The sequence below is a fragment of the Rhyacophila brunnea genome, unplaced genomic scaffold (genome assembly GCF_057557595.1).
Source record: "Rhyacophila brunnea isolate RB1 unplaced genomic scaffold, BYU_Rbru_1.0 scaffold_3, whole genome shotgun sequence".
NCBI classification, from domain to species: Eukaryota; Metazoa; Arthropoda; class Insecta; order Trichoptera; family Rhyacophilidae; genus Rhyacophila; species Rhyacophila brunnea.
In genome coordinates this window covers 42056689-42200867 of record NW_028232965.1, presented here as the reverse complement: position 1 = coordinate 42200867, position 144179 = coordinate 42056689, and the positions used below count along the sequence as shown (strand labels likewise).

Below are 144179 nucleotides of genomic sequence, written 5' to 3'. Positions count from 1 at the left end.
CCCAACTGGTTTTCATAGAACCCTGGGATAAAGTTAATCGTATTAAGTATATTTTTAGTGTTTGTTTGTGTTTTTTTTTAAATAAATTCACTTGAATTATCAAGTTTCCAGCACTCGTCATAGTGTGTAGTAGTCAAGTATCCTCTCCACACATTGGCATATTTTTTATATTAAAATATTGTATACCTAATCGATATTTGAACAAAAATGCCTTAATTGCGGACTTATTGATTGTTGCTCATAGTTAATCATAAAAAATCGATGTTTTGTGGTATTATATTAACCTGTCGCTGAGTTATATTAAAAAATGTGCACTTTTTTCTAAGTACCTAATGTCGAATGACGATATTATGTAACAACCATTTTTTAGAAAAATATTTTATTAAGTCGCTTTTTGTCTTATATTCATCTCACCCGCCACGCCACCCTTAAACCCGGACTTTCAACCCAAAACCCAGTCAGCACACCCCTTGTGGAGGTCTATAGTTAATATAGATCGGTACGTCATATCTTGGTACCTTCTAGTTACTAGACCATACTCAGTGCTCGAAATAGAAAATCTTACGAGCCGGAGCGCTGAATAATCAAAAAATATCAAATTGGGTTAGATATTTTTCGGATATCATAAGGGCGATATGCCTAGTAATCAGGGTTTCATTTACGCTTGAAGGGGCCCTGCGCTAATACACATTACCCCCCCCCCCCCCTCAATAACATATTAAATGTAGTTTTTTTTTTTAAATACCTACTCAATTTTTGCAAAATCACTTAATTGTCATCAATGTTCTTATAATTGGGCTCTTATCTTCAAAATTCTAGAAGCTCGTACATTTGCGTATTCCTTTGCTGCAAGGGTCTTTTGTGATTTCAAATTATTTTTCTGGTTCCAGAGACCTACTAAATTAGGGTCCCGGACCTGTAGCCCTTTGGTAAATTCAGCCCTGCTTGTAAGGGTAAACAATTGCAAATTTGGGGCACATCTGAAGTCCGAACAGCCTATACTATATTATAGGCCTTTGTAGGACAAATCAAATAATAAATAATATAAATATATCGCAGGCGATTTTTTTCCCACGAAATAGTTCTTCGAAAAATTATATTATCCTCTTTTTATTCATTGTCTGTTTGCCGCTCTTTAACGTATGGAACACCTAAACAGTGCATTACCTACCTACCCTTCAAGACGTGACTGCTCTATGGCATCACTAAAGAAAATATCGCCCCTAGCCAGAGTTCATGGCCATCCCAATTTTTTTGATAATATTTTAAGACCGTCAATCATATTATTCATATCGTCATTTAATTACCAACCCACACAATATAATTTAAATATAAATATCAATATATAATAATATATAATATAGATACCCACACATATAATTTTATCATAATACCTATGATGTAAAATATCTCTAAATTTTCAATCAGCAATAAAATTATAAACATTTATAAGGCTCTCGTGATGTAGTGCGTAAGGCGCTGGCCTTCCACCCGAGAGTTCTGGGTTTGACCCGGTGAGGACACAATATTAATTTGTTTTTCTCAAAGCCTGGGTGTTTGTGATTGTTCAAAATTACTAAGAACCAACTTGTACGAAAAAGCAAGGACGTTGTTATTAATAATTCTAAAAAAATATACATAAATAAATGTTTAATCTATATGGCACGCAGCCTCTTTTTTCCAATAGTGTCAATCGTTATTGTACCTACCTAACTATTTCAAATGAAATTGGGACAGTTGGAAGTCCAAGGTATGCTATATGTGAATGCGTCAGAACATCATTCCATCCCTCCAAATTTTTTTTTGATAATGCTTGAACAACTAATACATTTTTTTCTTTATTTGGAAGCAATTGAGCTCTTCTCTGAATGAAAGGCTATTCTGCTTTACAATGGTTTACAAAAGTATACATACATTTTTTTAACTATATGCATAAATAGTTACATTATTAATAATACAGAATTACATTTTTGTTACACTATACACTAGACATTTACGTTACATTTTTGGAGAAATTCATTTAGAATTTTCATAACTGAAATATTTACTAATACATTTTAATAGTGCGTTATTTTACACTCATTTTGCAGTAAAAACAATCAACAATAATTACATATTATTGATGATTGAATATTTTGAAAACTCGGTTTCATTGTATTGTTTTATAAAGATGTCGCACTTTTAATATTTTGTTTTAATATACCTACTAGTAATATGAGGAAAATTTAACGTCTCCATATGACATAATATTATGTATTTCCGCCTCACCATTAATTGGTTTGTGTTAATTTTTACTCTCCATTATTCTTCTATCCTCTATAATTCGTGTAATAAATTGTTTTCCTAGTGCATATTTTCATTTTGACTGATATGCACAGATCTAGTTATTATCTCTACTCGATTCGATTGGCATTGGTTTTCCTTGGCTCATTGGGATTCCTAATTAAGCACAAATCTTTTCATATATGGCTATAACGATACTTAATAATTGGACCAGGATCAATTAATACATAATCAAGAATACAAAATACGAATGGTGGTTTCAATAGCATTATCAACTCCAAAACTACCTAGTGAAATATTAAGAACCTGAAGGTAATTCGATAAGTTTTCATTTATAATATGTATGTAAATATGTCTACTTTTTATTTGGAGCGATAAAGAGAACCATTTTTATGAACTATTTACAAAATAAAATACGGAACTCACCACAGGCATAGTAATTTTGCGATTTTTACTGGGTAGGTAACACAAAACTAAACTGCTATAAAATAAAAATATTATAAAAAAAAATATTTTAGTTCCACTATTGAAGCACTTAATTTCTCTTGTGGTCGGTATATTATAGATACTTAGTAATTATATGTCACGACACTAATATTTCACTACACTAAGTACCGTACAATCTATAATAATTTACACTAAGATAACAGATATTTCTTAATAAACGGATTTGTAGGTAAGTTGATATATAAAATAATAATAAAAAAGTCAAGCAAAAAACACGAATATATATCAACGAGAAATAGGTATACGCTTTTAATTTTCAAACGTATCAATATTAATATTGATTTTATCATCAAAAACATTTGGATGATATTTTATTGTCACTTATGTTATAAATATATACGTTAAAAATATTTTGTATTGAGATTGATTATAGGAAATATTAAATTACACTGAATCAAGGAAATAATGCGACCAGTTCAGAGAGAAAGAAGATACGTACTAACTTTGGGACATATGTCATCCTTTAAAAATGACCAAATAAGTGCTTTTTTTTTCAAAATTTTGTAAGTTAAGTACAAAAACTTTATAAACAATGCAAGTAAAATAGATGCAAGCTGTCTGCAATAAATCACTATTGTTTGCCTGGATGACGGGCGGTCAGCGCGCGTTTGCTTTTGTTTTATTGACGCAATAATTCGGACAATATGAGAGACCCTAAAACCCATAAAAAGGGCATAGTTGCTGAACACCAACATCAACAGGTCGACTAATGAACGGCCTCGATTGTCTTGTGATGTATTGTCAAAACTATTAATGCGTCAAACCTACCTATGTAAAGTTAGCTATACTATATCCTATATTTTGCGCAATCGTCAATCGGACAGTTATGATTTTGTTTCTCCCATTCATTTCACTCCATAAAACATTTCACACTCTTACCAGTCTTATCCAAGTCAGTTAAGCTCCGCGTTTGATACCAAAGGGTCGAAAATTCAAGCCTTGGTAGATACCTACACTGAGGTAATTTAATTATTCATAAAACTTTAATTAACAAATTAACTATTTTTTACAATAATGTTATGTAGATATTTCATGTGTTTTAATTGAAAATCAAACCGTACCTACCAGTGTGTATTACAATTATTAGGTACGTAATAATTGTACGTTATTATCGTTATTAGTAGTAGGTACCCTAAATAAATTATGTATTCTGTGATTTTGTCTTCAAGCAAAAAACAACTTGTTAAATATCACTATAGAATAGAATAATACATATAAGTAGGTACTATTATCTCATATTGTCTTAAAGAAAACGGAAGAGAGCAATAAATGTAAGGGTTCTTTCTTCAATAAAAACTGAATTTTTTATTATCAGACACATGGGTTGTCTAGAAATGCATTGTTAGGAAAAAATATACCTAGATGCCTTTCTAAGAAGAAATTTGACTTACTTTGGCACCAATTTGTATCGACATCTACGAAGTATTAACAGGGGTAGTCAACAAGTAAAATCATTGTTTAATAGAAAGATTTTTGTTAAAATATATTATACTAATTCATATTCCTCAATTTCAACACATTCTGAACCGAAATGCTATATTAAATAGTCTGATGAGGCTCGAAAAAATTTTACGAGACATCTCGCTATCAGGATTCCACGAGAAGGAACGGTAGATTCGAGGATTCCACGAGACGGAACGGAATTGTCGAGGAATTCACGAACCGGAACGGCGCTCCTGGGCGTTCCGCTCCATTCCGAGCGCTGACCATACTACTTAGTAGGTATCTAGTATCTACTCACATAATACATAATATTATGTGATAAACATATTTTTATTCTATGTAGAATAAAAATGATCCTCGTTCGTGAGTTCAAATTAGATTAAAGATTATAAAATATATACTTAATATATTTTTAATATGCAATTATTATTTTTAACAATTTAAGCAACCACAATATATCTACTAAAAATAATTATGGTAATATTTGCGGTGCAGATCTATATACCTACAGTACCTACCTACGCTTGTGGTCGTAGATTGAAGAAGGTACCTTACCTTACACGATGTAGGTACAGAATATATCGGTAAATTGCATATTAAATTTATTGTGGTATTTCGAAATATCGCTATTTACTTTAATTTATATAATATTTATATTATGTACTTGAATCACTTAGTATTCGTCACATACAAAAATATTTATTGCTGTACGTGTTTCGTATACATAATAAGCTTTATCAAATACAAGTACCAAAATTTAGAATATCTATCGGTTAAAATCAATGTCAATGACGACAGATTAAATTATTGTATTTTAATCAATTAATATAATAAATACTCTTCACAGCATTTATCAATAGCCGTCAATCGTCACCATATTCATACAAAATTATAATCTAAATACCAATTTTGTGCAGCCAATTAAAATATATTTAATTAATACTATTATAAGATTTATATTTACATAATATCGAGTTGCTAAGCTAAAAGGACGTAGGAACCTAAATGACAATATGTTACGTAACATGGCAGCAATTTGAAAACGAATTTTATAGGTTTTGTTAAGTAGGTTTGTTAATTTTAGATTGAATATCCTACCAAAGAATAGATGAACCTAACTACGTCACGTCTGCACCAATTCTGATCATTTCAACCCCATAAATGGCTCATTTTCGCCAATATGTCCCTTGCGCCCAATTGATTTAATAACATTATTAATTATACCCACTTACTGTTGTAGAATAAAATTCCACCAAATAAATACCTACTATTAGTAGTATGTTAATAACCAATAACAGATTGACACACCAATAAAGCCCCGGAAAATATTCTTCGTGGAATTCAACACAGGCTACGCTTTTAGATCAAATTTATTCTCCTTTGATATATAACATGATGAGAGATCTCGGTGCCGGCTGGATTTGAATAGACTCTATTCTGGTATCTATAGTCTATGATTCTGGCTGAAATAAAAATAAAAACTCTTCCAAATTTGAATGTGATCGTCTGGCTCCCACGTTCCGCATTGGCGGCTCCACCTTCAATAACTCAGGAAGCGATTTGATTGGCCGACCATCAAAGCCAGCGCTTTTATATTAAAACATGCCCCCCCATTCTATTCCGTTCTGATCTCAGCACTTTATTTTTACTTTATATACCTACACCATGTCCAGAAGCTTTCAGGCTTATGTCGATAATAAAAAAATCACCAATCACGAAAATGCAACAAAGTTGTTTGTATAATCAGAAACCATCACCACTGTTATCCAAGTGTAGATACTTAATTTTGTATATTAATTTTATAATATTATACCTGCTAGGTACCTACATATCAAACCATAATGCAAAGATTTTTTAAATATGTGCCTTTCAATAAATCCAGGCAATTTTCATTTAATGCACTGATACACGATGCCGAATATTATAAATTCGTATTCCTCAGTGGCTGTTTTCTTCAAGTGAAAACAAAATTTCAGCGGCGGCAAACTGCTCTTCCCTTATCTAAAATACTAAACAATGAGTTGAAATTCACATCAGGAGGCAAAAACATGTAAATAATTATATTATAAGCACTTCTTTGCCATCTTCATTTCATAAATAGTGTTTTTATTGTAAAAAATAATAGTTTTTATCAAGAATGTTTCGCGTTCGTGTGGAGATATCCTGATAATTCCGGTTTCGCCGAAATCACGCGATACAAAGTTGTGCGACTATTTTCCGTCAATATGCTGCAAACTGTATAGAAGCTTTCACATTTACACTGACGCGATTTTTTTTCGACGCTGTTCGGTGATTTCGTCCGCCATGCGTCTGCGCGTTTTCACACACAGCGAATATTGTCACAGTTCTCGTAGAACTAATCCCGGACCGTTTGTGTTTGTTTCTGTTACACATATTTTTTTTACCTACCGTGATTGTTTGTTACCGTGCCAATGCTAGCAAAATCCGCTAAATGTGAAGGCGCCCGATGCACTTCCGTCGGTGAACAATGGTCGCGTGACGTTGTATCGTGCGATAATTCGTTGCGTATGAAACGGTGGTAAGAGTTTGTGTCACGGACATGATACGACTTCACTGTTGATTGGTTAATTGCTATATATTTTTTAATAAGTACCTATGTGGCAACTTCAGTTCATTTTTATATAAATATGTAGTTATTCCAGCGGGTCTATTCTATACAAAAGGCTGCTCCCAGTCCATGTTTTAACAGCACCTCTCGTAGCTGTGATAAATTTCCGAAATATACAGTTTTGACAGTTCAGACGACTAACTTATTGTAATTTTTACAATAAGTGTTAATAATTCGATACTTTCCTACTCTATTTAGCAGACGTAGCGGACCGAAAGTAGGCTTGTGTATAGAATAGACCCGCTGGTGGGTATAATAATTGAGATGCTGAGGATTTAAAAATAACGCAAGTGACCAAATCGACTTAAAAGATAAATAAATTCGCGATCGAAAATTATTCTTCATATTGTCGTTAATTAATGTCTTGGTCTCATCTGATCCATAATTACTATTCCAAGAAAAAATATTACTTATTTATTTTAGGTAGGTATTATTTTAAATGCACATAGGTTAAGTACTTTTGAAGACCCTATAATAGTATCTATTAGAAAAAAGTTGAACCGTGTGAGATTAGAACTCAAATCTTTCACTGCCCAAGTGAGTGCACTTATTAAGCCACCGTTCCGTCTATGCAGTGACGTCCCGTGGGGTAGGTAGATTGAGCGTCGCTTGGGGGCGGCAGTAACTCGAAGGGCGGCAAATCGAGGAGAGTCATATGGTACCTATATAGAAATGGCTACCTAAACTTTGTAACAACGACAATATCTTTCCATTAAAAAATTCAGCTCACTGGTTGGAAACAAAATGTATTAATTAACATAAAAGGTTTAACGGGACTGTAACTTTTTTTAACGGGTTCGCGATATCTAGTATAATTCCGTTTCTTTTCGGCGTCCTTGATGACCGTAACCGACACGTGTATATTTGCGAATAATTATAGTCTGACTTATTAGCCAGTGCGCACGGAAGTTGCATTATCGAAAAGTCGCTCCGTCATTATATCGATTATCGATTTAATATTGCCTAAACCCTTTAGATCACAGGCTAAAAATATCATCACAAACATTGCCGAGTATGAAGAAGGCAGCCACTGTATTACCAACAACGTCAAAAAAATCCCTACATTTGGGGAAAAAATATTTATAAAATTAATTTTGTATGTTTTAGTGGTATATATTTTGTTAGTAATGTATCCTTACAACACATTTCTTAGATATTGGAGTCATGAACGGATGATAAAAATACTGTATAAAAAATTGGGCGGCATATTGGCTCTGCCTAGGGGTGGCATTTTGTTTAGGCACGTCACTGCGTCTATGAGTCATGCAAATCAATCCTAACAACGACGTTATCTGAGGTATTTCGAATCCCCCCGATGAAAATGGCAAGCGGCCTTGCAATTTATTAATCAAGGTAATTAATTATATACATATTACTAACATGATTATATATGGCGTCAGTTATTAATTTTATTAACGGCGTATTTTCATTGATAATAATCTACTATTATTAATTATTGTGTACGTATTGAATAAAAGTAGTAACATATTAGATAAATAATATTGTGAAAATAATAAAAACATAATATGTAGTAGGTACTTATACCTACATGATAAGGAATATAATGTGTAGGTACCTAGGTATAATTTTTCATGCGAATCAGTTAGGTACATGTTGGAATCCTGTTTTACACACTATTGGGTATTCACATTATTATTATATAGGTAGTGACGTGAAAATTGTCACTTACCAACTCATTTAATACTCTATTTTGTTTTCCACGTTTTCAACCAAAAGCCATGTTATCATATGATATATGGTATCCTTTGCATAAAAAAACATTCCAAATCGCAGAATAGATCACAAAGTTTCGGACATAGTGTATACATATCAAAATCCTATAGACATGATATAAATTCCTATGCAAGAGCATGCACCAACAAGTTAAAGTGTGTATTTTTTATTATTTTATTTCGGTCTGCTCGATTGAGTCGTCGGTAGAGACGTCATATCAAAATAAAAATAAAACTATCGATAACTGTTATCGGTATCGTATCGAAAGAAAGTATCGATCTTTTTTAACGTCCCTAAAAATAACAGAAATATCGACATTGGGAAAAAATCCTGAACCTAAGGCATAAAGCCCACCAAAAAAGCGTTCGGTGCGCTCACTACTGAGTAGGCCCCCTCCCACCCGCGCATTACCCTTCACCTATGTAATAAGGGGCCCAAGAAGCACAAAATAATTATTATTATCAGCGTCTCTCATAACATAGCAATAAAAATATTATATTATTTCTCGGGGCTTGTAATTACGCAATAACTAAACAATGAGTTCTCTGTTATTAAATAATGGCTTCTCGCCGACGACGACGGCTTCTATCGACGACGCTTCCAGAGCGTGATTTTGCTCGCTGTGTTCAATGAATGGACTACGTTGTATTTTCGTTAATTCGTCCGGCTGAAAAGCCACCAACGGTGACTCATGGGGCAGGCGGGCACAAAGCGTCGTCAAATCCAGTGTGCGCTGGCGTATTTGATTACGTTGTATTTTCGATGATTTACACGCCACTTGTGAAATTTTGCGCGAGAACCCCACTCGCTCCGTTAAGTGGATTTTACGCCTAAGGGTTGTTGGTTGACCAAAGATTTGACAGATGTCTCAATTCCAAACCAAATGTAAATTCTGTAACTTAAGTTTTAGTCCAAAAATACAGGATATATTATATAGGATATAATATAATATAGGACATTCTAGATAAAAGACATCTAAAAATATTCATCTCTATAATTTGAAGAATATATTTGGATGCGGCTTTGGTTGAATTCGGTTCTTCTTTATACAAATCCACACGCGCAGTCCGATTTGGACAAAATTTGGACAGTAGATGGAGGCCGATGAGCCGGAGTGCGTGGTCAGAGTCTCGAATTTCAGATTTAACCCGTTTCAACCCGGGGATAGTTTTACGGTTTTTGCGGAAAAAGGCCGCAAATTGTGTTATTAGAATCTCTAATCGGTAGGGAGCCAACCGAGCCGGCGCGGCGCGGGCAACGCAGTGCTGCCAAATTTTCTAATGAATCCAATCCAAAAAGGCTCAGCAAGAGTCACCCTATGTGCAATTTTCAGCTCTGACAGATTGCATATAGATAATCTGATGATTTGGCGTAAACATTTCCATCGCGTTTCCCTGTTTTTTTTTAAATTCAACCCTTCGCACTCTACGAATTAAATTTAGAATTTTTAATTTTCAAATATTAAACCATTCCACTCCCGGGCAACGTCGGGTGATACTGCTAGTTTTAAATAATGTACATTGATAATACTATTAATATTACCAGTGGCGGTGCAGGGGGTTAATCCTATGGAGAATCTGTTTACAATAAAAATACTTGCCTGTATATACCTACCTTCTGACTTATGAGTTGTTGCGGCCTGTCGCCACTAGAGAATTAAGAATGGGGTTAGCCATTCGGTTTGATTAAACTATGGGTAGATAGTAACTAAAAAAATTAGACCATCCCAGTAGGTAGTATAATTATTTATTATATGCTTACTACCTATGTTAACAAAAACACTGACTTTTGATATAGAGAGTCAACTTTATGAGAGAGAAGCAGTGATGTCCCTAGACAAAATGCCGCCCCTAGGCAGTACCAAAATGCCGCCACATTTTTTTACGTCGTACTTTTTCATCATCCTTTCATGACTCCAATATCTAAGAAATGTGTTGTATGGATATATAACTAACAATATATATATATATATACACACCACTAAATCTAATTTAAATGCCATCTTTGCTTCAATAGACAATATTGCGAGCCAAAGGTTTCAAATGGGTGCATTTAAAAATACACCTGACAACTTCCAAAACTCACGAGTGACTGGGAAACATATTTGGATACATTTTAAAGTAGGTATGCACGTGTCATTGCTGTTCACCAAGAACGTGACGTTCAAGGACAATGGAAGTAAACTAGATATCGCGAACCCGACAATAAATAAAGTCCTGTTAAAACTATTATAGTAGGTGTAGGTATCTAATTAATATATTTTGTTTCCAACCAGTGAGCTGAATTTTTTAATGGAAATATATTTCCGTTATTACTAAGTTTAGGTAGCTTTCTATGTATACCTAATGATTCTCCTCGATTTGCCGCCCTTTGGGAAACTGCCGCCCCCAAGCGACACTCAATCTGCCTACCCCACGGGACGTCACTGGAGAGAAGAGCTTCCCCATAAAGGTGAATACAAATTTGACATTAAGAGGAGAATGGCAATGGAAACCAATTTGGAAAAACTAAAACATATCCAAACATTATTAATTCTTCCCAGTGTGTACATAATAAACCTGTACAGAAAAATAATTTATAAACGTATTTTCCATGTAGTAATGGAGGTAGGTGGGTGGTGTTGAGAGTATCGTGAATGACCAACAGAATTCGATTAAAACGATTCCATTATCAATGAATTCAGGGCAGGCCAGACTCCTCGGATTCCCTGTGCTGGAATATCTAATTATGTGATAATATTACTGCCTGCAGGAAGATTTGCAACCTGGAAAACGCCATATTTGATCAGGTTGTACTTTGTAGGTTACAGAGGATAAGGAATAGCTCTTTCTAAATAGATGCACCAAATCAAAAGCACCACAGTCTTCAATTTCAATTTATTCACATATACCTAATGAACTTTAATATTTTAACACTATTAACTATAATTTCTATGTATGTTTAACTAATTAGGTACTACACCTGACATTTTGGTATACCACGGTTGATGCACACAATTACCGATTAGGTATACCATAACAATGTTTATTAGTAGGTGATAATATTTTATTGACATTTCTCATAAGCCAATTTTATTAAAAACACAATAGGTATGTACGAGTAATGATAATTTAATGCGCTTACTTACTGAATGTATTGATAGTGAGTAGGTGGGTACTCAGGTATACAATGACTTTTACAAGTTTTTACAAAGACTTGTCGTCGACTTCAGTGTGCATTTATTGTGTCTGAACACCGCCATCTTTAGATTAATGAAGCCTGAGCATAACTTTTTGCACAAGAAACGAGTGGTCCACTTTTCAGCTGTCAAAATCAGATCCCAGATTGCTTGACATATTGATTCGCCCTTTCTTGTTTCAAATTGATTTATAAAAAAATTCTCAAATCAAATATATTAATAAATTATAAATAATATACATTCCTGTTGTTCATCGGCTGTCAAAGTCAGACTAGTCCTTCACACAAAAACTGGTGGTAATATCGATTTCCAAAAAATATGTAACATTGAACTATGCATTACATTTGTAGGAGGTGTGTTAATGCTAGTGTATTATTTATCATGTAACTTATCTATTCAAATCAAACCATTCTCTCTGTGAACACGACAGACGCGTCAGTATGAACACTCTATAGAACAATGACAGGTCATCCATAGACAATAACGGGAGGGGCGGAAAAAGTAGGACCAGTCGTTGTGAATGTATCGGCTTTCTACTCGAGTCGGCAATGGTCTGAAGCAGGGGCGAGGGGCAGCAAGTAAGCGGACTAAGCGGCCGCGTGGGGCCCCGAGATCTTGGAAAGCCTTTAAGAGCGTACATAAGTGAAACGGCAAATAATTTTCAACAGTGTGTGGATCGTAATTTTGTATGCGTTGCCAGTCGGAGAACGATAGTCGACCTGTTCGCACGTCAATTTGTTTTGTGATGGCGTCGGAGGAATATATTCTTAAATCGTCTAAAGATTACTAAAAAAACGACACCATGTACTTGAAAAAGAAAACATGTCAATGAATATACTTACTATTATTATTACGAATATAATAATATATTATAATATTATATATATAATAATAAACGTAACATTAAAAGGACGCATGTTGGATTTTTATGACAAACTATATTATTTCGTTCGGCTCGCGTCATTTGCACAATCCGCGCATCGCCTAGTCACGATTTTTTTAGACCATGCCTCAGCTGAAGTATAGCCTTAAAGAATTGTCTTGCTAACGGATTTTTGATAATTTCTGATAATATTTTGATAAATTCTGTGATTTGGTGCAGTTCATCGTTTACTTTATTATGGTCTCGCTACTAAACAGTGGAATGCGAACTATTGAAAGGATCTATCCTACTGAAGTCATTAGAAAATTTCACCAATAACTTCCGAGAACAATATGAAAAAGTTGAAAAGTGGCAACTGATTTATCAGGATTATCCTTTAATGATGAATATGGACAAACTCGAAAAACAAAAAAGAAAAATGTGAAATGATGAAAACAAAGAAGTCGGATATGAATTTACAACTAGAGAAGATTTCAAAGTAAATTCGTTTTATGTCATATGTGATAATACCAAGGCAGAACTATCGCAAAGAACACAAACACATGAAATAGTTATAGAGCCTTTTCGAATATATTTCATTGGAATCTATCAATGGGAGGAAATTACAAAGAGGACATTGATGTTTGTACTTCTGAAGATGAATTTGACCATTTTTTTTATATTTCTTAAAGAAAACAAGGACACTATTAGAACCACACCGTCCACACCAGACATCCATCGAGCCGCCAAATAAATGTCTTGCACATTCCCAAATGTAGAAATATTATTGATTTTTTTTTTATCAATCCCCTTATCTTATGCGTCAGGTGAAAGATCGTTGTCTGTTTTAAAGCGTGCAAAAAAATATTTGATAAGTACTATGGGAGAAAAATAATTAAATAGTATGGCCATTTTGTATATGGAGCAAGAAATTTGAAACCAAATTGACACTGCCAAAATAATTGACAAATTTGCAAGAAATAAAGCAAGACGAAAATTTATTTAAAAAAAATATATATCTATTACCTTTGTTATATTTTATGTTAATAAATTAATGAGAGTTTCTATGTAGGTATAAAACTTTTTTTTTTTAACTTGAATTTGGGGGCCCCGAAATTTTTACCGCTCAGGGCCTCCGCTTGACTTGATCCGCCCCTGGTCTGAAGACACCGAAAAGAAAAACCTAGGTCGCAAGAAACGACTCAAATGGAATATCACTAAACTTAAATCAATTAAAACTCATTTAATCGGCTGTATTGATCATCGGGCACAGGTAAACCTTGCAATACCTATTCAAAATCATACATACCTACCTACCTATAGAGTACAGAATATTCTTAACGATAATATCCATTTGTTATTATATAAAGGGAATTAAACAAGATACTCCTAATAATTCCTACATCTTTTAAATTTTTTTGTTCCATTATAACTAAAAAAGAACTACCTGCCTAGAAGATACCGATAAAAGTGATAAAACTTACGTAGATTATCGTTGTTTGTAAAAATTTAATAGATTTTCATCTTATCGTAATCGTTGAACACCAAACTTCAAATACTATGCAACCAGGGGATTAGGCGCGAAAGCGGTACCTAGTTTACATATTATTATAAACACTGTCACGTGGTAATGTGACAGCGCATGCGTGTGAAGATATGGTATATAATTACAGCGGCTCGCTGTAAGTCGCTTTGCCCGTGCTTAGTGTTTTTAACAAGTACCAAATCCGCAGATCAGGCTCGTGGATTTCAAACAATATGTTTGATATTTTATGCCGGCGCTCCATTGGCACGCAAGTCGCAAATCGAATTTGCATAGTGCTCGACGGACGAAGTCTGGCAACTCGGAGAGTAAAATATCAAATATGTTTGAAATCCAACGAGCCTGGTCTGCGGATTAAAAAGTCCGCAGACCTGCGGCGCTCCACGCGAAAAAAAAGTCCGAAGACTGTTACGCGATCATTCGGACCGAAAAGAAATCAGTTATTGTTTTAAACATTTTCATTGATTAATTTGTTAATTTACACAGGTAGTTCTTAACTGCGTGCCCGCGGGCGCACGTGCGCCCGCGGAACCATTTTCATGTACCCCTAGCAGAGTTGAGGAAAAGGAAAATCAATCAACTAAAATCAGGACTATTTTCACAGCAAACGTTTTTTACTAACCGTGTAAATAAAAATAAAAATGCCACCATTACTTCCCTAAAAAATCTCGTTTATTCATTTATATATTATATAATTTCGCATTTCAAAATGGCACAAAGTACCTAAACACTGGTGCCGATACGATGTTTGAAAGATTTTTAATAAGCGAGAAATTATTTCGGCAATTCAAGATGTGCAGTTATCTAATGACTCAACTACTATGAGAATCCAAAAGATGTCAACTGATTTACAAAGACAAATGAAAAATGATTTGGAAAAATGTGAACGGTTCCCACTGCAACTAGACGAGTCGACAGATATATTTGATATAGCACAATTGGCAGTATGCATTCAGTGATTTTGGTGTAAAAGAAGAACATTAAAGTTACTAATAATGTAAGAGTCAACAATATTTTTAATATCTTTAAAAATTACGCGACAGATATTAATATCCATTTACATAAGGTATCAGCAATAATAATTATTGATGGTGCTCCAACAATGGTGGGCTGCAATAATGGATTCATTTCCCATTGCAAGAGAGATGAACCGTTCATTTAAAGTTCGTATCATTGAACCTGCATTGAAGAATCAAATGGCGCCGTTTGATTTATTTGATTTGGAACCGTTTGATAGAATGTCCACGGAAACGCTTTTCTGACAACTAATTAGTGTTGCCAGTACTTAAAATTAATTCATAACATATCAGTCTCTAAAACAGAAACATATTTATTGAAACGTCAACTTCTTATGAAATTCTAACCTCCTATCGTGGTCTACAATTATACAAATTTAACAAACTGTTGTATTCATTCATTTTAAATGTACAAAATATAAAGAATGCCTCATGAATAGGTAGCCATTTAGTTAATTTAAAAGATTTATAGATATGACGAGTTTTTAAAAATTACTTTTGATTAAAGCTTTTCATAATAATTGACCACTTGTTCATGTCGACAGTATGATATTGTGACTTAGCCCTCTTTCAGACGGGATTCCGGTGTCGAGCCACCGGCGTGGCTCGATTCCGCATTTACACATAACTAAATGGGAGCGTTCAGACGGAAGACACCCGTATCGCACTTTTTTTAAGCCACCTGTGTGGCGGAGATTCCGCATTTACACATAACTAAATGGGAGCGTTCAGACGGAAGATACTCGTGTTTACGAGAATCGCACACTTTTCCTTTGCCCGCCACAATGTCAAGCCGCTCGAACTCATTATTATTTGCGAGCGCGGTTTTTATTACCTTTTTTTATGCATTGCCTCGGCCGAAACTCCGGCGATCGTAATAATATAAAATAATTAATACAAAGACCGCTTTGATGCGGCGACACGTGTGCTATTATTATTATTGAAATGGAATTTATCATTGACACATAATTAATATTAATAGGCATGTTTTTTAGCTAAATAGAAATTTCTTCAAAATAAAATGCATAAATGAAAACAGTGTTTCATACTGATCCAGATTCTGAAAAAAAAAATTAATATTATTCTGTTTTCAATAAAAAAGACAATTTACAGATGGTGGTGTTGGTGAGAAAATTTCTTACGATCGATTTGATGAAATTCATTATTGACAATAGTTTATAATCAAATAGATCAGTTTGGTCGAGCATCTTCAAAATACCTACTTAAGTAGGTATGTAAAGAAATAAATACTAACAAGTTTTTCTCTCAATGTATTTGCCATACTTTGTCGTGTAATTATTTTTATTGCTGAAGCCAGGTCTAATTACCTATTGTCTTTTCATTGAACTCCTCGGCGCTATTTATTTTGTAAATTTTAATTTATCATTGACGCATAATTAATATTAATAGGCATCTAAAATATCTAAAATTATGTGATTAAATTATAGGTAGGTACATAACTTTGGTTATTTTATTGATATGATAATATTTTTTATTATTTGATTAGGCAGAGCATAATGAGCAGAATAAATTTTAAATTATTGTTTATTGTTATTAAATCGTATTTAATATTATTCTGTTTTCATTAAAAAAAACTACAATTTGCAGATGGTGTACTAAGTTTTTTTAAATTCGATGAAACCTGCGAAAACCATAGCTAATAGTAAAAAATACTCTAAAATTATGCGATTAAATTATAGGTACACAACTTTGGATGTTTTATAGATAGGAAATATATTTTTTTATTATTTGGTTAGGATGGGAATAATGAAGTTTGTATTTATCGAGCGTTCATAACAGAACTACAATGTACAATACAAAATTTGTCATTGATAGGGAACCTTTTTTTAACATACGGTAGGTGAATTTTAAACACAGCAAATTTTTCTATGATAAAATTAGGCAATCTCATAATGTATATAAATAAGTACAAATATCACCAACAAGTTAGTATTAATTTAAGTAAACAATCGAAACCGACGTTCTCTATAATTTTTTTTTATTCAATAATATGTACCTATATTTTTTACTGTCATTCAATTGAAAATTTACGCTAGGATAAAAGCGCTTGTATATCAAAATTATGAAATAAAATGTGGAAAAAGTAAAAAAAAAAAAAACCTTCTATTTTTTAAGTGTTTTTTGAATGAAATATGTAGGAAGGTACCTGCCGTTGCATGTCATGAATCATGTGTCTTTCCACGTTATATATATTTAAATCAAATAATAATACCTCAGTAGCGAAGGGTGGAGGTAGGCTGTTAAGATCCACTATATATAGTGCACACTAAACTTTATCAGGTATTAGTATTTTTTTCATTGAAATAACACCACAATTTACAGAAGCTGTTGTTTCGTTTTTTTAATTCAATTAAACCCTGCGAAACCAAGCCATAATAGATAATAGTAAAAAAATACCTATCTATAAAATATCTAAAATTATGCAATTAAACCATGCATAACTTTGAATATTTTAAAGATAGAATAATTTTTTTTAATCTTTTATAGCTTGGTTTAGACAAGGCTTAAAGTATTAAAAAAAAACAACCAACAAAATGTGTAATGATATTTATTCTTAATCCAACGAAAACAAATAAGTATGAATGAAAAGGTATGCACAATTTTGTCGTAACGCCCAAAATATACCAAAATTAGTATGGTTTGGTTTAGGCAGGGTTTAATTGATTTTAAAAATCTAACCAATAATATCTGTAAATTGTTCAATAAGAACAAATACGTATGACTAAAAAAGTTTAATGTGCACTAATTATGGCGGATCTTAACAGCCTACCTTCACCCTTCGCTCCTGTAATACCTAAATACACTATTGAATAGAACGGGCGTGTGTTCTTTTAGAAATGAACGTTAGCCTGCATTTTATCTACTTAAGGTCTTATAACTAATTTAATCACGGTAAGTGGTAAGTGTAAGTGGTATAATGTGTATTTTATAAGTATTAAAATATTCTAAATCTAAATAAATTAACGTTTAGTATATTTTAGTTAGTTATAGTATTACTTTAGGTATATATTAGTTGGTATTTGTATGTATCTATATTAGTTATAGGTACCTGCGAAAAAGCTATTAGATATCATATAATTATTAAACAACGTATTCTATACGCATTGTATAAAATAAATGGTTTGTTATTACTGCATCGACCAAAGAACATTTTTATTGCGGCTAGATTCACCGTCATAATAATAATACGTAATAATAATAATAGTATTGTATTCGTCGACCAACATGTGATTATTATTAATTAGACGAGCGTAATGAAACCGCATCATTTAAATTAAACCGCCTAACGCAAAATTGGTTTTACCTTTCACATTTTTGTACTGTGTTTTCGAAATATATTTAGAAATTGAACGATCTTTTGACTTATAGATATGAAATTTTCGGTACATGTAGGAGAAGGGTGTACAAAATGGCATAGTGTTTAGTTTAATGAAAAAAAGAATATCAAAACGTATAATTTATTATAAAAACGGAGCATGAATAAAGTAAAACTACCTTAAAAAAAGAAGTAAAAACGTGTAGTTAAAAATCATTTCACCCCTCCGGTTGTACAGAATGGCAAACGACATAAATATTTGTCAAAAATAGAAACAAAAATATATTATCAAATAAAAATTTCATATTTTGACATTCAATTTCCACTGGAAAAGTCGTCATAAATCTTCCAAGATGTTTATCTCCGTTTTTATTGTTTTATTTCTATTTAAAAAATGCCTTCTTTAAGTTCTTCCATTCATTTTCACAGCTAAAACTGCCTGATTTATTTTCATTGTATCCCATGTCTCTTACAGAGTTTTACGTAGGTAATTTCGGAACATAATCTTTCAGAAACAATAAAATCATAAATCACATAATATGCCGTTTTAGCCTACCATAATGTATGCCATTTTATCCCAATCAAATGAATTTGGCAAATTAGTTAAAAAAAATGCAGTTTACACTTCAGTAATTATGATAAATTTACATCGTACACGAACACTAATAACGGCTACTTAAGCTGGTTTATATTAAATCTATATATATATATATATAGATTTAATAATATAAAATACATGTAATATTACCTTTTGTCGACAAGCTGCAAAAATATTCGTTTGGTTCACAAATCTTTCCACTGTATCTTCTTGTACGGCTGTTTTGAGTAAACTCAATATGGCTGAATATTTAAAAGAAGGGTCATGCATTGTTCCTGAGCTAGTTGCATCATGTTAGACTGCACCATTTCGCCAGTAGAGCAAAAGTTTATTTTTCCCCACTGTGCCATTTTGAACACATTTCCCCTACTATGAATGATAGACTATTAATCCTTACAGCGCTGACAGCACAGCTGTTGTATCCTCATTTGGTGGCCATTATATATAATTAGCATGCTATTTAAACGTGGTATTTAAATAGTAATTAAATGTTCCGCGGTGAAGCGATTAAACGTAATAATTAACTCAAATCATATAATTTTGCACTTGTGGCGGTTTAGTTGTGATGGTGCGATATGAATTCAGTGGCTGCCATAGCCACTGCAGTGTAGAGTGGCTGGATTCTTCGGTGGCTCGACACCGGAATCCCGTCTGTGAGAGCTCTTAGACGACAATCGAACATATCAAATTGATAAAATTCGTTAGGTAATATAAAGATCATTCCGAGTTGATTTAACACAGTTTGAAAAATGAAAATAAATTCTTGGTCTGACATAATAATAATTATAGTACTAATGATATTAAATCGAACTCTTTGCATAGAAAATATGTGCTGGATTTCGAGATAATAACACCAGAAGCGGCGTCATGTTCGCGTATGGTTACTTATGAGTAATATGTATTGATTATTAATCTATAATATACATAATTCAAGTGAACCCATATGGTGTAAAAATGTCTAACATACTAATATGAACACCTCACGATATACAAATGCCGAATAATCCTTATCAACACTTTGACAGATTGCCATTTTAGTCTATGAATCGTCCGAATTGGTTTGACGTTTCATGTCAAACCATTTTCGGTCAACTTTCTACTCATACAATTTGTGTGTATATTGTCTATGGTTTAATTTGATTTGTTTCGTTCAGGTTGAAAGAAACGAACCTAATACTTATGAATTTTTATCATTGTATTATTCATAAGAGCATTATGTGCCAAAATATTATCCTTTGAACATGTCACGAATGTCGCACTGAAAATAATCAACAATATTCAAACAAAATCCTTTACCACACAGAATATAATATTATTTTAAAGCCCTTGTAGAAAAGGACAATAATAATAATTATTCCTCACGAGCTGACCTTATTTTTAAGGGTAAAGCTCTTCGTCGATTTTTTGATCTTCTGGAAGATTTTTTAGAAAAGAAGAGAAATTTTCATTTCAAAAGGTCAAACATGCGAACAATTAGATAACCATCATTGGCTGATAATTTTATTGTGAAAAATAAAAAAATATTTTGAACTTCAGGGAAAAAATAAAGATATAGCAGAAATGATTAGTTCTATAAAAGCCTTCAAAGCTAAACTACTACAGTTTTGGATAAATATTTTTTCTTGTACATTTTCCAAGGATGGAAAAAGTTACTGGTGAAAATATTTTTGACGTAAAATTATTTATTACTCATCTTAAGACGCTTTTAGAGCAATTTGAAAAAAGATTCCAGCAATTTTCCATTACCGAACCGAGGGCTACATTTTTTTAAATCTTTTCAATACAGACAGACATTACTAAAATTGGTAATTCCATAGCAGAAATTCTTCAATTAGACATACCAAAAATTGGAGAAGAAATTTTAGATATTCAAATGACATTATCTTAAAATCGAACGGACGACTGAAAGCATTCGGAATTTAGCTGACCATAAAAAGTACCCTTTTTGGAAAAAAGGATCTGACAAAATTAAATCCTGTTTTGGTTCCACATATTTGTGCGAATCTTTATTATTCGCTATTGACTCTGAAGTCCCTTGAGATGTTGATCGTATTTTTTGCCTTGTATTCTTCTGTGCTGGCCATTTTTTACCCCCTTTTCTTCTCGATTATGTATCTCTCTGTATGCTTATCTTGTTTAGCAGGCTGGCAGGACTGACGCTTCTATCGTAGCGTCCTTTGTCGTTGGTTATTCAAAATAGTTCATTATTTTTTTCCGTTGTCAGAAGCGAAAAAAATTTGTCAAGCGTTAAAGTACAGTTAAATTGTGAAATTTGTGCATTAACATGGAGCGTAATGAAGCCAGCAACGTCGTGGAGGGACTAGCGATGGAGACCGACTCGAATGAGTCGGAATTACTGTTGGACAATCCAGTAGGTGAACTGAGGGCATCAGTAATGTCACTGGATAACAAGGTATCTCAGATTTTTTCAATCTTGACCCAACAGGGTCTGCCTGCAGTGGTCCCTACTCCGCAGAGGCCGACGGTAAACATCGACTCTCCGGTAAGTTTTTTACGGCCACCCGCAAGGCCTGAAACAGCGGAAAAACCCAACAGGATTCCGTTGCCTGTATTTAGTGTCGTAGTTCAGGAGCCTGCTTTTCCGACGCCAGACAAAACTCGGGTAGCGGAACTTACCAGACTCCAACTTTTCGACACAGATAATTGGGCGGGGGTTCACTACGCTGAAACCCAAAAACAATATTTGGCGGCCCCGTCTTTCGTTGAGTTGGGACTCAACGATGAGTTACGCCCCTACGATCGTTCATCGCAAACGATACACTAATGGAGCGTACGATCGCCGGCCTCCAAAATGCGATGCTCGCTCAAAGGGAGTGTATTCGGGACGCGTTACAGCGAGTGGTCGACTCTGTCAGCGATCACACCATCGGTACGGCTCTTTTTGAGACGGTCGTAAAGGAGTTCGGGACCTCTTCAGCACTCAACAAAGTGCCTGAGGACGTCACCCGAATCCTTTGTGGAAAACGGGCAGAGTTGGTTCAGACGAGGCGGACGAAAATTTTCTCCGTTATAAAAGACACCTTCACGCGAGAGGCTCTTAGCAAAATCCCACCTAGCGCCGAACATATCTTCAATAAAGATAAACTGGCGGTGTTCCTAGAAAGAGGTGGGGGTCGTGAGAAGGTCTTCGATCAGACCACCAAAGTGGTTGACCAGGGCAGGGAGAGTCAACCTAGCAGTTCGTCAGGTGAACACAAGGACACCTTTCAGAGGCAGGGATACGCGAGGAGGATACCAGACCAGGTAGGGGTGGCTTGCCGAGAGGCCCACGCCCATCCAACCGAGGTTTTCCCAGAGATAACCGAGGTGGTGCGAGGGGCACTTACCCTAGACGCAGGTGACCGGGTCTCCCTCACCACGTTTAAAGGGGGACGCCTCCAGCATTTCCAGGAAATCTGGCAGGCCAAGGGTGCACCACCACCATTATTAAAAATAATAACGGGAACCCGTATTCCGTTTATAAAGAAACCCCCTCTAATAATGCCTTCCGTACAATTCCAGAAGGATTTCCAAACGCGACAATCGCCGGAGATCACTTCACAAATCGCGGAACTGAAAAAATCTGGAGTATTGGAATCGGCAGAACCATCTCCGAGCTTCCTCTCAACCCTGTTCCTAGTAAGGAAGCAAGACGGCAGTCAACGACCGTCTTCAACCTAAAACGCCTAAACGGTTTCCTACAACCAAGGCCGTTCAAACTGTTCCACCATTTCAAGGTCCCAACATTCCTGCAAAGGGAAGACTGGTTAGTAAAAATAGACGTAAGCCAAGCGTACCTACATGTACCTATAGTTATACAACATCGCCGATTTCTTCGGCTAGTTTACCAAGTAGAACTCCTTCAATTCACGTGCCTTCCGTTCGGACTGTCGGCAGCACCAAGACTGTTTGCCTCATTAACAAACTGGATGGCCGAACACCTCCGGGGAAAGGGTATGAGAATCGTCGCTTACTTAGACGACTTTCTGATGGCAAATCAGTCCAGAGAGATTCTTCTGTTGCCACTGACTTATATGATAGATTTCATGCAGGCACTAGGCTGGATAATCAACAAGAAAAAATCTTGTCCGACTCCAAGCCAACAGCGGGAGTTCTTGGGTATCACGTGGGATACTCACAATAATCGGAAATATCAATCAACAGAGAAGTGCACATCACTTCGTCACCACCTGCAATTGCAGATCCAAAAAGACAGTTGGTCGCTCAGGCAGGCCCAACGCCCCTCGGGCGACTCAACTTTGCAACCTTCGTCACTCCACAGGGGAGGTTGTATTGTCGACGTCTACAACGTACGAGCGCTCAATTATCAAGGAGCCACCCTCACAAAACAACATCGATTCCACCATAAGCTCGAGAGGACATCATGTGGTGGATTCGAGCGGTGTGCTCCTCAGGAAAGATTCACAGGGCAACCTACAATCACTTCCTCACCACAGACGCAGCCGATTCAGGTTGAGGAGCGCAGTTAGACGAGTACCACCTATCAGGTACATGGACAAAACGCCAATCCACGTGGCACTCCAACCGAAAAGAGCTGTATGCAGTACTCTCAGCCATACAACTCCGGGAGCAAACGCTCAGGGGATCAGAATTACTCCTACAAACCGACAACAAAACAGTGGTGGCCTACATCAACAACGTAGGGGGCACAAAGTCCGCAACCCTACTAAGTCTTTGCCGACAGATCCTGGAAATCGCCAACCAGGCCAATATATTATTGACTGCACAATACCTTCCAGGAAAATACAACTGCGTGGCAGACCATCTCTCACGCAGCAAAATTATCCCAGAATGGCACCTAGTTATGGCGGCTACAGCTCCCCTATTTCAAAGATGGGGACTCTCAGACGTAGACCTGTTCGCGTCCAACACAGCCCATGTTGTCGCAACGTATGTCTCACGAAATCCGAACGATGCCCTTGCACTGTTCCACGATGCCTTCAGTCGACAGTGGGACTTCAAACTAGCCTGGATATTCCCGCTACCGAATCTAATTCCACAAGTATTGGCACACCTGAACATGGCAAGGGGAAAATATTTACTAGTGGCCCCATGGTGGAAGAAGTGTTTTTGGAGCGCAGACCTACATCAGAGATGACTGGAACCCCCCTACCCGATCCCGCACTTGGAGTCATTTCTAGTGGATACGGTGACAAACCATCCACCTCCACAAGTCCGGGACCCATCACTCCAGTTATGGATACTTTTGGTTGGACAGAGTTAGTTTCTAGCTGGTCGGTAGAGGACAGATCACTTCTCACTTCCGGCTGGCGACCATCCACTTTGAAGACTTATAGACCTGCATAGGACAAATGGAAGACATGGTGCATGGCCAACACGATATGCTATAATACCCCTGAGCCGATTGAAGTGGCTAGATACCTGGGTCACTTATACAATAAGGAAGGTCTTTCATATAACACTATTCTTGTACATAAGTCAGCCATAGCTACCTTTTGCAAAACTATGATCAGTAAAGACATCAGCAGTAACATAGTAGTGCGTCATATATTAAAAGCCATATCCACCCGCAAGACTAGACCTACAAAACCACCGATTTGGGATCCAAGAATAATCGTGGACTACCTCAAGAAAACAACACCACTAGTATAATACAACCTATATGAAGTTTCACGCAGAACAGCTATATTATTATTACTCGCATCGGGAAGACGGGTTCATGACCTTACCCTACTCAGTGTAGCGGATAATGGCCTAGTAGATAATGGCGACCATATAATTCTATGGCCAGTGTTTGGTTCCAAGACAGACACATCAAGGCACCTCCAATCTAGATGGAAATTAAGCGCTTCCAGTTGCCAAAACATCGATCCAGTATTTTGCCTACGAAAACTTATCTGCGTTTCCAATGAGAGAAGAGAAGAGGGTGTAATATTCCGGCATTATTTATCTCGTCAAGAGGCCCCCCAAAACCTGCGACTCGAGCAGTCATCGGAAATTGGGTGAAGTCAGTACTCGCTGATGCAGGGGTACAGAAATCATCAGGCAGTACTCTATCAGCAGTCGCATCTCTAAATTGGTTAGAGAATTACCCCATAGATGACATCATGCAGAGGTACCGTCGTGACCCCGAGCTTCACCTGCAGTACCTTACATCGCCTATTTTAGTTAAACCTAAAAATTACCCTTCTTTCTTTGACAATGGTATTCCTACTTTCTTTCCAAAGATATATTTTTTTATAGTGGTAACATTTGTGCCAAAATTTGAATCTAACTTCAAGTGGATGTGTCAGGAAAACACGTTTGTTTGTGATGCGGGAGTGTCGAGTTACGAATTGTCTTACAAAAATTTGTCTGTAAAAAGAATCTGTTGAAGGTAAGTTATTATTTTTGTATTCTATAGGTTTAATGAAGTTTTATATTTATAAATTGAAAACATTTAGAACTCTATCTTTGATTATAAGCATTTAATTTGAATTAATAAGAGACTCGAGCCTTTTCCCGCCAAAGTGATCCCAGCTTCGCCTACGCGTAGGGTTGGCACCACCATGTGTACTTTTTATTATTTTACATTCCATGAATTATGTTTTTGAAATATCTGTATTAAAATAATATGTCTGCATGATCTTGTCAACAAATATTACTTATTAACTACATGAGTATATTTTTTGTTTCAGATAAAATATTCCGTGCGAAGAAAATGTCTAATAAAAAAAGAAATTACACCACCAAACACGACGAGGAGATGATGAATATTGCATTAGAATTAATGCGAGATAAAAAGTTATCGTCATATCAAGCGGAAAAACAATTTGGCATTCCAAGAAGAACATTGCTGGATAGGCTACATGGTAAACATGTAAAACCAGTTGATTCTCCAACCCGTCTTACTCAGGAAGAAGAAGACAAAATTGTGAAAGTTTTAATTGCTGCTGGGGATTACGGTTGTCCACTTACTCTGCTGGTACGGTTGTCCACTTACTCTGCTGGACTTAAGACTTGTGGTGCATCGATACCTATTGTCCAATGGGCGACAATTTTTATTTGATGGCAATCCGCCAGGGAAAAAATGGGCATATTCTTTTCATAAACGTAACAAAGTTAATTTAACAACACGATCCACTCAAAATATAAAAAGATCACGCGCTGAAAAAAATTCAAGTGAAATCGAAATGTATTTCAAAAACTTGAAAGAGACATTGAAAGATGTACCACCGGAAAATATATTAAATTATGATGAAACCAATTTGGTGGATGACCCGGGTGCGTCCAAGTGCATTTTTCGCCGCGGTATTAAATATCCAGAACGTGTAGTGAATTACACAAAAGGATCAAATTCTGTGATGTTTGCCATATCTGCAGGTGGTGTTTGCTTGCCACCGTATGTGGTTTATAAAGCGGAACATTTATTTCACCAGTGGCGAATAAATGGACCTATTGGAGCATGATATAACAGGAGAAAATCTGGCTGGTTTGATTCTGTTATTTTTGAAGACTGGTTCCAACAAATAGCTATACCTTGGGCTAATTCTAAAATTGGACCAAAGGTTATAATTGGAGATAATTTGGCGACACACATCAATCATTACGTTGTAGATTTGTGTCAATCAAACAATATTAAATTTGTTTTTTTGCCACCAAACTCGAGTCATTTGACTCAACCGTTAGATGTTTGTTACTTTGGGCCCATGAAGAAGTTGTGGCGTACTATATTATTAAAATATAAATATTAGAATCCAAGAGAAACATCTCTAAATAAGGCACATTTTCCAGAACTTCTTAAACAGCTGATTAACGAATTGGACGAAAAAAGGCATAATATTACCAGTGCTTTTGTAAATACCGGCATATACCCTTTTATAACCCAGAGAAAGTACTGCGGAAATTTCTTGGTGTATCAAATAGAAATGAATATTCAATAGAAAAATCATTTTTAGATTACCTGGAGGAAAATAGGTCACCCAACCCTATGAAGAAAGAAAGAAATAAAAGACTTTACATCCAGCCTGGTACGTCTGCGTCAACTTACAATTTCCCCCCAGAACGTTCTAATACATCCAGTAAAATAATTGTTCCAGAATATGCTAATACATCAGCGAATAGCATAATTGTACCAGAACATTCTAATACATCTAATGAAATAATTCTACCTGGAACATCTAAAGATCCAAAAGATTGGAAATGCTCAGAACACGAAAGGCATCAAAACAAAAAAATTACATTAACTTCGGATATTCAAATAATTCCACCCACTAAAACTAAGAAGCGAAAAGAACACATTATACTTACAGATTCATCAGATTCTGAAGAGACTATTAGTAGCATTAGTAGATATTCGCTATTAGATGAATCTGATGACTTTTTGCCTCGAGAAGATAGTGATATTGACACCGAATCTATTAAATTCGGTGAAGTGTCTGAAGAATTTGAGAGTAGAAACATAAAAACTGATATTGATTTGATTGATCACGACGGAACCCCTGATTTACACATTAGAAAATGAGAGATTTATTAATTATTTTTTATTTGTACCTATTTATGGAATTCATAAAAGAGAACGTAAAACTTATGTTGTTTTCACTGCTATATTATTTTATACAACTCTACATATAAATAACACAAAATTATAGGATTATCGGAAGACATTACGATAATCGCAATTTTTAACTTTTGACAACTCGACTTTTTTATTCGTTCGTTGATCAGTAGCAGAGAATTTACAAATCGGATGATTTATTGTCCTCGGACTTTTGGCTCGCCAATGGAGCGCCGGCATAACTTGTAGGTAGGTACCCAATAAGAGTACCTAGGTACTCAAAACTTTAAAATTTTGAACACCGATAAAAGATTTTTTTGCTTGTAGATTTAATTATTTTATTAAAAATACTAAGTATACTTTTCATATTTTATTCTTATAATCTGGTGCTAAATACTATAATTTCGTGATAGATATTAATTTAATAAAAATATTAATTACCTACTCAGGTTACGCTTGGTACCTACAATAATTTCTTCTTTCGCGTACTTTTTTGGTGACAAAAAGATGGCCACACTGCACGATATTATCTATGAACCAAACATTAGTCTATGGATAAACATAAACGGCTGATACAACACTTATCTATGGATACAACAGATCCTTCCTGATGAAACTGGCGACAAATCTTGCATCGTCTTGTCTCGTGTGATATTAGTGGTTAATACACCAAAAATAAGGTAAGCGATCGCGATGTTTTTCATTACTTGTATCATCCTATCACAAAACGTTTACTTAAAGTCAATGTCGTTTCTATTATGTCAAAATAATCACAAAACAAGGTAAGCGATCACGATGTTTTTCATTTGCTTGTATCATCCTATCACAAAACGTTTATTTAAAGTCAATGGCATTTCTATCATGTCAAAATAATCACAAAACAAGCGATCACGATGTTTTTCATTTACTTGTATCATCCGATCACAAAACGTTTATTTAGTCGATGGCATTTCTATCATGTCAAAATACTAATACTAATTATACAAAAAATGCTTTCCAGAATTCTGACAACTTTGTGAAATTATCGAAATAGGATTGAGTTCCTTATTGTCAAAATCTCAATGCATGTATATTGCCGAAGACTGTTGACGAATTGTAATAAATAACATAATATAGATTTAGAACATAGTCACGTCACATCTTGGAATTATTAACATAAAATGAGTAAACCCTTTTTACCATACTAACCCATAAATTCATACATACTTTTTATAAAAAGTTAAAAGTCTTTCCATCTGAAAGAATCAGCATTAGTGTGTGTTACTGTAGTGACCATTTGAATTTATAGCAATATAAGTATAGGTAATATACTTGTTAATTATTATTTTGATAGATCAGGAAACAAGTTCGTCATTGTTATTTATAGGCATTGTCCCTCAAGTATATCGATGTCAAAAGTGGTTTGTAGGGCATAGATTACACACAAAGCAGCGTGGCCAGGCGCGTGCACAAATTTTGCAAGTGGCGCAGTGAATCATCGAAAATACAACGTAATCAAATATTGCAGAGCACACTAGTCGGGGCACACACGGTGCCTATATTTCAACGCACACAGAGGGCAGTGCGAGCGTCTTTTGACTTCGTAGCACGACAATAAAATGAAAATACTACATTTTCAAATATGTCAAAGCCCATTGAATGCTACAAGCACATGCGGCGCGCGCTTTTTTATTTATCTGCTTCTGGACGCGTTGTCGATAGACGGGCGCCGGGCATTCTTTTAATAACAATAAAGTCATTGTTTAGTAGCTGGTGTGCGATATATCGCTAGCAGAATTATGTCATTGTGAACATGGATTACAAGCCGCCGACAAATAAAATATTATTTTTATTGCTTTGATATGAGAGGCGCTGATAATAATAATTATTTTGTGCTCCTCGCACTCCTTATTACATAGGTGAAGGGTAATGAGCGGCTGGAAGGAGTGTCATTTCAGTTGTATTCACGCTTCACGGGCCTACTTACTAGTGAGCCCCGATCCACCGCTTTTGGTGGGCTTTGTCCCTAAGTGTAAGTGGATAGAAAAAAAACTGGCTGAACAAATTAGGTATGATACATTACTTATGTTATGATATTAATAGTGGTAATCCACTCTTTCTAGTTTCTACAGATTATACAGATCTTTTCTACAAAAAAATGGCGGACCGCGGGAGAGGACGTGGTAAATTTTCTGAGATGTTAAAAAATCTCCCAAAATTTCAAGAAACCACATCCAAAGAGGCTGACCTTCCTCTCAGGGAAGACTCTCGATCCACACCATCATCGAATGACTCTCCTCAACCTAGGCCATCATCATCGTCAGGTGTTAGCACGGTAACTATTTCCATATTTCTTATAATGGGCATTTGCGATGAACCCAAACGTGTAATAATGTAATGCTACTCCGAAATTGTTGTGTGTTGATATTCAACCGATTCGAGATCCACTGTTTAATTATATTGCATGTGAAGATATCCTAGCAAGATTTATACAAGTATGGGTTGTTGCAAGACCGACAACTGGAATACGTTTATATCAATTAATGGCAAATTAAAATTTTGAGGTTGTCATCAGCTTTGTCTATCTAGATTCCAATATTACAAAAGGAAAAGAGTACCCAAGTAGAAGAAATGAAACAATGAATATCCACCACATGTCGTCATATTCACTGCTGCTGATCCTAAAGCTTAGAAGTGTCAATAGAAAAACAAAGATTTGCCTTTATAAAATTGTCGTTTGCATATTAGTAGCGTACGGATTTGAATAACGAACGCTAACATACTGTGAAAACAGCTGGACTGATCAACACCTTTGAAGGGATGCTACTACAGTGGATACATGGATATTGAAAACATCCTTTTGCAAACAGTCAAATTTACTAATACATACCTCTAAAATTACTAATGTCCGCTAACAATAACTATTGTTAGCAGACAAAAACAATGAAGAATCAGTTATCAGTTCCCACATAAAAAATTTGACGCTACATGCTACTGCAGCAGAGAGTTGGACTTCTGCAGATGTGTCAACTTAAAAACATAGAACAAAATTTTGAAAACTACTAGTAAGTTCCAAACCCAGTTTTCGATTATCTGGACCATCTTAACCCGATCGCCGCGGATGGGACATGTGTTGTTTTAATAATAGGCTCTGATACTGGGCGGATGTCGCACCACCTGATCAGTGGCGGCCGGTGGTCTTCGGGATAGCATTTTCTGGTAGTGCGCAATGGTTTACCTTCTATACCCAGCATTGGAGCATAGGGCAAGCACAAGTTCACGCCACTTCCCTCGGTTCAACGCCAACTCTTGCGTCTCCCGCCATGTCAGACCTGCAGCACGTAGATCGCTTTTGTAGCGCCGCTGCAGGGTGAGGGAGGGCCGGCCATGGCAACGGAACCCTTGAGGCTGTGCCATAAGGGTACGCAGTGTCACACTCTTTGGCGGCATCAGGAACACTTGTCCTAGCCACGTAAAGGTCGTAAAGCGTCTCTCCATGATTGCCTTAATCACCGAAGGCAGGCTGCCGTGTCAATAAGCTAAGATAATATCTTCTCTATCTCTAAGATAATATCTCGTAAAATTACTGAAATATTGAACTTCTCAGAAGGTAAATTAAATGTCTTTGTTTATTTATTATATTTCTTAAAAAGAGTTTTTAAACAGTTCAATTGATTTAATATCAATAAAGAAAAATAAATGTCACCGTTTACGACTTTACGCTCTGAGCAAACAATGCTTCAGCCAAATAAATAACCTTTTGTTTATTGAATGTATTTGAGTAGTTTAGAAATAAATGCGGTAGTTTGTATTTTCGTAAAAGTTTGGCGATTCATTAAATCTTAAATGGTTAAAAATTAACTCGCCAACATTGTTATAAAACAGAAACTGGCGTTTTTGTTTCTAGAGTCCTAATTTCGTGCGCCGATCTAAAAGTGTGTAAAAAATTCTACACAAAACGTCATTACAGGACATTCGACCACGGTTTAACCTCTTTATCGCAACATAATTTCGCTCATGTACTTGTTCGGTGTTCGGGTGCACTGCGATTTTTACGATTCATAAATCATACCGAAATGTCATTAAAAATGTACCTAAAAATCCACTGAGTGGCTCTAGCTATAATAAAATATTCCTTTTAATTTTACAGCATGTGAAAATAAACAAAAAGATCGTAAATTAAGCAACAGAGCTTTAAGAAATTCTGTCATACATAATAAAGCATGCTTGGAGTACATACCGTAGAGTGAAGCGGCCTCTATGATACCGGATAAGTGGTAGACACTTGCGCCGATGATTACTGTTCACACGTTTTTTTTATTGTTATATTATTATTTCCTTACAACTTGGTCTCATATTTCAGTCACACCTAATTAATGTTTATGGCTTAACTATATTTCAAAAATTGATTTTGTCATGGTAGTCATAAAAACAGGGCACAGAGCATAAAGCGACATCACATGCTTCACACATAATGTTCGTCATTTTTCTATTTTTATCTTTAGTAGTTGAAGCAATACACACACGACATCTTTGATATGGTTTTGTTTTATTTACTGTTGGAGGAATTTTACGGGGTAAATGTCTTAGGAGTTCTGTTTTTAAAATTCCTTTTGGGTTATTAACTACACGAGTAGTTTGTGATGTCGATGGTCTTGAGGCACTGCCACATATTTCGATTAATTGTCGGATTACGTTTAATTGAAATTCAGCTAAACTAATTTTTTTACCGGTGATAACTTTGTAAAGAATGCTACTATTTAATAAAAAAAAAACTATGATGTGGAATCCAACCTTTTTATACCACTTAAGACTCTTTCGCATACACGAGAGGCTGCTCAACATCATGTCAGCTTTGTCTACCGTGCCCATATTTTTATTTTAATCCACAACGCATTGTGGTTTTATAATGGGTTGTCCTGTGGCCCTATTAATTTTATCTGTCGGTACCATGGAGTCATCGTGCATGGTACTGATCATATGCACTTCCCGCCTATCATGCCATTTTAACACGAGCAATGGGCCACGGTTAAGAGATTTTACTTGTCCTTTCTTCAGTTTATCAAATTTTGGCATTGACTTTCGTGTTTTACGTACCGTGCCGCAAGCATTTGTCTTTTTTTTATGTAGAAACTGAAATAATTCTGGGCTGCTGTACCAATTATCACAAAATAGTTTATGCCCTTTACCAAAATAATCCTTCATCAAAGTGGTGACAACAGCCCCAGATATTCCTAAAAGTTCACTATCACTTATTTCGGTTTCTACACCACAATAAATAATAAAGTCTAAAATATAACCGGTTTCCACATCACAAATCACAAATAATTTGATTCCAAACCTATGTCTTTTTGACGGTATGAATTGTTTGAATATTAATCTCCCTTTAAAAACAATGATACTTTCGTCGATGCAGAGATTTTCGTTTGGTAGCATTGTTTCTTTGAATATTTTTCTACAGTGGTCAAGAAGTGAGCGCACTTTATAAAGGCGATCTCCAGTAGGGGTTTGGGTATCAGAGTAATGTAGCATTTGTAGAATCAACTCATACCGATCTCTTATCATAGTTTGGCCAAATATTTTAGAATTTAATAATGGATCAGCACTCCAATGTTCTTCAATTGTGAGATGGCGATTTCTTGTCATTAACATTGATACAGCATAAAAAACATACATCTCTTCTGGGCATGTATCATACCAGGCATGGATCCTTGCATTCGGAGTGTGGGCCTGTGTCTTGAGCATATGGTTGTGGTAATTATTTGTATGGTTAACTATGGTATTCATTATTGTTTTGTTAAGAAAATGACGAAAAAATTCCATTTCTGTGGAATTTTCATTGAGCTGTACACTAGGGTTAACGCCTAAGTTGAAACTATCAAAATCGTATGTGATCGGCACGAAGGGACCCGCAGTCCACGATTGGAGTAAACTGTCTGGTGCTGCACTGGTAGACGGTTCAGCCACTCCTTCATCACTGCCTATATTGGAAGGCTCGTCAACATCGTCAGGATGTTCTACTAGCGCAGCTTCTTCATTATCACTTTCCATCTCATAGTCCGAATCCAAACATTCAACATCAGGGATAGACATTTTTATTTAAACACTAAATATACTATTATAACTTAACAGTTTTGAGGAAATTTAAAGTTTTAATTCACTACACAATAATATTAAATTTTAATCTTAGTTCTTTATTCGACTGAAATGAGAAGAATTTTAATCATCACTTTCCTTGAAATAAAAATGAGTGGCCGTGAATTTTGAAAATCTATTTTACAGTTTTTAATTTTAATTTAAATATTTTACTGATTATTATTTACCTATTCTCAATTTTTCGTATGTATTTCCATACAGTACAAAAGATTTATTATAGGAATTTTAAATTATTTATGTGTTAATAATTTCGTTTTCACTTTACAGCCACTGATTTAATTCATAAAATCACATTTCATTTAAAGAATTAACGCACATAATTAATTAATAACAGAATGGCGCATCAATAATAATTTTATAGAAAACCGTAAAAAACTTTGAAATGTATCAATCACAACACGAAAGCAATCGACTGTTGAAAATTATCACCGCAGTAGCCGATTTCATGTATGAGATCATATTGCACAATTCGCGCCGGCGCAAATTGCGCAAAAGAACTAGCGGTAAATTTTGAAACCAATCATTCGAAATCGTTTTACTCCAATATCGACAGGGTATGTGTCTTTGCTTGATTTCGAATTATTTAAAAAGTCTTATTGAAAAATATCACAGATGTCAGTAAAGGAATAACCCAGCTAGTTTTTCAAACAAATTTCGACTGTGTTACTCGCAGAATGACGAACATATGGAGGTAGAAACTTATGGGCACTTCTGGATGCCCTTAGCGGTGAATGGTTTAACTATCATGGGCACTTCTAGATGCCGTTAGCGGGACGAGGGTTAAGTAGTATATAATGACCTCATTGTAATCCTGTGCAAACTGAAAATCTGTTTGGATCGTAATCGCTTTGCGCACGATCGTATTCATAGTTCGCGAAGTGAGTGATACACGTATGAATAACAATGAAAAATTGAGCGATGTCTTCAAAGATGCAGGCGGTGCGTAGCACTTGCATGGTATTAGAGGAGCCGCCGTTGCACCTGATATTGAAAATTGAAATGTCGGTAAAGTAGGAAATACTTCGCGCATAGTATTGATTTTTGTATTGAAAAATGATCTGATTCGTGTTCGTACCGCCATCTCGATAGGTTTGTCAAAAACAATTTGTTTAAAGTTCATACACATCATTTCTTCGAACCACTTCAATCTATCGCATATCACCGCCAGACTGAAATCAGTTTAAATTCGCGCGCGTTTTCATTACCCCAGCGCAGTAGCTAAATCCACGTCTTCGCGAATGGACTTTGCGTCGATAGTGTTTATTTTTCGATCTTCATGATTCAAGTTTTGATACACTGTTTTTCGAGTGAAACTTATAATAACTATTAAGATTTTGAACTATGAAATTAAAAACTGACTATTGTGTGGGCGTTTAATTATTTGTGCCTGAATCGTTTATCGGTAGGTTCTGTGGAAAAACTTTTCTTTGGTTCGATTTTACATGTATTACGATCATTACGATTGTAAATTGTGAAATTAAGAACTGACTATAGTGTATGCGTTTAATTATTTGTGTTTGACTTGCATTTCTTGTTAAGTTCCGTATAAAAACTTTTTATGCATTATTTGGTTATAATATAAATATAAACAATATTTGTGGAAAAACTTTACAATGGCGGAAGTAAATATGGGTCCGGGGGAAATCATGAATGAGGAATTGGACTCTGACTATGATGTCTGAAGAGGAATTGGACCAAATCGAAAGTGATCATGACTCGGATCGGACTCAGACAAGCCAATTGCATTTTTACGTTCTTGGCGAACCGGACCACATATTCCAATAGTTCATGAATTCAATAACTTTCAATCCGGCTTAACATCATGTGCAAAGTCGCCTTATGTTTACGTCCATGTCATAAAATTTACCATAGTTCAAAACATTTTTAAATGCCTTATCCTTTTTTTAAGTGTGTTGAATAATTAATGTGTTTTCTGATGGCAATGGTTAAAATAAGTGACTGATTTACGATTGTGATTAGCTTCCCACAAAATGGTGTATTCGCATAGCTGTGAGTTTTTTTGTATAGAGATATTTATTCGAGTACATTAGCCGCAGTAAAAGTCCACTATGTACTAGTGTATAATAATTGTACTTTATTTTCAGTCTATGGGTTTCCTCGAAGACCGATTGGCGAAAATGTCTCAACGTATTCAAATGGCCGGATCCCAAGGTACGTATTATCAAGTATTCCACTACAGCCTTGCTGTTATTTTGGGGCTGCATATATTTTAGCGATTCGCAATACTGAGTACATATCTACGCCACCGGCCCTGTTTCAGTCCTTTACACTGTATACAGCACTATGAAATCACAGTCATGACATACTCGCTGTAGATTTGTCATGAAATGATCGTAATCCCGCGGCAACCTAAATGTACAGCTATTAAAATTCATGATAATCGATTTGTTAAATTTTCATATTTCACCTACAACATAGAAACTTTTTGTAGTTTCCTATTCTTATTTTAATGCTAGGACAAATTGACACACATATGCAGAAAAGATCCAATCCACAACCTACTAGTTTTGAGATATTTGAGGAAATAGAAGATTGGATAAATAAAAAATCACAGTAAACTGCCAGCTTTCAAAAGTTATCGTAAATAATGGAATGAATATCTATATTTTATATATTTATACTATATTATTATTCGAAATTTACATTTCATTAATGAGTTATATAGTAATTTATGGGGTTGGATCATTATTGCTTAAATGTGTTTTTAGAATTTAAAATGTAAAAAGAATCCAATGAGAATTGGATCTTTTATGAATTTCTATTACGATTGAAAACATACGTGAAAGATCCAATCCATAACCAACGTTTTGTTGTATGTAGTACCTAACAACAGAAATTCTCGGATCATTTTTTTTAATATTATGTAAAAATTTTGTTTTGTTGCTATCCAACAATTTTTTTAACAGGATATTTTTAAATAAAACAATTATTAAAATACAAAAAATCTGTGTGTGTACTTATGTACGTGCATTAGAAGTTATATTTCTTTGGCGTAACCAAACAAAACTTGTGATAACGTAGATTCTTAAACTAGCTCTTAATTATCTTGTTAAATTACACACTCATGAAAAAGGGCTGTTTATTGGAACGCCGTTGGTTTATTTCTATACATTTTAACTTATATTACTAAATTATATAATTATTTCTCTTTGTTTTTATTTTTCAAGTAACAACTGTCACTCTGACGTTTAATCGTTTGCTTACTAACGTAAGGAATTGCAACTGGCCGACAATAATAAATTCGTTGCCTAGGCAACGGTACAATTCTACTTGCTAATTTGCGTTTATATATAGCTGACTAAATCGCAGCTAACTTCATGCTGTCGCGCACTTTCGTAACGGTGTGCGCGCGCAGCTCTCAATTTCACTCTCTACCAAACGCCACAAAAGTATAACTTTAAAAATAAAAAAGGTTTATTTATATGAAACTTATTTGGTAAACAAACTATGAAAATGTTTTATTTAAAAAATATCAGAATGCTTCATCTTCTAGTACAAAGTCTAATGGACCACCATAACCTCCGATGTCATCATTATAGTTTCTTCACAATTTAAATTATCATAAAATGATTTAGAATCTGCAGGGAAAGACAAACACAAAGAGAAATAATTATATAATTTAGTAATATAAGTTAAAGTTTATAGAAATATACCAACGGCGTTCCAATAAGCGTCGAGTGCGTAATTTAACAAGATAATTAAGAGCTAGTCGACGAATCTAGGTTATTACAAGTTTTGTTGTTGTTTTGTTACGTCAAAAGAAGTATAACTTCTAACGCGCGTACATAAGTACACACCGATTTTTTTCTTTTCTTACATAAATAATCGTGTAAAAAAACAATAAGTATAGCTGTAAAGTGTAAATAATTCAATATTATTACGATATTGTAGGATTAAAAGAAAATACAATAATTCCTATTTCTTCAATATTCCGATACTTAAAAAAATGTTTGAATAGATAAATAAACAAAAATTCAATTCGGAAAAATATGTAGTTGATATTTATGGAAATATATTTACCATTCAAAAGATTCCTATTTTGTTTTTATTCGTTAGATTATTAGCTATGTAGAAAAGTGACTAATCCCAGCATTTTTTGCATTCAACCGGAATATCCACAACGAAATATTATTGCTTTTGATTTTAGGTAAATACAAATACAGTCGAACTTGGTTATTACGAGGAAGATGGGAAGAGATTTGCTCGTTATAAGCATTCCTCGTTATATTGTTATATAACATTTTTCACGCCACATTCTATTTAAGCATAGAACATAAAAAATCTGAATTATTTTAATTACATGCAATTTCAACCATATGCGTGGATACTTTTTCAATGTTGTCAGCGAAAACACCATTTAGGTACTTTAACTAGTGTCATAAACGTAATCCGATCCCGGCGGCATCGATCTAGTTAACTGCCCGATTTTATTTTATTGCTGAGGGTCGAAAATGTTGTTTTTAAACTATCGACACATTAAGGCCTAGCAGCGCTCATGAACGGTTAATTATCGTATGGTTAACAATCTGGAAGTTGTAACCATAGTATTGTAATGCAAGCCCGCGCATAGACAATCAAGTGAACGGCCGCGTTGAAATTCTGTGTTCAGACACAAAATTTTGCACCGATCCGAACCGGCCGGGGATCTATTGGCAACGCTTTTAAATGAGAGCACGCGCATGGTGATGTTTTAGCCTGCCGAGGTGCACTCACACAAGCACGCACAAGTGATGTGTGTCGTATGGAGTGCACACATACAGCATCGAACCGCTATGAGATCCACGTTTGACAGTTCATCGATGAGTATCGGCGTTGCGTGCGCGTACCCGTCCCATTTGTTCAGTTTCTTACTTTATAAATATATACACCCATGTTTTAAAATATTTTGATAATATACTAACGTTACTAAAAGCCTTTATTTACTAGAGATACACTCACGAACGATGTTTTGATACATTATATGTGGTGACATTATAACATGTAATCTATCAAAGCTATCGACAGACATTCTTGTATAATTAAAAAACTTCTGAGGGTATGCCCGTAATTCTTCGTAGGATTAGTAGAATTGACCCTTCATTTGTCTACCACTTAATATTGGATGCACCCAGTATCCCCGTTTCTGACGCATTTCTTCAGTGCGCGCGCATTGCCTCTGATATAAATCACGCTATGCGCACTCAATCATACCGGCCGGCAATAAATTGGATCATGCGCGAGCAAACCAATATTGTCCGAATGCGACCGGCCTGTTATTTAATCATCCATGCGCGCCTAACCTAACAGTTTCGCTCGGTATACCCGAAAAGTAGCGCGTTATAAAAGTGAATAAATGTATGGAGAACATCATAAACTAAAATGTCAACGAATGTTTCCTGATTACATCCGAGATCTCGCTATTTCCGTGATCGTAATAACCAACTTCGACTGTATAACAATTTAAATATAATTCTCTCACAATTGAATACTGTTTAGTAGAAAGGTGCTATGTGCCAAAAATCAAGTGGGAAATTAAGAAAAACATTTTATTTGAAACGTTTATTCATTTTTTCAGTAAACTTACAATGCAGCTCCGATATTACGCTTCATATGTTACAATACTTTAATACAATAATAATACAATAATACTAATAGATATGAAAAAAAATAATTAAAAATGGTGTACAACACGGGGCACTCCCATTTGTTGATCGACCTAAAAATGTTTTCTATACTTCTGGAGCAATAGCCCTTTTGCAATTTAACGCATGATAGTACTTGGCACCAATGTTCCCTCTAATTTATCTATTGTGTATGCGGATTATCAACACATCTGAGCAGTGGCGTAACTAGGGTTTGTGTCGCCCGTCACCCGGTGCAGTATATTTACACCCCCCCCACAAACACACACATACGATTTTTCATTAAAACTTTTATTTTTAAGTAGGTATTTATTAATTTCAGTGATTTTATATAATATTAACACTAACTACGATAATTTTTGAAGTAAATAAAAAAAGTATTCGTTGACAAAGTATATTTAATCCGAAACTTGCAGAACGCTTTTTTTATATTCATATTCAATCTATATATGTATTTGCAAGACAATGATATGCCATAGAAACATAGTTTGGAGATATAAGCAATTTAATGTTCTTGTTTGTTCACTATTGTAACAGGAAAAATTACTATCCTCATTAAAATGTTCGATATATCTCACATCTAATTATTCTGTTTGGAGCAGAAGGCGTGGATGACTGACCGATATAGACTTTGACTGGCATGGCATATCATATTATTGTTATAACCATTTTTATAGCAAAATTTGAATTTGTAAGAACTAGACATCATTGATCATAATTATTGAGACATCGGTTTATTTTTTTTAAAAAAGTGTCTTAAGTAAAACGTGAATGTATGCCTTGGGAATTGGTTTTATTCAAAATCAACAAATTCATAATTATGTGGCATATCATTGTCTTGCGATAACCCCTTCATTTGTATGTTGGGTTGTTTTTGTTGTGGTTGGAACTTTCTTTTACAATATTTTTGTGAGAGGACTGTGCGGGGGAAAACATGTGTGCGGACATATTTTGGTAGGTGTGCGCGCGCACACCTTAGAGGGAACATTGCTTGACACCCATTCCACGTAAAATATTTTTTTTTGTATTTTTAGTACTTTGCACCGTTCTACTCAACGGTATTCAATTTTTCTTTCACTAGGTATTTTAAGATAATAATATTATGTACTTCCTTATAATTCAAGTCACTTACTTACCTAATTGTAATAATATTATTCCCTCATATTAATAATAATTATGATTATTACAGATACGTCATTGATCACATCCTCGGGTGTGTCAAGCGACAGTTCAGATTTGACGATGACTGCACCAAAACGGAGTATGGGCCGAGGAATGTCGTTCCTTAACAAAGCGCCACCTCTAAGCGCTCCGCTAAATGGGTAATTTCACTTTTTTTATTGTCCCCTTTTACTCCTACCTCAGTTGGCCTAGCATATCGTCACTATAGAATTGGTTTGCCGAATATCCGTTTTTGTCGAAGTCGACCTTTTAATGCAGAATGTTTTTTCGTATCTAAATGGACTAGAACCATCCTTTTCTGTAAATTACTTTGTAATGCTAATGAAAACATCATTCATATGCTGTAAAAATAACAATTTAAATATCTCCATGTATTTAAATATACGATTATGAAATTTGTTTTTCGTCTCCTGAACATTTGGTCTATTCGACAAACCAATCCTACAGCGATGATATGTGAAAACTCCCAAGTGTTTTTTGCCAAAAAATCGTCGATTTAGTTTTTTTTAAATAAATAATTCGACATGTTTTAAAAATTTGAAACTTTTTTTGTGTGTAATAATAAGTAATAATATTGATAGGGTACATCAATAAAACAGAAGAAAAAAATAATGTAGCTATCAATATTTATTTGGAAATGAAAGGATAAAACTATGTTTGAACTACAAAACATTAGTGACAACATTTTTTGTTTATAATTGATATATCAAATTTTATAGTATAATTTATTCTTACCTAGTAACAGAAAAAAAAATAAACATTATTTCTCTATGAAATAGAATTTTTATTATATATATAGCTGGGAGAGTGTGAGGTATGGTTGCTTGACTCCAATGAATAAACAGGTTGGCGTGTGAAATATACTCCCCAATTTATTTACTCCCTACTATTAAAATTGATTACAAATTTTACAGGACGATTAGTATTTAATATTACTGATTCTAAATTATAATAATTAATAATTACGAAGATCGTGGCGGAGATTAGTATTTAATGTTACTGATTTTAAATTATAATAATTAATAATTACGAAGATCGTGGCGGAGATAAATGACGGCTCGACGGAGGTTATTGCGTTGCAAGAGATTTGAATTGAATGTATTGGTAGGTAAAAATACCTCCGTTTTATATTGATTGAATACAATGGAAGGGAGTTAGAATAGGACTGAGGTCAGCACCTTCTTGAACGTGCTTACGTAGCGGTCATATGTCTCGATGTTGCGTGCATCTTTCTTCCGAAAGAATTCGCTTACAAATGTGTAATTTGATTTTGTTCCGTATTACAATATAACCAGAACTCGCGAATTGAGCGATTCGATAAAAATATTGCTGGCTTGCGTCTGAATTAAAGGTCACTTTGACTAGATGTCGAGAAAGGTGGCTTTGATGGCGTACGTGTTGAAACACGATTTTGATGAAGGGTACATACATGATATCGTTTACATTGTAAGTTCACTTAATGCTACGTAGGTATGATTTAAATAAACTAGGGATGTTTTGAGTTGATAAGAGGGATGATTCACGGTGGCCAGCTACATATATATTATAACTCAAACACTAAAATAAATATTAGTCCCACCTAGACTGAATATAGTGCTTTGTCTACCCCAGATGAAATATGACCAAAAAAAATTTGAATAAATTGTAAATTTGGTTCCAAACTATAGCCAATTGAATCTGCCCAGAGGGAGTTTTCGCATAGGTATGGTGGGCTGAAATATCAGCCGAATGGGTAAGTTAAGGCTGTCCAATAATCACGACCGATCTGGAGACGAATGTATGAATGTAAAAATACACAATATCATGAATGAAGATTTTTCATCTACTAAAACCAATAAGCTATTTTTTTTATTCAATGAATAATTCACAAGATTTAAGAATGTAATATTTTAACTATTGAACATACATAATTTTGAAAACACTCCTGAAAAAATGTATTATAACCAATAGAAAAAATCTTTTTGAAAAAAATAAGACAATCCGCAGGAATCGAACCTGCATCTCTCCAGGTACCGTGCCCGCCACGCATAGACCACTTTGTTAAAGCTGTCATACTAATTACGACAAATTTTAACTATTGGCTCTTATAATAGGTACTTCTTATTTTGACAAATAATCACTTGAATTCTTTCTTTGTAAGTTAACAGAGAATAAACTGCGTGGCTGATGTACTGACAAAATTCATGTGACATAATATTTTTCATATAAATCATCATCATCAGCCGGGGTCAATCCACTGCTGGATGAAGGTCTCCCCAAGCTTTCTCCAACTCTCTCGGTCCTGTGTCGTTCGCTGCCACGTATTTCCGCCGAATTTTACCAGTTCGTCAATCCAGCGGCTTTTAGGGCGACCCTGAGGCCGTTTCGTACCCCTTGGGTACCATTGGATGACGGCATTTGTCCAGTGGCCGTCCTTTCGGCGAGCAATGTGCCCCGCCCATCTCCATTTCAGCTGTTTGGCAACGTCTATTACATCGCGTACTCTTGTCTGCTTCCTAACCCATTCGTTTCTCTTACGGCGCTGCGTTGCCGATCCCTGGTTTACACTATAGGTACTATGGAAAGTGTTTGGAAATACCATCATATATTAGACACCCACTGTTGATACATTCAGCAAGCCTATTAAAATGTCATTACCTACTCATAAACGATGGACTTCCAATACTAGTTTTTATAGCAATAAGGTTTTCACATTATTGTATTCATTTTGAGATAAATGAGAATTAACTGTGTTCTGTATCAGTGTGCATTTGCCATTCGAGAGTGCGTAGAATATTATAATGCCTGAAGAAGTCGAAACACGAATCCCGGGTTGCAAAAATGACTCAAAGGGAATAGTACAAAACTTAAACCAGTTAGAATTAAAGAACAAATTTATCTGAATTCGACTGAGCAGAATGTTGTTGTCAATTTGCTTTTGTTATATTATATCATATAAATATATTAAATTATTTCAATGTTTAATATGCAGATCTGCATCGATAAAAAGCCAAGTAGCAACAGCCACCAAGCAACTGCAACTGACACACCTTGACGGGAATAAACCAAAACAGATACCTGCAACTTTTGTAAGTATAAAACATTCACTTGGTTATAACGGTGGCAAAATTACATTGTTATTAATGATTGGACTGTTTTTCAGGAACCTGATGACCCAATAATCCAAATGGGAACAAGTGGAACTCCTCTGAAATTACTGACCAACTACATACGTCTTAATGTTTGTCAAGGAAAGGGGGCTTTCGAATATGTGGTGTCCTACGATCCTCCGCAGGATTTTAAACTATACAGAATCAAAATGTTGAAAGGTAATGTTAGAACACTCATTGTATATATCGTCGCCATAGATGTCAAGGGAGCCAGTCCACAAAATCATATTGCTGAGAAACAGGCATGATTTTGTGTGACAGAGAAAAGTAACATTTTTTTTTATTGAACTTTTTTGTTTTTAAATATATAACGGTGAAATTTTCAACATAGAATATGCTTTGTGGTGTTATCTTTTTATTATTTTGTACAAATAACTAAAAAAAATTGTATCTTAGAAGTTATGTGTGTTATATCTCTTGACCACTGAATATTGAAATGCACAAAAAATGTAGTCACAAGAGTTTTGTGGCTTAAATCTATTGACCACTGCATCTTTGATGATTTTAAAATGCTTTTGTGTACTTTACTGATTTTCGCCAAAATTGTGGCTTGGCTCCCTTGACATCTACGACGACGATATTTAAAGAGTCATTCATATTCTGTAAAAGAACAAAAGCATTAAAAATTGTTTTCGAATCACATAGCAGTTTTGTGTAGGTACCCAAATATTCAATTTTCTCGGATAATTAGTCAGGCTCTTCAGTTACTGTAAACTGTCTCATTGTCCACGCGCAAAAGGCTGTGTCATCCTTAGGAAATGATTTCCTAGATTAGGATTTGCGATGGAAAACTTTGCAAACCCTGAAATTTTAACGGAACACATAATTAATAATACAAGAAAAACAATAATTATTTATTTAGTAATTAACACATACAAATATAAGTGAATTTGCTGATTTTGGGTCCTTGAATTTCAAATCTTATTCAGGCAGAATATTAGAAAGTTGAATTCTTATATTATCTGGTGTGGCGTCGGGCCCGTTTTTGCATTTTGACTTTGTTGTAGCATAATAAGAAAATCCTGCTTCGCATAAATATGTCATGGTAAACGGAAGCAAAATAGTAATAACTTGTTTTGACACACTGGGGTACTTTTCTAATAATTTCTCGGAACACCTTGGTATTCACGTTGTTCCACAGTGTTTCCCAACTTTTGACAAAACGAATTGACCTGTAATGTTGACATGCCAAAAATTAAAAAAATCTAATTTTCTGATAGGTCAGAAATCAATTCAGAACCCAGGGTCACTGTGCTGGTAAGATGGAGAGCTTGAGAGTTAATGGGTCATTAGCTCCACTCACTATCTATAGGTAGTTTTGATAAAATAACTTCTGGTTTTTCACAATTTAGACGTATTGATGACGTTATAAATGACTTTGGTTTATTTTTTTTAGCTCACAAAGAAAGTTTAGGCGGGTCATTGACATTTGATGGCAACACATTATACCTGCCCATCCTGCTTCCGAAGGAAGTAAACGACTACACATCATCGCATCCTGATAACGGTTCATCAGTGAAAGTTACGGTATAATCAGATTTTAAATGATAAAACTCGCCAATTCAATTTCACAACGTGCAAATTATTCTACTCCTAATCTTTGTTTTTCTCTCAGGTCAAGTTTATTAAAAAGAAGCGGTTTGGAGACTTGCGACATGTATATAATGTTTTATTCAAACGGATTATGAGCGAGTTAGAAATGGTCGATTTTGGCCGGCAGTACTTTGATCCTAAAGCCTCGCACATCATTCCTCAGCACAAATTGGAGGTTTGGCCAGGGTGAGCTTATTTTTTCATTCTCCTACCTCATTGTAATATGTTTTAACGTATCATGATCGACTTGAATTATCGACAGCGATCAAACAAGATACTTTTCGATTAACTACCATGCACGCTGCCAATTGTGCTATTCCAGCTACTGTTTGATTGATCATTTTCCTTCAGATGTAATTTTCAAAGCGTCAATTACGTATTTTATTTGGATAAAAAAAGTACCAATTACATATAATTGATAAGTTGGAAAAATGAGAGTACCTACATCAAATTTTCATTCAAAATCAAGAAAACCAGTTATTCATCTATTCACCGCCAACTTTTATAAGGTTTCACATCTACATGCATGCCAGGACAGTAATTTTTTTTTAAATTGGTAGTTATTTTATAATACATATAGAGGTTTATCTTATATGTTGCAGCTATGTGACAGCCGTGGATGAATACGAAGATGGTCTGATGCTTTGTCTTGATCCCCTGTTCCGAGTGTTGCACACGCAATCCGTGTTGTTTTTTATTAAAGGAGTGATTGCCAACTTTGTTAAAAACTGGGAGGAGCGAGTGAAAGCGGGTCTTATCGGCCAATCGGTGATTACAAAATATCACCAAAAGGTGTATGTGTGAGTATTATTATGTTAAAAGTATATTACTCGGTCATATACACTATTAACAAACAAAACTTTGCTAGAATATAGTGGCAATAATCAAATAACAAGTACAGTAAAACCTCATTAATAAAAACTTGGATTATTCGAAATTCTCCGTAAATCGAAATTTTTGCGAAGAAAAAGTCCCCGAAACATAATTCGAATTTGGTAAAACAAAATGACTTCTGAGTCCTAGCATAATTATAGAAATATTCAATAAATCGTAAAAATATTTCATGAGCCAGTCATTGAAAATTGCGACAGACTTTATAAAACATCATAAATTGCTTATTTTATGAAGGTAATCAATAACACATGTTTCAGGCCTGTGGGTATTTGATTGTTGATTTATATATTGAATTTTCGCATTGTCTTACTAGATAACCAATGACAAACAATAATTTTATAATTCATGGCGGTAAATACCTACCTACATTATTACTCAATGGGTTAATGATGCATAGTATTTGCATAGATTTTAATTTGAAACAATTGTATCGGAAATTTGTTAGGCACACAACAAAATTAATGAAAAAAAAAAAAAAATCTAAATTTTAGAATTTTCCCCCCGCATACATTTGGTAATTCGATTTTTGGTCCCGTGGAATTTGTATTAACGAGGGTTTACTGTATCACGGAATAAGCTCAGTATACCCTATCAGTCATTTAGACATGTTAATAAAGGCAAAAGTTTTGAAAAGTGACAGCTGGAAGTTTATAAGTCGTCCTATCTCCTACTGTGAAAAATGACAAAAAAGCTCATTTTACCCTTCAACAACGTTATCGAAAGAGTTGCCACGATGGCAGGTACAAAATACACTTGAAATTTTATGTTACCATATAAAATATATATGAAGTTATTGCGAAAAAATGTATATCATTCATTGTATTTTAAATTTGCAAAAATGTATACAGTAAAACCTCGTTAAGATGAATTCCATGGGACCGAAAATCGAAAAAAAATTCGAATTATGAAATGTATGGGGGGAAAATATTAAAATTTTGAAAAAAAAAAAATTTTGATTTTCATTAATTTCGTTTACGATCATAGATGTGTCTACCGAATTGGGTCATAAAATGTCAGGATTATTTTTATTACCTTAAAATAAGATTTTTTAAGAAAAGTCTGTCACGATTTTCAATGACTGGCTCATGAAATAGTGTACTTTATTACGATTTATTGAATATTTTTGTATGCCAGGGACTCTGAAATCATTTCGAATTACGAAATTCAAATTAAAGGTATATTTTTATATGAAAATAATGTTCAAGGGACTTTTTTTTCGGGTAAATTTCGAATTACGGCGAATTTCGAATTATCAGTGTTCTTACTAACGAGGTTTTACTGTACCTATTTAAGGAAGATGGAAATAATCCTGGCAATACTTTCACAATACTTCAAAATCGATAACAATACGAGTGCTGCCGCCAAGCCTCACGTTAAACTTTTCGGTCTCTAGTGCTAGAAGTGAAGAATATTTTTCTATTCAATCTTTTATTCACCTCATGAATAGTTTGTCACAATTGTTTTTATATACTTAGGTAAAAATGTGTAATATTAGAGTGTTACACACATGAAAACAATATTTGCTTGTTGAATGAAAATCGATTAATCAAAATAATATAAGTATCGTCAAACGGGGCTATTCCGCCTACCAAGTATAATTCCGCCCAGTAAAAAATATTTTGTTTGTATCGCCACTACTTATTTTTACACTCGGGTAGACATAATATTTGTTTATAACCTTATTCTCAATTGTCAGTTGGTCACATTGAACCTTTTAAGGTGACGCATCAGTGAAACACCAAATAATTTTCAACTGTAGGCGCGACGAAATTTTGGACTCGCTGCCATTCAGTGAGAGAATGTCGAGCCAGAAACACGTCACTTTGCTGCATGATGGCGACGGGTCAATTAATTCTAAAATCGTGTAAAGATGACTAAAAACGTTACCCATTTACTTTAAAAAGAAAACATGTCAATGAATATATTATTATTGTTACTAATAGAACAATAAACAGAACATAAAATGGACGTATGTTGGATTTATATGACAAATAATATTTCGTTTGACAGGCGTCATTTGCACCCGCAATCCGCGCATCGCCTAGCAACGATCTTTTTAGACCGTGCCTCAACTAATGCATGGCCTTAAACATCTATAAATTTACGTTAGTTAATATAGAACTTGATTTTTGTAAATGGCGTGTGCTTATGCAGTCACGTCAATTGTCGAAAAATCATCATTTATCTACCATAAATACAAAAGGTACGATATTGATATTTTTATTCTCTATTCCGTTATATGTTAGCAATTAGAATGCATTGCTAAATTTAAATAAATGGAATTTTAAAGACTTCAAATATGCCAGGCGGACTTGTACCGAAGAGCGACATGAAGTTCAGGGGTTATTTCGCCTGGGTTAGGGTTTTCAAAACACTTTAATAGTATTATTTTTTAATATCAATAAATTGTCGTATTATTTATTAGTGAAACGCCAAAATAGGTATAACAACAGTATTATTATTTGCTTGTTAATGAACCATTTTGATAGAAGCATGATGAAATTGATCTTGTCGTCTTATAAAATTATATAAAAAGTACTAAAATATAAAAATATTTCTTTCAAAATAACAAAAATAAAGCATAAAAAAACAATAATTTCATACATTATTTTCCTACCTAATAAATATGCACATTAATTTGTTAGAATATATCATAATTATGTACATAGTTTATGTACAAAAAATAATTTATTATGTTTTTTGCACATCCCTAAGTTCAATCTTCAAAATTTATGCACGTGTCGGTGAAACAAGGGTAATTCCGTCTAGAAAACTTTGACGATGCAAAAACACACAAAAAAGATGAATGTAGATGGGTTATGGTATTTAACATGTTTGCAGCATGTGTTATAAGTATTATTTTACTACATTGCTGTTATCTTGTAATAGTGATTATGCATTAGACTGATTTTTTTTAAAGTAGGCAGAATAACCCCGAGGCTGTGTTATTCCGCCTACAGGTTTGTATCAGTGAAATCAATGTATTAGAATGTAGATAAATAATATTAACTATTTTTCATAATTGCAGTGAAGTATATATCGTCGGTGTTTTGTAAAAAGGGCGAATTAACCAAAGTGCTACTTTACAGGAGGAGGATTTTTAACTTTTGACATGTATTTGTTTTTTACCTGTAGATGATTATAAATATCTAACAAGTTTATAATTAAGCTTAGAAAGAATACTGTCATTATAATAAGTATTATTATATAATATTTTAAAAGGCCTAATATGTCACATTTGCTTTTTATTTCGTAATTTTAATTAATTTAATTTTAGTCGATTATCGTTTTTAAGTACTTTCTTGTGGAGATAAAAATTCGCCGTTTTTACACAACAAAGCTGGTGGGGTACATATTGTATTTTCATTAAAATGTCGATTTCGCCAAAATGGTTGATTCGCCCTTTTTACAAAACACCGACGATATAACCATAAAAACCACATAACAATGGACACGTAGTACAAAAAAAAATCAGAAAATACAATTTAACTAACGATACACTGTAGAAAAATCCAGCGGAATAACCCCGTTTGACGGTACCTTAATTAATAATAGAACAATATTAAGGTATAGATTTCTCAAATTCCACCTTTTTTATAATTAAGACCTTCGACAAAATCGTTTTTTTTGAACCTATTGGATATAATAAACAAGCCACACAATCGCTTGACAGCTCTAGACTAATGGTAATATTGAATAAATTTTATTTCTATTCTACATCTTCAAGTTCACTTTTTCCAGGAAATTACATTCTAAAAATGTCAGTATTTTATAGGAAATCATAAAAATGTGATTTCATAACTAAAATCATGCCGACAAAAAGTAATTGTCTGCTGGCCGAATTCGGAAATAAAGTCGCCATTGTCTGCAAACCACAAAAGAAGTTGCCTAATGTTTGCATGATACTAAAGTGTGATTTAAAATACTGTTTATTTTAGATTTGCTCAAAATTAGAAAGATTTCAATTGTGGTTCTCGAAAGTATCATCATAATCAACGATGTGACAGCCATGCCCACTCTTGACAACAGTGTTGGCATGTCACTCTTCAATATTATGGCATGTGCTTTGACTACATTGCAATGTTGCCACTTTTCTGATATAGAAAAAGTTCAGAAACTAGTTTTTAATGCTTTGTTTGCTTTTTTAATGTTTTTAATTTAATATCTGATTTTCTATACCATTTAAACCATTTAAAAAAATATTTTAGCATCGACGATGTGGCCTTCGACATGAATCCGAACAGTACGTTCACCACTAAGCAGGGCGATACGACTTTCTTAAAATACTATAAGCATCAATACGGCCTGGACCTTATGGACTTCGATCAACCAATGTTGATAACAAAGTAAGAAAAACCACAATTCAAACAATTAACAAGTTCAGTAAAACCTCGATAATTCAAAGTCCAAGGGACCCTGAAAATTTGATTTCGAATTATTGAGGTTCTACTTTAATTAATTAATTAATTGAGTTAATTTGACTACGAACTTAACCATATATTATTTTATTAAACATTATTTGCACACATGGAATAACAAAAGTAGTGAATGACAGCTTTTATTTTTTGACACTATTAATGCGACGAGATATGCAGGGAGAGTTGGTGTTCAGTGGTATGCGATCCATAGATACTCTATATTTAGAACATCCCCATCAGGCCTATTCTAACATATCACTTAACATCCAAAAAGAGCTAATTGTGATAAATATATGGGGTTCGATGTGTGTGTTACCACCGTGGAAGTCGTTGACGTGTCGTAGGTCATGGTGTTAAGGATTATGATGAAGAAGTCGAAGATGGATGCAGGAGCGAGTTTTATTTGCGGCATAAACAGTCGGTACAATAGTATGTTACAATACTTATGATAATGTGACGAGGTCCAAATCTCAGTACAATGAGATGTTATGCGGGACGATACAGAGATTGAGATAGTAACAGGCCGGAAACGTATATTGGAGTGACATGTCCGATTCACTATTTATACATCAAAATAATATCTACCCATTATAATTTAGGAAGTAACTAGGTATATTAATCAATGGACATCAGAGTAACTGACTATTGTATAAAATATAGATATCGCGGAAATAACTATTGTATTATAATTTGACACTACGGAAATGCATATTAAAGAATTTGTAATTCCGGTAATATATTTAATATCGCCGATCAATATCCTGACACGAATTGTGTTGGTATCACCATAAATATATTACATATTTATCACTCGACGTATTCTGCCGGTTAATTATTAATATGTCAACCGTTTGAACTGTCAAGAAGTGCTATCTTTCGGTACCGTGCTAATTTTGAGAATGGGACAGAGTATGTCAATTTTACATTGTAGAATTGAGATGCAAGATCCGACTGTTTTGAAATATAATTACATCACGGCGGTCTTAATTTATAGTTCCCTGCGAGCTGTCAAATATCGAGTTGCTAGTAGTAACATATTTGTTTTACTGCAATCGCAATGACATGAATAATAAAATTTTAGTTTATGTTGATATGTCTGACGTGTCAATACAAAATTCTTGTGTTCTACTCATTATCGACTAGATGGCGCTGGTTCGGCTTTATCCGTTTGTGTTCAGTCTTATCCGCTTGGGTTCGGCCGTAACTGACAGCATGAATCCAAATTTGACCAACATGTCTACCAACCTAAATTTTCACCGTATTACGAATTAGAGAGCCTCCGATAATTGTTTTGTGTATAGAATGCCTTTCGTGTTAATTTGGACCAATGAAAATAACAGAAACGTGCTAAAGTGATAACCGTGAAGAATAGACCTGCAGAAATATATAATAAACACTACGTAATAATTATTATTGTGCAATTGCATAGCAAATTTCATTTTACTATAGGTTCCATATTATTATATTATGCAAATATTTATAGTGTATCGTAGAGCTACCACTCTGCAATACCACAACCATACTACTTCATAACCATACTGAACAGCCGCCTGTCAAGACAATTATTTAGCAAACAGTAGGTACATATATTTTTTTTCAACAGCATCCCTATAAGCTAGTCACCGCACGCCACTGGTGGTATTGTACATAATATATACATGCTAAGCGTTTTGAGTTGATAATTGATACAACTTACGTTGAATATAATACAACGTTTAAAGATGACTATAATAATATGACCACAACATTGAACAAATAATAATAAACTGCATGGTACTGACACGATTAAAAATGTTATTCCATTGACACTAGCAAACAAATTCTTAACCTTTTCCACTCAATTCACTTTTTTCCAAAATGTATCAGCTACTCTGATTAAAATTCGGGACTTGAAAATGTTTAAAGTAGAAAATTTGTCATCCTATATATTAAAAAATAATTAATTACTGCTCCAGTGAGTGTAAAACGTCAATAGAATTGGCTGTAGTATTTGAATATCTAAAAATACCGTATTTTTCAAAATTATGAATTTGAAAAAGCCTTCATTAATTTTTGGACATTGTATTTGATCATTTGTATGACCATTATTGAGGAGATGGGTTTTTACTTCACTAAAAAAATATATGTATATTGGACTTAAATAAACTAAAAGTATTACGTATGCTTTCAATATATTTTATGGTTATTATTTATACTTATTTATTATTAAAAAATGTGTATAGTATTGGTAATATAACCGAAAAACCCAACATAAATACTTGGAAGTGTCTCGCCGGAATTTACATTGTTCAAATATAACGCCTCCTTCTAAAAGGTTCACTAGTACCTGCACTTGCGAACATTTGGTTGGCCCGTGGTATTAGAAAAGACACTTGGTACTTGATTTTTTATTGGTTACTTACTTGATAGTTCCGCACCATAGTCTGGAAACAAAAGAATAGTCAACCCGCAAGATTTGAAAATGATTTGTAACTTCACAATCACTGTCCACGGTGTTTCACAGTTAACTTCTACAATGTAATAATCTCCTATATATTATTATCCTAAGAGATTTTGGAAAATACACCAACAGCTCATTTAAGCGACATTTTATTGTTATTTTTATATCTTCACTTGGAAATGTGCGCTACCGAATTATCTACAGATTGAATTGACCAAATTTGAGAAATATCCGATGATTTGGCCAGAAACGTGACGCTTATAACCGATATTTTCTCATATAGCGTATACGATTCGCCATACTTCTTTTAACGTACAGCAGAATGACGTCTTCGTCGCTTAAGACCTTCTAATCCTTTATTTGACAAACGAATTCGATTATTTTTATTCAAATATCGTAATGTAGGCATTGGCGCACTTTTTTCCGGTGAAAAAACCATAATTTTGGTACAATTCACTACGTAAATAAAAATCTGACAGGCGCGTCCGCTACTGTCTGCCATATCATAGATAACGTGATATTCCAAATTTGATTTTTTTAAATACTTCTTTGTGGCTGTTCACACACATTTTTTTATTATTGAATAATTACCTAGGCTACTAATTTCCATAGATCACAATATAGTCATATTAAACTAACAAAGTTGCCATTGCAAACAATGAAAGAATTTAATACGAATTGTTATAGTTATCAAAATGAGTCATATTGTATAATATCTACCTATTTTTATCGTCCCTATCACCATCAATCTTGACCTATCCACTGCTGGATGAAGGCCTCCTCAGCCTTATTCGACTCCTTACTTGCACATGAATTGTTATATTTATCAAAATCAGTGATATTATATTATTATCTACCTATCTATATATAATGCCATTATTATCACGAGCCTCAATAAATCCACTGCTGGATGAAGGCCTCTACGTTGATTGTATTATTGACAGTATTGAATTTCTAATGTTATTTATCTACATATTCATATCGTCATCATAATCATCATCATCATCAACCAGGATCAATCCACTGCTGGATGAAGAGTTCCGCAACCTGATTCTACTACTATTGGTTTAACGAATTTGTGATATTATACATATTTCTATCCATCTTATCATCATCGACTTGAACCAATCCACTGCTGGATAATGGCCTCCCTAGCCCGAATCTACTCCTTTCTGTCATATGAATTGCTGTATTTATCAAAATCGGTGATACTATATTTATCTACATATTCATATTGTCATCATCATCATCAACCAGGATCAATCCTCTGCTTAATAAAGACCTCCATAGACTGATTCTACTCCTTTCTGTCATATGAATTGCTGTATTTATCAAAATCGGTGATATTATATTTATCTACATATTCATATCGTCATCATCATCGACCTGAACCAATCCACTGCTTAATAGAGACCTCCCTAGCTTGATTCTACTCCTTTCTGTCATACGAATTTCTGTATTTATCAAAATCGGTGATATTATATTTATTTACATATTCATATCGTCATCATCATCATCGACCTGAACCAATCCACTGCTTAATAAAGACCTCCTTAGCCTGATTCTACTCCTTTCTGTGATATGAATTTCTGTATTTATCAAAATCGGTGATATTACATTTATCTACATATTCATATCGTCATCATCATCAACCAGGATCAATCCACTGCTGGATGAAGGGTTCCGCAACCTGATTCTACTACTATATTATACCTATTTCTATCGTCCTTATCATCATTGACCTGAACCCATCTACTGCTGGATAATGGCCTCCCAAGCCTGATTCTACTCCTTTCTGTCATTTGAATTGCTGTATTTATCAAAATCGGTGATATTATATTATATCTATTTATATTTCCATTATCATTATGAGCCTGAATCAATCCACCGGTGGATGAAGGCCTCTCTAAGTTGTTTGAATTTCTGTCGGTCATATGAATTGCTATATTTATCAAAATTGCTGATATTATATTTACCCATTCATAATATCGTCATTATCATCATCAACCAAGATTAATCCACTGCTGGATGAAGGTTATCCCAACCTAATTCTACTCTTCTTGGTCATATAAACTGCAATATTTTTTTTAAATTTGTGATTTTGTATATCTACCCATTTATATCGTCATCAACCTGTATCAATCCACTGCTGGATGAAGGCCTCTTTAAGCTGATTCCACATTTTTAGGTCTTATAAATTCCTATTTTTATCAGATATAATATGTATTGCTTCATTATTTATCAACATTTGTCTCGAAATGAATGTCCCGCACCGGGAAACTATATTGTTTAAGGTTAATTTTTAAATCAAAATATGATTTTTAAAATATTATTCTATGGCTCCGAGCATTTATTTTTTATAGACAATGAAACAAAATAATGTTTAAATTTATTTTTTATGCTGCTAACCTTTTTCTATTATGTAAATGGGACACGAAAGAGATTAATATTCGCGTTATATTGGATCGCTATTTATGATAATCACGATTGAGATGTATAATTATTTATCATATTTAAATGCACATACCTACACATATATTGTATTAAAATTAAAATGACAGTGGTAGAAATCGGCGATTGCCAGCTGTTCTGCTAGGCCTAACAGCCTGAAATGGTGTCAGACGATATTGAGAAGGCCAGACTCCAGAATAGACTACGCACATGACTCCAAATTTGTATTGGCAGTGACGACATGCAGATCGTAAAACTGATAAATCAGCTAAATTTTCAACTGTCTGACGTGAATGAAAATCCATCCCGAAGGGAAAACTATGGCGCCGTCTATACACGTTTTACAATTATTATATTAAAATCCAACACCAAGTCACTATGACGAAAAGCTGTCTGCAAGACCTAGCGAGACAGACTGGCGAGAGCCAGCTGGTTCAGCTAGTTTATTATAAATGTTATTAACACAATGGAAATAGTTTACAACTTGTAGTTTGTACTAAACAATATAGTTTTTCAATGTATGATATTTTTCAAAGCATTCTCCCACATGCAGTGCCGGTTTGATATCACAAGTTTTACAATAATACATTGTATGTCTTCTTTGACCTTCTTTCCTATCAGAACCGCAAACTACGCAATCCCTATATTTTTTCTGAACATCAGGCATAATAATTTACATGATTTAACCGCTGTTTCGGATCTATTGAATGTCTTCCTCTTTTTGTGTTTGACCCTTCTCTGTAATTTCCGACCAGCTGAATACTTAGTTTATCTACAAATTGAAGATGGCTTAGTGGTTTCTTATTGTTTTTATCTTTATTTTGTTTTTACAAAATGTATGAATTCACCACCGAAACTTCTAAACCCCAAAAAAAGAGTTTACGCCACCATTTCAATGTCTTCCTTAGGAAGCAGTATGTTGAGGTATAGTGATCTGCTCTATCTACACCTCCCATATATTTCTAATTAATCACTACTTCTGGTTTAATAATATCTTCTTCTGTTCCACCTCTTTTGATCTGTTTTATTATTTGCATTCCGTTAGAATGCCAATTGCTTAATATTGTTACAATCCTTTTATCTCTCGAAGCGAGAACCATAACGTCATTACTTCCATATTATTATGCTACTATTTCGCCTTGTTTTAATTTTGGCTTTTTGATGGCTGTCCCTGTTAAATGTGTTTTTATCTTCAACAGTTCATCTGAAAGCGGAACGCTGGTATACAACCGGTCGGTGTACATACGATAACCTTCAGCTTCTGGAATTGTTTGTAATAGATTTTTATACAAGTGCAAAACGATTCTGGACGTAAATTGGAGATCAGGTCTAATTAATTTCTCAGTTGTAACTGAGCCATAATATGGAATAAATGAATATATACCCACAACTAGAATCAGCCAATACCCCATTTAGTTGGCTTGTTTGGGTTGTAGGTCATGAAACAAATTTTTCCTTTAAAATTGACCACAGATTCATCTACAACAATTTCTCTTCCTGGAAAGAAGTGTTCTCGGAATCTCTCATCCAAATCCTTCATATACATATCGACTTTGTTAATTCAATTTTCAAGACTTGCTTAGTTGCGTTTGATTTCTTGGTTGTCGTGTAAGTGCAACATTCAATATATTTGTAAAAAACCCTCTCTTTTAATATTGGTTCTAAAAAATGGCGAATACGCTGTAAATGCTGTAGAAAAAAATCTTGTAAGTCAGGATATGTATTCGGTAGCAATAAAATATGATAAATAGACACTTCAAAACACTATGTTTACTTTGATTTATATGGATATGTGATATCCCAAACACAGGAAACGAGAAGAGTGGAGGATCTAGGTGGATGCCAACGTCCAGTAGTTGATTGACACCAGATGATGGTGGAATAGTGCAATTTCTCTGGTTTGGCAGAGCGAAATTCCTGACAAATTTATAAAAATAACAATTAATATTATCATGAACTTTCCATAATAAAAATTCAGGAGTTTAAAAAAAATTCCCATGCCATCTGTAGCATTTGTTTTCTTGTTTTTCCTTTGTTGGCATTTATCACTTCTCTTAAAATAAACATGTAATAAAATATAATATTTTTTTTTATTTTAGGAACATACGCCGCGAGGCTGGAACGAATGAACTCGTTGAGAGTATAATTTGTCTGGTACCAGAGCTGTGCTATTTGACTGGCCTCTCGGAGGACGAAAGGAATGATTTTCATTTGATGAAAGAATTATCTTCTACCACCCGTATAACGCCCAACCAGCGATTTATTGCGATGAAGAAAGTGTGTATCTTTTTATTGAAAGAATAATATTATGTACATAATTGGCATTGGCTAGGGCAGGGATGGCAAACCTATGGCACGCGATTGTTTTGTGTTGAAGAGAAAAAAAATAGATATATAATTTAAAATATATTTTTTTTTTACAAGAAATTTTACAAATGCCTAAATATATACTATATAATATTAAAAATTCGTATTTTCTTCGGTTTTAATAATATTTACCAATAATATTTATCAATCGATGCGCAAACGGAAACGACGAAATTCATGCATAAATGACAGATCGCATTGTATAAAAAATAAGAGGCAGTTGATGCTATTGAAGAATAAGCACTACAATTAATTTAAATTGCATAGATGGGTCCTTATATTTTATGCGTCACACATAATAATATTATAGCACTGACCTCGTGAGGCTATCATGATTCTAATCGATTTACAATCATTTTATAATGCTTGAGACCACTGTAGCGAGAGGATGCCTCATCTGATCCGAGAAATTTTGTCGTCAATTTGTTTGTCAAGAACCAAACTAAGTAGGTATTATAATATAATACTCAAGATCTCAATTGCTTATAGTTTTGAACTTTTTTAATAGAATTCTAATAACTATTTTTTCATTTTTTTCCTGCTCGATCTACTCGAAAAACTGCTCAGCACGTCAGACAGTCACAAAATAATATTTGGGAAATTTTTCCACGCGTACGTAAAAGGTTCGCCATCCCTGGGCTAGGGGAAACTTTTCATACCTATTTATCTAAGGTCGGGCCGGCACATCTGTTGAGTATGACACTACATTTTCTGATAGTAGAAGTCTTCTACGTGCGACTACAGCAACTTCCTGCTATCGCCGATTTCTTGTTGTGGGACAATAATACCACATTGTCATAAAATAGATGTAATTCAGACCATTTTTGTATGATTTTTTATTTCAATATAGGGCCCAAGTATTACGGTCAACCTTATTTTCTTTTCATAAGTTTTTTAACAATCCTGACGATAGCTACCTCATTCTAAGTACATAGGTACCTACAATTTACATGCAGTAAAAAAAAAACTTTTTCATTAATTAAATACAATGTAGCTAATTTAATGCAAGCAAAGTGTAGTGTGTTTACTGAAAAATTAATAGGATGGAATGGAATATCAGGTCAATATTTTTAATTGCGCCCTAGACAAAATTATTTGATTTAACGTATGCAATATTCTTATTTCTACAGTTATGTAAGTTAAACAAATTAAAAAACAGACATAATGAAAACTAATTTTGTAGAAAAAATTTTTAAAGTAAAAGTATGTTTTCGTATGTTTAGTACATTTTCGCTCCTAAGCTAACCGTATGACGCAGCCAAAGAGTGGAGGTAGTATTAACACACTCGGACACTGTTGAAAGTTATATTACGTGGAATGGTTGTTGGCCATTTGCCCAAACTATCGAATCCTTGTAGTGCCTCAATCGTTGGCAAAACGTGGCACATATTTAAATGGAAAAAGAAGTTTGATGTGTGATATAAATATAATTACATAAAAAATGATTGTCTCATACTTTTGTGTGGTCACCTGAGTGACATTTTTTTCATACAGATAGTTTTATTTGAACACAGCATGTTGGAAATACTCTCTTCTATATTTGAATATCTACCAAACGTTCTATATGCCCCTCAATATTCTACATATCGCACCATGAGTACTTTGGTGTATTAAGTCAAAAATTGTAATTAATAATGCAGTTTTATTCAGAATTTTTTGCTTTGAAGTAACTCGAACAAAATATGAAATGCGTTGTAATTGAGTTTCTTCACTTGAAAATATTTTAAGAAGTTGACTGCTTTACTATATTATTAAGATATACAGTAAAACCCCGTTAATACGAATTCCACGAGACCAAAAATCGAAAAAAAATTCGAATTACGAATTATGAAATGTATGGGGGGAAAATATTAAAATTAAAAAAAAAAAAATTTTTGATTTTCATCAATATTGTTTACGATCATAGATGTGCCTACCAAATTTCCGGTTCAGTGTGTGTTCATGGGTCATAAAATGTCAGGATTATTTTTATTACCTTAAAATAAGTAATTTATGATGTTTTAAGAAAAGTCTGTCACAATTTTCAATGACTGGCTCATGAAATGGTGTCCTTTATTATGATTTATTGAATATTTTATAAACCAGGACTCTGAAATAATTTCGAATTAAAGGTATGGTTTTATCTGAAAATAATGTTCAAGGGTTTTTTTTTCACGAAAATTTCGAATTAAGACGAATTTCGAATTATCAGTGTTCTTACTAACGAGGTTTTACTGTACTATGTTAATGCATCAATGTGATGTATATTTTGGTGCATTAGTGTATTATTTTGATTTGATATACTAAAGTATTAAGCTCATACGAAGTTCTTAAACTTACCGCAATATTACAGATATAAATGATTTGTAACTTCAACCGTTGATATCTCAAAACTATACTTTTGGAGTTAATACACTAAAGTACTCATGGTGCGATGTGGAAGCAACTCAAAAACCTTTGTTCTAAAGGGGCTCGTAAAAGCAACTTTTTACGGCAATTGTGTTGCTGTTAATAATTCCCCAAAATATGAAAATAGTAGTCTACGTTGCCGAAACTTTCCATCTATTGCCTTTGCTTTCTGGCAGCATGGTTGGTCGATATATCGAATATCGAACGCAATCGAAAATACGGCAAGAATTGCCAGATAAATCTATTTCATTCTCGCTCTGCTCCATATGTGCATCTCTGTTTGACCTCACCCCTAGCCACAATAAAAATATTAGTGACAGTCGATTTGACAATACATTGTTCTAATTTTTCGCCGTGTCATTATAAAGAATAGATCTTTTTAAATCAAATGGCATCATTAACTGAAAACCTTGAAATTTTGAATTGTTTACTTGTTCAATTCGGGTATAAATTTATTTTATTTGAAAATGACCACATACAGAATATCGATTACAGTTATGTAGAATTTACTACTGCATATTTAACTTTAAAGTTGATTTACTCAACTTGGTCACTGGTGCACTTGTAGTTGTTCAATCTTGACCACCTCTTATACTTACATAATAAACTATTATTTCAGTTCATTACAAATGTGAATAACAATAAAGCTTCTCGGGAATTGCTCTCTGGTTGGGGTCTTTCGATATGTCCGTCAACTGTAGAGCTCACCGGCAGACTCTTGGCCCCCGAAAATATCATCTTCCGCAAGGGACCCATCAAAGGCAGCTTAAATGTCGATTGGAACAGAGATATCACTTCTAACCAAGTGATCATGCCCATCGATATACACAACTGGGCTGTTTTGTATACACAGAAAGATGAATACAACGCCAAGGTAAAGACACACTGATTTTAATGAAATTTCTAACTAATCTATTGAGTGGAGCAAAACAATAAAAAAGTTCTCGCGGACAAGGATCATTTGATACCTATACCTTTCTTCATATTTTAATACCAGTATCGATAACATCCCTACGCCTAGTACTGCCTCCGCTTGCCGAGCACTTATCTAATCAATGCTATTCTGATACTGCATCAACCCATCAAGAAGTGGCCTAAGCTGCATGCGTAATGTGTTTTGGAACCAGCACAGTGAGTGGAAAGTGTTACAGTAAGCATCAAGCGGAATCGTAAGCCAGGGATCTGACACTCATATCGTAGTGTCAAGAAAGCCGCACTAACTGATTTTGTATACATTGCAGCAATTGTAACGAGATATGGATAATATTTAGGACTCATAATAAAAGATCTCACACGATTTTTGGTATTTTTTAGGAACTCCAATGTCACATGTATCAAAATCTTTTACCACCCCATCAACAATTACTTACTTTATTTTTGAAAATTATCTATGCTAGGGCTTAATGTCGAATGACCCCTTATAGTGAATATTTTTTACCGTAATATTATTATATTATTGTAACATTTGCTTATTTCCGCGACTTTTAATAAAATGATGTAAATTGGAATAATTTAGGGATGCTCCACATCTAGAGGATCTATAAACCACACGCCAAAGTAATTAATGTTAATTACCATTTCTTCTAAACAGAACATTATGGACATCCAGAGTGGAGGTAATATGTATAAGTTTGATGGTAGTAAATGGTAATATGTAACACGCTTGATACAATACCACTAATCAAGTCATTTTGTGTGAAGTAAGTATATGACAGATGGTGAGTACACTCCCTCACCATAGGCTAATTGCGAGTGACTGACACTCCGCGAGCAGGGAAAAAATTCATCCATGCATACCCTCATGATTTTCACAAGCAAAATAATGGGCGACAACTCTTAACACCCTTGTGTAGTCCCCATTTTACACCATCCCCCCGCCACATTTTAGTACATACCAATAAGACCACCCGACTAGTGGAACATTCATGTTTGGATGGTGACTGATGTTATTTACTTTTGTCTTACAGGAATTTACTGAATCGATGCAGCGATGCGGACCGCCCATGGGAATCCAAATAGCACGACCTCAACTTGTCAAACTTCATAATGATAAGACTGACACATTCGTGAACGGCCTTAAGAATGTGATCACCCCATCATTGCAAGTGGTTGTGTGCATTTGTCCAACGGATAGAGATGACAGATACTCGGCCATAAAGAAAGTCTGTTGCAGTGAAAAGCCAGTAGCCTCCCAAGTAATGATCATTTATTTTTAATTTAAATCTTTTTTTGAAATAATTTTTTTTTGCAACAGAATACATAAATATTACAATACACAAATTTTATATAAACCACACATATGATAAATAAAGTCAACGTTTAGACGCTACCAACAGGTATGCTCAATGCGGATTCTTTGGATCCTTATAAATTTCATGATATCCACCTCTTTGCAGACTATGTATAGTTCGTTATAAACCGACACTAACATATTCCGTTTTCACAGATAGGCCCAAGTTTCTTGAAGAATGCACCTCGTGATGAGATGATCATTAGGATAAAAGTCAATTTGAGGCTGGTAACCTCCATATTCTGCGATTTTGAGATAATCGCAAAGAACCGTCATAAACTAATTTTTATTAAAGTAAATTGTCTTTTTTTCAAGTAAATATATTACATAGTAAACAAATAGAAAAAGCGAAGAGCGGAAGAATATGTCGTTAACATCATTAAAATTAATATAAAATCATTTAAAGTTAATTCGCCCATCCAGAACAAAACAACCATAACTGCTAATTCATAGTTTCGAGAAAATCGCAATTGAAATTTTTCAACCATTTAAAACACTCTTTTCATATCAATTATCTCAGGTATGAAGATATTTTTTTTTTGTTTCCACAGTAAAATAATGTGCTTGAAACTACTTTCAGCAAAAAAATCTGAAAATATGTTTTTAAAGCCTTATTTTAGCACTTGTGGTCTTTTTACACTAGACATTTTCGTAATGATCTACAATTTTATGCATTTGTATTGCAATGAAAAATATTTACACTGAGAGGTTGTGTTTATTTTTATAAAAAAATATACATTGGAATGACTTAAATGCTATAACAAAAAATATGTTAATGTATTTAATAATTTTTTTAATATTCTAAATGTAAATAACCAATTTACATAACAAATTCAAATAAAAAGAGTTCCTCTAACAATTTTGTGATTCTGAGTAATGGTGAGTCTGTGGACTCACGATTAGTAAATGGCATCGGAGTAGCTCAGATTAGCAAGTGAGTCTTATTCATCATCATCATGTTCTCTTCCTGGTCGCTCTGCCGCAAGACTATCATAATAATTATGGTACATGTTTGGGATTAGGTTAGACTTGCACAAATCCAACAAATCTTTAAGTTTTGGGTGGATTATCGTATGCCGCAACTAAAATTGGCTCCATTGTCGACCGCCGACTTCTGTGCGTTCGTATGTTGATGGCTTTAAAATTTTGTTCGGCATAATTTAATTTATAAAAAAATTGTAAAAGGTACTTCCTTTCTCACTTGGATCACTTTAATATCCTTCCATAAAACTTTATAACCATCTGTATTCACATTAAAATTAGTCCCCATAACAGTCGATATCGTGAAAAAGTTGAAAAATGATGAGGTTGACAGCTCATGGACAGTGTATGGGTTGCCATTCTTTTTAGGAGTATATTGGGCCGGAATATAAATTGGACCACATTTCAGATGCCTCTTTTTCTGTTGCTCAATAGTGGAATACATAGAATCACCCTCGTTTTGTATGTGACCCACAACCAAGTATTCGTGGGTAATAGTCGTTATGTCCAAGTTTCCTACAGCATATAGATACATGCTGGCAATTGCTTTATTCTTATTCTGACCAGTGCAATTGTTAGAATAGAAAATTATGTCTTTGCCAGTACTATTTTCATTTAGGTACATCCAAACGCAAGAACTTATTTCATTGGCACCTCTATTAGCCAAAGCTTCATTCCAAAAATGGCATTCACCTTTTTTGTTAATTATATTAAGTATTGTAAAATTAAAACAATTTAATTTTCTTTTATAGTAAAACACCGTCACATCAGCACAGGGAACTTGGAGTACGGCTTGTAGATAGAAGCATGCTAGGTACTATTGAATCCACAGACTTGGCGCCAATGATGTCAAAGGATTTTTCATCACCAGCCATTTGCTTATTTTGTAAATGAGTTTGATACTCATTTTCCAACTCCTTTTGCTTATCAGTGTCAGCATTTTTAAAACCTTCACAGAATGTGCACTGATCTTTCTTCGGTAAGAAAAATGACACGTTAAATTCCTCGTTAAATATTATTGCATAACTGCAATGTTTCGCAATGACACGGTTTTCAGCTCTTTGCTTATACATCCTATACATTTCTGCTAGCGTTAAACTTCCATCCAAGAATTGCTTGGAAGTGTTAGTCCTTGTGTAGTGAGAATCTATATGCGGAAATGAATTTATATGCTCCCTTATGGCAGATTTTATATCTGGGGGAAGTTTTTTGCATGATTTTGGTGAACGCCTCGCTTTTCAGCGTCCAATATTCCCGTTTGAACCAAAACCTTGTCACGAGTGTATCTTATGAAAGTATCACCAATGTCTAATGTTTTCATAAAGAATGTCTTGAATACCTTTATCATGTTACCGTCCCATGTCAATTGGTATGACAAATTTGGTTTTCGGTTGGGCACACCTTCCTTTATGCGTCTATATTTTGGTAAGACTTCAGAAGTATGAGTCACGATAAAATTACGTTGTCTAACATGTTCTCTTATTTCCCAAAACTTGGTATTGATGACAACTTGACATTGATGTGATAACTTAGTTTAACACTTTAGTTTACAATTACCATTGCAAGTGCCTTTGACACACTTAGTTGCAATGATCTTACCAAAAATGGTTACATGCTGTTTACCAAAAGTTATACCATGTATCGTCCTCTGGACACCATTTTTCTTTGGCGCTAACCAACCGACAGTTAGATATTGTGCGCGATTTTTCCCGCGTAACAGTTACTTCATACACTAAAAACAACGCAACTGCACTTATGGTTCATTTGCACTCAACATTACCAATTGACTTGAGTGAAAAAAGAACATATCGCGACATGTGTTGTTTTTACATTGTAAATATTTTAAATTTGTTAAATAAACTAAGCATCAAAAATGAATTGGAGTGACTAGCAGTAGTGGTGTTTTTACACTATAATTATGTGAATCCTACGGAAATTTTTGCATTTAAAACAGGAAATCACAATTTTAGCACTTATGGTTGTTTTGTTCTGGATGGGCGAATTGTAAAAAATAATAAATGGCGGCTGATGAATATAAATGGCTGCAATCAACGTTCGGTTTAATTCCATTTAATCAACAAATTCAGCTGGATCTGATATTTTAGGAATTAGGAATACACATAGGTTGGAAAAGTACTTACAGAATCAAAATTAATATAAAATGGGAAAAATGGAGGGTACCGACTAATATCCTAAATTAGCCTCATTTGGTTTTGAAGCTTCAAACTTAAGACGGTACTTCAGTGAAACGGCAAATAATTTTCAACTATAGGTGCGACAAAATTTCAGACTGGCTGGCAATCGGAGAGCAAAAGTTGAGCTGTGAATACGTCAATTCGTTTTGTGATGGCGATGGGGGAATTAATTTTTAAATCGTGTAAAGACGACTAAAAAACGTTACCCATGTACTTGAAAAAGAAAACATGTCAATGAATATATTATTATTATTAGTAATAGAACAATAAACATAACATTAAATGGACGCATGTTGACTTTTTATGACAAATTATGTTTTGTGCTGCACGCGTCATTTGCACAATCTTCGTGACGCGTAGTCACGATCGTTTTAGACCGTGCCCCAGCTGAAGTAAAGCCTTAAGAGCATATGTTAATAAAATACAATATTTTGTATCAGTTGAGAATATCCTATAAATTATACGGAATACATATCTACTTCTATTACATAATACAGTAGACTCCCGATTATCCGGACTAATGGTGGGAAGAGGCGGCACGTACAATCTAATCTATGGTTTTTTCTTTTTAAAATACTACATAATATACATTTGTAAAGCAGATAATTATTTTAACATGTTTAATACTCATTATTTATTAAGATAACCTGTGATTTGGGTTTGTTTGCAGGAATCTTTTAATTATTTTTTAATATCAGTTCGAATTTTCGAAAGAGCTATTATATAGTTATATTCGAATTCCCATTGGTCGATGTACTCCAATAAAGTGTCAACAGAAGTCTGCTTTGTTGTGACTGATGCTGTTGATTATTTCTTCTATCTCACATTCAGCCTCATTCTCTTTTTCAAAGTCATGTAAATTTGCCATTAGCTCACATAATTCAGATATGTAATTCCTAAACTTTCAGGTGATTAATGGGCGTACTTTAAATAACAAGGCAAAAGTATACGGAATTACCCAAAAAATCGCGTTACAAATAAACTGTAAGCTGGGTGGATCATTGTGGACTGTTAATATGCCATTAAAAAATACTATGATTATGGGCCTCGACTGTTTTCATTCTCCTGTGAAGGGAGTAAATTCCATTGTTGGTAAGACCTGACTATCATTTTCTAGTAGCTCCGACATCGTAAATTTTGTATCCGTTACATTATATTATGAACAGGAGCAAGTGACCGCATAAGTGGGTGGTTTAAACTGAAACCACCGGGAATGGAGGAGGGTCTAGGACGATTCGGCGTCGGGACAACTGGGCGCTACACAATTCAATGAATTTCAAAAATAAATAGACATTCGAGTGTATACGGCGAAAATACAGGATGCTGCTTTCACCTGGAACGAAGCAAGAAGACTGGCGAGCGACAGATTCTTGGAGGCGCCGCGTGGTGTCCATATGCTCCAACTAAGGGGCGGATATGGCCGATGAAGAAGAAGATTTTACATTTATACGATCATTGAAACAGAATTGGCAGTGATTTTACTTGTAAATGCGATGATCGCATGCATTTATTTATATTTAGAATAAAAGAACACTAAGGTGAACCATTTAGAATACTTAGGTTAGAAGTATTTAGAATAGTTAAGTTAATCGTCTCTTAATCTGAAATATATTAAATTCTATATTTCTTGTGGTCATAATCATTGCAGGGTTTGTCGCTAGCATGGACCAACATCTCACCCGCTGGTACAGCTTAACATACTTCCAAAAGCAAGGTCAAGAAATTGTTGATGGAATGAAAACCAGCTTTACGACCATGCTCCATCAATATCACATAGCGAACGGAGATTTCCCTAGCAAAATATTAATTTACAGGTAAGATTCCCCCCTGATTCACAGCTTCAGTTTTTTTTTAATTTTCTAGGCGAATGGAATAAATATATTATTTTGTTGACGGTTTATAAAAATGGAGCAATGGAAGTTGCAAATTAAAAAAAATCCCCTCTGTCCACATGTTACAGAAATGTTAAATATTAGCATATTACAAAATTGAAAGAATAGTTTATCTTAAAAAATCAAAAATTGTAAAACAGTTTGCATTCATATCAAAAAAACAATATTTCCTCAAAGCCTATTTACACTAGTCGGTCAATGATATTCTTCATTTCCGATGATCCTTTTCAATTAGGAATATTTTTATTTTGAAATACTATTTAGTGCACTTAATTGTATTCTTTGATGAAAAATATGTTAAGCGTTTGTAGTGTTTATGTGGGTAGACCACCGATATCAGTGGCAAAGACTCCATACTAGGCGATTATTTAAAGCCTGCCTTCTTAACCCGGCCGGCGCCGATGTCACACACCTTGTACAAATCGGCCAAATTCGCAATGCGCATGTGTATAAATCGATGCCACCGCGTCCATATTTATCATACGGGACTGATTTTTTCACGTAAATTTGGCCTGATTTGTCCTTCTCCTGCCACCTATGACATATTTTAAAAGCATTGGTTCTAAATATAAAATAATCACCAAAGTTTCGAACCAATTCGTACGGCCAAGTTTTGCCGGTCGACAGAAATCAGTTTGAACTGCGCGCCGCGGCTGCGCAGTATACGACAGACTTTCAACCGAGCGGGCCATTGCGCGGGATTGTATTTATCGCATACAAGTTGAATATTTACCGCAATCGTTGATAAATACTTTTTTTGCTGTCTGGTGTACTTATCACATTAAAACTGGCATGATTAACTATTGAACGTATGATTTTATTTTACCGCGATTTTTAAAATACTTTTTGTACTGTCTACCGTGTCCCATTTTAGTGAATGTGAAAATTAATACTGATATCAATAACTATTGTGTGTGAGTTTAATGGTTTCTGTGATTTGGCGTTCCCTAATACTGTAGTTAAACATTTTAAAAACATTTCATAGTTTTATATTGCGTAAATATGGAGGAAGAAAATGTGCGTACTAATGAGGAATTGGACTCAGATTATGATATGTCGGAAGAGGAATTGGAACAGCATGAGACTGATCATGACGTCGACGATACGGACTCTGATGAGCCAATTGAATTTTTGCGGTCGTGGAGAATTGGCCCGTATATTCCAATAGTTCACGAATTCAATGATTGTCGATCTGGCGTGACATCGAACGACTTGAACGAATCCTCTCCCGAATGTCTTTTCTTTGAACATTTTTTGAATAAAAATATAATGTCGGAAATAGTGAACCAAACGAATACATTTTTTAACCATTCGTACAGTGCGGGAGACCTTGGACCGAAATCGCGATCACACAATTGGACAGACACGTCAGTGCCGGAGTTGTATACATTTTTTGCCGTATCAATGCTGATGACTCGAAATAAGCACACGTCGATAGAGGAACATTGGAGTACCGATCCTTACCTGCATGCAGACATTTTTGGGAAAATAATGGCTAGAAATCGATACCAACTTATTTTACAAATGCTTCATTTTTCAGATCCTAGTGTGACCGCCTCAAATGATAGACTAGCTAAAATTAGATTACTGTTAGAACACACAAGAACAATTTTTAGGGAAACGATGATACCGTATCAGAATCTTTGCATAGATGAGAGCATAATCGTGTTTAAGGGTAGATTAATTTTTAAACAATTCATTCCTTCCAAAAGACATCGATTTGGAATAAAAATGTTTGTGATGTGTGACGTAATGACAGGATATATTATTGACTTTATAATTTATTGTGGGGAAGGGACTGACATACAAGACAATGAAAATCTCGGTATTTCCGGTGCGGTAGTGACAACGCTAATGAAAGACTACATCGGGAAAGGTCACACCTTATGGTGTGATAACTGGTATTCGAGTCCGGCGCTTTTTAAATACCTTCACTCTCACAAAACGAATGCTTGCGGTACAGTGAGAAAAAATCGTAAAGATATGCCAGAGTTCAGCAAACTGAAAAAGGGAGATACCGAGTCTAAGTACAATAGTCCACTTTTGGCTCTGAAATGGCACGATAGGAGGGATGTTCACATGCTATCCACCCTCCACGATGCATCATTTGGACCAACGGGAAAAGTGAACTATAGAACTGGCGAAAACATCGAAAAACCAAAATGTGTTATAGATTATAACAAAAATATGGGTACGGTAGATAAGTCCGACATGATGCTTAGCAACTTGTCGTGTATGAGAAAGTCGATCAAGTGGTATAAAAAGGTCGCATTCCACATGATCGACTTATATTTATTAAATGCTTTTTATTTATATAAATTTATTAAATGTGACAAAAAAACATTGGGCGATTTTCAACTCTGTGTAATAAAACAATTAGTGAACAAATATTGTGTGAGAATTTCAAATGCACCCCTGCCCAAGCCGACAGCGTCAACTAGCGATAATCCCGTACGATTATTGCCCAAAAGTGCAACGGGACATTTGCCAGAATACATTTTACCGACACAAAATACCGATAAGCCTAGAAGGAGATGTTTCGTATGCGGGAATTCTAAAAAAAATCCGAAAAAAACAAAACTCTCTCGCTATATGTGCCCAACGTGTGATGTTGCGTTATGTCTGTCACCTTGCTTTAAAATATATCACACGTCAAAAGAATTTTAAAATAGGTTTATTATTGTATTTGTTTTTTTTTTAATATGTGAGTTCGTGTTAATTTATCAATAATATTCAATAAGTTAAGTGTTTGTGTAGTTTAAATATATTAAAAGGGTCCCCTTTATATTTGTTTACGACTCAACCCGAAGACATTAATATGTGATTTATCGATATGCACTTGAAAATTAGTAACACTTCAATTCGTGGGAACGTAATGCACAAGTGTCGAAATAGTACACACCGCGCAGAGCTCTAACTATTGGCTACAAAATGGCGTCTTACGGTGAGTTCTTTCAAATTTGGATAGCATTCGTTTGTTCGAGTGTTTCTGATATTATAACTGATTTATTACGGTTTTTTAGTGTGTCGAAATTATTTTAATGGTTTTGGGTTCTCGACTGGAGCTGTGACATATTTTTTATTGCTTTTTTTAGTATAGAACAAAGACGATAATGAAATTCATGCGTAGTTATGGTGCGTCATACGATTTTTGAGGCAGGTGCCGGGTTAAGAAAAATAATTTTTAATTTTATATTGACGCATTTATATAACACATAAATCGATACACCAGTTCAATAGGGGAACAACTCAAAATTTAAAGGTTTTGAGTTAAGAATGCCATTTGATGTAGAAAGGTCTTCTCTTTATAATTCAGCAAAAAAAATAATTAAAAATTTCTTCAATGTGTATAAAATCGAATAATCCTATCTAAGATTAATCAGTAATTCCATTATATAATCAAATTTATTTGTTAATTCGTTATTAAAATGTACAATTTCATTGTGCATTGATGAATTCCACTAAATCAAATACAAAAAAACATACACTTTCATCGAAATCAAGGCTTTAAAATTAAAATAAGAATTACTGCAAAAAATTCAAACGCCATTATCTCGGAACAAGGTTTTATGAGTTGTTCCCCTATTGAACTGGTGTATCGAAATGTTATATAAAAATAATTTATTCCATATGCCAACGACTTATATCATATATGTAGGAAGTTCACTATCTTTTCACCAATTTCAACAAGCACGAACAGCGTCAGTCGAAAGTTTAAAAAACTATATCACATCGCTTCTCTCTTCAACATCGTATTATATCGATTATTTACTGGTGAATCCGGTTGTTTTTTTTTTGTATTGAGTTTTTATCGTGTCTGTCGCAGTTCATATAAATCGGTATGCTATTGAAGCAGCACCTAATACATAATATCTATGGCGGCACATTTCTTCAAAATAATAATTATGATAAGATAATTTATTGTATTATGTTAATTAACCTTTTTACTGCCGGTAGGTGTATGTATGGCGGTACCTTGCACGCCGCGAATTTTATTGCAAAACTAAAAATCAATTTATGTTTCAAGTGGTAAAAATGAATTCTGTTTCAATTCCGAGTATGTGACGATACTCCCAATATATGTCGTTGTGTGTTTAAAATAATTCATTTACGTAGTAAATCCCGTTTAAAGCGGTGCGTCCAAAGACGTCATTTTTGTATGAGCGGCGTGCCGTTCACGGAAAAGTTCACGTCTTAAGGGGGGACATGCTCAGCGTACGTCAAAATGGAGCTTTTATGCTATTTTCAAAGCATGATCCTGGACATTCCTTAAACATTGTAGATAATCTATTTACATAATTTTGAAGCCTTATTATCCTTTATATTTATTTTAAACATTTATAAAGTATTTTTATTACATAAAATAGTATTCTTTTAAACCTCTCGCTCTAATGTTTTAGAATATAGTCATATTTCAGTACGTCCATGTGAAGTGGTGTATTTGAACATGTACCGTTTTAAAAAAAAAAAAAATTTCGTTTAGGTACATGTTCAAACACGCGCGTTAACATGATCTTACTCCCTACTTCATTTATCGTTTGTCAATTTATGGCTACGGCCGTATGTTATAGCTTAGCCACTGGGAAATGTTTCGTTGTCACACTTGTTTTGTTGTTCAAACATAGTTTTATCCATTCATTTCTAAATAAATATTGATACATTATTTTTTTCTTTTGTTTTATTGATGTAAACTATCAATATTATTACTTATTATTGCTTTATACACCATTGAGAACACACAAAAAAGTTTAAAATTTTTAAAACATGTGTAGCACTAGTTATTTAAAAAAAACTAAATCGACGATTTTTTGTCAAAAAACGCTTGGGAGTTTTCGCATATGCTAGGCTAAATCAGCTGGGAGTAAAAGAGTCAATATTGAAAACTTATCAATTTCAGGGATGGCGTTGGAGACGGTCAAATCAATGCATGCCGCGATTATGAAGTACCACAATTGGAATCCTGCTTTGCAACTATTAGTGCCGAATACAAGCCTACATTAACTTTTGTAGTGGTGCAAAAGCGTATCAAGAGCCGAATATTCAGTTCTCCGAAAAATGGGCCACCTGAAAATCCACCACCCGGAACAGTTGTAGATAACACTATAACTAGGAGAAATTTGTAAGTATTATTAAATAATTTCGGTCAAATTATGTGTCCATTTTTTTTTATATTGTAGGACCACAGTAACGGCACCTTATTTGAACGTATTTCTTAGACAGACATTATTTCTTCTGACCATCTTTCCCATGTTTTCATACATCAATGGCATATGAGGCGCCGAGCGCCAAAGGAGCTCAAGCACCATTTAACAAAAGTGCTACAAAATGGCCGACAAGTTTTCAGTGAATTTATTTTTTAAATTTAAAACTTGTATGTTGAAATGGACAATTATTTTCTAAGCAAAGCAAATTTAAAAAAATCAAAGTATTATTTGCAATAATATTTAATGAAAAATATCTACTGGATTCCAAAAAAAATGGTGTTTGAGCCTCTTTGGCATATAGAAAAATGAAAAAAGGTGGCACTTGATACTTTTTTTTGTTACATAAGCTTCTGTGGCATTGACATTTTCAAACTCAAATAATGGCGTTAATTTAAAAAAATAAATCATTTAAAAAAAATGTTATAATGTAAGGGTTTGGATAGCAATAAATAAACATTTGATATAAACAAATTTTATTATGCCAAATAAACACTGAAAAAATGGTCAAATTTGTTATGATTGTTACATGAGTTTGTTTGGCATAAAATTTGCCTTATAATATTAAATACGTTTTTGCCATTACAGCAATGATTTCAAAGCCTTTGGATTGTTTTTTTTGTAATAACCGTCTATATACCCAATATTATTAATAATACTAAATCAAATCGTTACTCCAAACTGGCCAAAATAACAAAATCATTATTCAAATTTAACACCATCATTTTTTCTCAAGGATTCGGGTGATTTTTTAAATACTTTTTTTAGTGTATATCAATCGTAATTGGATATAAACAAGATGAAAATAGAAATAAGAGTTATTTTCTTTCATGGAAGTAAAAGTTTAGTGGACATAATTACTAAAATTACGTTAATAACCATATTTCAAAAGTAATCTAAAATATTTTAAACAACAGCGTATGTGAATGAAAAACGGATAAAACATGTTAATTTTCCTCATTTACAGGTTTAACACACATTGAAACTATTTTTCTAATCCTTCTTGAGCTCATTTTTAGTTTTTTTCACTGTTGAGAACGCATATTCAATAAGACAAATCTGACAGCTGTTTTGGTCTCGCGCTCTCCATAGTATAATGGCGGATAAGCTTCTGTGGCGTGCCGACATAACGACCAAAACAATTATGCCACAGAAAATAAATCTCTATTGTAAAATATCTATAATTATTTGAGCGATAAGACTTTGTGGCATGATACATATCGATTTATAGAAAAAACCTACACTCAAATGTCAAAAATCGTAAAGTTGGCGCTTGAGCTCCTTTGGCACTCGGCGCCTCATATAGCAGTGATGACGAACCTATGGCACGCGAATGTTTTATGTTGAAGAGAAAAAAAATACTTATAATAATTTTTTTACAAATAACTTACATAATATTAAAATATAATGCCAAAATATAGCCATGCGTATTTTCTTCAGTTTCCAATAATATTTTTACCAATCGATGCGCAAACGGAAACGACGAAATCCATGCATAAATGACAGATCGCATTGTGTAAAAAGTAGCAGGCAGGTACGAATAATTATTACGTTTAATTTGCATAGATCAATCCTTAGGTTTTATGTGTCACATAATATTCTCGCACTGACCCCATCAGACGGCGGGGGTAGCCCCAATTGATAAATCGATTTACAATCATTTTACAATGCTTGAGGTCACTATAGTGAGAGATTGCCTCATCTGATCGGAGAAATTTGTGCGTAAAGAACCAAATACAGTAATACTCAGGAACTCTTATCAAAATTTTTGTACTTTTTCATTATTTTTTCATCTTTTCCCTAAGAAAAACTGCCCAACACGTCATACAGTCAAAAAATAATATTTGGGAAATTTTGGCACGTGTACGTAAAAAGGTTCGCCAACCCTGGCATATAGATATTGTGTCATAACGAACATTAAACTACTTTCAAAACTTATGCCAGAATTATCCAAGACGTCGGTTGGTTTTTTTTTACTATTTATACGCACACTAATTCATATTGCGTCTTCATCTCTTTCAGTTATGATTTCTTCATAGTGCCGCAAAAAGTGCGCAGCGGGACCGTCACCCCGACCCACTACATCGTTGTGAGCGACACATCGGGTCTGTTGCCTGACCAGCTCCAGCGTCTCACCTACAAATTATGCCACATGTATTATAATTGGCCTGGGACGGTGAGGTGCCCCGCGCCGTGCGTCTACGCTCACAGGCTTGCGTCTCTGATTGGCAAGAATGTCCGACGAGAAAATCATCACTCCCTGAATGACAAACTTTTCTATTTGTAGACATTTTCTGTATGCAAATAATGACTGGTTGGTGCTAATGAATGAAAATGGTGCTGCAGGGTTTTATCTAAAAATAATGTTGGTATTAAGAAACCATATTTTTCATCCAATTTCATTGTTTAGAGTAGACTTAAAATTCGAGTATTCTGCCTAATTTATTTATGTTACCATTATAAAATTACACTAATTTGATTTTAAAAACCCGAATTGCCGAAACCATTACACAATTTTTAGTATACAAGCCAAGCGTAAAGTTTGGTGCCAAATGTAGGTCCTATTTAATAACTGTCAATATGTGTGACCGTTGTTTAAACTATATGATGATATTATTGTACAAAATATATTTAATGTAAAGAATGCATTATGTATCTTATAGTCAAATTATTAGAATTTATCATACATAATTAAAATTTTGGTGAGTTTCTTAAAACGTGTATGAAAACATTAAATTTACAAACATAAATTCATTATTTTTCAATATTTATTTCTTGTAAAATTTCTTTCATAAGCTCCACAGACATTAAAAAAATTTGATCTCCAAGTTTTATGTAATTTTTAGTATTATTTGATTGAATTTGCAAGGTTACACTGTTATATTATTTTTTATGCAATTATTATTTTTTTGATGTGCCGGCAACATGTGTCAGTAATAATATTCATTACATTACTTTTACTTTGCGAGCCTATCTTTAGTTACTTTGAACGAATATTCTCAGGCCAAGTTGCAGTAACATACACAAGAGCCATGCCGGTCACCCTATTTAGGAAAATATACAGTACATGTGCCTGTAAGCACTGAATAACAACTTAAAGGTAGGCCTTCCTTGCCAGTCACCGGTGACCACGGCTTAAATTATTTGGTTGTTCGTTTAAAAGTTCTTCTATGGCTTAACAGCCGGGGTGAATCTTGGCCGCCTCAAGTAAACTCCTCCCCTCCGCCTGGTCCTCCCATTTCCCTCGCCAGTCTGAATTTCGGCTCTCACAAAGTTACATGATGCACTTTTTACTTTAAATATATTTTTAGCACCAATTCTTCAAATAGTTTTTACAATATGTACATTGTTAATAATGATAATACAACAAATTCAGATAAATTATTATTTTTTCAATAAAAATTGAGTGTATTTTCATAGCAATGAAATAGTACCATCGATTTTTGGCACCAATCTTTGTACCTGGCTTGTAGACTAAAGATTGTCTATTGAAACAAAACCTACTAAAACAGCTCTCTCCAACTCTGTAAATGGAGGGTTAGTAAGGCGTGAGGGGGGGCGCCATTGAAGTGACTATTGTAAATTTATTTACAATGAAAAATATGTTTTTTCTGCTCTAGCAAGCTGATCTTCTAAGTTGAAGTTCCATTTTTATTTCATTGTTTGTATTAATTTGTCTATGACTCACTATAAATTTATTTTGTTGACTCCTGAGGCTTGCGTCATATTATGTATTTCAGTATTCAAAATCCTGTCTTAATTCTCATTATAATATAAAACTTTCAATCAGAATTTTCTGTAGCAATGCTTGATGGTTGAGACCACATTCTTCAGACAGGGAAAAAACAAAAAACTGTTGTCTATTATATGCCTCCCTCTTTCATTTTTAGTGAATGCTTTGTTTTGTTATTTCTACTTCAATGGAGCAAAATGTTCATATGTGATTCTATTAATCAATTTATTAATCAGGTTTAACCTGATCTGTGCCGGTAGGTTTTAATTTTAATAAAGAGGTAATAATTTTTTAAATAAAATTTTAGCATGATAAACAAGGACTTGCAATAAATAAAATAATTGCCAAATTTTGTGGAAAAGCACCATCCATGTAAATGTAAGTTGTAGCAGTGTGAATAATAAATTGATATATTATGAGTTCTTTGCATTACAAAGACATATCCGGAACAAATGCTCACAATTCAAGGTTTCACTGTACTTATAAATGATTTTATCTTATTTTAATTAGTGTTGAGACAATTTTTTTTTGACTTGTAATTTTGAAACCCTCTAAAGTTCACAAGTCATGTAATGTGTCGCTTCGCATTACCACTCTAATACTCTTAGAATCATATACATATTGTCAGGATCAAATAGTTTTTAGCTGATGCTATGTACACAAATGTATGGAACATCATTTGAATGTGTTTACCGAAAACTAAGGAAATCTCGATAATACTGTTTTTCTGGAGACGGTCTATGGTTTCTGTGATTTTCATTATTTAAAAAAATCAATATTTCATTTTCGATTTTATATATGAGAATCAACTGAATACTGTAAATTGAATATCCGTAGTCTTAAACATAAAAGTTTACAATTTTGGTTTGAATAGTGCTCCGAGTGAAGACATTGTTTTGTTCTGTTTGTGTTATTCTTTGTTTCTCACTATGAAAGTGCTTAAAACCGATTCTGTGCCAAAGCGAATATGTTCGCGGATATGGCCGGCCATACAAAAAACGCCAACTTATTCGCCTGTCTTTGAAGACAGAATGCCAGTCTCAGGCGTTTGTTTTAAATAATTTAAAATTCGGAAGAATACTGGTCCAATAATTAGATATTTAGCATATGATTGGTAAGTGTGATAAACTTTCAATATATTAAAAGTTCATTTTTGCTAAAAAATTTGCAGCCTCACTTGCTGCCATACAAAACCTCCCGGCACAGATCAGGTTAAAAAATAACATCTACGAGGGTAATTAAATATGATTTTCCAATTTGCTCATTGTATATCAATATACTGTAGACTAGAGAATCATCTCTTCATTATACAATAATATTACATTCGTATATGTAATTATGTTAAATAATTTTATTGAAAACGGTATATATTGTTACTCAGCTTAGGCTGAAATCTCACAGGAGGCAGCCTAGCGAAGTATAGAATTTGCGAGGATCGTATGTGTCATTGCTCAATACAAACAAAAAGGAGACAACACCCTGCCCAAAGTACAGTAAAACCTTGTTAATACGAATTCCACGGGACCGGAAATCGAAAAAAAAATTCGAAATATGAAATGTATGGGGGTTAAATATTAAACTTTTGAAAAAAGAAAAAATTTTGATTTTCATTAATTTCGTTTACGATCATAGATGTGCCTACGAAATTTACGATTTCGTGTGTGTTAATGGGTCATAAAATGTCAGGATTATTTTATATTACCTTCTTAAATAATTTATGATGTTTTAAGAAAAATCTGTCACAATTTTCAATGACTGGCTCATGAAATAGTGTACTTTATTACGATTTATCGAATATTATGGAGAATTTCGAATTATCCGTGTTCTTATTAACAAGGTTTTACTGTAACGAAGTGGTGAAATCTTTGCCTTCCGTTATTTCAGAAAGTCAATCAATGACATTTTTTTACAATCCAATATGGAAATCGACCGTAAAGAAGTGATTGGCAAAGATTTCAGATCGGTTGAACCAGTAATAAAAATGAATGGTGAGTGGCACTCTTCACTCAACCAAAAGCATCCACCTTCTACCCTGTCATGCTTCGTGAGCTTTGCAGCATTAGATCACTATTATGTTGGTGAGTGGTCACACCACTCGCAAAATTGACCTTGCGATTGAAAATTGATTTTTGTGGGCATTGTGCCTTAGTTTCTATGTGCTTATTTCATTATTAAATGAAATAATTGATTATTATTATAGTGATAGCAATATATTATACTCAATGAGTTTTTCCTCTGATAGGATGAATCTTCCCCATACTAGCAGAAGTTAGCAAGTTGAAAGTTTGATGACACAGAGTTGACTACTTAATGAACATACCATTTAAATTCTTAATAATATAATCTATATTATCTGATATATAAGTAATTCTATATCACCCTTAGTTTTCGCCACAAAAGCCCTCTGTTTCGGTAAATAAATTTATCGACATGAAAATTTGCCCAAAATTTTAATTTATCCACCAAAATTGGATTATTGTGTAGTCAAATTTTTAAATCTAATTCTCATCTCAAATTACCATTTTATGACTCACACACATACTAACTTCTGTCAGTACCGGGTGATACATATTATATAGAGATTTACTTTGGTGTTCAAACTATCATCGAAATAAGCTGAATGGTATTAAAAGTTACAGTGAGGCTTCTATATTTTGGCCATCTACAAAAATGCAATATAGAATGACGGAAACAGTGGCATCAGGATGGATGTGATAAGAAGGAGGGACATTATGTTGTTATGTCGGCCAAATATAGAAATCGTCCTGTATATCGTATAGTTATACAGTAGAACCTCATTAATAAGAACACGGATAATTCAAAAGTTTCATGAAAAAAAAGTTCCTTCAACATTATTTTCATATAAAACCATACCTTTGATTCGAATTTCGTAATTTGAAATTATTTCAGAGTTCTAGCATATAAAAATATTGAATAAATCGTAATAAGTACACTATTTCAGTGCCCAGTCATTGAAAATTATGACAGACTTCTTAAAACATCATAAATTACTTATTTTAAGAAGGTAATAAAAATAATCCTGACATTTTATGACACACGGAACCGGAAATTTGGTAGGCACATCCATGATCGTGAATGATATTGATGAAAATAAAAAATCATATATTTTTTTTAAATTTCAATATTTTTCCAATATAATTTCATAATTTGTAATTTGATTTTCGGTCCCATGGAATTCGTATTAACGAGGTTTTACTGTAATATGCTTAAGGTGTCATTTAATAATTATGTTCATGTTTTTTTATGTAAATTAAAAATGTATTTTGTTTGTTATTGTTTATATGTTACCAACTGGGTTAGAGGTTATTAGGATTACAAAGATGTGTAGTACCTACAGGCAAATCGAGAATAGCGGTTGAATGTTCAATTTGCAGACGATACTCATTTGTCCGTTTGGTTCTCCATGAGACTCGACATCCACCCCCAACACCATACTTTAATACATTGGACGCTAAAGACGCACCTAGCGCGTAACGATTAGGTGGCCATTCGATATAATTAGCATGCTAATTAAATGTGGTAATTAAAGAGTAATTATCCGCTCTCCACTTTGTTCTTGCCTTTTCTGTTCAAATCTTTTTCTAGACTCATTTAAATTGGTCTCGTCATGTTTCTGTTATTCCAAGTTTCTAGTTTCATAGCATTGTTACCATCTGTTAACGTCAGTTATATCTTGGATTTGTGTATTTTTAGGCCCATTAGTTAATTTTTTTTCTACAAGCAGCGAGATGGTTATTTCCTAGAATGGTTTTAAAATGTACATTTATACCTCCAAAACAACCCATTTTCCAAATTCTCAAGCGCTCATATGTTCATATGTTCATCATATGAGTTGACGAGATCAAGGGAGAGGATATATCCTTGAGAAACTTCCTTTTTTGCACTTGGAATTTTTCGGATTTTACAGTATTCACCCCTGTTATGGCAGATGCACTTATAGAGAGGTATTCCATGAGGCATATAAGGGGTCACAAAACTCTCATTTCTCAGAGGATTTCCCACAATTTTTGCTTTTGCCAAATAAGTTGTATTTTGATTATTACAATATAATAAGTATAATAAATAAAATCATTATTAGTACATGTCTTGACTGAACCTACATTTACACCTTTGAGCCCAATTCTAATTATTGTGAGTTTTCCATGAATCATAAATATTTATTTACATATTAATGTTGACTTTCAATCCTTATAACCCAACCACTTGTCTGTTTTTAATTTAAAAATAACTGTATTATTTTACTTTATTCCATCATGATCTCATAGAATATATACATTTTAGGAGAAAATGGGATGATGAGAATAAAAAAATCATAAATGCACATTTTCTATGATTATCTGTAGAATATCATTTGACAAACAGCAATATGTTGTAACGAATCCACAAATTAAAATATTACAGAAGGTACAGAAAACTGTATATCATAGCTTTCTGAAAAAAATCTAGTTTTTATGTGTCATTTTTCCATGAATGAAAGAATATTGGTATCAAATCGCATCTTATTTATCAATACATCCATACATCAGAAGTTACTACATTCTATGTACAATAAAATTATGCCGTAGCTAAAGCGGCAATGTGCATCTATTCTATACGCAAGGCTGATATCGAGGGTAGTTTATCATATTTATGTGTTGAGATATTATAATTGTTACAGTAAGTTAACCGTCAAAACTGTCTATCTCACTCTAAAAGTTAACACAGCCAAGAGAGGTGCTGTTTAAAACATACCACTTTTAGACAGTTCAGACAATTAACTTATTGTAACAATTAACCACCCCGATAGATGATAAACTACCCTCAATAGCAGCCTTGTGTATAGAATATATGCGATGTTGGCCAATAACAACGTCATGAGTCTGAAAAATTCACATGTTGTTTTTCAATGTATGCTTGAAGTCAAGTGTATGGACCTAATAGGTTGAGCAAGTGGTCAACATACATTTTTATTTAATACAACATACATTGATTTAAATTTCTAATCACCGATTGTGTTATCCCCAGATTCTGATCCAACTATAGTTCCATATTGTATTGATGTGAGGTTCATAAATCTTTTAATATATAGATAAGGGTGAAAATATTTGTGTAGAAAATACCATAAAACAGAAAATACCATAGTGCAGTTTGTCAAATGATAGAACCACACAATATCCTATAATTTTATTACTGACATAAAATACCCAAATAGTATTGTAAGACTAATAGAGGTGCTGAGGATTAAAATGAGTACAAGTAAAAATATAGTTATGTAGTACCACATTTTCACATCAAATTATGCATAAAAAATTATTCTAACATAAGAAAAGTTATAAGCATTTCATTACTAAAATTAGATTACATTCCGTGAAGTCATGTATATAAAATATTATTTTCATGTTAACATAGGTATCTAATTTAAATATTGTTGCCTGACTTGCATCAAATACTAAAAAACTGATAAAAGTATAGATCTATCAATACTTTTTCTTGGAATAGTAATAATGGATAATTTGAAACCAAAACCTCATTTATAGCAGTAGCAAAGGGTGGAGGAAGCCTGTTAATATCTGCCATAAATAGTGCACACTAAACTTTGTCAGTCATGCGTATTAGTTTTCATTGAAATAAGACTACAATTTACAGATGGTGTGTTTTTAAAATTCAATTAAAGCCTGCGAAAACCAAGCCATAATAGATAATAGTCAAAAAATACTCGTCCATCTCTATAAAATATCTATAATTATGCAATTAAATCATACATAACTTTGGATATTTTATAGATAGAATAATATTTTTTATTTATTATAGTTTGGTTAGGCAGGGCTTAATGAATTAAAAAAATGAACCAACAGTATGTGTAATATAATGTATTCTTAATCCAATGAAAACAAATGAGTACATATAAATGAAAAAGTGTGCACAGTATACCAAAACTATTATGGTTTGGATTGTCAGGGTTTAATTGATTTTTAACAACTAACCAACACCATCTGTAAACTGTAGTCTTATTTCAATAAAAACAAGTACATATGACTAACAAAGTTTAACGTACACTATTTATGGTGGATCCAGCCTACCTCCACCCTTCGCTACTGAAGTGCTACATTGAAAACAGTTATGTAGAATGTGACATCAAATGATTAATTTTGCGCTACATTTAATCAACTTGGTTATAAATACACTAATGGACAGCTTATACTTTTAGAATTATGCACTTGGACATTGTCAACTCAAGTAGAAAGCTGATACATTCACAACGACTGGTCCTACTTTTTCCGCCTCTCCCGTTGTTGTCTATGGATGACCTGTCATTGTAGAGTGCTCATACTGACGCGTCTGTCGTGTTCACACAGGGAATGGTTTGATTTGGATAGATGAGTTACGTGATAGGTAATACACTAGCTACAAATGTAATGGAATTTGGAAATCGATATTACCACCGGTTTTTGTGAAGGACTAGTCTGACTTTGACAGCTGATGAATAACAGGAATTTATATTATTTATAAATAACACTGATAGTTAATATATTTGATGTGAGAATTTTTTGTAATTCAATTTGAAACAAGAAAGGGCGAATCAATATGTCAAGCAATCTGGGATCTGATTTTGACAGCTGAACAGTGGACCACTCGTTGCTTGTGCAAAAAGATATGCTCAGGCGTTATTAATCTAAAGATGGCGCTGACTTGGATCATTTTAATCCTCAGCTCAATTATTGTCATATTAATATTATATACCTAATATTGAATTTATTGATTTTTACATGTAAAGATTACCAATTTGTCATTGAGTATTTGATTTATTTTCATTTTATTATTATTACCTATACTTTCAAAATAATTTTAAGATATGATAAATTTATTATAAGAGTTTCCTATTACATTAAAAAAAAAATCTTGTTACCATAAAATTTGTATCTTCTTTTTTATTTTCATAAAAACTAATTACTTAAAGTGAAAGTACAAATATAATTATTTCTTTATAATACATTTTATTATTTAGTATAACTTTATATACTATTCTGATACCCTGCCAAGTCTCCTCACACATCTCCCAAAATGTCATTCTTTTCTTTTAGTTGAAAAAAACATCTGAATATCGTGAATGTATTGTATTGAACTAATAATTTGTGATATCCACAATGTGGTAAAAAAAAATCTAATATTGGAGTACTATAATAATATATACTAGCCATTATCTACCGTCTACGGTTTCATTATAACCTAAACTAAAGTCATAATCGTCAAAGTCGTAATCTTTTTATCACCAAATTATAGTACGCGATTCAAGAAATTATAGTATTTCAGCAAAAATTAAGAGTACGCGTTTTCATCCTTTTGTTTCTCATTAAAAAAACAATAACAGAATTTGAGAATTTCCGAAACTCTTTTAAGTACCCCTCTGCTTTCCAGCGAATTCAAGAATTTCCATTTTAAATCAAAGTTGAGGGTTTTTTTTATCTCTTTCAAGCAACTTTTTTCCTGGGCTCACAAAATTTTCTTACAAAGTTATAAGAAATGAAAATATAATTAATATTAAATTAATATTAATTATATTTTCATTTCTTGTAAAATGGAATTCTACCAAGTAAATGCTAACTCAATTAATTACAAAGTTATAGTAAGTACGGAAATATCGAAATTTTAATACTTACGGTGTGTTTTTTTAATGTAAATTACATTTTTTCAATATAATTCAAAATAATTACAGTATTTTGGGCATACCTACTAATATCGTACATAGTATGCGGACCAAAACTTTAGCAAATAGTATCTATAGGCAACACTAGTTAAGTGAGAAAAAATATATTCTAAAAATCAGGGATTCACCACCTCCGCTGCAAAAGCACCTACCATGAAGATTTTTTTTTACAAAACAGGAAATAAACAAGGGAACCAGTAAATTTAGGGTGGGTTGATCAGTGCTTCTCAAACTTTTTCATACCACTGCCCCCTAAATCAGAAAAAAATAAATCCAAGGCTCCCCTCCCCAAAAATTTTAGTCTTTAGTGACCAATAGTACTTCATTTAACATTAACAATGACATATTAAATGGACGACTCACTTCATACCCGGCGCGCACGAGAAATTGTGCATGAAAGTCATTCACAGATGTATAGGTAGATGTCACGTGACCATTGACGTATCCGTTTCCATTATGGGATACAAGCTTCGAGAATTTATAGTAATATAACCTTTATTGTAATGGCGTATTAGTGTCATGACTCATTGCGTTAGAAACAGATTCTCGGTTACTTACGACTTCTCGGAGATTAGACGCAAGTGAGCCCAGCGAATCACAGGCGATTGACTGTCCAATGGTTCCTGCCATTCAATTGCATTGAATAAACATTCATCAATATCTTAAAATGGCATATAATAAATAATACTAACACATGCAAAGTGATATCCCATCTTTCTTGGAGTGTTTAGTAGATTTTTTTACAATTTTTAACTAGGCACATTGGCATTTTGTAACACAATAATAACGGTGGAGTCGAAACCTGACAGTCAGAAATTTTGTATGGGCAGACCCAGCGGTGTCGCCAGACCGCTTGCAAGCAGAATGTTCATTTGAGTGTAGGATACCGATATTAAAATATGAATTTCGCCATCCGGCAGACCCGACACAAAGTGAGTGTCATTTTATTTTCTAGATGCTTCGTCCATATTAATGTCATTGAACATTAATTACATTTTTATTAAAAATAATAGAACATTTCATGTACTTGCTTGTAAAACAAAAATTAAAAAGAAAATAACTTCAAATTTATTACAGCTACACCCTACAAAAACAATTTAATGAGAGGGGGTGATTGCATATTTTTACGTAATAAATCAATATCCGGAAAAATGTTTGAAATGATAATTCTGCAGAGTTTGCTCCAAAGTCTCCGTTAAAAGATATGACCTGTTTTTATTTTTTATTACCAGTAATGATGAAAATGCTGTTTCGCATAGGTAGGTATGTTGTCGCAAAAGGAATTATGATTAACAATGCTGCTTTTGCGATTGACGGATATTCTAGCTGTCACCTTATCCAAAATTCTGCAAGACTTCTTTCGAATTCAACTTCTTGGGAATTATCCGATCTAATATCAACCAATTCTTCTCGAGCTGACCACGTAATATTATGATCATATTTAGGGATTTAGCAAATTAATAATGGTGTTCTTATTCAACTGTATTTTTGTTACTTATTCGTATATATGTTGAAAAATCGTTGTGATTCGACAAGGTGATCAAGTATAACACTTTTAATCGAAGTCGAGAGTGATATTTTATTGGTGATAAGCAGTGACGTCCCTAGACAAAATGCCGCCCCATCTTATACAGTATTTTTTATCATCCTTACATGACCCCAATATTTAAGAAATGTATTGTATGGATACATTACCTACTAACAAAATATATACCACTAAATCCAATTTAAATGCCATCTCTACTTCAATAAACAATATTGCGAGTCCACGGTTTCAGATACATTAAAAAATACGCCTGACAACTTTCAAAACACGCGAGCTAGGTAAGTACCTATATACCTATCTATAATTCGCAAATCTGCACGTGTCATTGCTGGTCATCGAGGACGTGACGTCCAACGACAACAGAAGTAAACTAGACATCGCGAAACAGACAAAAAAGTACAGTCCTGTTAAACCTTTTATGTTAATTCTTAATATACTTTGTTTCCAACCAGTGAGCTGATTTTTTTAATCGAAGGATATTTTCATTATTAGGTACTTACTAAGTTTAGGTACCTATTTCTATATAATATACCTATTGATTCTCCTCGAGTTGCCGCCCTTCAAGTGACTGCCGTCCCCAAGCGACGCTCAATCTGCCTACCCCCACGGGACGTCACTGGTAATAAGACACTCTCAATCAAGTATGAAAACATGTCGGTGCATCCTTGATTAATACCTTTTGGGCCACGAAGAAAGTTTTTTTAGAAAGCTTGTAGTTTGATATTCAGAATTAAACTGTTGATATCATTTCTGTGAACAGAAAGATTCAATTCATTTACTAATTTGCTAAATATGTAGCAAAACACATCCATTTTTCATCATTAAAGTGGGAAGAGAGATCTGTTTTTTTGTCACGAAGATGCGAGGTTCGAAGTTCTAAGGTACTAAGTTCTACAATTATTATCCATATCGGACAAAGTAATGTGATCGTGTAAAAATTCGACCTCGAGATTTTGACTGATCTGTATCAGGTATCGTCCAGTGATCACGTTATGATTTTTGTTTTTTTTCAAAATATTCCGCGGCTCCCTGGCAGAAGCTCTACGGCCCCCTGGGGGGGCGCGCCCCCTAGTTTGAGAAGTACTGGTTTAGATGATGAAATCCGCACATTAATATCGTGTTTATGGAATTTTACATTTCCAAAGCTGTTGCAATCGATTTTACCTTTGGATGCATTCAAGATAAAATTAATATTAGAGCTATTGTAATCACAGTACATAAATAAACAATAATAGGTAAGTAGGTAAATCATAAAGTCTAATCTCATGATTGCAATCAATAATGTCATGGCTCTGCATTTTGTTAGCCATTAACTTATTGTTATGAAAATAATAATAAATGGCAATAATTACCGTACCTATTGTCCTCGCAAACATATTTTACCTCTTTGTAATTTACTATGTGGAACAAAATGTGTTCCAGTTTTAAAATATCAAATAATGAATTAATTCTTTTTTATTTTTGCTTTTTGGATTGCTTGGAGCTAATAAAAACTCTGACCTACGTAATAGTCACTAGTGCATTTGAAATATATTTAATTTATATAATATAAGTTATATTTTTAAGAAACCATGGATATAATATTGATTTTTTCTGCAAAGCAATAGAGTTATCAACGATTTTTTTTTTTAATAAATACTGCACAACTTTGCATAGATAGCTATACAGTGACACTAGGACCCCGTTGCTTTTTAATCCATCCATCATACATTCGTATTAAACGTACTGTTGGTTCATAATATTATGTTGAATACCTACCTATTAAATTTAACATAATAAGTCAATGTAAGACATTTCCGGAGGAAAATTACTGACACTAATAAAATAATATTTGAATGATGACAAAAAATGGACAAGCCACTATGACCGCCTCCATTACCTATTATTCTACCGTCAATGAAATATCATATTTTAATATCTATAACTTTCTACGAATATCCTATGGATTGGTTAAATTAGCCGTCAACAAAACCTTTAATTTGATTTAATAACGATAACAGAACCGCCCCACCCTTGCAAAAATGTACATAGCGCAGGGGCGGCTGAATTTTAAAGGCGGCCAGAATCCGTTGTTTTATTACATTCAATGTTAAATTTAAATATTTACCATCCTTCTCGTATGGCTGTAGGATGCACATACAAAAATAAAGGCACCAATATAATTAATTAATTATTAAATATATATACAAATTATAATTTCTCTTAATGCGGTTGTTATTATTGGCAATTGTCATTTTTAATTTTGTTCTATATGAACGGTTTTGCGGTAGTATCTACTGCTTTAAATAATCTTGCCAAATTCGGGAGATTGAAGTATCTTTGGTTCGATTTATTGTTGGCGGCATTAATTAAGTAACGCTGGATCAATATTTGAAAACCGTTCATCAAATCCTATCGAAACACCGTTATAATTGATGTAACTATACATTTTTGAGTTTACGCTATGCGTTGCGAAATTATGCCCGTCTCGATCATAGGTGAGCCGATTATTAATAAATTATGTTTTTTCGAAGTTTGGTGACCGCTTTCAAAAAAACAAGAGCGTTTGAATTTGTATGTATACAACCCATGGCCCCCACATCCTGAAGCGGGGCCCCAAGCCACGATTTTTGGCGGACCTTCAACCTATCGCTAAGGCCTTGTCCACATTGTGCGTGTAGGCAAGGCCTGATATAAGTGAAACAATCACAAACACCCAGGCTTAGAGAAAATCACATAAATATATTGTAATCTCACGGGGCACCGAGCCCAGAACTCCCGGATGAAAGGTCTGGACTACAATTTCATCAACACAACTAGGGCATTTCATAAATAATTATTGTCTGGTAGTTTTTGACCTACACAAGTACAAACTTTCAGACGACAAACATGAAAAAAAAACTATATTTTGTGCTGGTAAACGAAATACAGACAAGTTACTTATGTGTCTCAAAAGTATTGGCTACTTTTAAGCAAAAATCAATTGTATTTCTCACGAAACAATATTTTCTGTAGGTGGGTGTATTTACAATATGTGCATATTACATGATAATATGTGAAGCTATTTGAAATAAAGGTTGGTATCTTTTTTTATCTTATCGATTTCTTTATCCGAACCATCTTAATCCCAATTTGGTTCAATTAATCGAAGTTCTACCGTCATGTTACATTAGGAAGTTTTCAGTTTAGTGCAAGGCCCACTATAGTCAGGGAATAAAGAATATTCCGTGTATTTTTATCGATTTTTAGTAAATATTTTTAAATGAATCCGCTTGAATTATCGGCACTCAGCATCATATTACTATGAAGCACTGATCGCGATATCTAAACCCCTTTTGTGATATCCAAGTAACATGCGACCCTTCGCCATGTTGGATAAATATCTAGTCATTTTTATTAGTCAGGAAACACTAAAAGTAATATTATAAAATTTAACTCGACTTTTTTTAAATTTGCGATGCGTGTTTATCTCACTGAACTGGTCGAACTGCCACGCCGGGCCCCCAGACTAGAGCCCTGTCAGCCGGGGGGGGGGGGGGGGGGGGCATGATGCAACCTTACCGACTAATCTCATTTGCGCTACTCCCATACCTATGTACCTATATTGCCTTTATTTATATTAATTTATCTGTAGTGTAATATAAAATTTAAACGTTCCTTGGGACGGACCTGAACAATACAATTATTTATCTATTTTACATTGCTGGGTACGTAGTGGGTATATAATAAATCTACCTAATTAATTTTAAGAATGCTAAACTCTCCACTAAATACACATAATCAATAATCATTATAATAATCAATAAAATTGTATAATCGCCTTAAGAATAATAACGATAATAATAAATATAATATGTATTAATAACACAAATTTAATGCTGAGTTGTCAATCTAATAGGAACCATATCGGTTTCCGACTCGTCAATCGCCGCAACCGATGCTGATTCAAGGATCGTGTACGGTCGGTACACGTCAGAATCGTGCGGTACTTGTATAGCAAAGTTTAACATGGACACACTGTCTCACTGTACCATCAAGCATTCCCGTTTTTAAAATCCCGAGTACGCATTCAATTAAGTAACATTACAATATTTTCAACAGTTTACTTCCAGTGTTAGCTGCAAGCCTACGCCTACGCAACGGAACGCGTTTCGTTGAAACTTGAAATAATTATTATTATCTTAGTTTAATGCGATAAATAGATAAATGTATATTAAAATATTAAATAAAATGTCAAACGGTGTATATTATATTTATACGATACTACTGTTCGTCCCTATCTTCTTCGGTAAGTACCTAACAACATTATAATTTTTATAACTTATTAATTTATTTATCCAATACTGAATGTACACACAATATTTCAAGAATTTTAATTCTTATTATTGAAAATAGATAACTTTGGAAAACCTCGGAATTATTCATTTCAGGGGGGGGGGAGTTAGATAGAGTGTAATTATTCTAACTCACGTCACTGTTCGTCTGGGTGATTTTATTATGAATTAGGTATAAATTGATTGTAAAAAACTTTTTTTAGAAACAAAAACACTAACTATTTAATTTAAATATTTCAGTAGTAAGTAGTTAAAATCAGTGCAATTTGACTTAAAAAGATATTGGTAGCAATGATTATTAGCGTGGTCGATGGGTCGCGGATCAGTTAAATTCACATTTATGTACCTACATATCGTTTTTTTTAATCAATAATACACAATATGTCTGGGCGCAGGGCATATTTCAATGGTTTGGTTAACTGTCTAACGACCAATCCTCGTAGAATAAACAGTACGGATGTCCATATGCTTCGTCTTGCGAAGCGGAAATGATAATTTACCGTCTTCGATAATCGGATGCCGGCCGGTTCATGTGACAAGTTAGTCAGTACAAAATGCTACTCGTAGTCCCCTTTTAGAAAAGAAAACAACACTAGACTGACAATACAATCAAATTAAATATCAACATTATAGTATGTATTCTATTTTATTTATTTACCTAATTAAATTTTACGCATCATTCCTCTTTCTTAATTTAAATCAGTGGCAGCTTTAGGTACGCAGAGGTCAGAGACTGCGAAAATTTTACTTGTGCGATAAAGCTCCGCTGGGCATTAAAAATAATAATAAGATTTGCCAGGCATTGTGAAAAAAATAGGCATATTTTATAAGATTTTGGTATTCTAGGAACCAACCGCTTTATATATATTAAATGCTTCATGGAAAACTAATGTGAATCCAAATGATATTTTCACAATTCATTTTTAACGATCTATTCTCTAAACTTAAGGAAGTAGGTACATAGTCAAATTTTCCAGTTAATAATCCAAGCCGGCACAATGTTTTATTTTATACCGTTGTTGTAGGTACATAATATTTCTGTAAAATAGTGAAGTACCTAGTATGGGTTGACGTCCTTCTTTTTCAGTATTATAATAATTATACTAATAATACCTAAGTACCTACTCAAAATTATTAATGCTGAATGCAAATAATAAATAAAATTGAACCAATAATAAATAAGCACCTAGGTACACAATTTACATTGAATCACGTTATTATTAGCTCTGTGTCCCAAGTAGAGATTAATTTGACCTTTGAAGATAACTTTTGTGATAATACATTTAAATTAAGTATTACATTTTTTACTAAGTGTACAATAAATATACAGTATGACTACTCGATATATAATTAAATACTGAATGAATAGGTATTGTACCTATACTTATTTTGAAAGCGATCTTATGTTCCTAATTCAAAAAATAAAATAAGTAGTAGATGTTGCTAAATCTTTCAATATAGGTACTTTACTATTAAATTCAACAGTATTATTTAATTTAAATTATATAACAATAGATAGTAGCTATAGGTAAATCATTCTACAGTGGCACCAAAGGCGATTCGCGCGTGTATTGAATTGCTTGCGACAATGCCTGTTTCAATGCTAGCAGGGGTCGAAATGGACCGGAACGCACCGGAGCGCCGTTCCGGTTCGTGAAATCTATAAAGTTACAAAATAATTTGACCGTCCGAGCTAGATATGCCATATAACAAAAAATCTAGCACACTTATGTTTATAAAATACACATAAAAATTGATAACCATGTTAATTTTCGAGCGCTCCGGTTCGTAATCTTTTCCATTTCAAGCGCTGAATGCTAGCAAACAATACCACTACAACTGCAAGCCGCATTTGCCGTATCCATGGTGCCACTGTAAAACGATTTACCATACCTACCTAAAACCTAATTAATTTACATCTACACAATAACCCATTATTAAATGTCATTGTACCTACCTATGACTATGAGGTCATTGGAAGAAAATACAACAAAGTCCCATGTAGACATTTATTTTATAATTATGTTGTCTTTGGTTCTTATAGATTCATACCTATTATAATAATATAACATATTATATACCTATATACTTTGGTACAGAATAGTTATTGTAATCTCAGACAAATCTCTAATAATTATCATCATCATCGGGACTACTACATAATATTATGGGAGTAATCTAGGAAACATCTCCATTATTTTCTCTCATGTCTGTCGCAAGCTACCTCCACCGCTTTAGCTTCAGGGATGCTGTGTCTTTTTATACACAGTCCAACCACCACCGTTTATGTCTCCCAACCTTACATTTTTTTTGGTCTGCTGATGAACCTATTTGATGGTTGGATGCAGCGCTCGAAATGGAAAATTTTACGAACCGGAGTGCTCGATAATTTTATTAAAATATTAACGTTGTTATCTAATTGTATATGTATTTTACAAAAATAAGTCTTAGATTTTTTATTAAATGACATATCTAGCTCATACAGTCAAATTAGTTTTTCCACGAGACGGAGCGACAATTTTGGAGATTTTATGAACCGGAACGGCGCTCCGGTGCGTTCCGGTCCATTTCGAGCCCTGGTTGGACGTCTTCCAACCTTGAGACATGACCAGCTATCCAACGAAGTCGCCTTACTTGCTTTAAATTATTACTATTCCATATTTTTTCTTACTTCACTAATTACACTTTATTAAAACATAATTGGGTATTTAAATAATTAAATAAAAAAAATATTTTGTTGAATATCATTCTCAGAATGATATTGTACTATACTCTATGATAGACAGCTACGAAAATAACTAATATCAATCAAATTTTATTTATTTTACACACAGTGAAACTTTACAAATTATTAATTTAAGACGTTCACAACATGACGTTTAAAAACAAAGAAATAGTATAATATTAAAAAAAAAATATATATGCAGTAAAATCGTGGAGATTTGGCGCGCGAAATTTGGTGTTGTTGATGCAATATAATAGGTACCATTCCCAGGGTCGGATTTACCATAATATGGCTAAAGAGGCTATTGCCCAGGGCTCCCAAATTTGTAAGGTCTCCGAAAGCCGAACACTAATTTTGAAAAAATCATTGAAAAAGGCTTCAGCGGAGGAATGCGCAAAAATCCGAGGTTCTATTATAGAATCTAGATTCTACAAAGTGGGAGTCCAATTTTGAGTACATACCTACATTCCCAAAAGTTCAAATCGCTTTAATTTCTCAATACCTGCAAACTAAATTGCAATGACCACTGATTGTTAAATGAAATAAAGAAACAGTCACAATGTAATGGTAATAGGTAATGATTAAAATGTTAAAAAATGATAGATTTTGGTGAAATAATACGCGATTTTGATTGACAAAAAGGCAAGAGGAATATTGTAAATATGATCTATACCTGAGACCCATATACCTTATCTCAAAAAATAACACTTTCGGGAAAACAATTTTCCATGCCTTTCGCGCTATCGTTTTAGAATTTTCTAAAACATGATAATATTTAGTTAAAAAATCTGTGGGTAGGTACTTAACAATTGGACTTACGACATTCTGCCTCTGGTGTATAAAGATATTTTTGGGGCCCAGTCGTAAATTCGGCTCTGATAATTCCTATTAATAATATTATAGAGTAGAAAAACGAAAACTGCCAGCATGTATAATTAACATATTAATTTTATTTGTAACTATTGCTTTCTTGTAGGTATTTTAAGTGAAATGGCACCTGGTAAGTGCAAGATAATTGTGATTATCATACATCAAAATAACTTTAACTATGAACTCACAACAAATAACTACTAGAATCTGTATACGTCATAATAGCAACATTTAGTAGATATCTACTTAATACAATAAAACAGGATTTTACTGAAATTCAGGTGGGGCCTGTTATTTTTAGTCCAGAACCAAAAATATATACATACTTACTAATTGTAATCAAACTATTCGAAAGTTTCATTCAACATATTTTAATAATTGATTTCCGACGCGGATTTGAAAACATTGTTCATGTAATATAATGTTCTTGGTCTGGACTCTGGACTAAGCCGAAGTGCACATAAATTCATAAATCCGAGAGGCAAACTGTGTTATCTGAAAAACGCAACCTTTTCAGTCGTGACAAGAATACGAAATTATCTTTTTTTAAACGAATGTGCGCGATTTCAATTAAAATGCGTATACTATGTACATTCATCATTGACAGTGACGTCTCGTTGGGGTAGGCAGATTGAGTATCGCTCGGGGGCGGTAGTTACCCAAAGGGCGGCAAATCGAGGAGAATCATTAGGTGTATATAGAAATAGCTACCTACCTAATATCTTTCCATTAAAAAAATTAGCTCACTGGTTGGAAACAAAATGTATTTATCAGGTAGATACTATAAAAGTTTTAACATGACTTTTTTGTCGGGTTTGCGATGTCTAGTTTACTTCCGTTGTCCTTGGACATCATGTTATTGGTGCATCAGCAATGACACAATATGCAGACCTAATTTAAAATTTATCCAAATATGTTTTCCAGTCACTCGCGAGTTTTGGAAGTTTGTCAGGGTATTTTTAACTGTACCTATCTGAAACCGTAGACTCGCAATATTGTCTATTGAAGCACAGATGGCATTTAAATTAGATTTAGTGATAGGTATACATCTTGTTAGTAATGTATCCATACAACACATTTCTTAGATATTGGAGTCACGAAAGGATGATAAAAAGTACTGTATAAAAAAAATGTGGCGGCATTTTGACACTGCTCAGGGGCGGCATTTTGTCTAGGGACGTCACTGATCATTGATGTCGTCTTCCACTGTAAAAAGTTACACGCCTATGTTCATCGCGAAATGCATGGACATCAATTATCATAGACGAAATAATAATATTATGTTAGTTAAAAACAATAATAATTATAATTTCGTTTTTTATCACAACTGAAAGTGTTCCGTTTTTAGAATAACCTAAATTATCTTGTCTTTTTAAAATAAGTAGGTAGGTACCTACCCTAAAATATATTTCAGTGTTAATTATACGCCCACGAATCACGATAGCCGAGCGGTAACGTATTGGCTTATAATGCCGTGGGTCCCGGGCTCGAATCCTGAGTCTGGTAAATTCAAGAGTTGTTTTCAATGTTTGTTTGAAGTCAAATAATATTATGAGCCTAATAGGTTGAGTAAGTGGCTCCCTACTCTGCGAAGGTCTGTCTATTGTAATGTAAATTTAAAGCTGCATAACCAGTCCAAATTATTTGTGCATAAGCCAGTGACGTCCCTAGACAAATTGCCGCCCCTGAACAGCGCCAAAATGCCGCCCTATTTTTTATACAGTATTTTTTTATCATCCGTGCACGTGTCCGTTTCTGGTGACAATGGATGTTGAAGGACAACGGAAGTAAACTAGACATCACTTCTCCGACAAAAATTATAGTCCTGTTAATGGAAAGATATTTTCGTTAGGTATTACTAAGTTTAGGTAGCTATTTCTATATGTGTATACCGAATCATTCTACTCGATTTGCCGCCTTTCGAGTAACTGCCGCCCCCAAGCGACGCTCAATCTGCCTACCCCCACGGGACGTCACTGGCATAAACCACTAAACTAGAGTAATAAACTTAAGTAGGTACCTATACATTTTTGGAATCTGGTAAGAATATTATAATATTTCTCTGCATGTTGGTAGGTAATAAAACGAATGTCGAATGTGTAACTTTATTATTATTTTTAAACATTCAGATGAAAGTATTTCGCGTAAGAATCTAATTATTTACTACAATATAATTATGTAGGTAGGTATGTATTATTAAAATTCAAAGAAGGAAATATTTATGCGTTTACGAATAAAAAAACAGTTATTTTCGCTTTATGAAACTTATGATGATGATGTGAGATGTCGTTTTAAACCTGTCGCTATATCAAATCATGGGTCGTCAACCAGCGATCTTGAGTCATTGTTTTACTGATTTACCTTATTTCAATAATTATATAGTTAAGTAGTAGTCAACATATTATTATTATTAACAATGTTTGATTTAGTTTAAAATCGGTTCTTGGTAAAAGTCCATTAGATAATACAAGATGACATAAATCACAGATTACAGCACTAATTGAACATCGATCAGATCCGTTTTAATTATGCGCAATAATAATTGTTATACAATGTATTATCTTTTATTTCACACACTTTAAAATGTTAAAACAAAAACTGTTCGATGTTTTTAATTATAAAATTATAACATAATTTTTGGGCCTTAACTTGTGCAACTTTCTCGTAAATATATTAATTCACCGATACCTAGTTTATTTTTTAATCAGCACAATGCGTAATTATATTATGACGTATCGTAATCTTACGCAGTCGGTCAATTAATTCAGTTTAACATTTTTATAAAACCTGTGGAGTGCGTTTAATAAGATTTCAAATTTGTCAGGAAATATGTAGGGACTTTGAATTTGAACACTAGTAAATAATAATTCGTATCTGATATTGATAACAACTTTATAAACAATGAAAAAAATCATCAAACTTAATCAAAATGTATTATAGCATGAGAACCACTTACTCCTACTTACTCATTTTAATTTTTGAAGCATGGTCATTGATCATTCGCATTTAATTTTATACGCATGTAACAAAGTTGGGAATGCAATTAGTGGCGAAGAACTAAGTAGGTATAAATTTGTGAAATCAGCAATCGTCTAGTCTCGTAACAGATCATTCTAATATTCAATTTGATAAAAGAAAAATCGAAAAAAATTGAGTACCCAGATTTTCTTTAGCAACATCTTTAGACCCATCCTCGTCGTGAGATTTGCTATTACGACCGTCGACGTGGTAGGTATAGTAACGCTTTCTAGACAAGTTTTTATTGTGTATTTTTCAATCCCTGGCGGGGAAGGTATAATATTATACAATGTCAAAAAAGACTAATTTTGTACATACTTATTCTATAATAATATATTATTATCTAAGTACCTACTTACTAACTTTAATTTCGTCGGTTTTGATAGCTTTCAATATTATTAACGATATCTTCCAACAATGTTATTTTAAATTTAAATTATCCCTATTAGATTTGGGAGTACCTAGATACTATTAAATTTCGTTTTATTTTATTATATTATTAGGTACATAATTATGAAATTAATTGTAAAGATATTTAATAAGACTTGAATGATAATATCTTTGATCATTTGATTGAGTAAGTAGGTATACGTTGATCAGTATTCCTAAAAACATAAATATTAATATACTTATGCAAATATTGACAATAATTTAGCAGTTAGTTTAGTTGCCAATGCCACTGATGCAGTCCAATAGTCGCATTTTTACACGCCATGCACTTATTATTGTAGGTACGTAAAAAATAAGGTTACGATCTCCTAACTAAACAGTTGGCGACCGCTGATCATCAGGAGCTCATGATTCAGTCGCTAAATCATCGCGCAGCTGACTGCGGAGTGTTTTGTGTTGTGTCAAGTTTAGTGTGGTTCGCTGTTCGCCTTCCTTGTCAAAATTAAGACTTAAATATAATAGTATTTTGTATTGTTTAAATTGTGATAGGCGCCGTCCATTGAACCATAGTCCATAATGCACGCAGAAAAGAAATAAGTGAGATTATGAGTCGCAATGTGATACGTGAAATTTATTCGAAATGGAAACGGTGCGAATGATATTGAAGTTAAGTTTGACGGCATTATTATGTTATTTGTTGGGGGCTCAATACAGTCATGGCTTCGTTCTACTTTCGTCCGCAGCGTCTGGAGGTGACGGTCGGGGCCACACCGGTTTCCGATTAGGCGACTCGGCTAAAATTTACTCTTTCGAGAGCAAGGTGCTCTTGAATGAGGTAGGCGCCGGTGTCAACGATGTGGGATATTCTGTCCATGGAAAGGTACACGTCGGAACTGTTTGGGAAAGCACAACCGGAGAAAAATTGCTGAAAATACAGGTGTGTATGTTGTGTTTATTCTTTGTAAACACTTGTTGACCATCCACGCATCCAATCTTCAAGGTCAACCACAGATAACTTTAGTTGTAAAAAATTATGTCTGTGAAAAACGTCAAACGCGGTTAAATAAAAGTTGTACAATAATACCATAAGTACTACCTACAATATTATGAAACGTATTTTTTTCTTATAAATCATTTTGAATGGATACCTACATATTATACAAATTTCTATGAAACAATATTTTACCTAGGTAGGTATTTGAGAGCTCAACATATTCCAATAAGAATACTACTTGATTGTGTCAAACTTTACTGATATCAGCTGTTCCACCTACAAAAAATATTTATCAAACAAATTTTAACCTGATCCACTTGGATCCACAGTGGTTTCCCACGATGGCCGCGCGGCTTAACCGTCGGACTATAGCGTCGTGGGTCCCAAGTTCGAATCTTGGGTCTGGCAAGTACCTACACATCTTGTTTTTCAATTTGTGTATGAGTCAGAGTATGGACCTAATAGGTTGAGCATGTGGGTAACATCCATTTCTCGTAAAAACTAAATCTGTTAATACAAACCTCCACCTTGTGGAGGCCCATAATAATATGATCCTATTAGGAATGGACATGGTCGAAATCGGTCAACCAAAAGCCTTGATTTTGTACCTAACTAGATGGCATGAGACTTATTTTTAATTAGGTACCTATATATCTATAAGATAATAATAGTTACCTATAGCATAGGATTTAAAAAAATGTATTATTTTCCAGCTTAAATCTCCAAAATTATTAATAAAATCTCGAAAAGCGCCATCACCTGAGGGATTCGTGGAGCATTCATCAACACTAGAATCCATTGATAATGGTCCCTTTTATGCATTCTGGAGATTGGGTGAAATTGAAAAAGTATTTATCAGCGAACACGAACCCATTAGCTTGGCCAATTTGAAAAAAGGAATTGCCAGCTTATTTCAGGTAAATAAATATGATTATTAAAGCATCTATTTTCAAATACAGATAAGTCCACAGTTCTATATTTGTGGTAAACAACTTGTAATGATCAGCGCTCGAAATAAAGAATTTTACGAACCGGAGCGCTCGATAATTTTTCGAAAATAATAACATAATTATGCCTAAGTATCTATCTCAGACGGTCAACTTAATTTTTCCACGAGACAGCGATAACTTTGCCAATTTCATGAACCGGAACGGCGCTCCGGTGCGCTTCGGTCCATTTCGAACCCTGGTAATGATGCATCTGGTTGGTTTTAAATTAGTCACTTTTCCCCATTTTATTATACAGGGGGTCCTCGTTATCCGAGGGTAATCGGGACCGAAAAAATACCTCCTAAAGCGAATCTGCTTAAAACGGTACACCAAAATTATTTAGCAAATGGGTTTAATTGGAGTACGTTTAGAAAAGAAAAAGACACGTGAGCAAGACAGAAATAGCGTAGGAATGTGGGATTGAAAGATTGAAAGTGACAGTTGATGACTGCGAGCTACTGCGCTTGTGCTTTTTGTATGTTTTGCATTTTCCTGCAAATTCGTAACTGCGGGGACTCAGATAATGAGGATCACCTGTATTTTCAAATTAGAACAATTAGAATTTTACTAGTACTAGTACTAGAGCACATTCTAAAATATCGGTAGGGTGGCGGGCACCACCTATTTTTAATCGACAAACTCCTTCCATAACTTCTCATTTTCCCATAATTTATTTTCTTATATTCATAATTTATTAATAAATAATAAACAAAAATGTTTCAAAATAATAAAACTATTATTCAAATAGCATACACACAGAGAAATGTATTTACAAAACATAAACAAAGTAAACAAAAAACACAAATACAATGAACACATTTTACAAAAAAATAGAATATCAATATGTCAATGTGATCTTTGGCGTTGCATATCATTGGCCAGTGCCTCATAATTAGGAGAGTATGACGATAATCCTGTTAGCAAACAATCATAAAGATGCTCATCGGTGAGCCGAGATCTATATCTTGATTTTATTATGTTCATGTTTGAAAACAATGATTTGCATAAATATGTCGAACCGAAAAATGATTCAATTTTATATGCCGCTTTTTTCAAAAATGGGAACTTTTCTCTGTCCACTGTATTCCAAAAGTCCTCTGATATTAAGTATTTAAGCAAAATATCATTCTTAAGCTCCAAAATTTCTAACTCTAGTTCTTCTGTCTTACCTTGAACAAAATCTGCAATACATGCGGCCATTTCCATTACATTTATTTGGCAAGTAAAAGGATTGATACAGAAGGAAACAATTGGATCGATATCTGTAAACTGCAAAAATCTCTCTTCAAATTGTTTTTTTAACACTTGAAGATGCTTAATAAATAGTGAGTAGTTTAATTCATTGTTACCTAGAATTTTATTCATATGTGGGAAATGCACGAGAGAATTGATCTGCAGATGTGATATCAACAAATCCAATTTAGCTTTAAATCACTTTACAGAGCTTATCATTTCAGCTATGTTTTTGTCTTTCCCCTGCAACTCCAAATTTAAAGAATTCAATTTATCCATGATGTCTGTGAGAAATCCCATATCAATCAGCCAGCGAGAGTCAGCTAGTTCATCATAATTTTCCTTTTTATCATTTATAAATGTTTTTATTTCTTCAATTAAACTCACAAATCTTGTAAGAACCTTTCCTTTACTGAGCCAACGTACTTCAGTATGCAGAATAAGATCATGTTTTTTAGCTTCAGTATCTTCTAACAGGGCCTTGAAAAGTCGGTGTTGCAAAGGAGCTGCTCGAATAGAATTGATTATTTTTGTAACTATTTTCATAACGTGTTCAAATGGCAATATTTTACAACACAGAGCTTCCTGGTGAATAATACAGTGGTAGGACATAAAGTTTGAAAATGATTCATCCTTCTTGCAGAGGGCAATAAATCCTTTGTTTTTACCTACCATTGCTGGTGCCCCATCGGTGGTTATCGCAGACAGCTTGTGCAAAGGCATATTTATTGACTTGGCGTATGTTCTGAATGTATTATAAATATCCTCACCCCTTGTCTGTCCTTTCATAGGTAATATTTGCAACATATCCTCTTTTACTCTGAAGAAGTTAATAAATACCATTCTCACCATAACTGCCAACTGTGCGGTGTCTGATATATCTGTTGACTCGTCAAATTGTAGCGAGAACCAGTCACATATTTCCAAGGTAGTCTTTAACTGAGTTTGTATGTCTGTTGAAATTGCATGTATTCTTCTTGTGACGGTGTTATTTGACAACTGTAAGTCTTGTATTGCTGAGACAATCTCACGTTTGTTAGAAAATCCATCAAACAAACAATCGGCACCAGTCAAAAATAGTTTTTTAAACAACTCACCATCAACGAAAGGTTTCTTCATTTTTGCGAGCATGTGAGAAATTTTGAAAGAAACAATGGTGGCCTTTTTAGAATTTTCCACATGTCTAGTGAAAACAGTCTGTTGTGCAGTTAGAGTTAGTTGACATATTTTTTTCTTTCTTACTTCAGATTTAAGTTTATAATTCACATCAAAAGTGGCATGAATTGTCTGAAAGTGTCGTTCAACATTATGTTTTTTCGGCACTGCAATACTACTACCACACAACAAACAGACGCATTTATTTTTCACATTAAAGAAACGATATGATTCCTCCCAGTCAGTGTTAAAATTATAGGTTCATTGTCTTTTACTCGGTCCACTCATTTTAGAACTATATAGAAGGAATATCAAAACTCCTAATTCGTGTTTCGTCAGACAAAGATGTCTCCTAGCTAACTGTCGCGACCCGAACGGGGCAGCAATCGCAATCACAATGACAACAATGCGGTTCCAGGCGGGGAATGCTATTTGCACATCACTCCTTGTACACGCCGAAAACCCGAACTGAGCCGATGATCGCCGAAGCAATCAGGACGGTACGAGCACGTGACTACTGTCACGTGCTTCAGCGTTCATCGGCTCAGTTCGTGGCGTTCTTTCACTTCGGGTTTTCTGCGTGTGTCAGGCTAGCGTGAAAATTCTGTCTCTGTCGAATAGTGGCGGGCACATACGAATCGTTCCGCGGGCGCCATGGTGCCCGCGAGCATGGGTTTGGGAACCCCTGCCTTAGATGATACACCACTTATTGCAATACATATTATCAAAATGAAATTGGTAATTTACTTTTAAAAAAAATTATTTCGTGTGTTTTTGGCGGTTTTTGGATTTTATATCACAGGCATGTTCAATGTGACTATCGCGGTTCTGGTCGATTACAGCATAGGAATTGAATCGTGAAAATGTACAATTTGTACTTTCAGTTCTAATATAATATGATATCATTGAGATATTGAATGCAAGGATTAATCATTCCTATTTTTATTTTCTTAATCAGCTTCCGCCTAAGTCGTTTTCACATTACTGTGAGGAAACCCACGTGACCTCATCGTGACACATGCTTAGTATTGCATCACTCACAGCCTGCCGCAGGAGTGAGAAGATGTCAAACCCACGTTTTTTAAACGAAGGTGTAGTTTCCCCTTAAGTACCTTTGTAGGAGAAGAAAGAGCAAAATTTGTCATTTTCATGACGAATTCGAAATTGAGTATTTCTTTGTGGTGGTCAAAAATTAGTGTATCGTATATCGCCTTAGTATCCTCAGCCAAATATTTTATTTGTTCAAGTTTAGGAATGACAATTTATGTTCTTCCGATGTAGATATTTAATCAGTCATAGATTATCATTTATTTTTCCTTTACAGTTTCGAGTTCTGGATATGGAAACAAATGAGACAGATGTGTCGGGATTGTGCAATGTTCACTATACTTCAACTTCGCCAACTGCTATGAGAAAAACAAAGGTGTGTACTTTAACCTAAATTGTCACTTTCACTTTATGTCCAACTTGTCACTTTTGTAAAATAAGTTAGACGAAACTTCTTCTTCAAAGATCTTCTATAGACAGAGCCTAAATACATCAATTTATAGCTTTAAAAAAGGCTGACATTTAAGTTGTTCAATTGCATTGCAGATATTATGTTTATATCAAACAAAGATTGATTTTTCAGGGATGCACTGAGAAAAAAAATTCTGCATTAACGTTACAATCATAACATAAGTTTTTTTTATTCTTTGATCCATAAATATTAAATTTCGAATATTTAGATGAACAATTACAAATAATCGCATATAACATGTAGATAAAGCTATTCCACACAAATTTAAAAAAAACTACTATAATTGACCCAGCAACTTCTAAATTTTGATAGAAACTTGGTTTATTCAAATTTGGCAAAGCGTCAAATGCGAAAAAATATACATATTTAATAGACTTAAAATAGACTAAGACGACAAAATACAATTAACAAATTTTCAAAAAAGGCGCCATATTTAAATTCTTCCAAGGCATCTACTTTTTGATCGGGATAAAAAACATTCTAACCAATATATTTATCATTATATTATTAGTAGAATGTAGAAAAACATGTCAAAAATTCGCTGCACAGCTATATTCGGAGCACAGCTATTATAGAAGACGCAAAATATGTTTGATCACCGAATTGGAAAGCGGCCATTCTGGATAAGAACATGACATATAGATGTTCTTTGAGTAAGCTAAGAACTTTCATCCCAGATGGGATCCCTGATTATAATTTTTTAATAATAATAACAATATTACCAATTCCCATTCAAAGACAATATTGTGGTAATAAACTACACTCACTATAATCAAACTTTATATTTTCTTTCCAGACAAACTGTGTCTTGCCTATTAATTCACAAAACAACATTCACCCAGACAGGATTCTGTCAGCTGTCACCGAGAGTAGAAGGTATGCAGATTACAACATGAACAGCGACAATACTGTCCTGAAGTCTGTGACAACGGTAGAATTGCATGAAATGAGGCTGTCAATGAAGCAAGAAGTCGGTAACAGAGTCAATGTCGTGCAGCGTCTGATACTCGATGAAAGCAACACCGGGGAAACATTTACTTTATCTGCCGATAATCTGAAACAGGCCATTGCAGAACTTAAGAAGAATGGAGAGAACTTGAAAGAACAAGTTTTGAGCAGTGTTAAAGAGTCCACACAATGTCAAGATGATTGTCCAAATGTAAGATATAATCAATAGAATATTATTTAATAATAGCTCCGAAATCTCAAATGATCCACTTTCCTACTAATTTAATTACATAGTAGTAGAAATGTATGGGCTTGGTGTCTTCAGAGGTAGGAAGCTGAAATTTGGCAGGAATGAAGTCGTACCTACAGCTTACTACTAGAGCTTGGACATTTCGCCTGTCCAACACGTCCTTATGACGGAAAACTACAGATGTGAGAGAATGTGAGAATATGCTCCAAAAGCGAAGAGATGCTCGTCGATCCAACTGGCAGTCGGGTCCATCGACTGTCCGACCTGTTCGCCACAGGAGCCAATTTTGTTGCATTTAAAAAAATTGAGTTGTCTTATTGCGGATGTGACGTTTCACAGGTATAAAAAACTGCTGATACTTCACATCAAACATAAGGCCTCGTGATACCCTCGATCGAGACCGAAAATTTGGTGGTTCGAAGCTGACCGTGTCCTACTGTGGTTGTTTTCCAATTTACCCTCCGGCTATGACTGTTTCAGCTGGATTCACTCTGCACTGCGCTTAAAATTCTTTTCTTTTCTTTCGACCATGTCCGATCCTAATAGGATCATATGGGCCTCCACAGAATAGAGGTTTGTATTGACAGATTTTGTTTTTTACGAGAAATGGATGTCAGCCACTTGCTCAAGGATGTCAGCCACTTGCAAAATAATTTCACTTAAAAATAAATACATCTACATTAAATTATTGGGCTTTATTTTAGCTGCCGAAATTGATCAAAGAGAATCGTGATACTCTTAAGTCATCTTCTCTCGGAACTGCAAAGTCGGCGACCATGTTTATAAAAATGTTGAATGCTGCTCGACAAGCTAAAACAGATGAAATTTTAAAAGCAATGAAGGGAATCAAAAATAAAGAAATTCTGTGAGTATTAAATATTAATTTTCATCTTATATTATTTTGAATAGAAATCACAATTCAATTTTATTTTGTCTTATAAAACTAACTTCTTTTTACAGGCAGCAGCTTTGCGATTTAGTCGGATTTACACAAACTGTAGCATCTCATCAGGCCGCTAAGAAATTCTTCCACTTTGATAGTGAATATGACGTTGACAACACGGAAAGATATCTATGGGCTTTGTCTATCGGGACACGTCCTCAGGTAATAAATGTTAATATATCTTATCAAAGACATTATTGAATTCATAATTGCGACTTCAAAGTCTTGCTTTAAAGCTAATTTCAGTCAAAAAACCATTGTTCTTTATACAGATATAGGTAATAAATGTGTGTGATAAGAATTGGTGAGTTAGGTGTGTAATAATGGTGAGAGACGCTTCACAATATCACTGTCTTCATTTTTATGTAGCAACTGAGTGAATATCATAATTGTTTAAAAGCATTTTTAACAATCATTACATACCTGATCAAGTATTCTTTACCAATTTTTCTTATGAAAATCAAACCCATAGTGATTTTTTGCATGATTATTATGTTTCATTTTTGAGGGAATGCAAAATCTCATTCATTTTGTGCATCGCATGCGCATTGTCTATGAAAAACAGCTTGTGCATGAAACCATTCAGTATTATTCGCTGATACGAATATTATTTTTTCCAGGAAGATGTTATCGCGGATATATTGAAGTTGTCTGAAAATGAAAACAATCCAAATAAATTATCTGAAACGTTAATTCTCACCGTTGGTGCTATGGCCAACAAATATGCTGAACAACCTGATAAATCATTCAAGTACAAGGTATAAAATAATTATTTCCTATTTACATATTATAAACAACTCACAATCTTTTCTGAAAATCGTACATAATAAATAGTAATAGTATCTATAATAATATGTACCTACTCATTTACAGCTATGGATCGGTTCACAGAATAAGTAAATTAAAACCTCTCATATCTACATCACTGCTTATAGTTTATGACTTTCTTTCTTCTTTTGACCATGTCCGATCCTAATAGGATCATATATGGACCTCCACAGAGTGGAGGTTTGTATTAAGCTCAGAGTAATAATATAGCCGGTTTCTCGCGAATAACGCACAGTAGAGTCTCAGTTTTATTATTATTAACCAACTATGAAACGTTATACCATCATGTTGCTTCTCAGTATGGCTACCAAATTTGAACACAACATAGTTAAACATATTTTCTACTAAATTAACTAAAAATAATTACCATTAACTTTATATTTAACACAAAAACAATAAATTTCAGCAACACATGCTCGCAGTTTTTAAATTAATGTAATCATTCAAATTAATATTTACCGGCGACGTTTCCAAAAAATATTTAATTCAGCCGTAGAAATTCTATCTTACTCTAACGCATCTTGCAGAGATATAAGTGTGCCGAATTCTTTCTCATTCACACTTATGGTTCGTTTTTGTTCAGGCCTTGGTATTAACAGATTTTTGTTTTTACGATAAATGGATGTTAGCCACTTGCTCAACCTATTATGCCGGGTTCACACTGGCAACATGTCACCGGCAACCTTGTTAAATTTTACAATAATTATCATACTTATCGAATGTACTCCCACACAGATTTTCATCTATGAAAAAAGTGCATTGTTTGCTCTTTTAACTGTTTTGTATAGAGATTGAGATACATAATAATAACGTGTAGTAATATTTTTTTTCATTTAAATTCCAATTGCTGTGTTGAATTTGATTTCAGATAGTGGAAAAAGTGAAAAACTCCATTACACATTACCTTTCAAAGTGTACTGATAGTAAATGTCGCATCACATATATCAGAGCATTAAAAAATTTGCGACATCCAGACACAGTTAAGGTCCTATTGCATGAGGCACAAAATGGACAAAAATCTGTGTCAGTGGCGGCAATGAAAGCCCTGAAGGCTATGCCCAAAACGTATTGGAATAAAGATGTCATAAAAGCGTGCACCAAAATATTCTACCAGATGAACAAAAGATACGACTCGAGCTCGCGCACTTTGGCTGTCGATATAATTCTTGACTCAAGACCTTCAGAGGAAGTCGTGCGGGAATTAATTGTGTATTTGACACGGCATGAGAGTGAATATGAGGTGAAGCAGTTTTTGTATCAAAGACTGTTGATGATCGCCGATAACTGTTCCAGATTTAGAAATATGTTATTGAATATAATCAAGGCCGATCCTCAGATCAATAACTGGCATGTTTTGGGAGTACGAGGTAAGTCATTCATTATTTGATTTAAGGAAAAGTTGTCAAGTATAATAATATTATTTCGTATGGAGTCAGCAAACTTTACATTATTTAGTATATTGAATTTAATATTCTGAGAAATTACTTGTGTTCTTTGGAAATGCTAATAACATTTATTCCATTGAAGTTGTCAACATTCATGGAATTACGAATTTCATGTAAAAAGTATTTTTTTTCAGTATCTGATAATCTGGTGTTTGAAATGGTTGTATTAAAATACCAAAATATTATGTTACAAAATTATAACTGATACTCTCCTTTGTAGGTTTGACAACAGCATTCACACGGCCATTCATGACAAATCAATGGGCCAACGGATCTCTCGTTACCATCCAAGAAATCTCCGGAGGAGTGCTTAAACGAGGACATGTCGACGTCGTCCTAGAATCAGACGGAGAGAAAAAAGAATTATTTAGCGTGAGTTATCTTATTATGTACTTGAAACACAACCATGGCCCCCACGAGGGGGGGGGAGGCTGACAGGGCTCTAGCCTATGGGCTTAGGCTCAGAGGGGGCCCAGCGTGACAGGTTGATCAGATATGTAAGATAAACATACATCACAAATTAGCTATAATAGAAAAAAAAGTCATCTGCGGCATCAAATATTTTAAAAATGTGGCTGTAAGATGCTATTTTTGATTGTTTTGTGTTGATACTCGACAACTCCATAATTCAAATAGTAAAACTACAAAAAAATCAATAAAAACACACTGTAGGCCCTTACTTTTACCTATAACACAATTTTGAGAACGTTTCTGTTGTGCGTCACACATGCCATTAAACTTAGCGATAGGTATGGGGGCCCGAGAAAGATCCTGGCCGGGTGGCCCACTTTAGGAGTGGGGGTCATGAACACAACTATTTGTAAAACTCATAAATTCGTATAATTCGTAAAAAATCGTTTCTTATTGAAGTTAATATTTTGAACTCGTTTTTACTATCAGTCTAGATTATTTACTAAATTTAAAATATTTATTACAACAAATAATTAACCCTAGCCTTAGTTCATCAATAAATTTTGATTTGAATACAAATTAAATAAGCAAAAGTTCTTATTTTAGTTGGGTCTCTTTGCTGGCGGATTGTCAAGCTTCATGGGCGGCTCGACTGTTGAGGACGTCGATCCGAACGAAGAAGAAGTCCCGGCCACTGCTGGAATGGAGTTGACCGTCCAAGGAGTCCAAATTCGACCATTTACATTTTTCTCGGGACAAGGAGAACTCATGGGGCACGTGTGGTCAGGCACTGCCAGCGACAGAACTACCGCTTTCCAGGTAAAAATCTAGCATTTGTAAACCAACCAACATTCTCACGTAATTAAGATAATTAATTGACTTCTAAGTTTTCTCTTATTAAATAATGTGGTTATATGTATGTGGTTCATTCAAAATATGTACTTTCAAAATAACATGAGTCAAATTTTGGGGTGTAGAAAATGTTAGGAATTCAATTGTTTCATTAGCAACATTAATTATCATTTATAGCACATGTCGCTCTATCTAATATTTTTCCCAATAATCTTCCGCAAAAGAATCCAACATTTCATCTGTTGTTTGCAAAAATTGGAATGAAGAAAAAATTTAAGTTTATTTACTAAATATTTTTAATTAACACTTTTGGTGACACAATGGCTCAAAAAGATAATATTAATATATTTCACTTGGGCTCTATTTCATTCCAGGCTTTATCTTTACTGCACGATCATTCTGAATGGATAGCACTGGGCAACGGTGTTATGGCTGAACTAAGTCTTTTGGGTGCAGCATCATTTGATTTGGCAGGACAAATTCAACTGTCTATATGGAGCCGAGTTGCGCACTCACTTGTTGAGAAGAGGTAAATATTAAAACAGATCTATTTTTATTTTCTCCCTTCCTCGACATGCTTAGTGTGGTTGAATTAGTAACCCCAGAAAAACATGGCGGCTATAAACTTTTATTTGTAACTGGCATCTTTGACAAATTCTTGTGACATTTCAGTATTATGTATGTGTGACATACAGCGATTTTTATCATTATTCATTTAAATTTTCATTTGACTGCCTATCAATTGATACGAGGGTGGGTCAATAAGTCCTTAGAAAAGCCGACAGGTGGCGCGACTAGTACTGTAAGCGGTTTGTTTTCATGCAGCGGCACTACCGATTCAGTATGCTGCGAAGTTTCAATCAGATTGGTCGGTTGTTGTGTGTTTCTCGTACATTTAAAAAAAAAAATTTGCTTGTTTACAAAAATGGAGAAAATTGAGTTTAGAGCTGTTATTAAACATTTTAATATAAAAGGGTTAACAGCAAAGGAAATAAAAAATGAGTTGGATTTAGTTCACGGCATATCTGCTCCTTCACTTGCAACTATTTATAACTGGTTAAATGAATTTAAACGTGGTCGTACATCAACAAAGGATGAACCACGCTCAGGACGTCCTGTAGAGGTGACTACACCAGAAATGATCAATAAAATCCACGATATGGTGTTAAGTGACCGAAGATTAAAGTTGAGTGAGATAATTGAGGTCACAGGGATCTCAAAAGGTAGCGTCATTTCTATTTTACATGACAAATTGGGCATGAAAAAAATTTCTGCAAGATGGGTGCCGCGTTTGCTCACAGTCGACAATAAACGCAATAGGGTGGTGGCCTCTAAAGCCCTGTTGTCGCTCATGCAACGCAATCCGGATAAATTTTTTCGTCGCTTTGTGACTGTAGATGAAACATGGATACACCACTATACTCCCGAGACGAAAGAACAGTCAAAGCAGTGGATTGCGAAAGGCGAACCATGTCCAAAGAAGGCGAAAACCGTAAAATCAGCTGGTAAGGTTATGGCCACTGTATTTTGGGATGCACGTGGAATTATTTTCGTTGACTATTTGGAAAAAGGAAAAACAATAACAGGGGATTATTATGCATCTTTATTGGACCAGCTAAAAAACAAAATTGAATAAAAACGGCCTCATTTAAACAGGAAAAAAATCCTCTTTCATCAGGACAATGCCCGTGTTCACACATGTTTACGATCAATGGCTAAAATTGAAGAATTGAAGTTCGAATTGGTCGACCACCCACCGTATTCGCCAGATTTAGCCCCCAGTGACTTTTTCCTTTTCCCAAACTTAAAAAAATGGCTAAGTGGACAACGTTTTTTTTCAAATGAAGAAGTCATCGATCGGACAAATGCTTATTTTGAGGACCTTCCGAAAACTTATTTTTCTGACGGTTTAAAAAAAATTGAAAAACGTCTAACCAAGTGTATTGAGCTCCAAGGAGATTATGTTGAGAAATAAAAAAAAATACAAAAATAAAAACTGTTTTAATGCTTTTTTCTAAGGAATTATTGACCCACCCTCGTACCTCCCAAACTCACCATTCCAAAAGATAACAGGAATAGGCGGAGTATCAATATTTCTTTTCCAAAGCATTTGGCAAATATTTTTGCAGGCACGGGTTAGTATAAAGTGAAAACACGGTATTTGGCAGTGCCACGTTAGTTTATACAGTCACTTGACTTAATAAAAGGAACAAGGGATTCCTGAATGCCCTAATGAATGTCACGAAAATAATATTATCACAGCCAACTGAAGTCTTCATTTGGTGTTATTATATATGTATAATAATAGATCCAGGCTGGCCTGTCACAGGCACTTGTAATAACCACATTTGTATTATACTGTGAATGTTTTGTATTTCATGTATGAAATGGTAATTTTTTGACTAAATTACATGTTGTAAAACAATCATGTGGAATTGCTTACAGTTTTTTACAGATGTGGGCCATAAACGTGTGACAATTGCTGCATATCCAATGTGCAATGATTTGCAGTTATTTTTTTTAGCTTCGCTTTCATCATAGAATTCGTCTATACTGAAAAGAAGAGAAGACGACTTTGCTGTCATCATTATTTTCAGAATATATTTTATAGGTGTATTTATATTATTAAATCTTACAACATTTACTTGTCTTCTACAGTGCTGGAATTGTCATCCAGGGTCTGCTAAAAGCTGACACATCATTTGTCAGATCTCAAGTAGAATTTGTCCTAGCGTCTGAACCAAAACTGAATTTGGTGTCAGATATTGACTTCTATTCGGATGTTTCACTATGTATGCAGGTCAAACAGCCAGATACTACTCTCAAGTAAGAAAAATATGTTACCTATATTAATTGTATTATAAGAACTACATATTACATTTCAAAGTGTATTTGCATTGCACATGTTATTTGAAAGAGTATGTAGGTAGGTACCTAACAACTAAAATGTGGAGATTCTGATCCCAGCTATCAATCTAAGTTAGTAATGTTATGGTCCTTTTAAATGTCAGTTATGTTGTCCATTCAGTCAAGGTTTTCATTTTGGTCAGTTTTGAAACAGCGATATATTTAGGTGATCAGCTTAATTATCCGTTCAGTTGGGAAACAGCGATATATATTTCCGTATTTTTTATCCACTAACAATGAATATTATTTTTATAATAACTTTCTAAACATATTGGTTGGTATATAATACAGTAGGTACTTACCTGTATTGGAAGAAATAATAATATTTCAATCGAAATTAGAAAATGAGTATGAAAAATATGGTAACATGGTAATTTAAACTGCCAACTCGAAAAACGGATACGATAACTGAAGTCGGCCGCTTCAGTTTTGCATTTATATGTCAGTTCAGCTGACAGCTCGACTGAAACGGAAACTGATCGGACAGCAAATCTGAACGTTTAAAAGCACCTTTATACCTTGATTTAATTGCAGAGATGATTGCCATTATTGACAGAATTTGAAAACACCTCAGATGTCTTAAGTCATTGGACACTAAAGACGCACCTAGCGCGTAACGATTAGGCGGCCGAACGATGTAATTAGCATGTTATTTAAATGTGATAATTAAAAAGTAATTATCTACTCAGCAGTCAAAAGCACTTGCTTGGCATGTGATAGATGTGAGTTTGAAGATCACTATGTCAATGTCTTTTTCAACCTATTTTGTAATAGGTAGGCTGTTCCAAGTTATGTATTTTCAATGAAAAATGCTAAATTTTTAAATCTTGTTGAATCAATGAAGTTTGAATTTTTTTTTCGTGCTAATAGTCACCTTTACAAGTGAAAATTGTAGTGCCAAAATATGTATAAATATCGAAGAGAGACCATAGCCTCATTTGGTTTATTATGGTATACAACTCGCAAACCACTAAACCTTGAATGTGATGTTTACTGAATGATGGTTAATAACTGTTTTCACTGGTAACAACTAAAAACTATTGTTTGAAAAAAACTGATAAATTATTGTTCTTGAATTCCTCAATTAGAACATTATTATCAAACTGATAAATAGAATGCGTACCGTTATTAAAATATTTTTAATATTTTCTTTTGAATTTTTTCAGACACAATATCTACAAAATCGAGAGAATACCGGGCAGCAAGCACAGATTACGAAAGTCGCAGTACAAGACTGTACAGCTTCCGGGAAAAACTTACGCATTAAATAGAAAAAACAATGAAATGTGCAATGTTATACACAACAAAGCCTAAGCGAATCGGGATACATTACTATCGAACAAAACATTCTTATAATACCAAACTATTGACCATAAAATGTCACAATCAATGCCTTCCTATTGAATCATCAATAATTGAAAATGTCCAAATTTTGTATGGTGCCATTGACATAATAATATTAATTGATTTTAATAGTAAGTGGTATTTTTTATCTGATCTTATACTATTGTATAAAGAATAGAAGCAATGAACAAATATATTAAAACCTGATCTGTGCCGGGAGGTTTTGTATGGCGGCAGGTGATAGGTCGCAAATTTTTTAGCAAAAATAAAACCTTATTAATTTTTTTTTTAGTATATTGAAAGTTTATCTTTATATACTTAAGTACGAATCATAATGCAAAATGTCTCATTTGGACCAGTATTCTTCCGAAAAAACACAAGTTTAACTAACGCCTGAGACTGGCATTCTGTCTTCAAAGACAGGCGAATAAGTTTGGGTTTTTTGTATGGCCGGCCCTGTTCGCCCGGCCATATTCGCGAACATATTCGCTTTGGCACCGAATCCTCATCTTAGTGGTGAACAGACATATTATTCCACATGAATTTTAAAAACTTTTAAATTTTATTTGACCAAACGTTTCTTTCAATAGGAACATGATTTTATTTAAATTGCTAAAGGCTGTATAGAAAAAAATATAATTTATTATGTGTTTAGTACCTAAGACTTTATACTACTTTTAGAAAAATTATCAAATACCCATATCTTTGAATTTTGCAGATGTGGAATAGGTCTATTAATTCACCACCAAGGTTTACATACTAAACTTATTACATCCATACAAACATTTGGATGTACGAGTATGTTTTTTCGATTCATTACCCTCGGTATAGAAAAATAAATCTCCTATATATGAAATTAAAACCATGATATATTTTTATAGTCAATAAAATGTAATTTTACGAGACTCTTCAAAAACATTCCTGATTTTTTACAATAATTAATTATTTATAAGGTTTAGAATATTAAAATATTCTTGTCATAGGTGCTATCATTCTATTTAGTTTCACTGCACATTTACTATAAAATAATATTTTGTTACCATTGCAAGGCCTTTTATATTACAAATAAAAAACTATGTTGTTGAGGTAATTACCATTATAAATCTAATTAGGTATGTTAATATTAATTGTAATATATATTGTAATATTCCATTGTATTTTGATATTTTAATCTGACAAACGATCTTCCAGAATATGTATTGAATCTATGGTTTATGGACATTGTCTAGGTATTACAAAAAAAACGAGATTACATGAACTTGCATCGTATAGACCGCAATTGCAGCGGTCAAGAGTTGGCTATGACTGAACAAAGACTTTGATGGCGTTTATCGTCTATCTTTTAAGATAAGACGATAAATATAACGAATGCTTTCCATAAAGGAAATTAGGGAAAATATTTCATTATATTGTATCTATTAAATATAACACTTGTGTAGGATTCAATACATATTATTGAAAACGGCCTAAAGTTGTACCTACTGATACGTATGAAACTGAAAAGTTTAACAATCGTTATTCAGATGATCAAATATTATGTAGTTTTTTTTTTCTCGGTGGCAATTGATTAGAGCATAGATAGATATTAAAATTTTCAAGCATGGCGATATTGTGTTTATTAAATCTCAATTTATTTCTGTATTTCATTTTATAAGATACTTGCAGCTTGTGAATTTGTTTCAGTAAATTGTTTACTATAAATTTGTAAATAAATATTGTTGACTAAAACTTGATTTTTATTTGCATACGTACTGCCTACATACAATAATAAACAATTGCTTTATAAGGGATACAAAAACCTACAAGGAGGCGCCTAGTCGTATGATGATAATAATGCAGACATTTCTAATTTATTTTTGTTTTGATCTGTCTCATCACTTTATTGTGCTGATCAAATTAACATTGATCATAAAAGTGCCTTATTGATATAAATGACTACACTGGCAGGATTGAAATGTTTTCGAAAGTTTTACTTTATAATTTTCCATTATGAGCGGACATTGTATTTTTTATACAATACAGCAATAGCATAGCTACAAAATATTAACAGTTTACGGTAAGTTTTTTATATATGAAAACTTGAATATTTATTCACTGTGAGGTGTTATTAGACTGTGACAACTTTCGGTTTGGAGCAAAATTCACACTGAACACTAGCAACTAGAACACACTGACACTAGCAACATACTCCTTGTTAAACATGTCTGAGTGTAGATGGATGTCAATAAATCAGTATTTGTAGTTTTTCTCTTAAGGAAATTTTTTAGATATATCTCGGGGAACCCCTGTCTGGATGACACATTATTCAGCAGAGGGCAAAGTACAAAATGTATGAATCAGTAAACAGTGACATACCTAAGCAAAGTGTCACCTTCAACGCAACACTTTCTATAATAATGTAGCATCAAATTTTATGTAATTTTGTTACATTCTATATTTTATTATAATATCTTCAATGGATAGGTACATATCCACAGATATTCAAAGGCAAAAAAATTGTCATTTATACGGAATCCACTCTCAAAAGTTATATTATTCGTAGTCCTTCCTTAATTTGCTGCTTCCTGATAATGTGCTGTTCCTAAATAATAAATGATTTACTTACCTGCACTAAAAGTCACTTACAGTAGTCAATAAATAATATTTAACCTTCTAATCCTAATAGGATCATATGGACCTCCACAGAGTGGAGGTTTGTATTAAGTATTGGAGTTATAATATACCTAAAGAGAGTCGGTATTTTTCGGCAAAATGAAGCCGTGTTTCATGCGTATAACGCACAGTAAAATCTCAATTTTATTATTATCAACTTAACTAAGAAACGTTATACCGTCATGTTGCTTCGCAGTACGGATACCGAATTTAAACACAGCATAGTAACCATATTTTATACTAAATTAACTAAACATAATTACCACTAACTTTATATTGAATAATAATATTAAATTTCAGCAACACGTGTGCTCAGTTTTTAAATGACTAGTCATTCAAATCAATATTTACCGGCGACGTGTACAAAAAATATTTAATTCAGCTGTAGAAATTCTATCTTACTCTCTAACACATATTGCAGAGATATACGCGTGCATAATGCTTTCTCACTCGCACTTATGGTTCATTTTTGTTCAGGCCTTGGAAAAATTTTAACCTACCTAATAATTTATTTGCGATTGCCCACAAATTTGTCGGCATGAAATAAGGATAGAAGATGAGACTACTATAAATAGGTACACAATGAATAAATAGTTGGTACCTATTATTATTTCTTTATCCGCACCTCATCTCATATTAATATTGCAAGTGTGCTATTTTCCAGATGTTTTTAAAAAGTGAGAATGGATATTATGATATAGTCTAATATAGTCTAAAAGCTGTAATTTTTTTATTACTAGGTCCACATCGAACATCCACACTCCAATATTGTATTATTATTAGTAACTAACTATAATGTACATTGTTTTCGCACTCTCTTAGATGGGGTTTTCACTCAGTGTTATACATTTTTACATATACCTACCTATACAATAATAAAACCATAATTTAAAAAAAATATTCTGAATTTGAAAATGTTCAGATTTCCAGATATTATTTTTATTCTGGTTTTAAATTATAAGTATTTTAGTAACATGCTATATACAAGAGGTCGGTAATATTTTCCGCATGAAGAGCGCATTATAATATATGGACTTTATTTTTTGATCGATTAAAAACTTAAAAACTTTAAAATAGATAGATAATATTATCAGAGAAAAACAATGTATTTTATTCTGAACAGAATTTGACTGTCATGGAACAATGTACATGGTACTTATAAGAAAATTAGTGGTTTTATTTTCGCATTCCTCTTGGGACCATCAAATCCCGAAATATTTTAGTGGTTATTGTATTATTTTAAATAGGTACCTACTTGCAAAATTCTATATAATATATCTATTATTTAAATATGTAATATGATCATATTATTTAAAGGAAACCTACGATTTTCTTGCCTCGTTTGGCAATTTTTTGTCAACAAGACGTCGCTGTAGGATTGGTTTGTCGAATAGACCAAGTGTCAAATGTTCAGGAGATGAAAAACAAATTTCATTATCCTATATTTAAATACATGTAGGTATTTAAATTGTTGTTTTTACAGCATATGCATTCTGTATTCATTACAAAGTAATTTAAAGAAAAGGATGGTTCTAGTCCATTTAGATACAAAAAATGATTCTGCATTAAAAGGTCGATTTTGTCAACAACGGATATTCGACAAACCAATCTATAGCGACGAAGAGTTGGCAAAACTGTTGAAGGCGCAATGGAACTCGCGAGTCCGCGTTGCCGATGCCTGATATATATATATATATATAATATAGTGATAAATTATCTATGATCTTGGCAACTGGTTTTGTTATGTCAAATAGGTATTTAGGCGACCATATCCGCAAAAATGACAATATGATAATAATCTACGATAAAAATGCATCAGCGGCTGACCTAATGTATTATCTATTTCTTTTATCTCCATCCGGCAGCCATCTAATAATAACAATATTATGCAGTAACCGAAACTACCGTTATCATCCGATTCGCGAAAACAACATTAAACCCGCATTATCTCGGAGCCTGGTTCACCTTACCAATAATTAAAAATACTAATCATCTGTATTCTCGAGTAGTATTGGTCCCATCTCGGAACAGGCGAAACAGCTGATGAGAAATTCAGTTTTCTCACAAGCCTTGCGGCGGGAGGTTGTGTCGGTTCGAGGCGCGAATTTGCGATCCAAACGTTTCAAAATAAACAAACAAGAGGCCGGTTATTGGATATTGCTTGCAATATTGTTTGAAAGTGTCGAGTTATTTTGTCGGTGTTTATTTATCGATCAGTTGTGAGCGATCCAGATTCGATCAGGTTAATCGAAAAGTTATATTTTTTTGTTCGACAAATATCACAAAGTTTTTCAAGTCTGTGTCTTCGGACGGTATAACGAAGGTATGTTTTTTTCAAGTCGCCTATAAAATGTTTTATTTTATTACCATGTCGATCATTTCGCGTTTTTGAAGTGTTTATCATTGAAAAATATATCGACGAAGTCGTTTCGATACCTACAGACGGCTGCATATTGTATCAGTTACAAAATGACATTGACAACACTTACTTACTATTAAAATTCATAAATTAATTATTAATCCTTATTTATTTATGACTTTTATGAACCTCGTACCAAGCGATAATAAATGAATAAACAGGTGTTTGCTTATTAAATAATGTAAAATCTACCAAATTGTTAAACGATTCATTCGTTTTTTCCATACATAATATCTACATAAAATTTTACCCACCATTATTGCCAAGAACAGGGAAGTCCCTAAACAAAATGCCGCCCCTGGGCAGCGCCAAATAAGTATTAGTTAATTAATACATTTTGTTTCCAACCTGGAATTTAATGGAAAGATATTTTCGTTATTTCTAAGTTTAGGTAGCTATTTCTATATATGCCAAATGATTCTCCTCGATTTGCCGCTCTTCGAGTAACTGCCGCCCCCAAGCGACGCTCAATCTGCCTACCCCCATGGGACGTCACTGGCCAAGAAAGTACACAAACACAAACGATAGTTAACCTCTTAAAACGAATTAGCAATTGAAACAGCACAGTTAAAGGTTTATGCAACTAATTATCTTGTTACTGAATATTTTTTATATTATTTATTTATATTTCAATAATATTATTATGGTAGAATATTCACAGGTTTTTGGTGTGTTGAGGTGAAAAATAGAGAAAGATTCACTATTTTGTTATTTTTATTCGTTATACTTGGATGGAGAGAAATTCGGTATGCTTGGGATGGCATTCATTCAATAATTTATATTGTAAATGAGTAATCTCTGAATTATGCCTACCATCAAAATATCGATAATCTTGTGGCTTGGAAACCCGGTTGTAGGAAGTTGAGCTCATTTGAGCGGAGCGCGCTACGCAGTTTTTTCGGACCCATTGATGGCACATAGTCGGGGTGGGCAGTGAAACAATTACGAGTATTACGCACATCGTACTGTCTATAAAATTGGACCGCCTTCGACGGCTGGGCCACGTACATAGGATGGACGAGTCACGCATGACAAAGGAACTGATATTCGGGAATCCGGAAGGGAAGCGAAAACCTGGTCGATCTCGTACGAGATGAGGGGGATTTAAAGAGGCGTAATAAACTGGATGGATGTAGCTTTGAACACACCTGTATGGAGGCAGATGCTGGAGGAAGCCAATAACCACATAAGGTTGTAACGCCAGAAAGAAGAAGAATGCTATTGATAATTTGAAATGTCATGGTAACGCAACTGATAATATACAAGCAACGCCAACACGATGAGATGATATTTGATTAGACAATGTACAGTGTACATCAGTACTTCCGGGATAAATTGTATTTTCCGGAAATTGCTTTCATCGGCGGCATATTTCATATATTTTTTTAAATATAATAGTTATGTAATTTGTAATTTTCATTTGTTTATATGATACATGCATAAAACGGAATACTGCCTGCTAACAAAAGGTTAATTTAACATAATTTCGATATTAATCTGTATAAATAGATATTAAGAAATACGTAACGTCTGGAATATGAGGGGATATGAAATAACGGCACGTGCTTTATTTTATGTAATAATACAATGTGGCTGAACGAAAATTAATTACGTACATATATTATATCATTTGAAAGACACATGGTCACGGCCCAGGCCATAGTTTGTGGATCAATGTACGACATGCGTCTGTAATCCTAAACGTTGCATATTCAAACACATTAATTAAAAATCGTTGTCAATTTAGGTACTTAATACGTACGTAGATAACATATCCTCCTCAATTATTTTTAAAAGAAAAAATAACAAAGTTACCATATAATATAATATCAGATGATAGGTGGCCTTGAGATTATAAGAAAACTTATATTTCAGAAAAGCAGTAAAACTACATATATTATCTTGCATGTATTGTTGTATTGTTAATTAACAAATATATAAAAAAATATATAACAGTAACTATTTTGAAAACTGTAATATCATTTATAAGAGTAGGTACAAATCTTTTTCTACTTATACTCATAGATACTCAAATTAAAATTTATTTATTTACTTATTTTAAGCCGCGTTGAAATGATCCAAGTTGACTTGGACCGAGCGCACTCGTATGAGACATTTTCATACTAATTATTCCTATCCAAGCTTGGATGAGTAGGACGCGGTCCAATTAGCTTGGATAGGAGTAATTTTGTATGTAGATGTCCCGTACGAGTGCGCTTGGATAGCGCTCGGTTCAAGTGTACTTGGATCGTACTTGAACCGTGTCAACGCGGCTTTAGTGAATATTACAAATCACAAATTCAAGACGTACACGCCACGAGAAGACAAACAAATAGTAGGTATTGCTGTATTAAAAAACAAATAAATAAATTAAAAACAGTATTAGAAAAACGGTGGGTAGGCATAAAAAGATCGCACACAGTTTGAGGATTTTCTTTTATTATACTCACTCTGATTTCGACAAGTCGTAGTTTGGTCTGAACATATCCATTAACTTTGCAAATATTATTCACTTAACCTGTTTCGACCAAAATTTGGTTTCTATTTTTAAGGGCGCCCATCTTATAACAAAATAATGACTTGTTGCATCAAACCTGTTAGGGCTATACCTCAGCTGAGGCATGGTCTAAAAAGATCGTGACTAGGCTATGCGCGGATTGCGGTTCGCGGGTGCAAAAGACACAAGCCGAATGAAATATAATTATTCATAAAAGTTCAACATGCGTCCTTATTGTGTTTATTATTATATATCCATATATATGTCCATGTTATGTTTATTATTATATTCGTAATAATAATAGTATATTCATTGACATGTTTTCTTTTTCAAGTACATGCGGAACGTTTTTTAGTCATCTTTACACGATTTAAGAATATTGTCATCGGACTCCATCACACAAGAAATTGACGTGCGAACAAGGGCCCAACGAGGTTTCAATAAATCACAATAATTTTTGTGATACAATGTATTGTTGTAAACGTGTATCTAAGTACTTAATATAACTCAACATATATACAACATTGTAATTGTATAGGTATCCTTTGTATCATGTTTTCATGTAAGGAAATATAAAAAAATCTCCATGGATTACAAAAAATAGGTGGTATTATTCATTTTCTTTTTACGCAGCAGATTCTCGGAATTCATGATTGAATTTATTGACCCAGGAAATATACTGCAACAACAAATTCGAATAAATACACAAACGTCATTGTTTGTAACAATTAATATCTACTGATTAAAAACGCAGGCGTTTAAGGGGGGACATGCTCAGCGTAGGTCAAAATGGAGCTTTTGTTCTATTTTCAAAGCATGATCCTGGACATCATTTTACTCCCTAATTCAATTATAGTTTGTCAATTTATGGCTACGGCCGTATGTTGTAGCTTAACCACTGGGGAATGCCAAAAGAAATGGCGTATTTCAGAAAAACAATACCTTATTCTTAGGTCAATAATTATTATAAAGCAATCATTATTCGTAGGATTTTTATCACACTTGAATGGTCAAAGACATAGCTTATAATTAGTATCTTTAGAATTATCTTCAAAAGTATTAATCTTGCCCATTTTTTGAATAATAAAATGCCTAATTTTTGTCAAATTTGGGATCACAGAGATTATCAATATAATTTTTTATCGTAAATATTTCACAATAATAACGTCGACATAAATTATACTAATGGTTTTATAAATGCGTTTAAAAAATAATAAATGTAAAAATTTTTAACACCACTGCACATGCATGTACTGAAATATGACTATATTCTAAAACATTACAGCGAGAGGTATAAAAGCATACTATTTTATGTAATAAAAATACTTTATGCAGCCATCAAATGTATAAAATAAATATAAAGGATAATAAGGCTTCAAAATTATATAAATAGATTATCTACAACGTTTAAGGAATGTCCAGGATTATGCTTTGAAAATGCAATAAAAGCTCAATTTTGACCTACGCTGAGCATATCCGCCCTTACGTGAAACTTCACGCAGACATGTTTAATATTGATTGTATATTGTCTGTCTCTGTGAACCCTCATTCTTCTGTTTTTTGGTAGTTTTCTCGCTTTTATGCTACAATTAGTCTCGATATCTGTTACGTTATTGTTATTCTTCGTTTGAGCATTATTTATTATATTATTGTTGTCGTTAGCGTATGTTGAGTGATCAAAGAGATATTAATTAACTGTTTTAGATTGTAGGAGTCTTAAAATCATTTGTGCTTTTGATATGGTCGCCATTTTGGCAGTTTTTTTAGTGTGCGAATTAAGGAACACAGAATTAATGGAAACTGAAATACCTAACGGATGTGGAGTAACAGGCAACCGATCTCGAGTGTGGAAGAATGTGGGATAAACTTAAACACGTCATTCCTTCGTTTTGACACTGCTCTCGGTCTATTCACTGACGCTCATTCAATGTTGGCGTATTTGAAGGTTGCATCACACACTATTGCACGTCTTTAGTGTGTGGTTAATTTTCGTAGGACACTCACACATTCTATAAAATCTGCGTCAAAATATGTATTGGGGTGTAACCTATCGCAATTCTATATATGTATTAATGTGTTCTGTGGTGCGAATATTTTTTTAACTTTCAAACTGTTATCGTTAACTACTCTCGTCAAATTATGTGGGAACACTGCGAATAAACGAAAGTCATGCGAACATCGAGGCGAATTCCACTATGATGTGTGACAGGCGATTTTGTTTAAAGAATTTAATTAAATTCGATAATTTGTATGCCTGACTTTTTTGACTAACATTAGTTTGCATAGATTGAATAATTAAAACCGATACCTGCTTCGAGCAAAAAACACACCTCAACATGCAGCACCTCGCGGTAGACAAACGCAGACTGCGGTAGATTGCGGCAGACAGTGATGGGGTACTGCACCCGATAGGATAAGCCTGTTCCAATTAAATTTGTATTCCTTGTATATGTAAATGGGTAAATCAGTATTCAGTGCCACCATGGGCACGGTAAAAGCGGCTTGTAGTGTTTTTTTTGCTAGTATTAAAAAGCCATTGCAGCAAACAATTAATTCAAATACATCCGCAAATCGCCTATGGTTTCACTGTATACCTGTGTACATCAACCTAACTAACGCTAACGCATAGTGTTACAATTTACCATACGTTTTACAACAACATTTATTTAATATACATAATTATTACATACACAGTATAAATAATTTGTGACTAAAGCATATCTACTGCGCATAATATAGGTATACCCACATCAATAGAGTTTTCAAGAATAAAACTATAATATAAAAGACAGTGTTTTCAAATAAATGACTTTTCTTTATAATAAAGTCACCCTAATAACACCGCCATAAGTCCGATTTATTTGTGCGATCATTTAATAGAATTTGTACAAATACTACAAAAATCATATCGCTATAAAATATTAAATAACTACTTAATATTTTTATTCATCCATTGTCTTGTGAATTTAAATAAATCGATGATATTTGTAAAAGAAAAATGCTATTATTCTTTCATTATCGTCGCTTTTGTTTTAGGAGTTTTAATCGTTTTAATCCACGCTGTTATCAGTTATCATAACCACTTTATCTCCAATTCTTATCAACGAATTTCTATGACCACGCTAATTTCGATAAGTATACAAAATAAACCTAACGAGGTAATAAAAAGATAGGTAATAATATGTCAACAGAGTTAGCTATATTTGTTCTTTTTTTAAATATATAATTTGACAAAGTAATGTGAAAGTAACAAGCGCACACGTACAAAAAATATAAACAATAATATTTTTTGCGAAAATGCTTTAAAATAATATTATGCAGTTGTGAATCTTCAAAATGTATCGCCCCCGTTCCATTTATTATATTATTATCATGGCACATAGAAATCTTCACCACTTAAGTGCGCAGACTTAATTTATTCCCGTGCGCATGAAGTAGGCAGTGTCACGGTCCCCCAATTTCTTCTCACCAGCGAATGGCCGGTGGCATTCTGGCGCCCAACGTGGGGCCAGAAAGGCCGCCTAGCCGGGGATAATCAATTTGCGGGAGCCATGGTGTGGTGGATGAAGAGGTCGTCAGAAGAAGATATGAAAAGTCGGGATTTGGTGGTTGCTCCGATGGATGGAAGAGCGAGTATTATTTGCGGCGTAACGGTCGGTACAATAGTATGTTACAGTAGTTATGTTACAATACTACTTATGATAATGTTCCGAGGTCCGAATCTCGGTACAATGAGATGTTGTGCGGGACGATACGGAGATTGAGATAGTAACAGACCGGAAACGTATATTCGAGTGACATTTTCGATGAATTATTATTCGCTATTTATACAATCAAAATAATATTCTTTTTATTGAAATAATCGAGTCAGCTATTATATGGCGTTTGCGTCAATGGATGACTGACTAAGTGAAAAACGGTATGTGGATATTTATTATTGCGGTCAGCTCCTTACCGAGTTTTCTATAATTTGACACTATGAAAAATAGATATTTAATTTATAATTCTATATCTTTATAAATTTATTGTCTATGGTCAATACTGCCGACAGTGTTTAAATCGTTGAATCAACCTGCTTAGCTCTGCGCTCCTCCCATACTTATTTTTTACTGATTAATTTGTCGAATATTACTTAACACGCTCGGTACCGCAAACGAGAATCCTCGTTATATCAATAATTACGCTGAGTACCGCGCGCGAGGATCCTCGTTTTGTTGCGCGTTTTTAAATAAATATGTTTACTGTGACATCTATGTATTTTCAACGAAAACATTTGACATACCCTGTTAGATTATAAAATTCAGTACCGACTGGTATAGATAAAATATCGATATCTGTTTTACCTTCTGTGATATTATTAAATAAAAATCACAATTTTATTATTGTGAGACGCCATTTTTAATCATTCTCTCGGTCTCGTGTGACTTTACCGAATTACGTACTGATTTTGAAGACGAAAATTACAGTAATAAGCAATAAAGGGATTCAATAAGGTAAGAGAAATAATTTATCTATGATATTTTATATAACTATTTATGGTTTCTGCCAATATAAATTAATTTTACGTGTTTCTTCATGCACGTAACTTTTCTGTCAAAATTTCCGAATGCAAAGTTTGAATGTTCTCATTATTTACCAATACCTTTGATAATGTGCCGATATATTACTTTATAAGCTTAGAATATTGAATTTTTATGAATATTCTATATAATTATATGTGTTTGAACTAGTATTTAGTTAATTCTATGTGTTTTTCCAACATTCAAAATTTCTTGACTAATGGCGATTTTTGTTGTTGTTCACAGCTGTTCCAAACCAACCGATTTGCCTCCAGAGGACAAAAATTACATAAATAAGCAAAAAAAGGATTCAATAAGGTAAGATAAATAAGTTATCTATGATATTTTATATGTTTGTTGATGGTTTCTTGCAATTTAAATTAATTTTACGTGTTTCTTCGTACACGAGACTGTACTGTCAAAAATTCCGAATGCAAAGTTTGAATGTTCGCATTATTTACCAAATACTTGATAATGTGCCAATATATCACTTTATAAGCCTAGAATATTGAATTATTATAAATATTCTATACAATTATATGTGTTTGAACGAGTATTTAGTTAATTTCACGTGTTTTCCCAACATTAAAAATTCGTTTACTAATGGCGATTTTTTTGTTGTTTACAACTAATCCAAACCGACCGATTTGCCTATGATATCCAGATAATTGACTGATCAGTCACGTCACAAGATAATAATTTATACGCAAAATATAATTTATATAAGATAATCGAACATTTTGATTCACATTTTGACATTTGAATTCTGTTTACTAATGTGGAATTTTGTTTTGATTCCAGCGTATTTTCACGCAATTGAAATGGAGGCCTTTGGAACAGACAACTCTGAGCAGGATTATGCGTTCGAGTTATTATATGACTCTGATTCAGATGTTCTACTGGATGCCAACACCGATGTCGCAGACATCACCGATTTCACCGCCGGCCACTCGAGCAACTTTGAGGACGACTTCAACGGTTTCATTAACCGCATTGCAGAGGTGCTAGATGAAACCAGTATGGTGTCAGAAGTTGACACGTCCGAGGACCTACTCCCTGGCCCATCTCGGACAGAAAACAGAGGTCGAGCGGGTGGACGACGTGGAAGAGGAAGTAGGGGCGGTCGTCCCAGAGGCAGCCGAGGAGGACATGCGAGGTTTAGTTAGTTCAGTGTTACTGAACTGTGGTCAACATAAGACTACACTCCAGCACCTGGACCGTTTACTGCTGACCCAAGTGTAAAAGTGAATGTTGACGTTCAGTCTGTTCATTGATTTTTTAAAAATGTAACCCTAGTCGTAAGTTAGAATTTAAAGATTTTTTAGTAGAGTATTCAATTTCTTTAATGTCTTTTGGTACCAATGTCTCGTCTTCTCCGGCTCTGAGGCATCATGTGACGCTGGATTCGCCTGTAAGGTTATCTGGAGACATATCCAGACATATCTTACAGGCGATTCTAGCGACGTAGAAAAAGGCATATCCATCATGGCTATGCAAGGTATATGCCAAAAATAAAAAAAGGAGCGAGACTCGGTACATGTGTAAAGAGTGTGATGTTCCTCTTCACAAAAGCATCTGCTGGCAGAAATATCATACTATTCGTAAATATTAAACTGTTTTTGATTGTTCCTGAAAGTTTTATTTAAATATTCCCACAAATAAGCCAATAAACCAAGATTATATCATTTACTAGAAAAAACCAATTTCACTCAAATTTGTCCGGGAATAGGGGTAAGTTTTATAAAAACCTGCCGGGGCTGAAAGTGTTAACTTACAGTGTTGAATCAAAGGAATGTACCAAATCTCGCTGTTTTTTTTAGTCAAATTATCAGTTTCGATATCGGTACACATTGAAAACATTATTTACAACACATATCTAGTGCTTATTAAAAAAAAAAATGAAAAAAAGGTTTTTTTTCTTTTTCCTGGCACTATAACTCTATAATGTATTGTGGTTCTTGGGTTCCTCCAGTGTTGGCATTAATATGTACAAATTTCCCGCAAAGCAGTTTTCCTCCAGTTTTAGACTACTAAAGTCTTCAATTTCTACTTGACATTATCCGTCTATCTTGTATGAGGTCGACCAGCTTTTCTGCCTTCTGGCCACCGGAATATCAAGTTTTAAAAATGATATTATACAATTCAACACATGAAAAACAGTGACATATTACATTAACATATTATTGGTATAGAATTGTATGCCTTCTCACAATATTGTATGTAAATTCGCAGATGGAGTATACTAGTAGGTATGTATTATTGATACTTGTAGTAATATGCATTAAAACAAAATCAAAATGCCGGAAAGAGTTTTAGAAAGGCTCTGATAGAACCTCACATCATGCCAGCACGCCATCAGCTTTTTGGATAGTAAAAATTACTTCAAGGAAAGCATCAGGACACGGTGTTCAAGACGTGCTTATTGGTTTGGATTTATACGTGTGATGGATTTAATCCCCACTTTATTCTGGGTATGTCTGCAGCGATCCACGTACTGTCCGGCAACAAGATCTCCTCGATAACAGTAAGTCGCTGTAGTTGCATGAAGAAGACTCCTCAGTGACATACCTGTGATAGCAGCAAGGCATGGTTAAATAATGTATTGGCTCTCTTTTCAGATGCGTCTCCTTTTTTTCTTCGCAATAAACCAAAAGTTTACTAATAATAATTCTAACATCACTCCTGATATTATGACATATTTTTATTATAAAAAGTATCAAATTACATAAATTGATATGTCCGTACACCACGGAAGCGTAAAATGAAATGATAAATTTGGGGGCATTTCTCATTTGAAAACGGAAGTGTGATTAACTGCAGAGAAGGGGCTCGTTAGTTCACAGTTTTAACACGTGGACAAGAAGTTCTTGTTCGACAATATATTATGATGTATTTGCAGGAGTGTTGGGGGCCTGGAAGCTCTATCACCAAATGAGAGTTCCCTATCTCATCTAAGTATCTGCCTGTCTACCATTCATGAATCCGGATTTCATTCCAAGCTCATCATTCCATTAAAATTTTGGGTACTGTTCGGTTATACGGAATGCAGGAGAAAACACATTTTGAAAATACCCGATATACTGGATTATTTGTTAGTTTGGGTTAGTTTAGGTTAGGTTAGGTTAGGTTTGGTTAGTTTAACCTAACAAATAATCCAGTTTGTCGACTATTTTCAAAATGTGTTATCCGCTGTATTCCGTATAACCGAACAGTACCAAATTTAGTTGAAAGTAACATTTAAGCTTTGAGGTTGCGTGGTAACAACAATATTGCCTTGTTAATATTTGACTTAGAAACGCTGAAGATCTCCCCCGGATTAATTAATATTTATTTATTGTCCTTGATATTGTGACGTACAATAATGACGGTAATAGTATAATAAAAATCACATCGACGCGTAAACAGAGATGACAGCTCGTCGAAGCGTTAAATGTCGTCGCTAAATTATATCTCGTCGAGAATATATTTCCCAGATTTTCCGCCGAAACTGAAGGCTGTCTATAAAAGTATCGTACATAACGTGTAGTGCTTATATTGAACTTTAAATAAGTACACAAACAGTACATATTATGTTTTATAGGTAGTATGGTATTAATTTAATACTTTACGTACATACTGTTTAATACATATTTTGCAGTAGGTATAGAGGCTCAACAGATATTTACAATAATAGGTTAGTAAAATGTTGCGTTCACGTTATTATAATTAATTATAATATTGAAGTATCATTTTTATAGATACCGTATTTTTGCATCACTCAAAACGTCACGTTGTCTAATCTCATCTAATAGATGTTGCCAAACTGACAGAGCTCGAAATGGACCAGAGTGAACCGGAGCGCCGTTCCGGTTCATAAAATCCCCAAAATTATCGTTCTGTGTCGTGGTAAAATTAATTTGACCGTTTGTGCTAGATAGGCCAAATAACAAAAAAATAAACACACTTTTTTTGGAAAATACACAAAATTAGATAACAACGTTAATATTTTCGTAAAATTATCGAGCGCTCCGGTTCGTAAAATTTTCCATTTCGAGCGCTGCGAAACTGATGACACCCCAATAGGCTGGACATGTTGCTTGGCAAATGGAAATCCGCTGGACAAACGCAGTCAGTCACGTCCCGTGGGGGTAGGCAGATTGAGCGTCATCGAGAATCATTAGGTATATATAGAAATAGCTACCTAAACTTAGTAATAACGAAAATATATTTCCATTAAAGATACTGTAGTTTTCTTCCGTTGCCCTTCGGCGTCCTAGGTGACCAGAATAAAATTGCTAAGAATTATCAGTGTGCATGGAAGTTGCGTTGGCCGTCAAAACTAAAGATGCGCCCCCCTCTCACAAAGCGTCCCACCTACCGCTCCTGGTCCACGATTATAGTCTATATCGAAGCGTCGCACCGTCATTACATTAGTTATCAATTTAATAATGCCTAAACTTTTGCGATCTCAGGTCAAAAATATCATTACAAATGTTACCAAGTTTTGTGAAGAAGTAAAGCGACACGGATCGCCCTTAATTCCTCAAGACAGATCAAATTATGTATCGCAAAATGTAAGAAACTACTGTATTAACAACGTCAAAAAATCCCTACTTTTAGGGGAAAATATTTATAAATTTAATTTTGTAAGTTTTAGTGGTAGGTATTGATAGGTATGGGTTTACGGAGGGTGTTGATTTATACTTTTACACTTATTGAAAACACTGATTCAGGGACATTACGTAAGTATATTTCGCTTTACAGGAAACAATTAATTATTAATAACATTTGTAATCGTAGGCTTTGGCGCGAAAAAGGTAGCGAATCGTATTTAGAGGCGACGTAAGGGCTCAACGGGGGTAGGTAGCCGACTGGCCGTACCTACCCTCGATCCTTCGTTTGCCTAGAAACAGATAACGGTAACGTACTTTTTGTTTGTTTCGCTGTGCATCATCGTTTAGCCTTGACTCATTTACAGTTACAATAATATTATCATTATATTCTCAACTCTGTCGATTGGAGGATTGTTGATGGGGGATTTAGGCATTATGATATTTGGTAACAGTATATATTTTGTTTTGGGTATGGTTCAAATTTTATTTTAGATATGGTCCCAATATTGAAGCTTGATTTGATATAAATAAAAAGGATTTCAAATTATACTCATTTATATTTTTATAAAAATCGATGTTTTTTAAAATAAATATAAAAAAATATTAAAACGATGAATTAGTCAAGAATCTACACGAAGAAAAATTGAAAACTTAATAAACTAAATTTTAATAATAAATTTGACAATAAAATATAATACAATAATAAGATGTGACCCTGCAATGAATTCTCATTTTATTACATTTTTTTTACAATTGTAAGTTTATCTTTGAATTAAAATTTTTTTTAAATGTTTTCAGATACATATTTATTGATTAATACAGTTAAAATTGTAAATTATCAGAAAAAAATCTCAAATTGCAAGCTTCGTATTTTTCCGCTAGGTTCTCTGCTGGCATGCCTACCAGCTGGACCGTCGAACTGATTAAGGTGATGTCTCTAGGTAAAGTTGTTATCGAAAAATAGCTAGAAAAGTTTATTAATCGGTAAATATATACTCAAAAGTTATGAGAAAAATAAAATAAAAAATTAAGTTATCATGGAGTTCCGTATTCCAAATATACGCGTACATTTGATGTGATGGTGGAAATGTGTGAAAGCGGTATGATGAAATGAGAAGATTGGAAAGAGCTAAAATAGTCCTTCATCCAGCAGTGGGTTGACACCGAATGATGATTTGGAAAACTGTAGGTACCATATTTTCACTCTACGGAGGGGATCCTGCATAAATGGTGATTTATTTTGTTATATAGATTTATATTAAGAAATAAGTTAATGTTCTTCAGTACCTACTTTTAAGTAACTCCTGACTGTCTAGTTCAGAGATCGACAACACTTTTATCATAAAAGCGCAATATCAAATTTTCTAATCGGCAAAGGAAGATAATAAGTATATTTGTTTGACCACGACTATAATTAATTATTAAAAAAACTTATATTATATCAGTTTACGTTAAGAATTTATTCGAACTTTACAAAAAAGACAATTAACAATCGAAAACTTAAACATATTATGTAGTAGGTACCTATCAAATAAGAAATTGAAATATATATATATATATATATATATATATCTACTAGACAAAATTGCACCGTATGCGACTGTTTTGTTATACGTGGAACATTTTTTAAAGAAACATGTAAATCTTATAATAGAATTACAAGATTAAAATGGAATCTTATAAAGGACCACTTTTCCTACTGAATTAATATTTTTGTCATTGTATTATATATTATGTTATTATATAAATAGGATTAATTTTGCGTATAAAATTTCCTGTTGGATGATGCTGGATGCAATCAGATGAAACAAATTTTAAGAATGAACGCTCTTGTTAACATAAATCGGGACAAATCTATACTTACTTTAACCCTTTCTCTTTCCTCTCGGAGCGCCTTCGATTATAATTAGTGCGGTGAAGTACATAAATTATCTTCCTCTTTCCTATTTTTTGTGTAGATTAAAATAAACATCTTCGCCCATTTAAAGGTCAAATCAAAAAAAATCTTCCTTTGTAGGTACAAAAGTATTTTACTAAGCAGTGGCGGGCACTTTAGAAATGCTTCGCGAGTAGGTACTTATTTGGTGACCGCGAGCGCTGCGGTGCCGATCCCTTGTCTAGTTGAACGTAGACACAGGTCTCTTCCAGATCGACCTCTTACATAAATGCTTCACGTTATTTATTACCACGTGAAATTTATTTCTACTTTATCGGAAATCCTTATTGCAAGCAGGCTTCGAATCGAATATGGTTCTTTCCAAGAAATAAAACATTAATTTTCCGGAAACTGCCCTCCATTATAATATATAACATGCTTGACTTGTATTTATCATGTTTATGACAACGTATATTATGTTAGTGCGTGAAAAATAAAATTTTCCAAGTAGTTAGATATATTATATGACACCCATATTTTGAACGTCTGTTATCAGTCAAAAATAAATAGGCATATTAATCAAATTAGATACGTCTGTTTTCTTTTTAAATTTTAATGTCTGTATTCTAAGACATTCTTCTTACGTAAAAAGAACAATTTAGTTAGAGCTCAAATCATTCTTAAGGGGGGGACGTGCGCCATGTAGGTCAAAATGTAGATTTTATGCTATTTTCAAAGCATGATCCTGGACATTCCTTAAACGTTGTAGATACTCTATTTATACAATTTTGAAGCCTTATTATCATTTATATTTATTTTAAACATTTGATGACTGCATAAAGTATTTTTATTACATAAAATAGTATTCTTTTAAACCTCTCGATCTAATGTTTCTGAATATAGTGATATTTCAGTACATCCATGTGCAGTGGTGTTAAGATTTTTTTATGTTTATTAATTTTTAAAAGCATTTATAAAACCTTTAGAAAAAATTATGTTGACATTATTATAATGAAATATTTACAACAAAAAATTATATTGATAATCTCTGTGATCCCAAATTTGACAAGAATTAGGCATTTTATTATTCAAGAAATGGGCAAGATTTACACATTTAAAGATAATTCTAAAGATACTGATTATAAGTTATGTCTTTGGCCATTTAAATGTGATAAATATTCTATGAATAATGTTTGCTTTATAATAATTATTGACCTAAGAATAAGGTAGTATTTTTTTGAAATACGCCATTTCTATTGGCATTTCCCAGTAGCTAAGCTACAACATACGGCCGTAGCCATAAATTGACAAACGATAAATGAAGTAGGGAGTAAGATCATGGTAACGCGCGTGTTTGAACATGTACCGTTTTTTAAAAAATATTTTTTTTTCGGTTAGGTACATGTTGATAGTCAATAACAAACATATATTTATTATAACACAAGTATATTTATTTTTTGTACTTTTTACACGATTCATATAATAATAAAGACCAGTTTCCTCTTACGACATTATCACATTGGGGCATTGCCAATTATAATATACAAAATGGAAAAGTATTAAAAGTAAACAACAAAATAACTTACATTATTATTAGAATTTGTCCACTTCTTCTAACATATAACTATATTTTTTTGTATTTAGTTATCGCCTTTTTTTAATATGCGGGTACTCAAGGTAGGTATATTTTAATTATGTATTTATAATATTTAACACAACTACTTCGTTGTATCATTATAATAAAGTTAAAAGTAAAATTCTCCAGTGCTTACAATTCATAAATAATAAAATCATGTCGTAGTTTTTTCTCATTAAATTCTTCAGTTTGACTTCAATCAGAAAAAGTTATTTTTATACTTAAAAGCCAAATGGCCGGCGATAAAAATAAGAAAATGCTAAAAAAACAGTAAAATTTAAATCGAACTCAACTCATGCTTACTGTTCACTCGCATCAAATCCGCCTGCGAGGTGAGTTGAGCACGTAGTCTTTAGTAGTGATGTCCACAAAAAGGATAGCAAGTGGCTCGCTCCTCTTGCGACATGTAATACTCCATTAATTTATTGTTAACCACGTTTTGGGTACAACATTGATATTGTACCTAAATATTATATAGGTACATAAATTAAAGTAAAAAATATTACCTACCTATTTAATTTATTTAGTATCACATATTTTACAATGTCCTCTTATCACACATGTAGTTATAGTAAACCGGTGGTGTGTTGTCACACAGTGACACGTTTTTCTGGGTGACACAATACTTGAAGACTTTCGTGAAAGTGACGTATTGGTATATTTTTGATAGGAAATTAAAATATGTTATTATGATAAGATAATACACTTTAAATATGAAAAAATATAAAAACTGCATCGTATCTCAACTCAACTAATAAAATCAACATTCTTACTTATAAATAATTACAAGATAAAAAGAACTTTTTATATACGTTTTTAAATTTTCTGTTGAATCATATAAACTTGACTTGACTAGCTTAAACGATCAAAAATAATTGTATTTGATAGAAATAATACTGAAATGTCATTTTGACACTCATATTGATTTCCATAGTAACGCACGTATATATTAATAATTTAGTTGCTAGGCCCCAGACCCCTAGCAACCGATAATAGTGGATTGGATTACGGATTTATTCCGAAATAACTTTTCATACAAAACAGAATTAACTGAAAATCAATTGAATACTACTTAAAGATGGCTAAAAGTCTTAAAAAATGCATTGGCATCATGTTCTGATATATTATAAAAGTTTCAAATGTCTAGCTAGTCGGGAAGTTAGTTAAAAATCGATTGCAAGATTTGTACCGGACAAACAACCACCGGACAAATAAGAATACGACCTAATAAAAACGTTGTAAAATACCGACACATTTTAGAAAAATAGTTAACTACACATTGAAATTTGTCAAAAACTGCCCAATCGTGGACAATTAATCCAAACCGTTTTTTTTTTATCTAAAGTAACTACTGGAATATTTTATAAAATATCTATGACAAAGTATTATAATATAATATTTTAAACGAGGTAAAAACATTTTCAATTTAATCTTAACTACAAAGGCTACAAACGAATGTTCAATTAATATTCTGTATCAATTTTGGGTTGTGTTATGTTTACATTTATAGTTAGCAAGATGAATATTCATTTGTTTTAATAATTGGCCACACTTACATTTTTAAATCGAGTACAAAATAGATGACGACTTGTACTTTTTTCGGAAGCTTTATCAAATTATCACCAATTCCCGGAAACGAGTACACAACCCTGGTTGTGAATCACTGGTTCAGGGTAAAATAATAGTAATGATGACTAATAATATACTTCCATTGAATAATAAACTCACTTCAAATTTTAGTAGGCAAAATCTTTCTTAGGTAATCTAACAATCATACTAGAATTACGTACCTACCTACTGTATACTGTTTTGTTTTATTTGATATAATGATTTTTTTACTAAGAAATAACAATTAACTTATTAAAGTAATATTACCAGCTTATTCAAAAAGCTATAACCATGTATCATGTATTCATGTAGTCGACATTGATGCAATGAGCAATTTAATCTTCAGTTAACATTTCAAATGAGTCTGCATATAGATTTAATTTATTCTGGACATACACCTATATTCAACGAACATTTTTTTTAATTAGCTTAGAATCGTTATCTTGATATAAATTAGATCATCTAGCTGAAAATGTTACTTATATTATTTAGACGAATTATGATTATTCTACAATATGATTAAACGTGTAACATAGTACCTATTGATAGAACAGCATTTTGATCTATCTACCTACAAATAAGAAGGCGCACTCAGATTGCAAAAAATGCGATGACACGCCTTACCAATATATGGAAGGATCGGGGAATTTCGATTGCCACAAAAATTTGTGCAAACATTAGTGTTCTCGATATTTTTACACGGAGTCGAGTCGTGGACCCTGAAGGCAATTGATGCCTTTGAGATGTGGTGTTGGCGCCGAATGCTTCGCATTTCTTGGACGGAGCACAGGACGAACCAGTCAATCATCCAGAGACTAAAGATAAAGGAACGGCTCTCGACGATATGTCTGAGAAGAATTCGGCAGTTTTTTGGACATATTGTCAGGCGCGGACCGGACAACCTGGAAAGACTGGTAGTTTTGGGTAACCTCCAGGGAAGGCAAAGCAGAGGAAGAGCGTCTGCGCGATGGAGCGACCAAGTGAAAGAGCTGACTGGGGGCACCATCCATTCTGCCCTGAGAGAAGCGGAAGATCGAGAAGGATGGAAAGTCTTGGTCGCTCAAAGGATGGTGAAATTTAAATCTGGTCACGATCCTCAGCCATGAGTGCACGACCAAGAAGAAGAAGAAGAAGAGACCTACATAAAAAGATTTCCCTTTACTAAGATAAGGGGACATCACTATAAATAATATATTAGGTATTATTGTACAGTATTGTTTTCAGTTTGTTTGTTTGTCTGACGTATTTAATCAACAATGACGTCCACCAAAACGGTCATCTTAAGTGACTCCAGATGGATTCAGTGTTTTGGAAACCTCCATAAGAAAACAATTACCGGAAGTTGACGTGAGAGCAGGTTGTATCTTGCAAAGTAACAAAAGTCATTTCATTTATTTGTGCGGAGCTTTTGCGAGCACGCGATGTTGTTTGTTTTCCACGTTGTGTCCAATACAAGAGACGTAAACAAATGAAGTACCTACTTCTACTCTCACTATCTATGTCAGGTATCGCGTGGATATGACAAGGCCATTAAAGATATCACAATAACTTGCCCCAACAAAATAGTCTGCCAAGAAATGATTATTATTTCAGCTGCTTCGCATGTTTGTAATAGACGAAAACGATAGAATTTATAACAATATAAGAACGAAATAACAATAGATAATTACCAACAAAGTGTTGATATTCTTAACAAAGGCACGATTCGTACTCATACTTACTTATTTACTTCACCTTATCATACTCCAGCATAGTTTATACTTAGTATTTATATTATCGCTGCCCTGTAGGTACTTCTATTGGAGCAAAATAGTATGTGGCATAATATGACTTGCAATATGGTAGTGAATTTAAGTAGAACATTATCATATTATATCACTGTCTATCACAATCACTGCTAACCTTTTAATTACCACATTTAAATAACACGTTAAATATATCTAAGTAATGGCCAACGACTCCAAACGTGCCAGTCGCGGCGTTAGCACTAAATAAATAAATTAATAACTACCTAATTTAAAAATAATGTGATATTTATAAATTTATTTAGAAAAAGATTATGTACTGCATTACAGCTATTAATTGGCGAATGTGCCATAATACATAAGAAAATACAAAATAGGTATTCAAATATAAACAGTAGCCATCGGATAGATAAAAATACTCAATTGCTAATAATCATCATCATCATAATCATCAGCCTGAATCTATCCACTGCTGGATGAAGGCCTTTTCAAGCTGCTTCCAATTCTCTCGGTCCTGTGCATTGCGCTGACACGTACTTCCGCAGAACTTTATCATTTCATCGATCCAGCGGCCTCTAGGTCTACCTTGAGGACGTTTTGTACTTCTTGGATACCACTGGATGACTAGATTTGTCCAACTTGTCTCTTCTTCGAGCTTTGTGTCCACCCCATCTCCATTTAAGGCTTTTAATAAACTCTAACAAGACAAAAGATAATGTAAGTAAGCTATGAAAGTAAAATAATAAAAATACTTATAAATTCAACTTATTTAACATGTCTACAAACATTAAATAGTTGAAAATATAATATGTATATCAATATTTATGGCGCCATGAATTAGAGTATTCGCACGATACATAGCATCATAATATAATACAATTTAACTTACCCACTCCAGACGCAAGCAATGACAGCAAATGCTACATTTTTTTTCTGTCATGAAGCATCTAGCAGAAATAATTAATTGGACAATTGGAATATCCGGTGTGACTAAATATTATGTTAGAAATAAAGATTTATCTATACATACATACATATAATAGGGCAGCTTATCGTCCTGCGTCTTGCCATTCCATACCTATAGCGCGTAGGTATATCTCTCTTGTAGTATCGATGCGGAAAATCGCTCTCTCGTGCAGCTTCCGGAGTACATGTCCCAGCCATGTATGTGAATTATTTGTAATCACGTGCACCATCAAGGACGGATACATGTGCTTATGAACTCAATAATTTGCGGCACCTTATTGCGACTTCTGTTTCACGGATGTCTTCCGCATTAGGAACAAAATGTTTGAAAAAGTGGCAGGTTAATAAATTAATATTCTGCAGTGTATGTACAGCGATTGTTTTATTTGAATAATGTGCCATGACGCTAAAAAGGTTTGGAAGCACAAGTTCAAGTGAGTACGAATATTGTTGCTGCTTAGTGAAATCCTTCATTAAAACTGCATTATCATTGTTTACTTACTCTATGAAAAAGATATTACAAATTTGTAAATAAATACATACGTATGTACTATACTATTGCAATTTACATGTTGTTTTACAAAGCAAAACAATACGCTTCGCTTATTTACTTAATGTCGGGTGTATCTAATCATATCATGTTTAATGATCATTTTTATGCGAGACATTGGCCGAAGATTGAATAACCAGACGGTCGCGTTTAAACACTGCAGCCAAACTCAGCCTGTCTAACTAGACAGTGTTGCTGACCATCTAATAATTATAGCATTGCACTATTTTCATTCCGCGTAACATATACGAAAACTAAAATATACTATAATAATTTTACACAAATATTGGGAAAATCTTATAATTTTGTATTGTGAATCGAACGCATGGCTCTATATCTGCGCATCAGTGCATCTATATTACAAGGTTAATCGACTTCACCTAGTAGAGAAAATTGAGATAAATAAATACATTGTGAAAATTCCAGAGATAACCTAATTAATATATATTATGTGAATCTATATAACAGTACTTTAAAAAAAAAAACCAACGATATTTCAGGCTTGTAGAACTAAATCTTTCTAAAAAAATAAATCGGCCCCTTAGAGTCAAAGAAACGTATTTCATTTTTCTCTACTTTACAGAAGACCCCAAACACAAGTAAATTTACATTACACAGACATTAACAAGAACGTGTTTGCAGGAGATATGTATTGACTTATCTTTTATCCATTGATTTTTTTGATAAGTTTCTTTGTCACTTAACATAACATGTCATTTAATGTCCAGTACCATACGTAACTCAAAATTGTTAAAAATTAAGATAGGTTTCTTTGGCTCTACGGGGCCGAAATTATAATAATAAAACAAAAGTAACTAAAACTACGCTACTGTTGGGAGAAAGAAAGAACATAGACAAACACAACACACTCTGTTTCTGTCATAACGTGGTAGTTACAAACGTTCTGCTTAAAGTTTTGAAAATTACTTAGATGTCTTAGTTTTGTTCTGAATTTTAATGTATAACCCGAAATAACTATAAATATATTAAATAACTTAATTTTAGTATAATCAACAAAAACCCACCACGTAAACGCCAATTCAATTAATAGCCAAAGACTGGTGGCTCTCGTGGTGCAGTGCGTAAGGCGCTTGCTTTCCACCCGAGAGTTCCTGGGTTCGATTCCCGGTCGGGACACACACTATTTATGTGTTTTTCTCAAAGTCTGGGTGTTTGTGATTGTTCAAAATTACTAACAACCACCTTGTACGAAAAAACAAGGACATGGTTATTAATAATTCTAAAAAATAAAATAACCGAAGACATCGGTCACGAAATATAGATATAAAAATGAACGATGCGTCGCAATAATTGAAGTGTCGTCAAAGCAGAACTGGAAATAGATGCAGAACCAGAATCGAACTCAGGAATCCTGGGAAGCTTTTAATTATTTTTGATCCGAAATCCTTCAAAATTACGAGATTCCGGAGATTCCATGCTCTTTAATGTTTTACTTTTTATTATTGATCACATTCGTTCATTCACTAGTGCTGGAGTCAACTATTCCATAAACATACATATTATATGAATTAATATAGATATTATATAATCTGACGTAATATTTGAAGAATAGTTGTTTTAGTCCATTTATGCTGTACCAGCTACCTGTGAAGGATATCTTCAAGGAATGGTATAGACACCAACTTTTGAATTTTGAATTTTGAACTTTGAAATAAAAATAAAATATCAATAATATACGTGACCAGGTAAACATGTATAAAATATAAGTTAATAAGTAGGCAAGTATTTTTATTTAAACAACCGGAACCGAACTCCTGGAAAACGGGAACCGAACATTTAAAAAGTTCGGAACTCTAACAGTTCTGCTTCAAACTTGGAAAGACGACGACTGTGGTAATGGAAAATTACGTCGTTATTTATATTTACAACAAATATTAAAAATAATGTTAGATGTTAGAATGAAAATAACATTATATTTCAGCGTTTTATCTACTTAATATTATAATAAAGCTTAAACATGTATATTATTATGCATAAATGCGTATTTTAAGATAGTATGATTGATAAACTACTTAGGTACTGGGTGCCGGACGAAATCCTGAAGGCCGAAATCCCGAATGCTGAAATCCCGAAAAATAAAAAAATACAAACATCAATAATTGCGCAATTTTTGCAAGAGAGACAAAAACCCATTTTTTGTGGAAATATAAAAAAATGTAAAATACAAACATCAATAATTGCGCAATCGTGAGCGCAATTTTTGTAAGAGACAAATCCCATTTTTGCGGAAAATGGGTTTTTTCCGATTGCGCATTTTTTTTTTCAGGAGAGACCATTTTGTAGAACGAATGGATTTTGTGTCTCTTGCAAAAATTGCGCAATTATTAATGTTTGTATTTAACATTTTTTATATTTCCACAAAAAATGGGTTTTTGTGTCTCTTGCAAGAATTGCGCAATTATTGATGTTTGTATTTTTTTTATTTTTCGGGATTTCGGCCTTCGGGATTTTGTCCGGCACCCAGTACCTAAGTAGTTTATCAATCAAACTACTGAAACATTTATACTTAGCAGATAACTTACTTAATATTTTGTTTGTAATTTCATACTATCTTAAAATACGCATTTATGCACAATAATATACATGTTTAAGCTTTATTATAATATTAAGTCGATAAAACGCTGAAATATAATGTAATTTTCATTCTAACATCTAACATTATTTTTAATATTTGTTGTAAATATAAATAAGTACCCATGTATAGACAATAAATTAATTTATTATGCACATCTTTAAGTTTTATCGAGGGAAGAATTATTTTCTTTTAATAAACATCATAAGGCATAATTATTATTCTCAATCTATATTAAAAATATGTCAAGCGCGAAATGTATAAGGTACAACTACTGAGAAGATAGAAGCATATTAAACTGACTTGCTATTTTACTCCAACAAATCGTAACGTACGTCTATTCCTTTGCGCATTTAATTCAACTGTGCGGCGTCTAATCCTCCCGGCGGCCAATTGGGTCGGCGTCGAATTGGGTCGGCGTCCAATTGGGCCAGCGTCCGATTGTACCGGCGGCCAATTACCGGAGGCCAATCGGCGGAGGCCAGTTCGCGGTGCCAAATCGTCCTAGACCCGTCCAGGCGATCGCCGTGTTCAACGACTATACCGAGGCTAATGAGAGGCGGTGTTGGATATCCTAGCCAGTGTTGCTAACTGTCATTCACAAAAATATGATAGGGTAAAAAAATAAGCAAAATGGCAGATGTTTTTTCTTAAAAAAATACCTATTTCAAACAAAATATGTCATAATTATTAACATTGTTTTGAAGAGAACAAAGATCGTAGACGATTTTTTTTCACAACTTATAAATTAATAAGCCAACACTATAGCAGATCAGGTGTAATACTCTGGTTTTTATGAGAAATTTTAAACTGTTTAAGATTTCAAAAAACGCTAGATTTAATGCTATAAGTAAAATGCGATTTTTTGCAAGCTGGATGCTATTAAAAAATGCTAAATCTTGCAAGAAAAATGGTAAGTAGTTGGCAACGCTGAATTCCTTGTTATATATTAATACTATATCAATACACCATACTTATTACCGACCACTTTATCATAAGTAGCAAGATAAAAGAATAACATATTTATAAGTATATATTATATAAGAATGAAATTTTAATCATGTAGTATGAGAACATAATATTATATTATTGATTAAATTTTACTCTGACAAAGAGATTGGGCTGAGTTTTGTATACGTACGTTACGCTTTTTCCATATTGTGTTCATTGTGTTTGATGGATGTAGGGTCATTCAATACAAACAAAACTCTGAAGATCATTCATTATATTCCAAAATCTACTTACTGTTTTGTTAGTACCTCAATTGAATTTATTTCCTAATAAATAATTTAATATATCATGACGTTTTGGATACTTTTAATTCAATCCAATTTTCTGAATGGAATATATTTTTCTGAATTACGACTTTAATGAGGATAAAATTCTCGTAGGCGTTTATGCCTAGTCCATGTTCGGTAAACAATACACATTGTATAAAAAACAATTCGAAAGTTGTATCAGAATTATCCGAACGTTTTCGAATATTTAATATAAATACAATTTTCATGCATTTTTGTTTTATATACCTACATACGTACGTGGTGAAGACTAGACTTTAGGCACAGTGGAAACGAATAATCTAGGGTTCAAACAAAGACGTTGAAGAGCATTTTCTATCTATAGACAGTCTTAATATATAAAACTGCTATCGAAAATTAGTTATTGGTGATTGCGTATTGCGTATTGCAGATTCGTTTGTAGCAATCTTAACAGATTTTTTTTCGCGCGCTTCTGTCAAAAATACCAAGCATTTCAGACCATTTTTAGATTCGTTGAAACGGTCAATATATTCCATTACAAAATAGTATTATTTTACTATGAATTACTACATATTATTATCTATTATTGTCTCGTACACCAATGCATTGACCGCATAAAAATGCATTTCTTTTTACCAAGTTTTTATTAGGTCGCATTCTTGTATGTCCGGTACAGATTTTTTCTTGTGCAGTACAATTTTTTTCTTGTTTGTCCAAGATTTTTAACTAACTTCCCGACTAGCTAGACATTTGAAAATTTTATAACATATCAGAACACGACGACAATGCGTTCTTTTAATACTTTTGGCCATCTTTAAGCAGAATTGAATTCATTTTCAGTTAATTCTGTTTTGTATGTTTCGGAAAAAAAATCGTTAAAAGTAATATTTACTACTCACTATTATTGGTTGCTTAGTGCGTTACTATGGAAATCAATATGAAATGTCAAAATGACATTTCTGTAATCTATAATATGTATTCAGTATTTCTATCAAGTAAAATAAAAAGTTTTTATTAATACATAGAATTGTCAAGTTTATATGATTCAACAGAAAATTTAAAAACGTGGTAAGTATATAAAAAGTTCTTTTTATCTTGTAATTATTTTTATATGAAAATCCATAAATTTTGTTGAACAATCATTTTGTAAATCGTCAATAATATTAACAAAAGTGTTTTTTTTTGTTTGTCACCCAACCTACAGCAACACATTTGCACATATAAAATGATTTAGGTATTATACCACCATTTTATTTATATGCAATTATTGAAATAATTCAATATACGAACTGGTCTGCATGTTATGTTAGTATAGCTCACATTCACCGTGTATGGGCCGCAAAAATAATCACGTGGACCACCGGTTTCCGATTGCTGGTTTACAATATGAATCACGTTGGGATTGTGTCTGAAACAAAAAAAAACATTAATAACAATATAATGAAAATTCAGCTTTTCAATTTTTTTTTTCATTATCATACAATCCTGTGTGAATCTTGTCCGCTCTCGAAGAGGTTTCGTATTTGACTAGAAATGAATTTTTTCAATTCAATTTATTTATTTTTAACATATTGTGGACATTACAAATTATAAGTTTAAGACGTTCACAACATGACATTTAGAAACAAAGAAATATAAAACAGTATTACATAAAAAAGAGATGTTAATGTTAGCCACCTCATAAACCTATTAGGCACATGCTCTGGGTTTAAACACACATTGAAAAAACAACATGTGAATTTGTACTAGACCCGAGATTCGAAACCGAAATCCAAGTTTACCAAGCCGATACGGTAATATATTAACGATATGCTCGTTTGGATAATTATTAAAAAAAAATCACGTATGTCATGCGTACATAATTTCGAAAAAGCTTCCAGAGTTGGCCGCTATAAAAAATCTAATATAGCCAGTCTTATAGCTGCCATTGTTCAATGCGGAAGATATTAATCCTTCTATTCACACATAAAACATTTTGAAATCGCCATCAAGTGCTCTAATACAAAACGACTCCAAAAGTACCTCTAGTTTACAGTCCAAACACCGTTTTTGATTTATTCTAGCAAGTTAAAGTTTGCGTGTCATGGTCAATTTTATAATTGTGTCAATCATTATCGTGTCATTTGTATGAGTGACGGAGAAGATAAAAATGTTACCGCGTAATAACGTGGCGTGTCTCTGAGCGACCCGAATTTTGTTTTCCTCGGGAACTCTTTTGATCACACGAAAATTTTACATTACAC

General features: G+C 33.7%; 2 protein-coding genes across 4 annotated transcripts; both read left to right on the top strand.

The window, feature by feature from the left end:
• Positions 1-28215: 28215 nt before the first annotated feature.
• On the top strand, positions 28216-75675 carry LOC147068386 (piwi-like protein Ago3). 2 transcript variants are annotated; one of them, XM_085952050.1, is made up of 17 exons: positions 28216-28328; positions 29760-29962; positions 35889-35955; positions 40615-40747; positions 43579-43675; positions 43750-43915; positions 45153-45283; positions 45372-45535; positions 45952-46149; positions 50452-50589; positions 57652-57829; positions 60927-61181; positions 62275-62502; positions 66682-66865; positions 67422-67587; positions 72563-72784; positions 74889-75675. In XM_085952050.1, the coding sequence occupies exons 2-17, from the start codon at positions 29786-29788 to the stop codon at positions 75151-75153; spliced, it is 2769 nt and encodes a 922-aa protein (XP_085808176.1). In that variant the 5' UTR covers positions 28216-28328; positions 29760-29785; the 3' UTR covers positions 75154-75675. The 2 variants fall into 2 exon arrangements, with proteins under 2 accessions (XP_085808176.1, XP_085808175.1); XM_085952049.1 differs by having other exon boundaries at positions 28220-28328; positions 29751-29962.
• Positions 75676-89721: 14046 nt separating this feature from the next.
• On the top strand, positions 89722-114708 carry Mtp (microsomal triacylglycerol transfer protein). Of its 2 annotated transcripts, XM_085953416.1 has the most exons (14): positions 89722-90117; positions 97910-98103; positions 98874-99077; positions 102862-102960; positions 103853-104215; positions 104959-105119; positions 105215-105359; positions 105818-105955; positions 106894-107392; positions 107691-107842; positions 108488-108700; positions 109108-109262; positions 111392-111559; positions 112807-114708. In XM_085953416.1, the coding sequence occupies exons 1-14, from the start codon at positions 90036-90038 to the stop codon at positions 112952-112954; spliced, it is 2721 nt and encodes a 906-aa protein (XP_085809542.1). In that variant the 5' UTR covers positions 89722-90035; the 3' UTR covers positions 112955-114708. The 2 variants fall into 2 exon arrangements, with proteins under 2 accessions (XP_085809542.1, XP_085809541.1); XM_085953415.1 differs by lacking the exon at positions 89722-90117 and having other exon boundaries at positions 97581-98103.
• The last annotated feature ends 29471 nt before the right edge of the window (positions 114709-144179 follow it).

Bases quoted from the DNA above. Each gene is read 5' to 3' on its own strand.
- LOC147068386 (XM_085952050.1), top strand. From the start codon at position 29,786: ATGGCGGACCGCGGGAGAGGACGTGGTAAATTTTCTGAGATGTTAAAA. The intron at 29,963-35,888 runs GTAACTATTTCC...CTTTATTTTCAG, and splicing joins CATCGTCAGGTGTTAGCACG to TCTATGGGTTTCCTCGAAGA. The intron at 45,536-45,951 runs GTGAGCTTATTT...TATATGTTGCAG, and splicing joins AAATTGGAGGTTTGGCCAGG to CTATGTGACAGCCGTGGATG.
- Mtp (XM_085953415.1), top strand. From the start codon at position 97,807: ATGGAAACGGTGCGAATGATATTGAAGTTAAGTTTGACGGCATTATTA. The intron at 109,263-111,391 runs GTAAATATTAAA...TGTCTTCTACAG, and splicing joins CACTCACTTGTTGAGAAGAG to TGCTGGAATTGTCATCCAGG. The intron at 111,560-112,806 runs GTAAGAAAAATA...GAATTTTTTCAG, and splicing joins CAGCCAGATACTACTCTCAA to ACACAATATCTACAAAATCG.